This window comes from Gymnoscopelus microlampas (genome assembly GCF_963454915.1).
Source record: "Gymnoscopelus microlampas genome assembly, chromosome: 2".
In the NCBI taxonomy this organism is placed as follows: Eukaryota; Metazoa; Chordata; class Actinopteri; order Myctophiformes; family Myctophidae; genus Gymnoscopelus; species Gymnoscopelus microlampas.
In genome coordinates this window covers 42,954,434-43,098,612 of record NC_139939.1, presented here as the reverse complement: position 1 = coordinate 43,098,612, position 144,179 = coordinate 42,954,434, and the positions used below count along the sequence as shown (strand labels likewise).

General features: G+C 42.3%; 5 protein-coding genes across 6 annotated transcripts in view; 4 read left to right on the top strand and 1 right to left on the bottom strand.

The window, feature by feature from the left end:
* cacna1ib (calcium voltage-gated channel subunit alpha1 Ib) overlaps positions 1-12,537 on the top strand; it is a gene marked incomplete at its 5' end in the record, with an annotated part of 168,381 nt that extends 155,844 nt beyond the window's left edge. Inside the window, 4 exons of the mRNA XM_084071481.1 lie at positions 1,327-1,461; positions 8,017-8,191; positions 10,219-10,412; positions 11,835-12,537. Of these exons, the coding sequence (XP_083927607.1) occupies positions 1,327-1,461; positions 8,017-8,191; positions 10,219-10,412; positions 11,835-12,440 (1,110 nt within the window). The 3' untranslated portion in view covers positions 12,441-12,537. The remainder of the gene's footprint in view (positions 1-1,326; positions 1,462-8,016; positions 8,192-10,218; positions 10,413-11,834) is intronic.
* Positions 12,538-51,195: 38,658 nt separating this feature from the next.
* On the top strand, positions 51,196-75,360 carry LOC311057324 (arf-GAP with dual PH domain-containing protein 1). The gene is made up of 11 exons (XM_084074279.1): positions 51,196-51,689; positions 54,078-54,208; positions 55,464-55,555; positions 60,826-60,908; positions 60,990-61,102; positions 65,237-65,383; positions 65,649-65,732; positions 65,880-65,942; positions 68,824-68,895; positions 73,330-73,561; positions 74,066-75,360. The coding sequence occupies exons 1-11, from the start codon at positions 51,602-51,604 to the stop codon at positions 74,092-74,094; spliced, it is 1,134 nt and encodes a 377-aa protein (XP_083930405.1). The 5' UTR covers positions 51,196-51,601; the 3' UTR covers positions 74,095-75,360.
* Positions 75,361-76,843: 1,483 nt separating this feature from the next.
* uts2r4 (urotensin-2 receptor 4) lies at positions 76,844-77,947 on the top strand (the record flags this gene model as incomplete). The annotated part of the gene is made up of 1 exon (XM_084047431.1): positions 76,844-77,947. One exon carries the CDS (start codon positions 76,844-76,846, stop codon positions 77,945-77,947), a length of 1,104 nt encoding a protein of 367 aa, XP_083903557.1.
* Positions 77,948-80,507: 2,560 nt separating this feature from the next.
* Positions 80,508-85,078, bottom strand: LOC311034613 (galectin-2-like). Its single transcript, XM_084042502.1, has 4 exons — positions 85,015-85,078; positions 82,434-82,507; positions 81,980-82,139; positions 80,508-80,687 (listed from the first exon to the last, which is right to left on the bottom strand). The coding sequence occupies exons 1-4, from the start codon at positions 85,015-85,017 to the stop codon at positions 80,541-80,543; spliced, it is 384 nt and encodes a 127-aa protein (XP_083898628.1). The 5' UTR covers positions 85,018-85,078; the 3' UTR covers positions 80,508-80,540.
* Positions 85,079-86,848: 1,770 nt separating this feature from the next.
* On the top strand, positions 86,849-109,203 carry gtpbp1l (GTP binding protein 1, like). 2 transcript variants are annotated; one of them, XM_084076144.1, is made up of 14 exons: positions 86,849-86,899; positions 87,149-87,360; positions 88,546-88,657; positions 91,164-91,344; positions 94,550-94,733; positions 95,534-95,698; positions 97,448-97,571; positions 98,581-98,695; positions 99,339-99,483; positions 99,884-100,066; positions 100,597-100,732; positions 101,048-101,226; positions 102,542-102,691; positions 105,778-109,203. In XM_084076144.1, exons 2-14 carry the CDS (start codon positions 87,166-87,168, stop codon positions 105,889-105,891), a joined length of 1,983 nt encoding a protein of 660 aa, XP_083932270.1. In that variant the 5' UTR covers positions 86,849-86,899; positions 87,149-87,165; the 3' UTR covers positions 105,892-109,203. The 2 variants fall into 2 exon arrangements, with proteins under 2 accessions (XP_083932270.1, XP_083932271.1); XM_084076145.1 differs by having other exon boundaries at positions 86,864-86,986.
* The last annotated feature ends 34,976 nt before the right edge of the window (positions 109,204-144,179 follow it).

Below are 144,179 nucleotides of genomic sequence, written 5' to 3'. Positions count from 1 at the left end.
GAACATAAATATAACGCATCGATAGAGCAACAAATGTTTTATTCGGAACAAGGTCGATTCTTCACCGCAAATAAAGGCATCAAACTGTGTGAGCGAGGCATCAACTTTATGAATAGTTTAATTCACAAACAGATGCTGTTATATCATTAATTTGTCACGCCCCTGGTGTGTAAAGACCCGTACTTGCACTTGCTGTGGTTCTATTTCCATCTCTGCGCCATGTTCCTGTTCCCAGCAATACTAATGAGCTCTCTATTCACCCACTGATTTGACAACCTGTCAATTACTCACTGACTAAATACACAAAGGCATAAGCTACAGTATATGACCTTTGACCTCCCACCCAAACAGGGCTGAGACACGTTGAAGCCATGCGGTATACAGTAGATTAATTGCTACCTTAGTTAACCACTTTCAGCCTGGTTTGGTGTCCCTATGGTGTCCCTGTTTCATTATAGGTGATTTTTTTCAAACAATTGCTAAAATAGATCTACACGTTAACAACACGGTGCATTGCAATGCAATGCATTGTGAACTGGTACATCTGCTATTTTCACAATACATTTAAAAAATGGGACTTACTGTAAGTGCTTAAAGGGGCACTCAGCACTTCAGCCATTTTCAACCGTATCCATCTTTATACTTACTGTTGCACATCCTGGATAACCCTGCAGGCAGGTCTAATTTCACGAAACATCTCTGATGACACGTGCCCATGTGATATAACCCTGATGACACGCACGCTGTCACCCACCCACTCTCTCCACTCACATCAAAGCCGGTTCCCACGGAGACGCTCACGCTAGTTCTACCATAGCGGCACATGAGCCGGTTACGTCGAATCCCGGTTGGTGTACTGTAGGCTACATCAATGGTTCTCAAAGTGGGGTCTTGGGACCCCCAGCGATCCTTGAGGTGGTTCAAGAAGGTCCCCAGCAGAATTTGTAAATATGGCGTCAGAATCAGTTGAAAATAGCCGATCTACAAGCTCACAACGTGACATGTAGTAATAATAATAATAATAATTAAGGTTTACACTTACGTGAAATTTTGTCCTGCATTTTACACATCCTGGGAGCAGTCAGCAGCCGTTGGTTGTAGCACTCAGAGTTAAGTGCTTGCTCAGGGACACTTGAATTGAACCTGGGACCTTCGGCTTCTCAGACAGGCTCTCTAGTGAGCTTGTAGATTTGTAAAATCTTGTGATTTGAATTTAAAAAAATATTTTCAAATATTTTCAAAACAAGCAACGCAAACCTTGTATGGGGTCGCTGGCACAAAATATTTCCAGCAATATGATTGGTTGGCCATGTTTTTGTGGGACAGATCCAACTGGCGGAGGTGGAGCTAGCATCTCTGATGTCAGAGCAGCTGTCGGACAAGTCGTCATCCCTGGCACTGCCTGATGACCTCAGCCTGGATGAACACAGCACCTACCAGATACTGGTCCGAGACAGCCAGGTACAACCACACTGACAATAACACGCACGCACGCACGCGCACACACACACACACACACACACACACACACACACACACACACACACACACACACACACACACACACACACACACACACACACACACACCACATCTGTCCTCTCATCTGTCTCTCTCCATCTTGCTAATTCCTAATCTAGTTATTAATCATTATGCACATGCTTGATGGCTTGATTAAAACACCTGGGTCTCTCTGCCACTTCCTGCACTGTGGGCAAACTGTGCGTGTGCGTATGCTTAAACTGTCCTCAAATGTGGCCTATGTCAGGAATACAGTAAAACTGGGGACACAGTTGCTGTCCCCGTCTCCCGATTATATTATAGTGTACAGATGTTTCATAGGGTTGGAATTGGGGTTAGAGTAGCAGTTAGGATAAGCAAATATGCAATGAATGTAAGTTCCCAATGTAATGTCCCCTAAAGTTTGCAAAACCAATATCCTTGGGGGCACGGTGGTGCAGTCGGTAGCGCTGTCGCCTCACAGCTAGAAGGTTCTCTCTTCCATGTCATCAGTACCCATACCCTAGGTGGGGTTGGCGAAAGGGCCTTTCTGTGTGGAGTTTGCATGTTCTCCCCATGTCCCCTAGGGTATGTACCCTCACAAAAAACATGCAGTAATCCTGGTCTCTATACTGCCTCCCCCTGGTCAGCCGGGGCGCCTGATGGAGGGGAAAGGAACTGGTTGGAATAACATGTTCCTTCCACGCGCTACGTCCTACCGGGAAAACTCCCCCCTATCAGGTGATAAGAAGCGGCCTGCTCACTCCTCAATGCATTGAAGGAAGCATGAGCTCAGTTCGGGGCTCTCCCCAGGCTGGCAGATGGAGAGTAGCGCCCATGATTACAGCTTAGGCAATTGGCACTGGGTGATAAAATTGGGTTACAAAAACAGTGGGATAAAAATATAAAAAACTAGAAAAAGTGCTCCTCGGAGCACAGGTCTCCGCCAGGTCAGGTAGGCTATTGTGGCCTCCTGGTGGCGCTATAATAGGCCAATGTGAAAAGGGTGCCATTTGTTCTTAGGCCTTGCGTGACAATTGGACCCTGACTGCATTCATGATTTGAGGCATTTTGTTAAAAACATTTGTATTGCTAAATTAGACCTGCTGGTGGCGCTATAACAGGCCAATGTTAAAAGGATGGCATTTGTTCCTCAACATAGTGTGAATGTGCGTGCAAAGTTTGACCGCAATCGGACAGTGCGTTCATGATTTGCGTAATTTTGTTCAAAACAAGCCAATAATGCAAACTTTAGATATCAATCTTAGCCAATCAGGATAGAATATGAAAAATCAAACACATCCGTCTTGACCACATGACTATAGAGATCATCTGTACCGATTTGCGTGAAATTTGGATAAAATTGGAAGGAGTAGTATAAATGTGTTTTACATAAGTCGACCTCCTGGTGGCGCTATAAAAGGCAGATGTGAAAAATGCAGGGCAAAGGTTTTTGACTGGAGAGTAGCTCCAGTCTAGTGAGGAGATGTGTAGTAATGATCGGAATGTGGGAGTTAACCTCTGTAGCCTTATAAAGAGGGGCGGGGCGTCGGTGGAAAAGGGGCGGGGTTGGGTAAGAAATTCTCTGTTTGTAGGAAAAAGGGGGCGGGTAAACTAAAAAAGGGTCTGGAACGTTTCATCATTTGTTGGCCATCCACCGATTGGTTGTGATATTGCCCTGACAACCAACAACAACCAATCAAACCCATGACTGTCCCTTCGGGCTATAGCATCTAGCTCCATGCTAGTAGCCCCTCCCCCGCGACAATCTTGTGTGTGTGTGTGTGTGTGTGTGTGTGTGTGTGTGTGTGTGTGTGTCTGTGTGTGTGTGTGCGTGTGTCTGCAAGGCAACAGCGCGAGCATTGTTACTCCTCCTCCCTCTCTGTCCCTCTCGTGTCTGTCTCTCCCCCTCTCTTTCTCTCTCCCTCTGTCCCTTTCTTTCTCTCTCTCTCCCTCCCTCCCTCTTTCTCTCTCGCTCTCTCTCTCTCTCTCCCTCTCTGTCTGTGAAGCTCCGTGCTCACTTTTTGTCTGTGTGTGTGTGTGCTTGCTTGCGTGCGTGCGTGTGTGAGCCCTGCCGGCAGGCACGCTGCTAGTAGTAGTCACGTGACAACAACACACACACACTTTAAGCCTGCACTTTTTCTTCACGGCGCTCGTGACTCAAAATGAGGAGTTTTTGTTTGTGTGTGACACACTGGATTGGAACTATTTTTGCAATATTATTCTTCACAGTTTACCTCAAAGAAAGGTAGGCCATAATCTTTTTTTGTTGTTGTTCATGGGGTGAGGATCATGACGACGCTGCTGTCTTGACTTCTTGTGTGTGTGTGTGTGTGTGTGTGTGTGTGTGTGTGTGTGTGTGCGTGTGTGTGTGTGTGTGTGCGTATGCGCGTGCGTTATTGTGTTTGCCAGAGATGTCGTATATCGTTCCTCATCCGTTTATTCCGTGTTGTTCAATAAAAAGCATTTTAATCCGATCGACGGCCATTTCCTCATACAGTTACAATGTATCAGAGTGCAATACACCTCCCAACCGCTAGGGTCGCTTAGTTGAATGCATGGAGAGAATTCGGAGAAAGAGGCCACTGATCGAATTAGAATGCTTTTCATTGAACAATACGGAAAACACGGGTACTTCTGACGGCCCGTATATAATTGTAACATCCATGGCCATGTGGTAAGCACTTTATATTTGGAACCTGAACGTTTATGTAGATGAACGGGTTGTAATGGAGAAAGTGCAAAAAACAGGTTGACGCTCAGCCATGACGCTGATGACGGACGATGCGATCGTGTTTCCACAGTGTGTTTCTTTTTTTCTGTATAGTTATTGTTTTGACAAGGTGTCACCTGAACTACTAGTACTAGGCTAATGTTAACCTTGCTAGTTATAGTGTAATGTGCACACTACAGTAGGTCTATGTACATTATGTGAAGGCCTGTTATGTGCGCAATAGGCCTACCTTTTATTATTTGACAACTTCAGTTACTAGTTCCTTTGTAGATTTCGATTATTATTACAAAACTTACATTAACCACTTCACCTTCATATACATTTCGTCCATTAGAAAATAGCCGATCTACAAGCTCACAGATCTTGTAGATCTGCTATTTTCAAAATATGTCATACATTTGACAACTTGTGCAATGGGATATTCTGCATAATGAGTAGCCTACTTTCTAGTTTTGGTACTTTAAGTACATTTAGATACCAATGTTTTTGTACTTTAACTCAAGTACATTTTTAATTCCGGACATTTACTTCTAACATAGTATTTCTGCGTTTTCTACATTGCAGTATTGATACTTTTACTAAAGTAAAAAATGTGAATGCTTTTTCCACTGACTGTATGTCCATGTCCAACCACAAGGTTAGTGCCAGGGACCAGCATAACATTTGTGGTCTAAAAATGTTTGCAAAAACATTCCACGTTTTTCACATTTTGTCAAAAGTTTTTGTAAATAGAAGATCTACAAGCCCACAACGCGTCACATACTTTCATATTGGATAATATGTTATTCAATTTATTAATTCAGATCCAAACTATGGTAAGTACGTAGCTACAAAATACTACATTTCACCATAGCAGATCCAAACTATGCCATCAAAATGTATTGAAAGTATTAAACGTAAAAATGCTACAGTATATGTCACAATAGCAGATCCAAACTATGCTAAGTAGGTAGCTAAGCTACCGATCGTCCATACTGCCAGTAAGTACATGTTTACCATAAATAAATAAACTTCCTCTATTGTCTACATGACGAAAATGTGCTAATATATGTAGGGCTAAATCACCTGTTGTCGTGGGTTCCTTTTGTGGACCTGTAATGTTCATATAATCATCATAACAATAACTTGATATAACATGCTACTTGTGGCCACAATTTTGTAAGAACAAATAAAACATTATCAACCTGTAGATTCATGTTACTTGAATGCTGTGATTGGTAAGCTAGGAAGACATAATAGTCTACTATGTGGTCATTAGCCTAAATGACTATGTATCTAGGCCAGTGATTCTGGCTCTTTAATTTATAGGACCCCCGTTTGATATGTACCAGGGCACAGGCCCCAACATTTTCAGAGAGAGAGAGAGAGAGAGAGAGACACAACTTTGCGTGCAGCTCATTCACACCTCGCGGTGTGATAATTCGCTCATGCGTTAATGTGTCAATAACGCGCTAACTTTGACAGCACTACTTCTGTGTCTTTCCTCCAGGATCCTTCTCAGATCATGAACACAGAAGCCACGTCCTAGCTCTCCAGTCAAAATGACATCTATTGTATGTCATTCCTCCTTGTTTTTTTACCTCTAGGGAGTGTGCATACAAAGTTTTACACAGATTGGTGAAGTTATAGGTCGGCCTGTTATAGCGCCACTATGAGGCTGTTTGGAAAAATTTCAAGTGGCATTTCTTCCTCGGCCTACTGGGAATGTGCATGCAAATTGCATGCTCTGTTCATGATTTAAAGCATTTTGTTCAAAACGGAGCACTCCTGCAAACTTTGGAAGACATTTTTAGCCAATCAGGATGGAATATGAAAAATCTGAATGACCCGTTTTGTTTAATGACGTTAGAGATACTGTGTAGCGATTTGCGTGATTTTTGGACAAAATCTGTAGGAGTACTGTCAAAAAATATGTTTTGCACAAATCGGCCTCCTGGTGGCGCTATAAAAGGGCCATGAGAAATATTTGGGTCAAAGGTTCTGAATTGGCATCCAGGGAGTGTGTGTGCACAGTTTCGCTGCGATCAAGCCAACGGTGCCGGAGATTAGCTGGTCACAGACGGACGGACACACACACACACACGGACGGACGGACAGGGTGAAAAACATACTCTCTCGCCATGCCTTTCGCCCTGGCGGAGACAATAAATAAACTAGAAAAAGTGCTCCTCGGAGCACAGGTCTCCGCCAGGTCAGGTAGGCTATTGTAGCCTCCTGGTGGCGCTATAATAGGCCAACGTGAAAAGGGTGCCATTTCTTCTTAGGCCTTGCACGACAATCGGACACTGCATTCATGATTTGAGGCATTTTGTTAAAAACATTTGTTTTGCTAAATTAGACCTGCTGGTGGCGCTATAACAGGCCAATGTTAAAAGGGTGGCATTTGTTCCTCAACATAGTGTGAAGGTGCGTGCAAAGGTTGACCGCAATCGGACGATGCGTTCATGATTTGCGGAATTTTGTTCAAAACAAGCCAATAATGCAAACTTTAGATGTCAATCTTAGCCAATCAGTATGGAATATGAAAAATCAAACACATCCGTTGTGATCACATGACTATAGAGATCATGTGTACCGATTTGCGTGAAATTTGGATACAATTTACATAAGTCGGCCTCCTGGTGGCGCTATAAAAGGCAGATGTGAAAAATGCAGGGCAAAGGTTTTTCCTTGACCTCTAGGGAGTGTGCATACAAAGTTTTACACAGAATGGTGCAGTTATAGGTAAAAACACGAATCGGCCTGTTATAGCGCCACCATGAGGCTGATTTGAAAAAAATCAAATGGTAGTTCTTCCTCAGCCAAATGGGAATGTGCGTGCAAAATTTCACGGAATTGCATGCTGTGTTCATGATTTGAGGCATTTTGTTCAAAACGGAGCACTCCTGCAAACTTTGGAAGACATTTTTAGCCAATCAGGATGGAATATGAGAAATCTGAAAGACCTGTTTTGTCTAATAACTATAGAGATACTGTGTACCGATTTGCGTGATTTTTGGACAAAAGCTGTAGGAGTACTGTCAAAAAATATGTTTTGCACAAATCGGCCTCCTGGTGACGCTATAAAAGGCCCATGAGAAGAATTTGGGGCAAAGGTTCTGAATTGGCATCCAGGGAGTGTGTGTGCACAGTTTCGCTGCGATCAAGACAACGGTGGCAGAGATTAGCTGGTCACAGACGGACGGACGGACACACGGACACACACACGGACACAAGGACACACGGACGGACGGACGGGGTGGAAAACATACTCTCTCGCCATGCCTTTCGGCCTGGCGGAGACAAAAAACATACTCTCTCGCCATGCCTTTCGGCCTGGCGGAGACAAAAAGCAATATCTGTGTGCATGTGTTCACACTCTTTTTATATTCCATTCTCTCATCTTGATTTCCCTTCGCAGTGCTTCAGTGTTCCACCTGCCATGATTCATCTGGGCTTTTATTAAACTCAATTCGTTTGATCCACTTCATCACCCTGACATCAGTCAACACTTTGAAGGATGCTATTATTTTCTTTTTGTAAACCAAATCCAGTATTAATCAGAATTGTGCAAGGGGGAAAAAGCGAAGGGATCTGAAAAGAGTGCCTCCTGAATGGGATACATGAAAGGCCTCTCGTTTGATTAATTAAATGCTGCAGTGAATAGCATTCCACCTGGATACCATGTTAAGAATGTTATACTCATTGTTGATTCTCTCTGTATATTATTCTCCCTCTTTCTAACTACACCTCTCTGCCTCTCCTGCCTCCTTTCTCTCTCTTTTTCTCTCGCTGTCTCCCAGAGGGACAGTAGCGACTCACATAGTTCAGAGGAGCTACAAGGCAGAACGTCCCAGGGGGGTTACAGAGAGCTCCACCCCTCCACCTCAGGCAGCGAGGAGGGGATCCAGGGGCTGATGGAGGTCGGTGTCCGGCCCCAACTCCATCTGGTGCAGCAAAGCCCCGTCCACCTCAGAGGTACGGTGTAATTCACTGCAAAAGTCTGCAGAGTAAATGTGTTTGATCAAAATATGGCAGGAGCAACAACAACAACAACGATCTTTATTCATGAAATGAACTCTATAGTCAACAAACCACAGGGTAAATGTTGTGAGAGCAAGGAAAAACGATTTAGTGCCATAAAGTAACGAGAATACTAGGTAAACATAGCATCTGTCTAAACAACAAGCTACAGTATCAAAATTACGTTTGTAGCATTCTTCGCAAGCAGCATATGTCTATCTAAATAAAATAATGATGTGAACAACTGACCAAGATATATACATCTGCATCGTATAACTACTGTAGCATCTATCAAAATTAGGCAACAAGACGGGATACGAGGAATGAGGAGAATGTGTTAGGGGTTGAGTCTGACTGCGGTGGAACATTGAGAGTGAGTCTACGGTCCTGACTGAGGGGGAGATCATTTCATAGTTGGGGGGCCAGGAGAGAGCAGAGTCTAGGATGCTTGGCATCAATTGTCCTTTCCACCTTCGTACAATATTTCCGTATATATACCATGTTATCCAATCATACTAAGATAATCCCTCTCTGGATAACATTTCCATTAGTATTACTTATTATGCTTATCACTGTGAATCCCCTTCCTTACTCTGGTATTTAAGCGTCACTATTTCATTACGCCACGACTTTGACGTGACATTGATGCTATCGTTTAAATAGGAGGCACCTTTTTGAATGGCTCGGCTGCCACCACGGCAGATACACAATATGAGTCATAGCTCTAGAGGACAAGGCCCATATTCACGCCGCTGATTGACGTCCGGTACAATTAGAGCAGTGATAGACGGGGCGGACATGGAGACTGGCACGCACGCAGCGATGATGATGAACGACATGTTATGGCACAATGATCATTCACAGCTCCACCTTAAAGCATTAGCTTCACCGCCAGCACAGATGGAGCAATGTGTGGCAATGTCAGATCAAGAGGGCAGTTCGAGGGAGCATGTCATGTTGCAGAGGGTTGCAAAGAGACATGCAGGGGATATCCCTGACACGGATAGTCCCTAACACAAGTGGATTCTCACACCCATTATCATATTGCAGATCGATAATTGTATTTCGTAAACGTTTTTAAAACCTCAGATCATTTTTTTCATGATCATTACTGTAGTTCAGTCACACACTCTCGTCAAGATGAACATGTATTGCATTGTATTGCATCGTATTTGATAGTGTTGCTCAGCCCCTGTGATGCTTCAGATCACAAACCCCTCTGAAGCAGAGCCTAAAGATAAACTGTTACAACATTGACATATGAAACCCTCAGGGCAGAACCTAAATAAGAACATGATACAATACTGTATGCTATTGCTTCCTTCCTTACTTATGCCTGACACCCTTACTAGGGTATATAAGCTGTCGACAAGGGACCTCCAGAGTTCTCGGTCACTGGCGTTCTTTTCTATCTGGGACCAGGTGTATCCCAGTCTCTTGGTGTCTGCCTGGCGATCCCGCCGCCAGGTGTTTTTGGGCCAGCCTCTGTTTCTCTTCCCTTGAGGGTTCCAAGTCAGAGCCTGTCTGGTGGTATTTGACACTGGTTTGCGTAGTGTGTGCCCGATCCATCTCCATCCTTGTCCAATTTCGTCTGCTGCTGTATGCACCTACATTGAATGACATGCTGACTGAAAATCTAAATGCTACTACAGTAAGAGGATAGGGAGGTGGAGGTGGAGGATTTTTGATCACTGGCGAGTGGCGAGCTGTCATTAAGTGGTAGCAGTGAGAGATGTTGAGCATGTGATGCCTCATTTATTCTCCGTTGTGTGACGGTGTCGCACACCAAAAATGTCCGATCTAGAGGCTCTTTTAGATCAGCTATTTTCAGCACACGTCACTGTCATGCTACTATACATCAGGCTTAAGAGTGAATGTTGGTCTGCTCAAATAGAATAGTCTATCCCATTTGGGCAAAACTCTTCAGTAGCTGAGCTAAAGACTTTGAAATTCCCTTAATGTGCATACCGCCTCTGTTTCAGATGGTGTTGAGGGGTCCTCCTCGCCTCTCTTCCATCTTCCGGCAGACTTCTTCCACCCAGCCTCAGCGGTTCACCCAGGAAGCCCTGGAAAGGGAAGTGGTCCTTCGGGGAGAGGGCCGTCTAGGCTGGCCGCTCTGGCCTCTTGGGCTTCTCTCCGCTCACCTGCAGCTCACAGCAGGGCACTCAGCTCACAGGTACGAGGCTCGGCTGATTGGATAGTTGAATTAAATTGGGTGGGTTCGAGAAGCGGGTAGATGGGGTAGATGGATGGGTTGGAATATAATTAGATTGATGGAACGTGTGTGTGTGTGTGTGTGTGTGTGTGTGTGTGTGTGTGTGTGTGTGTGTGTGTGTGTGTGTGTGTGTGTGTGTGTGTGTGTGTGCGTGTGCGTGTGCGTGTGCGTGCGTGCGTGCGTGCGTGCGTGCGTGCGTGCGTGCGTGCGTGCGTGCGTTAGGGAAATCTAACTAATTATGACTGTAAATTTCCAAAGAGCTAATATAGGCTACACTAAATACAACAATACAGTAACAATTAATGCGAAGGCTGATTGTTTTTTTTAGCACTATAACTCACGGAAGCAAGGATATTGGCATGCAATCACCTCTTTACCCAAAACTGCCATCACAAAGGTGGCACAAGACAAGATACAGTACATGGTACAGTATACCAATCCTCACAGCTTTTTCCCCAAAGCCATCCATGCACCTCCTATATGCACAGAGAAATCCAACTGCCTTCTGCTTCTCTCCCTGAAGCGGTCACCACAGCCCCTTTTATCCAAATTCTTGATTGTGCGTAACTATGGAGACTGTGTGACATTGTTTTGTTTTTTATTCATTCTATTCATTTTTGGTTACCTGTTTGTTTGTTTGTTTTGTTTCGTCTGTGCCTGAGCTCCTCTGTGATCCTCTGCTGCTATAGAGAAATGCTCTGCAGCATTTGGTTAATTAATGCGGTCAACACTACAGCAGTGACTCTTGTCTGTTTTCTCAGGCAGGTCCCTCCTAATTTTCTCATTTGCTTTTGCTAGTGTTTCCCCCGCAGTGAGCTCAGTCAGTGTAGCATGGCAGTAATACTGGGTTCCACTCCATTTCAGGACACCCATGCTTACATAAAATGTTTACAGCATTTGGATCGAAAGGCATTTTAGAAGGTGATCATGCTGAGAGGCATCAGTATAAAACCATAAAATGTCCTATGATACAGTGTTTCTGCGCTGCACTCCTCTCTTGCAACAAGCTTCCTTCGTGCTGCTTTTTTTTGGCGTGTATAAAGTAGAATTATTTTCCAACTTTTTGGTGCAAGGTGCAGAGTCGCAATGTTGCATTTTGGGTGATTCAAATCGAGCGAAAGGCAAGGTTTTGTACTACTTTAATACTTACCCCCTGTGTTGATCACATTCATGCTTGTGTTGATCATCTAAAGCACATGCCCCAAGGTGCTCTGAGCTGTTTTGCCTGATGTGGTCATGTGACATGTCTCAATGATCGCCCCCTTAAAGGTTAAATTATCTGTCACCTTCTTCTCCTGCATGCCTTCCATCAGTGTTTCCTCTCTTTAATACCTCTTACTTACTCACCACTTCTCTGCCCTCACTACCTTCCCCTTGCCCCAGCACCCATCCCACAGTGACTCCTCCCTGGCCACGGCCAGCTCAGAGGGCAGCCTGCAGACCACGCTGGAGGAGGGCCTCAGCTTCAGTGTCTCGCCGTCGCGGGAGCTGGACCTCCCCTTACCTCTCCTCCACCCCATGCACCCCCAGGGACCGGCCGGCGGACCTCAGGAACATCCCTCACATTTAAAGGCTCGCATCAACCTCAACGCCACCAGGGGGCACCAGAGAAGCCAGAGCAGCTGCGGGGGCAGCACCAGCCCCGGCTGCCACAGACAGGACTCCATGGACCCGTCGGACGAGGACCTGGGGATGGGGGCAGTGGAGGAAGGCTGCAGCCAGGCCTACAACAGCGAACACTTGTCGGACACGCTGAGCAGCTTGTCGCTGACGTCGCTGCTCTCCCCGGGCTCTCTGGCGCCTGCTCTGGTGAAGAAGTGCAACAGCACGGGCTCACTGGACCAAGCCAACCTCTCGGAGCGTGGTACGGACGCTCACGGCTACCTGTCCATTCCCTGGGCAGAGGGCGGGCCAGGACAAGACGAGGTCGAGGACGGTGACATTACGACCAGCCGGGTCAAAGACACAGGCTCCAGGAAGAACAGATGAAACTCTTGTCCCTCTCTCTGGGTCAGAACTGGTTCATCACCCCCTCAGCATTTCTGAACCTTTCTTGGAACAGAGATTTACTTTCAATGCCTGTCCTGTGAACTTACCATCCCTCCTGTCCGTGAGTCGTCTGGTGTCCTCACCTGTCCCCGGTGGATTAGGCTATTTGGGAATCAATCACCACGTTGTGAGGATTGCACCGGCTTCTGAGTTTTGACGTGCTCTTTACCCCCCTTTCCCCCGTCGGGGGAGCTTGTGCTCTTTGAAAACGATCTTTACAATGACGGCAGGGGACTTAACCTTTCATCAGGACCAGGATGTGGGACGTGCCAGTCCTGGACTTAACAGTTGAGCCATGCTGCTAGACAGAGTATATAAACAGAGATGGATATGAATTAGTAATGATGAATGAACACTACCTAGTTGGAGTGGAGAAGAACAGGGCTAGCGTGATCCAGCACTCTGCAAAAACAAACACAACATGGACACATTGTAAACTCTGGGGCTTCTCTTGTGGAAGATGATGTACAGTGGTTGTTGTTGTTTTTTTTGTTGTTGTTCTTTTTTAACCCATTAACGGTAGCATCAACCAACCTTACGTTCACGCTTTAGCAGATTCAGTCAGTAAGTAGGTTTTCTAACTATGAATCCAACGCACCGTGTTGGACTTGGACTGTGTGAATGTAAACATGTCTGTCACAGTCTGAGAGAGAGAGAGAGAGAGAGGGAGAGGGAGAGGGAGAGAAAGAGAGAGAGAAAGAGCGCGAGCAGGAGAGGGAAGAAAGAATAGTGGATAGTCTGTAGATAGTTGAAGGGCACCTTTTGAATAGGAGAATCGATATATATGACAGCTGCTGCAAAGACTTGTGTGAAGTCTGGGGACATTGCTGCCATTTTTCAGAAGTGGATACTGTGTTATGTTGACAGACCCATGAAAGGGCTAAAACAGAGCAGCTTCACTTTTGAGTGTAGACATGGGCCGCATGGTATTTTTCATTAAATACTCTGGTTTATCGTTTCTTACTGAGCCAGATGGGTGGAGTTTGCCACTTAGGACTATGTGATGGCGACGAGGAACACAGGAAAGTATTCAAGTCAAGTTAGTATACTGGTATGATTGGCAACTAAACTGACTCTACTGATCCTAAAAATAAATCTCTGATATTCCCTGTATAGAGTAAAACAAATGTGACTAATTCATTGCGGCCTCGGTTGCTTGAGTGTAGTTGCATAGTGTAGAACATACTTAGGCATTTTGTTCACTCTAAGAGAAAATGTATTACGATGAGAAATAAGGGCCAAAGTACTGTAGCTTGGGACTTAAGCACTCAGTTCTAACGTTAGTCAATTTGACATGTTGTAATGAACCATACATCTGTATGTTTGAGTATCCAGTTAAGATAGACCTCAGGTGGACAAGATTACATGCACAAACCAACTGAAACTTGAAAGGTACACACAAACACTCGCACACGCAAGAGTGCACGTGCGAGCGTGCACACACACACACACACACACACACACACACACACACACACACACACACACACACACACACACACACACACACACACACACACACACACACACACACAGTAAAGCACACATACTGTATATGTGACTATAAGAACACATCACAGGATATATTGTACTGTACATAAATACTAGGGCTGTCAAACGATAAGAAAATTTACAAATGAATCGCATGAATTGCTATGATTGATCACAATTTTATCACGTTTTCAATTGCATTTTAAAATCAAGGATATTTTAAATGAAAACAAAAAAGAAAACCACCTTTAATGAATAATGAGTAAGACAGATTTATATCCGGTGGTGTAGGGGTGTCTGGAGAAGAGGATATACTCTAATTTTACCCAACATTTCAATGTGGCCGTGTCATAAACTGAACTGGTGACATTAACTCAAGAATAATATAATTTCCAATTATGTCGCTCATATTGATTGGCTGGCCAACTTAACATGATAGTTTACCAAAAATAAATTGTCAACTGGTTTGCTTCATAATGGTCCCACACTGAATGACCAACCAAGCAGAACAGACTTCAGCCATCATGTGATCATCATTAATTTACTGGCTGTTTTTAATGGAACATGCATACGGTACAATGTTTTCTGACCAAAAGTGAGGTTAAATTGCGCTAGGGAGAGATTGAAAGAGGAAGCACAATATTAATTGATTTAGGCCTTATGTGTAAAACACTTCTGTCTCATTCAGTACATCTCAATCAAAACCTTTCACAGAGGCTCTGTGAAAGCTTTAGCAAACTGACACCTTGACAAAATCCGAAAACAATTTAAAGAGGGGCTGCTCCATGTGGGAAATGGTGTGTCTTTGTGTGCATGCGTGTGTGTGTGTGTGTGTGTGTGTGTGTGTGTGTGTGTGTGTGTGTGTGTGTGTGTGTGTGTGTGTGTGTGTGTGTGTGTGTGTGTGTGTGTGTGTGTGTGTGTGTGTGTGTGTGTGTGTGCGTGTGCGTGTGTGTGTGTGTGACGCTGTCGGAGCAAGATTTTTCCCACTAGGAAAGAATAAGAGTCATAGCGTAATGTGCAGCTGGTGTCACACTACAAAAACACTTCCAGTCGTACACTTAAAACATTTCAAAATAATTGTATGTTAATGGATTATTTTTGACAGCCCTGATAAACGCATCTATACACATGCACACTACAAAAAGATGTCGTCGTTGAAATACCACAATGTGTTCTTGATCTCTCCATTTGCTTGTAAACAGAGAGATAAGAAAGACTAAACCTCAGGCTATATCTTTGAACTACTTTGTCCTGTTTCCCCTCCTATATTTCCCTTTGACCTCCATTGTATGGCTTCCAGAGGAAAGTTGGCATATTACAAAGACTGTTCCCCTATATGAGATATGCAATATGCTAAAGTAGACATACAGTTAGATGTATGAGAATGATATAGATAGGTAATATGGTAAGAAAAGTTTATATTCACAAGCTTGTGTATTAGATGTCAGGTTCAAAGGTCATTTGGAAGGATACTGATGTGAACACATGTATTCAAGGGTGGTGATGTGTTTATTATGTTTGAGCTCTTTTTTTTCTCTTCCTCCCCAAGCACCCCCCTTTTCTCTGAAATGCATGTGTTCTTTATTTTGTTTTGGTCTGTTTGTTTCTCAAATGTCATTCTAGTGCCACATAAAAGTGATTTAGCTTTTCAACAACCTTGAAGTCCTACTTGTGTCTTTTATTAAAGGAGGAAACAAGAAGATTGCATGTCTCAAATGTAATATCTTGACAACATACTGTATATGCAGGGGTGCACATAACTTTTTAGGTCTGGTACGCAGAAGAGCACCTGGACCTGTGACTTGGTGCGCATGGCGCCCGTCCCGTTTTGTCAACGGGGGGGGGGGGGGGGGGGGGGGGGGGGGTTCAGCCCGGACAGTTTTGTCAACGGGGGGGGGGGGGGGGGGGGGGTTCAGCACGGTGCCCACCGGACAGGTTTGTCAACGGGGGGGGGGGGGGGGGGGAGAGAAAGAAAGGACGCTCTGCTTCTACATTCCGCCGATTTTCGCCGTTTTTTTTTTTCTCACCCTGTTAGATAAAGCCCCCAAGGCTGGTGCCCTGTGCTGCAGATTGGGACGTTCACGGCATATTTTGCACCATTATGGTGCGTTCATCATCGGTGACGAGTGCCTCTAACAGCCGCTGCTGGCTGCGTGCACGCAGCGAGGCAATATCTCTACCCCTGTGCCTAATGGCTGTACATGGGGCCGACGGGTGCTTTAGAGTGATTGTGTGAGTGTGGCTTCAGGAAGTAAATTCCTAGCCTCGATCTCCAGGCTTTTATTTTTTAGTTTTGCTAAAAAATAAAAGCTTGGAAATTCCTGTCCCAGCTGTTGGTGCGCAAAAGCGCCTCGCGTCGCCTGATGTGGTGCGCATTTTTTATTTTGGGTGCGCATGCGCACCTGCGCACCAGTTATGTGCACCCCTGTGTATATGAGTGCATTCCTGCTTCAGTTCAAATGCAAGTTGGTGAAGGTGGCCCGCACAAAAAGGAGTTTTATTTTATTTTTGTAAAGTTCATGATGACCATTAGAACAGCCCCCCTCAGGCCGATCTCTTGCTGCTATCACTCACTGTTGTGGGTACTTAAAGGTGTTTTTTTTTTGTTAAAATAAGTATTAATTTGCTCTATATTCCGATAGCAATCATTGCTATATAGAGTTTTTAGCAGCTGCCAAGCTGCTCTAGAAACAGGCTCAGACGTAGTCATCCGCGACATGTATTTGTTCATTGGCTGTCCTGTGACATGTATTTGCTCATTGGCTGTCCTGTGACATGTATCGTCCCCCTCTCACAGCTGTTTGAATGGAATGTGGAAATACGACACCGGTGAAACAGTGCATGGCCAGTGTGTGTGTGTGTGTGTGTGTGTGTGTGTGTCGCTCCCCCTCCGTCCCCCTCTCACAGCTGTTTGAATGGAATGTGGAAATACGACACCGGTGAAACAGCGCATGGCCAGTGTGTGTGTGTGTGTGTGTGTGTGTGCAGGATTGATACTTTCACTTGAGTAGTTGGGGGGGGGGGGGCACACACACACACACACACACACACAATACAGCATGCAGCTGCAAATAATATGACTGTCAAGTCATATTTATTCTTGTTTCAGTAATGAATCTGTTTTATTGTAGGATCCATAGGATCAATAGGAAAATGTAGCCTACATGTTTGAATACTTAAGTATTTTTAAAAGCAATTACTCCACTACTTTAACTCAAGTACAGTAGTTGACTTTCACTTGTAGTTGAGTAATACGGTTCATGTGCATAATCTTCCAGGGAAACACCAAAGATCTCTCAGTTCTACACACAGTTTCAAGAAACACTGCACACCGACATTCTGATTGTTAGTTTAACTCTGAGAAGGTAAAAAATGGGCCTACAAGGGTGCTCTGTGTACCAACGGGGTGGGAGAGTCCCACAATATAATCTTCTGGACAAATATTTAAGCTGTAAATGGTGGGCTTTGGCACTGCAGTTGGTGCTCTCTATGTAATCACTTTGCCCGCACAGAAAAGTCTATTGTTTATTTTGAAAGCCTTTTGGGAAACTCCAAATCTCTGAAATTGTGCGTGCGCACGCACAATTTCCTGCAAACAGTGTCTGTAGATTGTGTGAGGAATACAAATTATTATCTATGTATATCCCATTGCAAATATACTTTACATAATAAGAAATGACACACACACACACACACACACACGCACACGCACACGCACACGCACACACACGCACATCTACACACACATCTACACAAACATACACTTACCGTAAATCTCTCTGGCAGGCTGCGTTAGGATGACAGCTTGATCTCTCAGGTTGACTTAAATCAGGTTACTTTGATTGGTAGACTACTTTGGAGAGAGTAGTTCATTTATTTAAGTCTAATTGACGTTGTCCCCATGATAGGAATTTGACTTGGTTTGAAAGCCATACTGACAGTGAATGCATTCCAAGCAGATTGCTCAATATTGCATCTTAATATTCAAGACAGCACTCCACACTAAAGCCTCTTGAGGCTTCACCGTGCCTCCTCAGAGTCAGATATAAATCAATCAATTGCTTTCATTGCAAAGTAATTGAGTCATTGCCGTGCACAACTTAATTCACCTAATTCTCCTATCAGAACATAATGAGGAATATATTCCCCTGTCAAATTCATAAGTGGTTGTTCTGACAAACTATCGAAATTAAAAGTGAGTAATCACCAATAGCATCTGGAACATTGTCACCCCGCTGTATTTTATTTTTTTGGGGTGAAATGCTGAAAAAAAGAAAATTGAATTACGTCATGGAGACTGAACGTGATCTCAGACACACACACACACACACACACACACACACACACACACACACACACACACACACACACACACACACACACACACACACACACACACACACACGATCAAGATGCCAAATGTGACCCCTTGATAGAATCTACAGCACAATAACGAGATAAGATTTCTCACAATATAATTAGAATTCCTATTAGGAAAGTGTAATTAGGGGGCGAAAACATAGACAGCCAATTTATCAGTGGAACGGCCACACGTGTGTTTTCTCTCTCACTCTCTCCATCATGTTGTATAAGTCTTAATTCATCCTCCGTCATACAACGGTGTCGCGCTGCAAAACAGCAGATCTAGCAGCTCACAACGTGTTGCATCCACGAGGCATTGTGAGCTTGTAAATCCGTTATTCTTCGGTGAGCCACACCATCATACAACAAAGTATAAATCTGGCTTAATGGAGGCCAGTGTGAGTTGGGGAAAGCAGTATGCTGTGACGAAAAACACGCAATTAACATCCCCTCTCCCTATCTCCGGTTCAGCTTAAACCCATAGAAGAACACATTCCCCACTGAGAGGTCGAGCATAATGGGACAAACATAAAAAATTGCCTGGAATGAATGTGGTCTCTTTTCCTCTGCTGGCCAACAATTACTGGGAAACAATGGGAAAGAAAATGGTGGGTCTGTATTAGTACATGCAGAGGTACAGTAGGCCTACCTACAATATACTGAGACACACGCACACATGCTCACAACTCAATTTCATTTCAAATTAAAAAGTTGAATGCAATTCACCTTTGATGCGATTTGATGAAGATTTTATAGACTAATTCATGCAATTTCAAGCATATCGTCGCTGTCGGGATTGAGACCAGCTATCTCAATTTTTCAACTTAAAAACATTAAGAAAAATATGTGTTATTGAACACCCTTTACGTCTGTGTGTGGGTCTTTACAAACCAATGAAAAGTATTAAATAGCGCTTCTGACTAAACCTCCTAACTCTGTTGGATCCTCAAACTGTTGGTCAAACCACCTATTGATAGTTGTTTTTTTCCATCATTGATTAGACGAAATCAGACGGAGAAAAATATGAATGGTCAAAAACCTCCTAATTCCACTTCAGCTGTATTTGGGTAAAGTGATGATAATATAAGGACACATTCAAGTATCTGACAATGTATAAAGTCACCATACCAACTTTGATGAGGCAGTATTGTGTTGTTCTAAAAATATGTTTTTGTTTTTTTAATTTCCTGAAAAGTTAATATTGTGACATATTTTGTCTGGTTTCTGCCCGACAACAGAGATATTATTAGTGTAGCCGCTGCCTATAACCTATTTTCAATCAAGGGTACTCGGTCGTATATTGAATGATGTGTAATTCAATTAACTTTTATTTTTTTGTGTGTGTGACAATTTTCACCTATACTGCATGCCCCAAGGTTGAATGTGGTGAATGTATACTAGTTTGAACTGGTGTGTGCACGCTCCCTTTTCTGGAAAGGACTGGTCATTGGTCCCCACCCAGCTTTCAGACCGAAATGTGCACCTCTACAGCTACAAGCATGCAACTCTTCTTCAGTCTTCAGTCTTCACTGTTCTTCTCTATGTTGTTTTCCTTCAGGATTTTGAGGGCTCTGTGCATGTGTGCATGTGTGCATGCCTGCGTGTTTTGACCAAATTGACAATGTGAGGTTGGAATCAGAGAACACTCTTGTTTCAATTTCTACCATGAGGCTGGAGAGCAGGCTAATGGGGGAAAAAAATAGCCATGGCCATTTCATCACTGCCACAGCCTGCACAGCAGGATCAGTACGGTCCCTTAAGGCTCTGTAATAACTAATAAGACGGTGTCGGGCTCACGGGCTGTCTGCATACTCATCAATTTCTCCCTCAGACTTTGTTAATTATAGACTTGCCATATAGTATCAAAAACTGCAACAGAATAATTGAGAAGTGTGTTTTTTAAATAGTTATACAAATGTTTATCTATCAACAATATATCTAATCGCACACATTTTTGTGCGATTAACTTTTTGGGGAAAAACATTGTGTCGTACAAAAATAGTGAAAATAACAGATCTACAAGCTCACAACGTGTACTGTAGCATGGCAAAGCATTGTGAGCTTGGATCTTGAAAAAAAACTTTTGGATTTATCACCTCATTGGAGTTAAAGGTAGGGTAAGTGATATTTTTGGGTTAAAACAAAAAGTATTTTGTTAAAAGGTTAAAGCACTATATTCTGATAGTAATCATTGCTATAGAGTGTTTGTTCAGTAACAGGAGTCTCCCCGTCTCTCCAGCTCTTTAATAAACAGAAAATACATTTTCTGGTATGTGTCAAAATCTCAGCCAATCAGGAGAAAGTACCCATTTTTAAGCTTCATTTTTTATAGTGTTCCAGTTCCAATTTAGCCAGCTCATTTCTTAGTGTCATCACTTCCAATTTCACTTGTTTAATCTATATCCTGATTGAGTTCTCTATCCTGATTGGATAAAATTGGAAATGAAACTGAAACGAAAATGCATTTTCTGTTGTATAAAGAGCTGGAGAGCCAAGGAGACTCCTTTTACTGAACAAACACTCTATAGCAATGAGTACGATCAGATTATAGAGCTATTTAACACTTATTTTAACCAAAGAAAATCACTTACCCTACCTTTAACAAGTGGTGTTCACCACCACCAATTCATGTTGCAGTGCTTCATTTCCTGATGAAATCATTGCCCAAATCTCATCTGTTTTATTTTTCATTGAGCTGACTTTGGAAAGCAGAATGCTGGGAACCAGTGGACAGTTTTAGTCTCCGGCTTAGAAGCACGGAGAGACCGGCTCTTTTCCCCCTGTGTCGTCGCCTTCTCTCTGATCTTAAACCTGCTGTTCATGTGGTCTGGGACGAGGTGCAGTCAAGCTACGGATCCCAATGGATCAAATCCGGTTGTGGGTGAGTGATCCCTGAATCTCTTAAGTGCAGTAGTGTGTCTCTGCCATACCTCAAGTAGTACTACAAACTATAAAACGAAGCAGCCTTACTTGGCGCCATAATAGTATTTGACTCTGGTGGACAGATTTGCAGACAAAGTGACATACATGTACAGTACGTACCATATTATTTATTAGTCAAAGCTTGTGTGATACTACTACTACTACTACTACTACTACTACTACTACTTATAATAATAATAATGATGATAATAATAATAATAATAATAATAATAATAATAATAATAATAATAATAATAATAATAATAACTCAACTTTAATGCTACAGTATGTTACATGCTATGGGGAAATCCATGCCAGTCCAACAGAGGAGTCAAGTGGGAGGGATGTAGGGAACAGTGCAAATAAACTATAAACTATTACTATTTTTCCAGTGTCTGATTTCTCCAAGCTATTTACCCTATTCAATCCGGGAAGGCATCTCTGTCATTTTAGATTTCTTTGGCTATTCAAAAATAGAAGATATCTGCTATTTTTGAATATATAATCTACTGCTCAGTAAAACTGGGGAATCCCCCTGTCGCTCAGGGAGACATTAGGCTTCTGTGCTTACATGCAGGCACAGATACTCTGCTACATTGTGATGCACTCTTAATTAATTAGTTAATGGATCATGTAAAAAACAAAAACGTTTTCTGCGTCAAGTTCATCAAATAAAAAAAAAAAAAACGTGTCAAATCTCTGGGTAGGTTTGCAGCTGGAGGGGTGCTACAACTTTTGCTTTTTAAAACAAAACAGATATGTATTCAGCAGACTTCTCTCCCTAGCCTCCCTCTCTCGCAATTCTCTCTTCCTTCAGACCTCCTAATGGTCTTCTATACATCACCCTGTCTGTCTCTTCCTCGTGTTGTTTTGCTGCACTCTGTCTAGGAGCTACAAGCTGCATCCGACACTGTCGAGCCAAGGAAAGGAGGCCTCCCTGCAGCAAGTGAGATGTTTAAAATTCTCTCCTCAGCCACAGAAGCAGCTAGGCGTGTATGTAACCAAAGGCGAATACTCTCTCTGGATGTGTGTGTGTGTGTGTGTGTGTGTGTGTGTGTGTGTGTGTGTGTGTGTGTGTGTGTGTGTGTGTGTGTGTGTGTGTGTGTGTGGACGGACGTGCAGCAGACAAAAACAGATGAGACAATGGGAATTCTTGTGATCATGCGTGCCTGTCTTCTGCCTGCCTTTGTGGGCTGTCACCTGTCATCACGTTCTCAACTCGCTTAGCGGTAAACATGTCAACCATCATACGCAGCCGCACGCTGCGTGTGTTGTACAGACAAGTCACATGCACATATGCAGATGCATACAGGCTAACATGTGCGACACACACAAACACACGCACACACGCACACACGCACACACAGCATCCTGACATGATTAACGCAACTTTCATCAGACTGGCATGCAGCTTACTTCCTCACTTTCATGTTTTTGCTTTGTTTTTTTCTCTCTCAGTGGGCCAAATTAAGTTTCAGGTGGCATGCATGCAAGTGAGAACTATCAGTTTGGAACAACGGCAAACTAATGCTAATGCTAACCTTTAATAGCCCATTCCAAACCCTTGCGTGAGTGACCTCACAATTCACAATCAACATCTACTGTAGATTGTTGCACATTATGCAATGAATCATTTCATAATGAGCAACAATGACAGCCCCAAAAATATTTTGTAGTTTTATCATACAACTAGCAGTGTATGCAGTAAATGACTCAGTGTTCATTAACCGTAAGAGTTAACTCTATAAGAGCCCGTATGGGACCAGATAAATTTGTATCTATTTTATGCAAGGGTTAATTGACGGGTCGCCCGTCATTATTGAGAAATAAATCCCGACAGGGTGATTAGGCACCGACGCATAGCGGATTGGACATAGGGGGAAAAGCAGCATCTGGAGCAGCATATAGAACGCCTAAATGCAAGGCGTGCGTGACACACAGAAAGATGCGCAAGACCATCAAACCACGCCATTCCCATTGAAAAGCATTGGCAGAATCCACCCTCATAGGTAGAATTAAACTTCGGTGTGACTGTGCCCTTATTCAGTAGTTCTCACACTTTCAAGATTGTTCACACATTTTCAAAAAATCACACCCAGTGTGAAGTGGGCGGTGTGGTCACAGTGGTCATCACAGTGATGGAAGTGATTCACTTAAAAAAAAATCACACCCAGTGTGAAGTGGGCGGTGTGTGGTCATCACAACATGACTCACTTAAAAAAAAGGACAAATGACTTTTTTTTCCATACTGCTATTCATAGGGCTGCACATGTGTCATGTGTTTCGCTAGCCAATCACAGTCCTGAATTTGCAAAGTCAGCCAATCACATTACAGCTAGTGGTGATGACAGTAGCTGTAATGTGATTGGCTGACTTTGCAAAAGTATAGATTTGCATTGACTGTGGAAGGGTTAGGGGTGTAGACTGCGTTGTAGACTATTGGCCAATCACGGTGCAGGGTTGGTCAGTGTCCAAAACTCACTTATAGGGGGGCGGTTACACCGCCCCAAAAACATAAAAGTGTTTTTTTTAAGTCCATACTGCTATTCATAGGGCTGCACATGTGTCATATGTTTCGCTAGCCAATCACAGTCCTGAATTTGCAAAGTCCGCCAATCACATTACAGCTAGTGGTGATGACACTAGCTGTAATGTGATTGGCTGACTTTGCAAAAGTATAGATTTGCATTGACTGTGGAAGGGTTAGGGTTGTAGACTGTGTTGTAGACTATTGGCCAATCACGGTGCAGGATTGGTCAGTGTCCAAACCTCACTTATAGGGGGCGGTTACACCGCCCCAAAAATAGCAGATCTATGCACTGTGAGCTTGTATACTTGCTATTTTTGAATAGCCAACTCAAAGAATCTACAGCTGCTTTTCAGCCTTTCAATGTTTTAATGGGTTAAAGCCTTGCTTTTATCAGTTTGATTCTTTGCATATTTACTTGTTACTTTGGCTTTGGAGGGCTGTATAGAGGCTCCACTTGTACACAGATAGACCCACAGAGAAGTTACTTTCTCATCATGCAACTCCATCTGTCTCTGTCTTTTAACTCTGTCTGTCACCCTAGTGAGGTGGTGGGTGGACACTGATGAGCAGGCCACCGGTACATGATGCCAGCAGCCCACTGCCAGTGCTCCTCTGCCCTGTTAATTAATGGGAAAACATCTGCTGAGTGCAGCAGAGATGAGCGAGGAGCATAAATCTAGAGAAGGAAGAGCTGGAGGCAGAGGGTAATTAACTGAGAGCTCTGTTTCCCATCACTCTCCTACACTGACAGTGGTGGGGAAAAGTACTCTGATTTCTTTACGTAAGTAAAAGTGGCAATACTTTTATTTACAAGTAGGCCTGTATTCAAGATGCTATTTGAGAAAAGTATTGGTATCAAAATATGCTTACAGTACCAAAGTAAAAGTACTCATTATGAATTTCACAAAAAAATAAAATAAAATAAACTTGACAAAAATAAGCTTGTAGATCAGCTATTTTTGAAAGTATAAAACAGGGCTTAATTGGTTAATAATTGCTTGGTAAAAAAATATCTAAATCTGCAAATTAATTAGCAACTAAAGTTAAGTGCAGTACTTGAGTAAATGTACTTTACTTAGTTACTTTCCATCATTGCTGAGGGACGGACAGACAGACAGACAGACAGAATGACAGAGGGCTCTCAAGTCAGCACTGCAGCAGCCAGTCCAAGGTGACCGACAGATTTAGAGAGTGCAAAGAAGATTGATAAATGTCGAGGGAGCATAATGTATTCAGTACTATACGTGTAGGACATATTTGTTCCCCAAAAAATATGTTTGGCCTTTCTAGGCTTTATTTTAGATAGAGACAGGAAACCAATTGGGTGAGAGGTAGGAGAGGAGACAGGCCAGACAGGACGGGGGTTTGGACTTGACCGCTGTTATCATTTCCTTTTAGATTTTTTTAAATGGTTCTGCATTTTTGGTTCTGTTCAACATTCACACCAATGACATGACTCAATTTGAGAATATACCTCTGAGAGTATAGCGATGGAACCCAATATACCTGTAGCTCAGAGTGTACCAAGGGAACTAAATGGACGACTGAGGACTAACGCGTGGGATTGGCACAGAGAGATGGGATATGTTGAGAGTAGCCAATGTACTATGAATGGGGTGATTCTTAGTAGATCGGGTGCACAGAGAGAGAGGGAGTCATGTTATCCCCAAGGCTTTGGCTTTATAGGATCTGGTGGTGTGGTATAAGGGGCTACTGATTGGAAAAGTCTTCGTTTCTCTACAAAGGTCACCCACTCTCTCTGTTGGTATACTCCTGAGTGGATTTCAAATGGCTGGTAGAGACCACACCACAACTATAGTCGTGGACGATATTGCTTGGAACACTTTCAGTGTGATTTGTTTAACTATAGAAGCATCTGGGATGCTGTCAATCACCCTGCGAAAGTTTAATTAATGTAGATGAGGATGACTATGGCATTGTCCTCCAAATGCCCTGCAGAGAGGACATAACTTGATTGCTTTATGTCACCTTGTGTCACAGCTTAAAGACCCAAATACCATTACATTTCCTGTTCGGTGCTTAATCATGGTCATATACACAAACACAAAACATTCTGTTTACCTAAAATAAGTAATTGGGACAGAACCCAAATGGGTGGCTATTGATTTTTGTGTGAAGGGGATTAGATAGGAGAGAGAGAGAGAGAGAGAGAGAGAGAGAGAGAGAGAGAGAGAGAGAGAGAGAGGAAGAGGAGTGAAAGGAGTAAAAGTGGGTAAAAAAAGATAGAAAATAAGAGACTGATAAAGCGAAACCAACAGGGAGAGAAACAGAGGAGGAAAAAGGACAGGCGAAAGAAGGCGATGGAGAAAGAGATCGAAGCCCAGTTGTGGTAGATTGCGTTGCCTAATCAAGTGTGTCAAGAGGTAATTTCAGCTCACACCAGTGAGCATGGTGTTGCTGGATTAGAGCTGACAGCCCCTGTCTCTGAGCCAATCAGATCACTGGACCACCAGCTCGCTGCCTGTACATGCACCCCCCCCCCATCCAATGCTGCCTTATTGACTCTTTCTACAGGCCATTTCTCCTCATGACTCACTCAATGTTGGACCCACCTTATTACCCCATTGTACATCCAATGTACTTATGGAAGCACCATTTGCTATAGTCTGATGGTGTGTGTGTGTGTGTGTGTGTGTGTGTGTGTGTGTGTGTGTGTGTGTGTGTGTGTGTGTGTGTGTGTGTGTGTGTGTGTGTGTGTGTGTGTGTGTGTGTGTGTGTGTGTGTGTGTGTGTGTGTGTTGTCTGTTACTGTAACAGAAGGTCAAAATGTTGTCTAAAAGCAGCAGGAGTCAGGACTACGTCACACAATATTGTTTTAATTCTTTAATAATAACAATTGATCCAAAAATAATATAGTAATAATCAAAACAAGAATAATAATCAAAAATAAACTGAAAATACTTTTCTTAAAATGAATTATTACATGTCCAAAAAGGAGTAGGAAGACACAAGTAATTAATTAAAATATTAAAATTAAAAATTGTGTTCTGAGTCTGCACAATGGAATAGATGCACCTTCTACCTCTCTGGCGTGATGAAAGAATACGGAACAGCATCGCCCCACCCATCCTTTTCAAGAAGGACAGCCTGCCGTTCTACGTCCGAGGGGGGCGTCCCCAATTTTCCTGAGAGCCAGGCCCGGATTAACGCACGGGCTAATGGGGCTGCAGCCTGGGGCACCAACGACTTAATGACTATTAAAAGTAATGGTTCTGTTCTGTTACCAAAATACTGTCCGGGGGCTGCTGAAATAGCGCCATATCGGTGCTGAATGTCTGTAGCGTGCTGATGAAGCGGAAAATATTCTGCAGCAGCTACCATTATCAAATGCATCAGCCATGATCTACTATATAAAGTTCAAGTTTGGGGCCGGGTCTGTCTGTCTTGTCTGTCTGTGGACGGCGTGTGAATTATGGCCAAATGCGGATATGCCTGATGTCAAAGCACTGGCAGATTAAACCCAAATATGGCAGCAAATCGCATTTTTTTGCTAACATTTTCTATTGTGTGTGACTTCAGGCCAGAGCTTGATCTGAGAGAGAGAGAGAGAGAGAGAGAGAGAGAGAGAGAAAGAGAAAAATATAGGGAGAGAGGGGGATACGGAGAGCAAGAGAGAGGGAGGGAAAGAGGGAGTGGGAGAGAGAGAGAGAGGGCCTTTTAATTTCACTCAAGAAATGACCAAAACCTGAACACACTGATCAACGCGGCGGTGATCGACACGTCGTCAAGCTGATGATGACGATAATAACGCTTTTCTGCTTGTAATAAATATACTTGCATTTAGGACTAACATTATATCTTGGTATGGTATCCTAACATTATATACCTGCTGCATGGTTGTTGCCACACCACTGAAGGCAGTGATGCTGATGCCAGCCAAACTGCTGCATTGCTGCAGTAGCCTACTGGCAAATTTTATGTAAAAAAAAAAAAAATCAGGTAGCTTTACTGCTTTCTCCTCCTGTACTTTTCCCTCTTGTATTTTCTTGCTGCAGCTTTTATGTTTGAAAGGCGTGGTGTCTGCTTGCTCAGCTTGCAGACAGAATTTACGCCTAAACTTAGAGACAGGCAAACTTCCAATTTGCATCAATCACAACTTGGGCCCGCTCTCTACCCAACACCCCTACTTTTTCTTGCAACACATCTGAGGCAACTCGATTTTGAGATGGCTGAATATACTTTCATCGCGGTAAGCCACAACACTCATTAAATGCGAGCCAATAGAATACAAAATCCTGTGAGACAACAAGCCCTTTTAGATAGTGTCATATTTGTGTAAAACGTTTTCCAATATATCGCCATATGCTGAGCACCTTATACTGAAGTATGTCTGTAACATTACCTCACTTGATACATAAGCTTTATCATTTTGATACTGCAAGAGAGTGGGCCAGACTGTCACCTACCACTATTAGTCACTCACTCACACAAGGTCTGACTCATAGAATAGCCTGTACTTTCATGGCCACCACATGTGCTTCCATAGGACTATGTGGTTCACCGGGGTTCGCTCTGGTCCCGAGGAAGTCAAGGCGAGCACACCCCATCATGATTACTGACCTCGACCAAGCAAATGACATTGCCCTAGTCTGGGATACAGGAAGAAAGGGAACTACAACTGGCAGTAGAAATGGAGTGCCAAGAAAACAAAAGTACTGACAGTTAACACAGAGGACAAAACCATTGCCAATGTCACAGCGCAACAGGAAAGGGCCTTGGATGGAGTCTGCACAAGAATGCTACAAATGGCACTAGGTGTCACATGGACGGACCACATCAGAAATGTGGTCCTCTATGGGAACCTACCACGGGTCACAGACAAAGTCAGAGAGAGGCTGGCAGGGCACTGTGTCAGGCACCCGGAACTAGTGGCAAGTAAACTGACACTATGGGAGCCAACCCAGGGCAAGGTCAGGAAAGGCAAGAGGCGCACCACCTACGTAGATGCACTGCGGCGCGACAGCTTAGCTAACAACACTGTAGAGCTCAAGATGATGTTAGATAGAAGAGTGTGGAGGGCAGCGATTTAGGAGTCGCGAGTTTGTTGGCTACACCGCACTCTTGCATTGCATCGCATCACACATTTGTTATTGAACTCTTGAAGTGAATTGAAAAATACATGTTGTCACGGGGTAACCCGTGACCTATAGACACTAAGGACGCCACAGTGTAAAACTGAACATTACTAGCACACACTGCTCAGCTGCTTCCATTAAGTAAGTGTCATCAAGCTGGCTTGGAGGTGTGTCTGTTCAGCAGCCAGTGTAGGCTAAGTTCTATCTTATCTGTATTGTCTAATTGTATGGTAATTGTTTTGTGATTTATTTGATGCCTTGAAATGCATTTTGAGTTTGTTCAGGAAGATAGAATTGTGTAAATAGTCTCTCGTGGGCCGTTATAGCCTTGAGTTGATTATGCCAATTACTAATCATTGGGGCTGGGTCTCACCTGGGTATATAAAGGAGGCTGGAACTATTGAGTGGAAAATGCTCAGTTTGCTTGAAGCTACTAAGTACTGTAGATAACACCAGGGAGCTGCCATGGCCTTGAGGAAAGAGGCATTGCCTGTTACAGTATCTTTAGTTATTTTTTCCCCTTTTTTTCCCTTAGTTTCGTTATCAAGTGTTTATTTCTTACTTTTTGTTTTTGAAGTATTATTTCAGCCTCAGCCTGTAAACGGTGCCATGTCATTGTTCCGACGGCTCATTGTTCCGACGTATACTAACCCTATACCTAACCCTAACCCTAACCTTAACCGCACGCGGAAGCCACGTAGTCGGAGTAATGGAATGTCGGACTTATGGGCAGTCTCCCTGTAAACATCCGGCCAACTGATGCACATGCCGACCCATCCGAATTTGAACCGGTGGTTTCTTTCTTTCGTTTCCAATGCATCCGTAGCCTGGAGGGTTGGCATGTGGAGAATGAGAATTCATAAGTTATGCATTTCAGTGAAAAAACGTCCACATGGAAGACATAAAGGACACACTTGATGAATCCTCGCTTCTTCTAGCTCCAAGCGGCTTGGGGAGCCTCAGCCTCCTCTCTACTTACTCCCGGCTCCTCCAAAAGCAAATTAATATTTGGAACGCAAATGATTTCTAGAGTCACGCTGGAAGAGCGAGTGCAGAGGAGGCGAGGACGCAGAAGCTTGGGTCTTGGAATTTGGCTAATGTGATCATGGCAAATGCTACTTGTCAATAGTATCATGAAGTATAGCACAGTGTACCAAGCCTCAGCCCAGGCCTTTGATGATTTTTAATCTTTTAGATGGCAGCAAATTCACCAACCTCGCACACAAGTGGCCTAGGGTTTGGTTTAATCAGCATGACGAGCACTGGAGCTCTAGAGGGCAAGTATGCTTGTTTAAATTCAAGTGGGTGAAAGCTGCATCAGTACGAATCTATGATGAGCGTGTCTATGTTCATTACGTCTGCAAGGCACACGTGGCTCCATTATGGTTTCTCAGCACCACACCATCACTTACATGGATGTTGACGGCATCCATGTTGTGTGAGGTCCTTCATGTGTGTCATCATTTACGCTTTCGGCTCCTTGAAATCGTCTCCTGTCAAGTGGCCCCATTTTCATGAATACCTAATGTTTCCTAAGCTTTCTTACAGATTTGGCCTTCTTCAATCGCATAAACATGCACCCACACGCTCGATATAATGCACCAGTGTGTATGAAGTGAAAACACACACACACACACACACACACACACACACACACACACACACACACACACACACACACACACACACACACACACACACACACACACACACACACACACACATACACACACACACACCCCAATCCCATTTCCTCCCCTCTTCCCACATTATGCAATTTGCAACATAAGGTATAAACCTCAGCTGTCACATTCTGAGCTGCTCATCATTTCAGAATGCATGCAGTGCCATATACCGTATATACCAGAGCCATATGGCAAATACTCTATACGAGCCACTCAACTACCGCCCCTGTGACGTTGATGATGGGCAATAATTTATCCATCCACTTCATATAACCTTTTAAAAATGTTGGTAATAAAGTTGCAAATCTATGCAAATGTTGCCACAGCAGGCTTTGATGAAGGTGGGTTCAATAATGCTGATCATTTAACCCTTTTATAAAAAGTGCCTCACTTTATCATGATAATGATAATGATGATAAAATAAATTGACAGGTTTCAAGAAGTCCTTCTCCGTGTCCAGTTTATTGCCAGGCCGTCCTGGGGAAAGTTCCAACCAACATCTGTACATATAGGGGTTTAAATACGTTTCACTCATGTGAGAATTTAACTTTACCATCCTCATTACGTTTTTCAAGCAAGCTTTGTATTCCTAGAGTCAACAACATGTGATTTTAATACAGAATCCTATATGTCTCATACATACTGACAGCCATCTCATCAGCCAGCTGCTACATGCCCATCTGGTGACATTGATATATCTTTCCTTTTTAACAAGGTATTGTACACAGAGAGATAGAGAGTGGCCTTGAGTTGAACTAAATACATGAATACTTAAACTAGAGTTTGCAATAAAACAAAGATATGGAGTAGTTTGCAGCCCTGCAATAAAGCATACTAACAGCTCTCGCTCCCTTGCATTTCAAGCACATTTGCTTGTCATGAGCTTGCTTATGCATTTATATATTAGTGCCTTTATCCAAAGCGCTTTAGATTCACCCATTAACACACACATTCACTCACCGACAGTGGACGAAACCATGCAAGGCACCAACCTTCTCATCAGGGGCAGCTGGGGTTCAGTGTCGTTCTCAAGTTCAAGTTCAAGTTCAATGTGCTCCCGGACATAGACTGTAAAAAGTATGGACAAAGCGAGCTCCATTGGTTTCTATGGAGCTTACAGTTTTGAAGCCACTTTTTCGGCGAATTAAATCTTTGAACTTCCCGTCCCGAAATGAAAATAGTTAACCCTAGAAATAGAAACCCTAGAAACATACCCTACTTTATCATTATTTTTTTAATTAATGGGATCATAATTTACTAAACGCATATCATGATGATTTAAAAAATACTTTAAACTAGCCATTGAAAACATAAAGTTTACTAAGGTAATAAAATCAAGTTTAAAGTCCGGCCAAAACCTCATTCACTCGTATTGAGATTACATTTTCCTGCAGCCTTCACTGCCCTGCCGAAGGTGAAATAGCGACATCTGCTGGGCCATTAATAGGAACTGCATGGCTTAAGAGAACCCAGAAATGGGCTTCAATTCCAGCGCCGATCCCTGAGCCCTTGCTCCCGCACCATGGAGGCTGAGACACAAAGACAGTGAAGCTTATATGAAGTGTACAGTCAGAGTGTCCGTGGGTGCTACTGTAGGAGAGGATAAAGTGTATGAAAAACCCATGTTAAGCCTCATTTATGCCTATACTCAAGTACTTTTACCCTAGTACTTTACTTAAGTACAGTTTTTTTTCATGTTACTTTATACTTCTACTTGATTACATTTCAGAGGTAAATATTGCACTTTTTACTCCACTACTTTTATTTCACAGCTTCAGTCACTAAGTTACTAGCTACTTTAGATCATTTATACAAATTATAAATCAACCAATACATTCTGATAGATTTGTATAAGCTACCTAGCAGTATAAAAAGTCATTACAATGACCTCCACCTTTACCAGCTGCAACAATAAAGTGATGAACACACATTAATGATCGATAATTAAAGTAAATACGTTTGTACTTTGACTTGAGCAGGGCTTTTACTTGTAATACATTATATTATTTTAAATCTGTCAAAGATGTGAGTATTTGTTCCACCTGGAGAAGAGGAACCACACTACTCTGGTAATCTGTGATCGGGTCACTCGGTCAGTTTACCATTTCTTCCTCTTGCTTCCTATCTCTCCTTCTCAATCTATCATCGAAATCCTTTTGGGTTTACCTTTTATTTTTTCCTCCATGCCTTATTTCACTTCTTCTCTTGTTTTATGCAATTGTCTCTTGGCATAAATATTACATTGCAGCAATGTTGCAGAAACACAAGAGTGGAATCACACATGCACATGCACACGCACGCACACACACACACACACACACACACACACACACACACACACACACACACACACACACACACACACACACACACACACACACACGACACGACACGTGCATGTCATGCTGGATTAAACACAGCCTGATTCTTGACTAATGCAGGCTTTAGTGGTGTTGACTTCCTGCTGAAAGGTTATCAATACTGAAAGCTAGTGTTAGTTGAAATAAAAGCTCTGATGGAGCTTGACTGTGTGGCTTTCAATTACCAAAAAAGAAAAAAAAACTACATGTCACTGGGATAATTATTTTGCTGATGGCAATTAATGTTGGGGGAGGGGGGGCACGTCCAACAGTGGCTGCTGCTGTCATCATAACGGGGCAGAGGGGAGACAGTGAAACGAGGTGGAGAGAGAGAAAGGGAGTGAGCAAAATGGGGAGAGGAAGGATGGAGGTGACAAGGAGAGAGTGAGATGAAAAGAGAGTTGAGAAGAGAGGTGGTGGTGGGGGGGGGCAATAAATAGCAACTCCCATGCCCTCTCATCTCCAAAGTGATTAGACAGACGCCTCTCATACTTCCACATGTGAACTATTGCCCTGTCTAACACATCACAGCACGCGCACACACACACACACACACACACACACACACACACACACACACACACACACACACACACACACACACACACACACACACACACACACACAGCTGATGAGGGCTGCCTGCAATACATGAGTAAGCGATAGATGAGAGGGAGGAAGGTACGCAGCTGACAGCGGAGAGAAAGAGAGATACAGAAGGAGGATGACAGCAGGGCTAAAAAGAGAGCATTCCACGTAATTAATGTGCACGACCGTGCGCCGGTGTGCTGGTGGCTTGATGAATGATGCAGAGACCCTGACTCAATTGGTGTCACTGGGAAAAGATGTCTGTTAGTGACTTTTGACTTTTGAATACTGACTCAGTATTAATCACTATTCTTGTACACTTGCAAATGGACTAGCCTGGTTCCAGACGATGCCCCTCTCAATAGAGATTGGATTTCTCTCCCTCCGAAGTTGTGAGGGACCAAAGACGATTAGGATGTACGCTGGCGAGCGTTGAGAGATGCCTGTTAAGGATAACTGTGGAGAGACTGTACTCTGTAGATTGTGCATACAGTAAATTCATCAAGATGTTCCAAACAGAGATTCTTTTTGCGCGTCCCAAAGCTTTGAGGCACCAGATAATTCACTTTGTTATCTCCCCTGTCAATAAAACCATGTGAGCATTCCAGAAACCCTGTTGTGATTTTGGATGCTGATCTTAACGCTCTAACTGCCGGAGTTTTTCAGAATAATGTCAAGCCACAGCCAACGAATCCGAGAAAATGTATAAAGTTAGATGCTTCCTGTCACAAGTTTGTTCATGCTGTTATTTACAATATTTCCAAACGTGATTACTGTAATGCTTTGGTGGACTGACAAAGCAGGTGTTAAATAAACTCTAGATAACTCATATCTTAACTTCCTCCCAGTCAAACAAATACGTTTAATTAGCCAGTAGAAGGGGGTTGACATCTGTTAGTCGTTCTACCAATTGATTTTTCCCCACACACATTTGTGTGTTGTCACTGCTATCGTATCCTACTGACTGATCTGCCAGTGAGGAGCCTCCACTAGGAGGACGTAAAGCCTTCAATCTACTCCTCCTGCCCAACACTCCCCGCTGGACAGATGCCGCCCAGCCCATAGTACGTGCAATGACCATTATCACCCTCCCCCCCAGCTTCCCTCCCCCGAACAAGGGCCAATTGTGTTCGTGTAGACGCTCGACAAAGCCTGATGCACCGCGTGGATTCAAACCCACAACCTCCGTGTTGGTGGGCTGGGACTTTACCACTGCGCCACACGAGCGCCCGGTAGATCTGTTTTGATGATATGCCATTTGCCATGGGGTCCATGGGCATTGGACAGATGAAGTCTTCCACCAACCTCTCAAAGCATTTGCTGATAAATTGGGGTGATGTCCAAAATGGTAGACATCTTGAAGCCCATGGGAACAACAGCCTGAGAGAGGGAGAGATTGAATATATCTGGACACACTCCTGCCTACTGGTAATGACATGCTCTGAGGACACGGCCCGGGATGCCATCAGGGCCTGCAGCTTTATAAGGATGTTCACCCGCTCAACATTATTCCCAGAGGATGCTAGAGCATCTCCCAGTCGATGTGATCAAAGCAGTCTTGTATAGAATCTGATTGTTCAGACCAGCAAATTGAATCTGCCTCACAGTGACATGGCTCCTGTTTCTGTTCTGCTTGGAGGTGTAGTAGCTGAATAGATCTGTAATCTGATTTGCAAAACGGTGGACTGAGGAGGGCCTAGTAGCCATCCCAGAAGGGAATTATAAGTGATCTAGTGTCGATTGTCCCCTCCAGTGGTGCTCACAGTTGCTCATAGTTTCTGTGCTGATAATATTTCAGGAGCATTTTCTTAAAGGAAATTGACCCAAGAAATTACTTTATTTTTATCGTTTACTGTGTTGTTTTGGAATTTATAACCAGATTCTGTTCACTGATCATCACCCTATACGGTCGGTATGCACTTCTCTTAATGCAGTGTCCGTGTTGGCTCATGGGTGGATGTACAGTATACCAGCAGTACAATTACTGCAGTAAACTCCCTGCCTGGGCAGCCTGAATGGGTGACACTCTCCTTACGCAATAGTTAGCTTTATTATTTGGGTTACTTTGGTTGTATGTTGCATCTCTCAACATTCCCACACCTTACTACTCCCAGCGTTATTTTTGTTTGACTTTGAGACCTGTTTCACCATGCAATGTAAGTCAATGGGGAGCATCTTACAATAAATGCATGGAAGCTCTGTACGTCTGTAATCCACGTATCTCGAGAACCGTCCTACCGACCGACTTCAAACTCGGCACGCGCATCACCGCCTACCCGAGGGAGTGCCGCGCCCGGCGTCGAGTTGGTCAGATAGGCGTTTGTCCAGAACTGCCAGAAAAGGCTCGAACCATGGCCTAAATGAGCCAATTGATTGCCATGGCAACCCCAGCTTGATTTGACATATTCCCCACACCTGTCGAATTCCCCGCACCTGCCATTTGATTAGTCAGTCCACTTTCCACAGTCAGTTTGAACTGCAGACATTCTCCACACAATCTCCACACATGTTTACCACGCACAAGAATTCCAGAATCCAGAGGTCTCCATATATGGGCATAAAAGGATCAAGGACAGACACATAATTTAGAGATCTGAGAAGGGACAAAGACAGACGAGTATGCTCTGACAATGGGTTTCCTATTTGCATCATTCCAAACTTGCATTGTTCCAAAGTAGGCTGGTGACCAATGGGCACCGTGCTAGTATTTTCAACTATTGAAGATATCTCACCGATATTTGGAATTACATCATGGCAAGGTAACTACACAACACAAACCTCTAGCAACGTTTAATTGTGCTTTAACAAGGGGAATGCATTTAGGTAATTTTGCTGACAAGGGAGAAGGCATCCCCCATCATCCCCCCTCAACTCACCTACTGGTTATATGGGATCAATTGCAATTGGCATCATTGGGTATCCCAGCTAAGTAGGTGGCTGTGAACACCAATAAATTGCTTGGCCTATATCTATTCTTTTATATCTATGGTTCTAATTGAAAAAGACTATTTGACCTCAAAGGAGTGCAGGAGTTTTTTTTAATCAGCTACATAACTAGTTACTTGGCCCATATTCTAGAATGTCTGACATTAACTGGCTTGTAAATGTGCCTTGTTAATCTTATAGAATATATTACATTGCCTCAGACAGGGTACTTCAGTTAATGTCTTGCTGTGGCTGATATGGGCCAAGGTATAATAGAAAGGGACCCATAATACAACAGAATATGTTTTTTGTATTTATATTCAAGGTATAGATTCACACTCTATTATTTAAAATGGTAAATGGTAAATGGTGCATTTATATAGCGCTTCTATCCGAAGCGCTTTACATTGATTGTGCCATTAACCCATTCACACACACATTCATACACCGATGGCGGAGGAAACCATGCAAGGCACCAACCTGCTCACCGGGAGCAATTAGGGGTTCAGCGTCTTGCTCAAGGACACTTCGACACTAACTCTAGGGGAGCGCCCCAGCCCGGGATCGAACTGGGAACCTTGCGGTTTTCCAGTTCACTCTACCCGGCCACTCTACCCCTGAGCCCTGCAGTTCCCCTCAGTATCTTGAACAACAGTATTGTATTAAGTATATACACTCCAAAGATTTTTTTTACAGCATTGCACTGTAGGGGCAATGCCGTTTCGTGTGTCTGTCTGTCTGTCTGTCTATCTGTGTGTCCACGGCTAATCTCGCAAACCACTTGATCGATCAGCACCAAATTGGCACTCAGTATCAAGGGTTGGATTTGGGGTAAATCCCTGTATTCCGGCAGAGGTGGGGTGGGAAATTTGGTCTATGTTTTTTTATTGGTCCAAAATATTGTCTATACCAGCTGACCAGCTGTCAGCATTGAGAATATTTTTTATAGGTGGTATATGTGACCATACCTTTCCATTACAAAAATAGATTACTGGAAATGTCTCGGACCCAGAAATGTTGTTTTCTATTAAATTAGCGTAATTAACCATTCATTTGAGGTATACGTTGGGTATTATTTTTTTCTAAAGGTGGTTTCAGGTCATTCAATGCCTTAATAACTGCTGACCTTCGTTGTTGACCTCTGAGCATTTTTCAGAAACAGGTGACTTTATTAGAATACATGGATGTTTGGAGGTACAGCACAGCTGTCATTCCTATGGCCATCTTGTTGACATTTTGATATGAATAACTATTATATTATGTTCAGTTACTCTCCAGATTATCATCTATCAGGAAGCAGAAGTGATAAGCATATGCCAAATGAGCTCCCAGCTCAGGAACTGGTGCTGTGGGAGTCTACACATGGGCATTGATCACAAAGGTGTCCCACATAAATATAATGTGGACATTCTGAAGAATGATGCAGTTAAAATAGTGGTGAGCCAGCAGATGCATAGCCTCGGAAACCCAGCCTTTTTTTTTGTTTCAAAAGAAAAAAAGTCTGGGCGAACGGTGCAGGAACGATGGTCTTAGGACCTTGTTAACTCCTAACCAACCAGAGTGCAGAGGGGCGTCGCTCTAAAGGCGGGGACATAGATTGGTGAAGCAATCGGAGGACGCGCACTGCTCCGGGCGCCTGGGTTTGGATCCGCCCTTCGAGACCATGGATTGCTCTTGTTCTCTCAGTCTAGCAGATGCATGAAGAACCAAGATGACTCCAGGCACCATCACATATTCCAGAACATGCACATGTATTCCACATTCCTGAGAACTGGAGAATTGTATTTGTTTAAAGAGATCACTGTAAATCTAAAAGGGGAGAATGTGAATACCAATGTCTGTTTTCTTGAGATTGGATAAAAGTTTACCGTATGGAGGCCACAAAACCCCCAAAAGAAAATTGAGTAGATACAGCCCTGGCATCCCTGCTGGATTTATTTAGCTCCAGGGGGTTTTGTTCTGTGATTCTGGGCTTTTTCAACCTCAAGGATAAGAGATAAAATACATTACCTTTATTTTTGTTTATCTCCAACAAAGAACATTGTGTTCTTATCTATTTAAAGAAATGAAACAAAGAAAAGATTTTTGTGTTCTTATACATTTGTGACTGAATACAATGCTTTGGGCCGCAAGGGGCAATGGTACATTTTTTTATTTTTATAACTTGGAATGGAACTTAAGGTTTCCCGTGAATTAAGTAATGTATTCCAGGAATGTACAAAATTTAAACTCCCTGCAGGAAGATATTCAGCAATAGTCGGTACCCATGAGTAGGATAATGCATCATGAAGTTACATTGGCCAAAATGGGACGTATAGTGCCAGAAGCACCACAATACCCGACAAACTGAGGTCTGTGCTTTACAGAACACTTCCAGTTGTGCTCTGTTTTGTATTCATTTATTTAAGTTATTTATGAAGGTGATTTATTTAATGTTCACAGCATCTTCTACATTCTCGATGCATCACCACAAGGCCTAAACCAGGGGTTATGCCTTGTGGAGAGACAGAGAGATACACATTCAGACATCATGTTGGTTAAGCTACCAGAGCAGAGCCCAATTCCATATTCACGCCACAGTTACAAAACTTAAACGCACACGCACACACGCACACGCACACGCACACGCACACACACACGCACACAAACACAAACACCTGCGGTGTTGGGAAAACAAATATTATTATTATTAAATGTTTTCACACATTTGTGTGAGAAAATGCCACACACTCCCCCACACACACACACACACACACACACACACACACACACCTTTTTTTCCTCCAAGTGCACCCTGCTAAGCCCGACTCGTTAACTTAACATTATAATTACATATAACGAGCCATTGACTTGTCAGTGCTCTGGGATGCCGCCGCCCCCAGTGCACTTCATGTCCTCACAGGCACTTAGACCAATGGTTTTTGATTGATTGATTGATTGATTGATTGAATACTTCATTAGTCAGAAATGTGAACAGCACGTGGTACAGTCACAGTCAGACATTAAGACTAAAAGGATAGCACAAACATGTTTCCATTGTGGTCCTATATTCAATTCATCAACATAGCATAAAATAATTACACTATAATACATGTCATCAACAAATGCAAATCACTATACATATGTACAAAGGAGAAAAAGGAAAACCGGGCAGAGAATGACGACTCCTTTATGTGAATTGGAATTTAGCTCCCCTTGTGGTCTCCTGATAGATGATTTTTCAGGCCAGTTTTGAAAGAAACCAGTGATTCGCATCTTTTAATGGATGATGTCAGGACATTCTATATTTTGGTGGCAGAGTAGTAGCATGAGCATTTTCCCATGTTTGTTCCATTTGGGTAGAAGGCTACCAGATCGTTGTCGCTCCCTCTAGTGTTGTGGCTGTGGGTGTCACTCACTTTGGAGGAGTAGTTAGTCAGGTATGAGGGTATTGTAGTATCTTAATTACCAATCCCATTTTTATTTGCTTAACCCTGTCTTCTACCCTGATCCATCCCAGACTATATAAAGTGTGTTCGAATTAGGGGGGGTCATGGTCGTTGTTCTGAAAGTGAGGTCCGGAATAATTTATACATTGGCTATTCAAAAATAGCAGATATACAAGCTTTTTTATGTTTACATAAATCTTCTCTTCTGGGGGTCCCTGGCACAAAACCTTTTCAGATGGGGGTCCGCTGCCGAATACACAATTTGGAGGTCTTTTACTTGAAAATGTTCGAGAACCACTGACTCCATGCTTTCAGCTGACTCGATGATAGATGGCAATGTCACTGAGGGAAGGTCAGGTCTCTCTAGAATGAAGAGGAGACACTCTTTGTATAACAGATCTGGCTCGAGATACAGTATCCCTCTTAGTTTTCCACCTTCATCTTTGTGGCATCTGACACGTATTAGCCTTAGACTTAAAGCTACAGTCACTGAGGTATTGCCTAAACATCCTACCCAGGTCAGGATACGAACCTGGGTCCCCTGCATGAGTGCCAAATTGTCTACTATTGCGCTATAACGGAGAGTCCGTTTGGGAAGGCGAGATTTTTATCTGGAGTTTCATGCAATACCTCATTTCAACCAGTAGTGGTCCTACTTGAATACAGCAGCTGAAGTTCTCAATAGAAGAGCAGGGAGACTATACCTCTGACAACGCCAGTTCTGTTAGTTATAGTGTATTAACATCCTCTACCACAGTCAGTGGTTTCAATCTGTTTTCTTTGGAGCCCACATCTGACAAAAGCTCAGTTTGAGGGAGGCCGACGTGCCAAAGCGCGTCCGTTTCCCATTTTTCTGCTGCTGCTGTGCAAACCTCTAATGAAAAGAATATAAGAAAGTACTGAAGAGAGTGCAGATAATTATTTCACTGTATATTGTCAAGACTGATGATGTGTCCAAGTTTGTGCATCAGTAGATGTTTTATTTACTGAAAACTCTGGGAGTGGGAGTACCAGTGACAACCAGGAACAGACTGGGTGACGACCACCAAGAGTGTGGTGACATCTGGAGAGGACGGCCTAAGAGACGGCCCACCCGGGGTGGAGAGGGTTGGCAGCCCAAACCACTTCTTCTGTGAGTAAGAACCTAAAGCTACAGACTGCGGTAAAACCTGCAAGGAGGGTTTAAAAATCCATCAAGGCATTTTCTCTATAAAAAAAAGAAGAAAAAAAAAAACGTTTTGTACAATTTGGACAATATAATGACATGTCCAAAATAGGGATGTCAGGTTGAAAGTAAATGAAAGCAAGTTATGATTTTGTGCAACATGTTTAAAATGTTGGATTCCTTCCAAACAGACAAGGCCTCAAGATCTCTGTGATCTTTGGCGCCCGCTCCCAAAGGTTGTGGTTCCCCAGGGAACCACTGCTCTTCCAATACATATTGGTTCAAATACAATTTTATTCACTAAGAATGTTTTGAATTGGAGGTTTAACCATGTGATATATGCTGAGATATCATAAATACATTCTATTTATTTTGTCCATTATGTAAATTTTCATTTCCATATAATAGCATGACCGACACAATTCTTATAAGCAATGCGTTCAGCCTATACGTGTCAGACCTGCAAATAGTCCCTACGTGATGTTATCTCAAGCATTGCGATCGCCGCAACCAGGTGCATAACGAGATGCATGTTTACCCATCCTTTGGCATAATGAAACCCATGCATTATTCCATCACGGGGGAGCATAGCGAACACATGTAATCCACCCAACGCACTGCGGAAACATGCCACGATCAATGATGAATTTGCCGCCTTGTTTATACATCGCCGGAGACGTGTAGGGAAAATAAGAAGGACAGGCATATAGCATGAAGAGCCAATGTAAATAAGAAACAGGGGAGGTGAAGGTGATGTCGGGTCCTTGTTTCTTCAGTGTAAATGATAGTGTTTGGGAGCTGGCGGAGGCCCCTATCTGCTGTTTGCCGTATAGTTGCTTGCTACTAAGGAAGTGATGAATAGGGATTTATGTGTAGGCTGCACTCCCAATCGTTTATCATGTAAGGATTCTTACCACCACACTCTCCCTCATTCCTGTCAGTCTTTCTTTGTCAACCTGTCTCATTCTCTCCCTCTGTTGTTCTGACCTTGTCTTCTTTTGTCCCCTCCTCTTCTGGCTCTATTCCGGATCCCTTAGCTCTGTCATCGCTCCTCACAAGTCCTCTAATCTCTGCTGGATGACCCAGAACAGTTTTTCCCCTTCATTCCCTCAGCCACGCAGGTTGAAGAGCGCATCTCTGCGTGCCTTGCTGACATCTCCCAGTGGACATCTTCCCACCACTTAAGCTTAGATCTTCCCCATCTACAACCCCTATGCAGTGACACACTATACAGTCACTGCAGAGTTACGCCATTAAGACCGGGAACGCATCTGTGTCATTTTAGATTTTAGCTATAACCATTATTTTATACTTTTGGCTATTCAAAAATAGCAGATATACAAGCTCATATAGCGCGGCACCAAGTGCTGTGCTATGTATGAGCTTGTAGATCTGCTATTTTTGAAAGCTCATGCAAATTTGCACCAATCTTTGAATATATATATTTTTAAGCGTTTGTAACTCAAGTCTTTGCTTCTGGGGGTCCCTGGAAATAAATATTTTGAGATGGGGTCCGCGGCCAAATACATATAATTTTGGGGGTCCTTGACATAAAAAAGTTTGAGAACCACTGATATTATAGCAATATGCACAGAAACGACAGAATATCATCTTAGTGTAAGTGTCCCATACCCTCCTCCGTCTCTGTGGACCTCATTTATACATTTGCCCTGGCTACGGCCCTGCACACACCTCATATTAACCAGTGTCTTTCTCCTCAAGGCAATAGAATGAGGTCAGTTTGGTGGAGTGTGGATTAATGATACTTACCTCCCTGGATCCCTGTCTCTCCTTCAACCAATGTATCTCTCCCCTCACTAAGAGTCTATTCTTCCAGCCGATTAGCCAGCATATTTTCCATCTGTCCATACTGGCCACTACATTCCTCAGCTTGGCCTAACATCAGCCCAGGCCTTGCGTCCTATACTGTATGCCTCAGTCTAACCTCAACATCAGTTGTCTGTCATGCTGGCAATCTGTAAGATTTATACTTTAGCTGCGATGGAGACAAACTGCAAATCTGGACAGGCATCAAATGAACAAACTGCATCATATTACTGTATAGGCTTCTGTCCCCCCATGTTAAAGTGGAAAGTGCATTATATACTGTAGCTTACAAAGACATATCCCAGTCCATCCAGAGTCTGTTTCTGATCCCAGTTCTGCAGACAAGATTGTTAAATTAACATTTGTCAATTACAATAATAGCAATGCAACGTTAAGACAAGAAAGGGAATCGGTTTTCACAGTAAACCAAGGGCTGAATCTTATTATTTAAAAAATGATCATCAAGGTGTCTTTAAGCACGGTACTCGGCCCCCACCGGTGCCTTGTGTTGTTTTTTTGGCGCTAGGGAGCATCATGCATTCTCACTCCCAACTTGTCACATTACGACACTAGTCAGGAAACTTTTGTGCATGCAAGGACGCCCTTTCGTGTACCATGCTGACGAGGATGGATTGATCGGATGATCATAACTGATAACCTCAGTTAGGATGGCTCAGAGTCGGCAGAGGCAGGCTTCGTAACACACGGTGCAGGCACTCGCTCGGCTGACGTCTCGCTCTGGCACACCTCACAGGGCTCAAGCCCCCTTCTGCCACCTGCCTTCTTTTCAATGTTTCTTAACTTGGACTACCCAGCATGTAGAAAGATTATGCTAAAGGCGTAGCCAGTGCGTCCATGCGTGACGGGCTGTGAGGTGAGAATGTGTTGGCCATACGGGTGTGAAAGTACTTAGTATGAATGTGAAGTGGCCTGTTTAAAAGAGCATACCATATGTGCATATGTGCCTTGGCTGGATGAATAATACAAAAAAAGGAGAAGGCAGAGCCCAGGAGGAGGTGGAGTGGAGAATTAATAATCTTTCTGTATGCAAAGGGCACGGTTCAAAAGTCAATAGTCTGCTACGACGAGGCAAAACCCTATTAACTCAGACGGAGGTTGCCTCACGCTAATATGATCTCCCTCTGCCCCAGCTGTCTCTTTTCTTTCATCATCTTTCTTCTTTCTTTCTCTCCTTATCGTTCCTCTTTCCCCATCATCACCTCTCCCATGTCTCGTCCTCAACGTTGTCGCCCCCTCACTCGTTTAGTCCTCATTCTTCTATGTCTTTCTGTCTCTCTCTGTCTCTGTCTCTGTTTGTCTGTCTGTCTCTCTCTCTCTCTCTCTCTCTCTCTCTCTCTCTCTCTCTCTCTCTCTCTCTCTCTCTCTTTCTATCCGTATTTCTCTACTGTATAAAAGCCCTCGTTCGATAGCTGCCATAACAGATTACTCATTTGAGGTCTAGCGTGGAATCTGGCATATCACAGCATTCCGTGACTCATACACAATACAGTGAGAAAGGAGACAGGCGTGAGCCTGTAATCAATAGCACTAACTGGAGCATACTATTGTGTAATTTGATGGCGATCAGAAAGTATGGGTGCATTATTAGCATGCAGACCTCCAGTTTATGAGTCACCTACGCGGACTAGATGAGTCTTGGGCAGCAACGGTCAATGACTCAGATTGCTGCTGGCCCTTGGCTTCCGTACAGTCGGGGTGGTGTCGCCCACATTGCACATATTATAGACGAGCCGTCACTGGTACATAGATTACTTAGTTTTACTACTTAACTTTGTTTTATTTCACACTATACTGTAGCTTTTTTTTCTCATACCAATAAAGGCCCTTTGAATTGAAGAGAGAGAGAAGAGGGGGGTGACATTGCATTACAAGGAGAAATGTTTTTATTGTTTTCCTATATGTAGCACTACCCCTTTAAGAGGAGTGCATAAAAAGGGTGACCAGGTTTGTGGCCTTTCTCTTGGCCCAAAGCCTGCATTTGAGTGTTTGGGGAAAGACTTGGAGGCTTGAGGTTATTCAGCCTAATACTGGGTAAGGAGGAAACTTGTGAACCAATGTTATTGCTTTTGTAATTCACTCGGGTAATATGGTGACATGTTTTATGAAGTATATCCCCTTTACAGAGTACGGAAAGTGTGGCAGTTTATGAGGGGGAGCTGCCGGAATTAGTAAAGGGAAGGGTGATGGGTTTTTACTATCTTTGTTAGGCCTGCTTAGGCTAATGTATTTTCTGTGTTTCCAGAGACTCCAAATCCGTCCAATAGAATCATGTGGGCAGTTTTCGGTGGATGGTCTATATGTTAACAGTGTATGTTGTGTTATTTTGTTGCATTTTTGTTATATTTTGTACTGGGATGAGTCAGTGTTGAAGGGTAACCATGATGTTTTTTGTTTTATGTGTGGTTTTATTGTAGGAAGGAGGACTAGCCTTTCACTGTTTTTCCCACCCATGCCATATATATTAGTGACTGGGTTGTGTCAATGACTGTATGTTGGGCCATGTGCGGTAACGGTCTTCCACGCCGACATCTCGCCACTCCGACTAGTGGCTTCCGCGTGCGGTTAGGGTTAGGGTGAGGTTTAGGTATAGGGTTCGTTAACGTCGGAAAGGCGACATGTCGGAAAGCCGCCATGTAACCCCATGTGCAATGGTAGGACTAAGGCAATAGCTGTACTATACTGGGCTGTTATTAGTTACTTTCACATGGTTTGGATTTTGTGTTTGCTGTGTTTATGTATTTTCTTCATTTGATTTTGGTTTTGTGTATTGGTATTCTTTTCCTTTCTGTGTTTGCTGTGTAGGTTTATGTTAGAGGCCCCCTATCACCTAGTAGCCCCAGCTTTTAGTAATAAAATGTTGTATTTTACGTACATCCGTTTTACTGCTTTTGTGGTTTTAATGGAAAATTGTGTAATAAACTTGACACGCCGGTTCCGGTCATTCTGAGCCTGTGTCTAATTGGGGATCTTTACCTCGTTCAGTTATATTGTCCAGTAAATACCTACAGTATTGTCTATCGGTTTATAGGATCCCTAACTCCTATATGTGAGCTTGTGAGGGTGGTGTTGTCACTTTATAAAGCTCTCCCACATATTGACATATTGAGTTTTCTTGGGAAAGGCACATTAAAGAAAATTGCTAGCTGGTGAGGAGAAACAATTTTCCAGAACAACCCAGTTAACCACATACCATACCCCCCATTTAGTCTCTGTCATATGCAGGAAGCTTCAAATTGCCATCAGCTATTTGCATATAAATCATGCCAAGGATAGAGCAGGGGGTTAGAGCAGCCAATAGCTGATGAGCTATAATTCTGTCATGACTTCTTATCTATTTTGTATTTGCATGTAATCTAGCTCCCTTTCTAAAATGAATTCCCTAGACGTGCGCCATGCACATACACACAGTGTCTGGGAGAGAAATTTGGTCGCACTCTGTCAAGACGCAGCTTTCTTTCTCTTTCTTCTTCTGTCACACGCGGAGATAAGCGTAGCCTACAGTAGAACTTTAACACCATCAAGATAGGTCACCATCAAGCCACAGTTTGACAACATTGATGTTCAAGGGCCAAAACTGGTACAGAGGATAAGAAGATTTGAGAACTATTGGAGAAAGAAAGATACCACCACTCCTTGGTGAACTGGTGTTGACAAATGAGCTCATTAATGAGGGCACTGGGCAACATTAGCCTCAGCTGTCACCGGTGAAACAAACTCGCATCAAACCACGCTTACCCGACCGTTAAATACGTAATCTGTCTCACTTAGCCAACTAAATTGTGCTGCCGCGCAGTAGCGTTTCTAGCATTGTTTAAGATGAAACGTTTAGCCCCTGTAATGGGGTTTGGGCGTGGACATTGTTCCCGGAACAAAATGTTTGGAATTTCATGCATGAAATGCATAAATCTTAATCTTAAACACTCTGGGAGTAACGAAAGGAGGTAAATCCTGCCTCCGTGAAGGAAAACTACTGTCAGTTGTTTGTCAGATATTTTCTGATAAGTGGGATTAACTGCAATTCTTTATTTATTTGACATCAGAAGGGTGGGTGTTACAAATTGAATGGTAAAGATGATTCTGGTGAGCATAATCCACAACCAATAAATCAAATCGCACATTGTGTGTGTGTGTATGTGAATTTCATAAGATGTCGTGTTGTTTTCTAACTTTAGCTATAACTATTATACCACTAGAGCCATACTGGTCCTCTTGCCTCCTGCAAGATCTTTCCATTTCCACCTACAACACCCTTTTCTGCCATGCTGAAATGTCTGCCATGCTGAAATTCCTGCCATGCTGCCATATGCTGCGTTCACACTGGCAGATACAAAAGATGCAAAGCTACACAGCATATCTGTCGCTTTGTAGCTTTGTATCTGAAGTTGAAGCCAGCTCAACCTAGCTTTGTAGCAGCCACAAACGTAGGATGTATCTTCATGTCGCTGGCTTCCATTGAAAATGAATGGTAGACTGATCTTTGTATCTGCCCGTGTGAACGCAGCAGAGTTAAATAATGAATGAGAACACTATAGGGTTGGGTCTCAGCATTTCTTACATCTGAAAATATAGTGAAATGTTGTAACCCCTTCACTAAATCTAGAGGTTTAGGGGTCCATTCCAGCAATACATTTTATACAGGCTTACGCAGTCACCTACACATATATTTACAGCTGACTGGCAACACTGATCAGTACCTCGCTCGCTAACGTAGACCTATGACTAAACAAATAAGTACATAGGTGACCAAGGAAGAATTCAAATAATTTAATCATGCAATACTATACTTAGGCTATTATGTTAGCTTGTGTAAAATAATAAGAACGCTAGACTGTTTAAAACATATATATTTGAGTAACTGATGCTCCCAGTCCTCACCACATGCCTGTCAATGACCATATAGGCTAAGGTTTGCCAGTGTGAATGACAGGCACGGAGCTGCTGTGCTGTGTGAGTGATGGATCATGCAGTGTACAAACAAGGGCGACAAGCTGGAAACCCCCATATAGGGCCCATGTTAAACCCAGAAATGTTGTTTCTTATGAACTTTTATGATTAAAATGTCAGCTGTAGACTTAGCAGATGAGATTAAGCTTGGTTGCTAAATGTTGCATGTTGGGCAATTTGAGTAAATTAGCTAATTAATCATCAAAAACTGGAAATGGCTTTGATTTAGCTTCCAATGGCTTTGATTTAGCTTCCAGTTAACTTGGAAAGGAGATTTAAGAGTCTTAACAAAATGAACGGCTGTACTATTTGTGATATACAGAAATCCATCTATTATCATGGTGAAGTCATGCAACCATGCAAAGTGTGTGAATGTGTGTGTGAATGCAAAGTACATTGTAAAGCGCTTTGAAGGTTCAGAAAGACTAGAAAGGCACTATATAAATGCAGTCCATTTACCATCATCCACCCCGGCATGATGCATACTCTGATTCCTTGGCTGCATTGGAACATTGATGAACATTTCTGGGATAAAAGCATTGCTTGGAGTGGCATTTGGTGGCATCGCCATCATTCTCAATGGCAAATCCTGAACCAATGCACTGAGTGCATGTGTTTGTCCAAGAACCTGTCAGGATGTGACATTGTACTGTCTCCTACCCCAGTGGAAAGAGAAATGCGCTTAAAGTACTCCTAGAAAGTACCAGGCCTAGTCTCAATACAATGCTTGTGGAACTTAATGCCACTCACAGTGACCTGAAAGATACCGGTACACGTTACAGAGTTCTTCCTTGCAATGTATGGGCAGAATAATATGATGCTGTACAGTATACTGCATGCTCATCTCCAGGTCTTGTTGTGGAAGGCTGCAGATCAGAGCGAGCGACCTGTAGAGGCAAGAGACATCAATTCATTTGGGTGGGAGGTTGCTAAAGGAGGGGCTGTCATGCTGTTTACTGTTAATGTGCTTGACGTTACCAGTTGCAGAGCATGAAGGCCTGAAACCAAAGAAACTGCAGCTATACTACCATTCTGCAAGTCTCAGTTGCACTGACTATTGTACATGTAACGGAGTTGTCCAGTTGTCCATAAGCAATACACCCTGCTCGTCTGAGCAATATAACCACCTGAGTTCCCCTGCGGGATCAAATAGGTCTAATGCATGATTTTTTTTCTCCACTTTTAAACCATTTTGGATTCAAAAAATAATTACCATTAAATATGATGTTAATAATGATTATGTTAAAGGCATGACAATGCCACAAATGTTTTCTTGTATTATATATGTAATGTAGCCTACATTACCATTAAAAACACTTAATCTTGGAAGTCTGTGACTATTTTGAATGTCTCTTTTATTTTACCTGTATATTATGATAATTACGCAAATTGCCCAACATAAATTTCATTATTTCAGGGCAGGTCATTTATTATATGATCACAAGCATTAATGTAGCCTATAGCCTATGTAATTACATAAATATGTATTTATTTTATTTTTCCGGATCCCTTTGATGTTTCACGTGCATGGATTCAGCACCATGGAGAGCTACAATAATACCCATCAATCGGAGGGTAGAGGGCACTCTGAATACATTTAACCAATGGTGTAAAGTAACTAAGTACATGTACTCAAGTACTGTTCATAAGTACAATTTTGAGGTATTTTTTACTTTATTGGAGTATTTCTAATTTTCGATACTTTTACTTCTACTCCACTACATCTCAGAGTCAAATATTTTACTTTTTACTCCACTACAATTATTTGAAAACTGAAGTTACTAGTTACTTTGTAGATTTTGATAACTGGTATTATTACAAAACATTAAACACTTCAACCCTATATATATACTTTGGCTGTTTGAAAATAGCTGATCTACAAGCTCACAATGGCTCACTTTGCAACACGTGAGTTTGTAGATCTGCTATTTTCAAAACTTGTGAAATGGGACATTCTTTATAATGAGTACTTTCTACTTTTGGTACATTTTGATACAAATACTTTTGTACTTTTACTCAAATACATTTTGAATTCCGGACTTTTGCTTGTAACAGAGTATTTCTACATTGCAGTATTGATACTTTTACATAAATAAAACATGTCAGTAGGCTACCTCTTCGAACCATTGCATTTAACCACTACTTTTGTTTCAAATGTGGGGGCTTTAGAATGGAACTCACACGTCTGATGAACCTTTCTATAAGCGAATGTCATAATGAACTACTGTCCCCTACCGACTAAATGTGGTAGTAGCCCAGAATCAGAATCTCATCACGGTTTTACAGGTGTCTTTCGGGTGAAATTCTCTTTTTCGTGCGCACTGCATCGTTTTATAGTAAACCCTATTTCGTGAGAGTATAGAGGAATATATGGGTAGAGTAAGAGCAATTAAGGGACCGAGATGTAAGTTAAATCAGTGGTTCGCAAACGTTTTCATGTCAAGGACGCGCAAATTGACACTTTTAACCCGCGGATCCCCATTTGAAAAGATATGCCAGGAACCCCCTTAATAAGAGAAGATTTTCACGGCTCTTAGCAGCTGATTTTCAACCATTTTAATTTCAAGGAACCCCAGTTTGACATGCATTAGCTAGCTACGGACCCCCACCATTTAATGTAATTTCTCTCAATATTGAACTACAAATGGGAGTTATGGAACCAAATGGACGCGTTAGGGTCCACTCCATTTGGTTCCATTTGTACACTCTCAGAGTTACAGACCCATAAGGGTCCATTTGGTTCCTAACTATCCATCATTTAGCTGGGTACCCCACTTTGAGAATCAATGGATTAAATAGAACAAACAAATAAACAAATATACATGATTGATTGATTGAATACTGTATTAACAGTTTGCAATAAAGGTACAATGGTAGCCTACTAGATGTATACAAAAGGTGCTAAGGATAACACAAATAAGCCCAAATCGGGCTTATTTCCATTGTGGTCCTGTAGAGATTACAGTATACCATACCATACGTGAAACATGATATTTAGAACGTTATTATAGCATCAGATACAGGTGTGCACATGTTTTTACTAACATGTTATTACTAACCACTGACTAACTGTGCAGTACAATAGGCCTATTGGTATTATTCTCCAACTAGATTTTGATTCTCTCACACTGAAAGTAGGCCTAATTGTTATGATAGTCTAATCTGGGTTCAATCGGGAAGTATAACACAAATGATCGCATTTCCAAATGTCTGCGCAGAGCAGACATAACTTCTAAAGCTGGCATCATAGCATGATGAGAGCCAGCCGAGCAGAGCAGCCTAACCCACAATTATGCGGAAAAGCAAGTTTGAACAACTGCTGCCTGTTACTTCCGAGTGTAGTGTAGTGTTTCAGTCCCACATACACCCACCCACAGTCCGGTGCAGCAAGGTGATCGCTCTCTGAGCCTGGAAAACGTTATTATATTTGGATGTTTGGATCATACAGGATCACGGCACGGAAAACGACCCGAGGATGGACATATTTATCTGAACACCCTTTGACCAGGCAGGCTTTTCTATTTGTGCTTTAGTTTCGAGACAATAGTGTACTCCTGGTCCTGTCCGTCTGTCTGCGTGTACCTGTGGTGACTTGCCCACAAGCCGTCAGTGGGGGAGTCTTTAGTGCCAGAGCAGACACACCTTTACAGGCCTGTTGTGCTGCTGCAGCCCTACGGTACAGTACGGTACAGTAGCCTACGGTACGGTTACCCTCCTGTTCGGAAAAAGTAAACCCCAAGGGAAAACACAGTGAAATAATGTCTGGAAGCGACAGGTCAACTCGCGTGCTAAGAGAGATCCTCCACCATCCCGGTAATGACGCTTGTGCAGACTGTGGAGCACCTGGTAAGTTAGAAGTTACGGCTCTCAATCAAAGCGTCGCTTACAGTTACAGTAGGCTATGCTTCGTTGCAGTGGTGGAAGAAGTACTGAAATGTTTTACCTAAGTAAAATTATCAATACCACAATGTAGAAATACTCTGTTACAAGTAAATGGCTGGTGTTAAAGATGTACTTGAGTAAGAGACGAGTACAAAAGTATTGGTATCAAAATATACTTAAAGTACCAAAAGTAAAAGTAGTCATTGTGCAGAATGTCCCATTTCACAAGTTCAAAATGCATAAAAAAAATATTTAGAAAATAGCAGATCTACAAGCTCACAATGCATCACATCAAGATGCATTGTGAGCTTGTAGATCTGCTATTTTGAAATGGCCGAAATGTATATAGGGCTGAAGTGGTTACTGTCTGTTTTGTAATAATAATAAAAATCTACAAACGTAAAGTTTTCAAATAATTGTAGTGGAGTAAAAGTACATTATTTTCCTACTGTACTGAAAATACTCCAAGTAAAAATACCAAAACAGTGTACTTAAGTACAGTACTTGAGTAAATGTACTTGTAGCTTACTATAGTTACTTTTCACCATTGCCTGGCACACACTGATCTGGTGCCATCAACAAATACTTCACTTTTATTTGCCATTTTGGAATGGATCATTTACTGTATTTTTGGCGAGTGGCACGGCCATACGACAAGATATGAAATTAGGCCTACTATGCAGAGTATAAGTTAGTTGCAATTGTAAACCATTAAACCCCCCTAGGGAGCAAGCCTTCAACGAGTCTTGACATGCACTGTCTGAATGCACCCCCACCCCAAAATAACCTTTGTAGCAGAACTGTCGAAATCCCTGTTCAAATCAGGTCCAATTGTGTCTTTTGTTACATTGTGTGTAGCTGACAAATGAAGCAAAGTTTTAAAATGTATAGTCTAATAATTACCAATTGTCCATTAAAAAATATAGGATATCTGTTCCATTTTGTGCAGACACAGGATGATGTTATCATTGTTGTCCAACATTGTATGGCAGTCAGGATCTGTGTGTGTGTGTGTGTGTGTGTGTGTGTGTGTGTGTGTGTGTGTGTGTGTGTGTGTGTGTGTGTGTGTGTGTGTGTGTGTGTGTGTGTGTGTGTGTGTGTGTGTGTGTGTGTGTGTGTGTGTGTGTAGATGCAAAGGTGAATCACCAGGCTGCAATGCATCAGAAATGTCAATAATCAAGTGAATCTGAAGCACAAGGATTAACAATTCAACACTAGTATAGGCCTAAAGACAGTTGCCTACTATATGCAATATCATGCATCGATCCAAAAGTAAAGAACACTATGTTTCTCTTACATTAATTCATCTCTGACATTCTCTGATATTTATTATAGATAGCACTAGGCACACACACACACACACACACACACACACACACACACACACACACACACAAACAGGCAGAATGTGCGCAGGCTGCAGTGCACTTCAGAGATAAAGCAGGCGTGGTCAAGCCAAAGAAAATAGTTCCCAAGTCAAGAGTTGGAGGAATGTGTGTTAGAGGCAGTCAACTTCACAGATTTGGACTCATTCTGTCGGTGCTTGTTTTGTGCAGCCTTCTACCTAGTACCTACTGAACATGCAAATGTCTGTCTTTCCTACTATTTACAGGAGAGTATTTTATGGTCATTATTTCCAATCGTTTATTTGTTTGTTTGTTGATGGAAAATGAATTAAATAAACATTTACTGTTGCTTGCATCAGCATAGCGTTTGACGGTTTAACTGCAGGTCAAGTAGGTGTTATTGGTGTGCTGCCGTTTTCCTTACCTGTTCACCCTCCCCCATTCCATCTCTACATCCTCTGCATTCATCCACTCCTTTATCGCTCCGTCCCTTCCTCTCACACTTTCTTTACATCTTTCCTCCCTCCTTCCTTCTACACCTCATACGCCTCCCTCCTTGCTCTGCTCCCTCCATTATTGTCCCATATTGAAGGGAGTATAGTTCGCCCCCCAAAAATGTTTTTTTCTATTGATTAGTCACCCCATAGAGACTTTGAATTCATGGATATTTTTTTGTTTTAGTAGCATTCCTAAGCCAATAATTTGATGACCAGCGGACCGGTAGGCAGCGGTTCCGGTAGGACACACAAATGTATTGGCTTAGGAATGTGACAAAAACTAAAAAAATATCCATGAATTCAAGTCTCCATGGGGTGACTAATCGATAGGAAAAAAAAGTCATTTTGGGGGTGAACTATCCCTTTAATTTCTCTCTCCTCCCCGACTGTCTTCCCCGACCTTCCTGGTTCACCCTCCTCCACCAACCTGTCTCCGATCCCCGGCCCATCCTCCACACCTCCTGTCTCCGCTCACTCACTCAATCCATCTTCCATCACTGTCCTCTCAGATCCAGAGTGGGGCTCCTGCTCCCTGGGGGTGTTCATCTGTCTGGCCTGCTCCGGGATCCACCGTAATATCCCTGACATTGGCAAGGTCAAGTCCCTGAGCCTGTCCCGCTGGGAAGACCACGAGGTGGAGGTGAGAGACCCTGGAGGAACGTGCCTTAATCTCAGCACACAGACATCCCGGCATAAAAAACATGAAACCCTTTAAGACCGGAAAAGCATAATTTGTGTCATTTTAAGATTTCTTTGGCTATTCAAAAAAAGCAGATCTACAAGCCGCGCTATGAGCTTGTAGATCTGCTATTTTTGAAAAATCATGTAATCTTTTAAAAATCTTGGAATATATATATTTTTAGAGTGAACATTTGTAAAATATTTAGAAGCAAAGATTTGAGTTACAAATGTCCACAAAAAAGTATATATATGCAAAAATATTCATGATTTAAAAAAAATTAGCAGATCTACAAGCTCATGGCGCTGCACTCGGCATGAGCTGATTAGTTCGGATTAGTTCATGATATTAATATAAATGTATTATGCAAATAACAATATAGTTGTTATAAATAATGAATAAGAAAGCTTACATTATTATCATGTTTTGTTGTCCTATAGTTTTGTCTAATACATCCCATATTTGACCTCTATGTCTGTTTGATTGATTCTTATCTGTATGCTAGGACTGACAGCTGTACTGTCCCTGAGGGACTCAATACCTTTCATTTTACCTTTACAGTTTCTTATCTTTTCTCTAACACAGAAGTGATAGCTGGATCCTCACTTTTACCTTCCTCTAGTCTAGTTTATCTGCCTACTAGTATGTTAAATTTGCCCTTCTCTGTCATACGATAACGCAGTGGTTCTCAAAGAGGGGTCCAGGGGGACCCTGAGGGGGTTCCAAATGGACCTTTAAAACATTGGTTCTCAAAGTGGGGTCCGGGGACCAACAGGGGTCCTTGGGGGGGTTCCAGCTTGATCTGCTATGAAAAAATCCTGGCCAAACATGTATCATTTTGAGGGTCCTTCACATGAAAAAGTTTGAGAACCACTGCTTTAAAAGGTCTGTAATCCTGTGAGTGTATACATTATATTTTCTAAACTCTCAGAGTTATGGGGTTCCTTGAAATTTAAAAGTCTTAATAAGATTATCTATGGTAGGGGTTGTATCATCACATCAGGTTCGCCTTATTACTGAATGCTGGTATTTGTAGAATTTAAGCTTGTCCTATTGTTGCGCTTACTGTACATTATGTAGCTTTGGAAGAGCCCATAATTTGCTATTATGAATGATATCCTGCCTAATGTCACTGTGAGTCTACCTGACATTTATCTTACATTGACCTTTTCTCTCTGTTCATCTCTCTCTTTCTCTCTGTGTTTATGCATGTCAGTTCATGGCAGAGAATGGAAACAACTTGATGAAGAATAAATACGAAGCAGCGGTCCCTGTCTACTACTACAAACCTACCCACAGAGACTGCCAGTAAGTGACCATGGCAACACGAGCACACGCACGTCCGCATGCACGCACACACCTTATATATACAATGGGTGGGTACACACTAACTCACACACACGGAAAATGTACATTAATCAAAGAAGATGATTGTGTATTGTGTACGATTGTGTGTGAGTGCATGTGGGTGGGTGTGCGCGTATCGGTCGAGCTCTATTCTTATCCATCTTCGTGTCTGTCTGTCTGACTGTCTGTGTCTGTCCCATTAGTACCTCATCTCTCTCTCTGTACCCCTGTTTTTTGTCTCCACAAGACCGAAGGTGTGGCCAAGACTATGATTTCGCCCCTGTCCGTCCGTCCATGTGTTTGTGTGTCCCCGTGTCCCCGTCCGTCTGTGTATAGCTAATCTCCGGCACCGTTGGCCTTAACGACGTGAAACTGCGTACACACACACTCCCTGGAGGCCAGAGCAGTACCTATTTTTCCTCTCGTATTTTTCATAATATTCCATCCTGATTGGCTAAGATTGGCTTCCAAAGTTTGCAGGAGCGGTCCGTTTTGAACAAAGTGCCTCAAATCATGAACGCAGCGTCCGATTGCCGTGAAACTTTTGCACGCACATTCCCACTAGGCCCGAGGAAGAAATGCCAATCCTAAATGTTTCAAATCTGCCTCATGGTGGCACTATAACAGGCTGATTCACATTTTTACCTGTAACTGGGCCGATCGGCGTGAAACTTTGCACGCACACTCTCTAGAACAGTGATTCTCAAACTTTTTCATGTCAAGGACCCCTAAATGAATGTGTAATTGGCCGTGAACCCACATCTGAAAAGATTGTGTGCAAGGGACCCCATATAAGATTTGTGGTTTTAAAAATGTCAGAAATATTCAAACATTTTCAAAGAATGTCAAGATTGTTTTAAAATGGCTGATGTGTATATAGGGCCCGGGGGTTCCCCGGACCCCACTTTGAGAACCCTTGCAGGTCCATTTACGGGTCCATTTGGTTCCATTTGTTCACTCTCAGAGTTACAGCAACACAGCAAGGGTCCATTTGGTTCCTAACTATCCATCATTTATCTGGGGACCCCTGGAACCCCCTCAAGGACACCTGGGGGTCCCCGGACCCCACTTTGTGAACCACCACCCTAGAAACATTGACTTCTGCTACCTGGCCTGGCGGAGACCTTGTGCTCCGAGGAGCACATTTTTCTAGTACTCCTTTCATGTCCCCCTGTCCCTCATCCTTCTTTCATGTGATCATTCAGGCGAGGCAAGAGTTTGGTATGAGGAAACAAGGAGACAATTTGTTTTTGTTTTCTTGTCTTGTTAATCATTTATTCTTGATCCAAGCGTTTTCAAACTGGTTTTCAAGGCTTAGGTTTATAGTAGCCCTGAAACATGACTGTCATGCCATGACAACCACTTGTTCCTGGTTTGCAAATTGTTTACATTTACAACTGCCACATCTACATAAACGTTCAGATTTCACATATAAAGTGCTTACCCCCAAGCCACGGATGTAACATACGGAAGATACGGGTACTCAGACCGGTGCACTTCAACTTGTTACATCCGTGGCTTGGGGGTAAGCACTTTAAATTTGAAATCTGAACGTCTATGTAGATGTAGCAGTTGTAAATGTAAAAAAATCGCTAACCAGGAACAAGTCCATGATGCTTGTGACAGACGAGCGTCATGTAGTAATACTGTTCATTTCATGTTTCATGTTCAAGTCAGCAGAGAAGCTGTGTGTGTGTGTGTGTGTGTGTGTGTGTGTGTGTGTGTGTGTGTGTGTGTGTGTGTGTGTGTGTGTGTGTGTGTGTGTGTGTGTGTGTGTGTGTGTGTGTGTGTGTGTGTGTGTGTGTGTGTGTCAAAATATGCATTGTAGGTTCATTGCTCAAGTCTAGTTCAAGGCCTACAATTGCAGTAGGGCTCCCTCTGCTGACACACCGTTGCCCATGTATCAAGTCTCTTTACATAGTTATTCATTTAGTAGAAGTTTTTTATTTTCTCTATACAAGGTTTCTTTATGAAGAATATGAGAGTATACCCATTTAAAAAAAAATATATATATATATATATATATATATATATATATATATATATATAAATAATTAAGGGAACACTTTGATCCCTTCATTCTTTTGAGCAGTTTTTGTTAGCAGTATGTACACAGTTCATGAAAACTCAAAATAATTGTTTGCCTAAATTTTGATTGCTCAAACATTTTAAATACGAATATGCCAATATGTATGGATTATATCCTGTGTGTGTGTGTGTGTGTGTGAGTTTGTGTGGTGTGTGTGTGTGTGCGTGCGTGCTGGATGTATCTCTGACAGCTCCACACTGCTGATAATCACCTCCATATATCTTCCTGATGACATAATCAATCATCTCTCACACATGCACACAATACCGCAAGCGTGCATGCATGTGTGTATGTGTATGCGTACACGCACGCACGCACGCACGCACGCACGCACGCACGCACGCACGCACGCACACGCTTTGTCAGTTACTTTTATGACCATTAGCTGCCAGCAGAATGAGTTAATATAGCAGAACCACTTTAACCCTATATCACCTGTTTGAAAATAGCAGATCTACAAGCTCATAACAGGTCATATTTGCGAGTCGGGACACATTATGACTTTGTAGATCTGCTATAAAATAAAACATTTTAACAACACAAATCTTATAAATATTTTCAGATGTGGTGAAATAGAAATTAATTTGGCAGTCGTTGACATGCTCGAAGGGAAAGAAGAGAGAGAGAAATAATCAAGAGAGAGGAATATAGGAAGATAAAAGGTAAAAAAAAGAGAAGGGAATAGTGGGAATGACATACAGGGGGGAGAGTATACGATGAGCACATTAAGAAACAGCGAGGGTGTGGAGATTGGTGGAGATGACCCTCTGACCTCTGTCCTCTTACTGAGAGGAACAGACAGTGCTTGTTAGAGCCTCTCACAGCCAGTCTGTCTTCTGTAAGAGCCCAATTAGGAAACTCTTAGTAAGAGTCTCTCTCTCACGCACACACGCACACGCACACACACAAAGGACCGTGGAACTCCCTATCGCTGTGTGTGTTCCCTATGGGTATATGTTAAGCAGGTCCACTAAAGTGAAGATTCAAACCCATTGTACAATATAAGTGACGCCGCCATTTGCCATACAGTGCTAACAATGTCTAACATACAGTGCCAGCTTAACGGAAGGGCTTTAGGTGCTGAAGCACCGGGCACCAACCTTGGGGGAGGCACCAAACGGCATGGAGAAAGTGAAAGAAGACAGAACTATCACCGAAAAGCGGCGAAATTTAGGAGCAGCTGCTGCTGAAAGAGCATTAAAATGGTGAAACGCGCCGGTGAAGCTTAATTTTCTTCTGCACTGCACCCCGCCCACTGACAAAACGGTCCCGGGGGGCACCGAAACGGGTCGTAGCACAAGGCACCACGAACCAACATATTATATAATACAAGCCAAGGTGTAATACAAGTATGGAAATACAAGTTATAATACAAGTAAGGTACTAAGTAGTAATAACCAATACAAAAACTGTATCAGTATACGTTGGTGTAGTCACTGTAGTGGATGACCATACTACTAGAATTTAGATTGCACTTTACCTGGGTTATTTGGAATGGAATTAATAAATATGTAACGAAAGATATACAGAATATAAATTTACATTCATGCTGCAGAAGGGTGAATAAGTTAGCAACCAGTGTCATATAGTGCATGTGGTGAACTATGAAAATTCAGAGCTACTGTAAATACAATCCCAAACAATGTCTGCATTAATTCACAGGATAAAGATGGTTGACTTGGCTGTTAGTGTTGGGTCATTCTTCAGAGCTCTGATAGCTTAAAGGAAAAAACTATTTCTGTGTCTCTCTGCAATGTGTTGTGACAGTGCTGGCATTTGCCTGACTGCAGCAGCATAAAGTCCGTTGCTGGGGTGATATGGGGGTCCTTCATATCTTTCTAGCTCTACTCAAGAACCTCCTACAACATGAGTCCTTGCTTGGTTGCATTGCGGCGCATTGTCAGCTTGTAGATCGGCTATTTTCAAATGGACGAAATATATATAGGGCTGAAAGTAGTTAATGTATGTCAAAATCTTCAAAGTGACTAGTAACAAGTAAGACGCGCGAACGCTGGAAGCGAACGCAGCTTGACTGTACTATTTCAGCCACACTGTAGTGGCGCACTCTGGCGGCTGCACACAGGTAGTGCAGCTGCTATATTTCAGCCAGCGCGAGCCAATGAGAGCGTGAGTCACATGGGGGCGCGGCTGCACACATACTGCACACACACAGACAGACAGAGACACAAGCCGAGCCGAGTTTCATAGTAGGCTCCACTTGGGCGGAGGCGCGGCTTCCTTCCGCGTTCGCAACTAAAGTTTTCAAATAATTGTAGTGGAGTAAAAGTAAAAAATATTTGCCTCTGAGATGTAGTGGAGAAGAAGTGAAAGTATTGGAAATTGGAAATACTCAAGTAAAGTACAAATACCTCAAAATGGTACTTAAGTACAGTACTTAAGTAAATGTACTCAGTTACTTTCCACCACTGGTGAGGTTACCCTGGTGCAGGGCTTGCTGGTCCCGAGAGTTGGCTGTACAGGTCAATTGGCTATTGCAAACAACCACACACACACACAGCATCCTATATAACTAAATTGCACATTGCTCCAAATTGAAGTATCGCTCTCTAAATATAATGGATTGGATCAGTACTTCTTGTCAGCTGATTTAACATCGACTACTTGGCCTCTGGGGGTTGACAGCTAAAAGAAAAAGCAGAGTCAGTGATTTCCACAGACTTACCTATACCGCACACAAGACAATTGGCTCAGCATCCACAATATTCAGTACTGTAAAACACAGTTTTCCATTGATTTCACAGGCTGTTGCATTTGACAGATTTCATGTCGGCGTACAGTAATACTGACTTCCCTTTGACTGTGTGAAAATAACTCATGGGGCAAAACAGAAGCCGTGCGCGAGGAAAAAACAGTAGTGCTTGGAATGCTTCCAGAGGTGTGAGGCAAAAGAAAATTCTTAAATAACTGTGGCTGACATTTGGTAGGGTTCAATAGTTCATATTTTATATATACTGAGTCGGACAAAATAACAGCGAGATCATACATACTGGTATAGATTTCTTTGTCTCAGGCTACAAGCTTTTCTGAGCTATGAGCAATCTATATTGACTTTTCTCTCTTTGTGTGTGTGTGTGTGTGTGTGTGTGTGTGTGTGTGTGTGTGTGTGTGCGCACGCAAACAGGGTGTTGAAAGAGCAGTGGATAAGGGCAAAGTACGAGAGGAAAGAGTTTACAGACCCTGGCAATAAACTAGTATACGAGGAAGGTGGGTACCACACACACACACACACACACACACACACACACACACCACGCAATTTTATGTTCACTTTTTTATTTCCTACAGGAATGAATGATGGCATGCTGATGAAAAGGGGGCGGGACAATGGCCAGTTCCTCAGCAGAAGATTTGTCCTCTCAGAGAGGGAGGGGACTCTGAAGTATTTCACCAAATATGACGTAGGTCCCCGTTTTCATGTGGTCACACACACACACACACACACACACACACACACACACACACACACACACACACACACACACACACACACACACACACACACACACACACACACACACCCTGACACAGCAGCAGTAGTTGAGTTTGAAGAGATTCTCTAACTATCTGCTTATACCTCTCTTAACGATGTGACATGTTGTGAGCTTGTACATTGTTGGCTATTATTATTAATTAGGAATGAATCAGTCCAAGCTTCAGTAGTTTATATACAGTACTTTACCTCCAGCATGTGGCTAACGCCTCCTTATCACACACACACACACACACACACACACACACACACACACACACACACACACACACACACACACACACACAGCCCGTACCTTAATTACAAAATGTGGACAACACCCTGCACTCTGAGGCATTTAACACACACACACACACACACACACACACACACACGCAAACTTGAAAACTTATAATCACAGTGCACAAGTAACTATACGTCCACATTTAACTTTAATTCTCTTCCTCTCCTTTCATACACACCCATCCATGCACATGCAGACAGGAACACAGATAGACACCAGATGCACACACACACACACACACACACACACACACACACACACACACACACACACACACACACACACACACACACACACACACACACACACACACACACCGGCACATGCATAAACGCTTGCAAACAGGCACATTGCATCGGAGCGTGTTCAGACAAGTTCACCTACCAGTCACCTCCTCACTGTATGGTTGGTTGAGTTATCCAACTCACAGCAGCCACACCAATTAGAGATGAGGACAACTTTCTCTGTCACAGTAAAAATGTTTGGGTGAAGTGTGTGAATATTTCAAATGACTCACCTAAGCGTTCACCCCAGGTGGTGTGTGTGTGTGTGTGTGTGTGTGTGTGTGTGTGTGTGTGTGTGTGTGTGTGTGTGTTGTGTGTGTGTGTGTGTGTGTGTGTGTGTGTGTGTGTGTGTGTGTGTGTGTGTGTGTGTGTGTGTGTGGACATATTGCAAGAGACCTTTTCAAGTTCAGGACTTGCGTTTAAGGTTAGAATTCAAATTGGGTTGAGGTTAGGGACGTGTTAAGGTTAAAAGGATAGTTCACCCCAAAAATATACTTTTTTTCTATGGATTACTTGTTTTACTTCTATCGGAGACTTAAATGGATTATTTATTTATTTTTTCTCGCTGTCCTAAGCCAATAATTTGATGACCGGTGGACTGGTAGGCAGTGGTTACCGGTAGGAGACACAAAGGAGACCGCTGCCGGAACCACTGCCGATCATATTAGTGGCTTAGGAATGCGACAAAAAAATTAGATATCCATGAATTCAAGGTTCCATGGGGTGACTAATCGATAGAAAAAAGGTAATTTTGGGGGGGAACTATCCCTTTAAGATTAGACATGTAGCCGTGATGGTTATGTTTAGGGTTAAGGTTAGGCTAGCTAGGGAATGTAGTCATCAAAATCAGTCTAAAGTCCTCACAAGTATAGCAGTATGTCTTTAGGTGTGTGTATTTGAGCATGCATGTGTGTGCGTGACTTGAATACATCTTGTTTTCTGTACATGTTTCATGCATGTGTCATGCACGTGTTTCTATTTTGATGCATGTAACAGGCATGTGTGGATTGTACACCTTTTTGTTTGTTAATGTTTTTTGCATATCTATTTATTAGTGTGTTTTTTACTGTAGGTGACTTTGGTTTGAGCTACTGTATATCTACTTATGCAATCAAGCAGCACAAAACAAAACCCTGTCTGTTGTTTGCTATTATGTGTGAGTTACTCTTAAGGCGATAAATTGGGTTGCGTTTGCAATAGAATCCCATGCAGAGTCATAAGGTATCCAGGTGTAACTCCAGGGGACGCCTCAGCTCAAGAGCTCTGCACCAATTTATGTCCCTCTCAAGATGTTTATTCATGCCCAAATCTACTGGGATTCAGTTTCCTTCAATTTAAATTAAAGTCTGTAGCTTAAATCAGTGGTTCTCAAACTGTTTAATTTCAAGGACCCCCGTCACTCTCAGAGTTACTGTACAGATCCTTAAGGGTCCATTTAGAACCCCCTCAAGGAACCCTGAGGGTCCCTGGACCCCACTTTGAGAACCATTGTTTTAGATGAATACATAACATGCACAAAGAATACAGCTGGGAATATTGTATGCCTTTAATTCATACATGGTAAATGCTTAATTTATACTTTGTCGTACAAAGGTGCTGCGTACCGAAAATGGCTGATCTACAAGATCACAACATGCTGTATTGCGTCGCATCGCAACATATTATGAGCTTGTAAAGTGGCTGTTTTCCGCGAACGACACCATCCATCTAAATGTCTCAATGTAAGAGTAGGGAGACCACTGCAGATGTATTAGTTATATTGCATTAGCATACACTACAGATTGATTAAAATAACATTTTATTCATTAAAAATAAGTTCTGGATAACAGCTTTAAATTTAAGCTTGCTTACTCACATCTAAGAGTCTAAGGCAAATTAAAGTTGATCAATAAATCTATCCTTTGATTATGTTTAGGCTTTCGCTGCAATTCTGTCAAATAATTAATTAATATTTCATACGTACTGTATATTAATTTAATTCATTGACTTTAGATTATCTGGACATGAACTCTACTCAAAAACATTTTTTAAGTATGACCGAACAAGAAATGCACCCAGAATCTTCTTATTTTTTTGTCTTTTTTGGGGGGAAATTCCAAATGTTGAAATTTGCGTGTTCAGTTTTCTATCGCTCATTTACATGTCACATCGCCGTTTGTGTCAATTAACCTCGTTGGTGAGGACGCTCTGATTCTAGTTTGTAAGCTAGACAGACTGAATGGGAAGGTCTCCTTCCCATTCACCCCCTCCCTACAGGATAGGGAGGGGGAGGTGGAGCTAATTACAACCCAAATAGCACATTATTGATTTGGTTAACGTTCATTGAGGTGACATCCTAAAGGGTTTCTCTAATTGTATTGATTAAATCCTGAGGTCAGTAATGCTGTAGGCACTTAAAATACATCTATATTATGCGGATTGTTTGCAGTGGAGTAAAGTAACTAAGTACTCAAGTACTGTACTTAAGTACAATTTTGGGGTAACTATTTTTTACTTTACTGGAGTATTTTCAGTACTTTTACTTCTACTCCACTATCTCGGAGGCAAACATTATACTTTTACTCCACTACAATTATTTGAAAACTTTAGTTACTAGTTACTTTGTAGATTTTGATTACCAATACAAAACATATATACATTTTGGCTATTTTACTACTACTACTACTATTTTACTTGGCTACTTTTGGCACTTTAAGTACATTTTGCTGCCGATACTTTTGTACGTTTACTCTTGCACTTGAATTCCGGACTTTTACTTGTAACAGAGTATATCTATTTTGCAGCATTGATACTTTTACTTAAAGGACGACTTCACCGATTTTCAACCTATCTTCGTATAATTGGTCCTCACTAATACTCATGATAAAATGGTAAAAAAAAATTCTACTTGGTCTGTGTCTCATAGGAGGGCTGTGGACAGTCCAGAAACCCGTCTACCAGTGACATCATCGTTAGGCATGATTTTTTTTTCCAACAAGATTTCACATTCTTTATTTAGATTTTTATTAACACGACAGCAATGGCTTCTTTTATTGCATTGCAACTTTCCAGGAATAGAAAGCCTGCAGTTTCTATTAGCTTGGATTCCCCATTGATGATGTCACTGGTAGACGGGACTCTGAACTGTCCACAGCCCTCCTCTGAGACACAGGCCGAGTAGATTTTTTTTACCATTTTATCATGAGTATTATTGAGGACCAATTATATGAAGATAGGTTGAAAATCGGTGAAGTCGTCCTTTAAGTAAAAATGTGAGTACTTTTTTCCACCACTGAGTAATGCTGTAGGCCAAGTTAAAATACATCTATATTATGTGAATAGTTTGGCATTTCTGGGGCACACTGTATTTCAAAAGCATAACTTGTGTTGGTCGGGGGGCTGGAGGGAGGGTTCGCCGAGGGCGGCATAAAAGCTAGAACTGGCCCCGCGTGCACACACATACTATCTTCTCCCATCTTCTCTCCCCCCCCCCCAGGCTAAGGAGCCTAAGGCAGTGATCAAAGTGGACTCCGTCAATGCTACCTTCCAGCCAGAGAAGATTGGAAACCCTAATGGCCTGCAGATAACCTACCTCAAAGACTACAGCACCAGAAACATGTTCCTCTACCATGAAAGCGGCAAGGTGTGTGTGTGTGTGTGTGTGTGTGTGTGTGTGTGTGTGTGTGTGTGTGTGTGTGTGTGTGTGTGTGTGTGTGTGTGTGTGTGTGTGTGTGTGTGTGTGTGTGTGTGTGTGTGTGTGTGTGTGTGTGTGTGTGTGTGTGTGTGTGTGTGTGTGGACAGAGAGAGGGATGGGGTCATGGGGGGACGGCGTGCTGTCGATACTTAATACCCAACATGATCTCTCTGTCTACCTGCCTCTCTGCCCTGTCGCTCTCCCTCTCTATTAGGAGATAGTAGACTGGTTTAATTCGATCCGGGCTGTCCAGCTTCACTATCTAAAGGTGGCCTTCCCCGGAGCTACAGACGCAGAGGTAGTCGCACGCACGCGCACACACACGCACACAGACACACGCACACAGACACGCACAGACAATGTATTTTGTATTTAACTATAAATGTGACTAAAATATTTGTTTAAGATTCTGTGTAAGCTTTCTTGTTTGCTTCTTGTGTTTTAGCTCATGCCCAAGTTGACAAGGAACTTTCTGAAGGAAGGTTACATGGAAAAGACAGGTCCCAGGGTAAAGTCAACACACGCACGCACGTGGCGCTCACTCTCACACACGCACGTGCGCGCAAGTACATAAATACATATTTTGGTGGGACTACATTGCAATATTATAGTTTGGATATTGCCCAAGCCTAACTCAATCTCTGCTGCCATTTCTATTTCATATATGTGAATCAGAGCTGGGTCCGATGATCTGATATTGGACATATCATTAGCACAAAATAAATGAAGACAACATTTTTGGCAGTTCCATCCAAGGTCTTTCAAACGTACATATGACAGTCAAAGATTACAGAGGGAACACAACAGAGGTACAGTACATAAATGTCATTTGGAGTTTATCTGCAGAGCAGCGTGAATACGGTGGTTGTAGACATTGCTCATACCACCTGCCTGGGCAGGTGCCATAAATACGTAAATATGTTAGTCATCCAGGCTTCATTGGATTACAGTTACACTAATGCACTTCCAAGCCAAAACAAACAGCGAGATTGTTTTGTTTTTGTTTTTTTTGCAAAATGCTCTTTCAACTCAACTGAAACTTTAACCCCAGTCAGATATGAGGTTGGTTTCAATGGGAAGGATTACTTCAGCGACAAGTAGAATACATTTCCCTCAGCTAACCTCCCATCCCACCCCTCGGGCTTACGAGCTCTCGGGCGTCTGCCTCTAATGAATTAGGAGTCAAGCTAAGACGCTAGCAAACTAAAGCCGTCAACATGGCCGCCGTCCACCACTTCCTGTCAGCAGCGCTCATTTGATTGGCAGCTAGGAGGCCCTGGATGTCTGTCTGTCTCAGGTGGAATCAAAGGCTCCCAGCGCAGGATAGGCTTAATCCTTAGGTGTCTGGTTTACTCACGCACACACACACGCACGCACGCACGCACGCAGACTCAGACACACACACGCAGACATTGTAGCACACAAACACAGGCATGCTGTGGTAGGCGTGTAAGCATACACAGAAACAAGGCATGCATTCATGCTGGTACAAAAATGTGTCTACAAATGTACATCCAGGTATGTGTCAGCACATGCACGCACGCACGCACGCACGCACGCACGCACGCACGCACGCACGCACGCAGGCAGGCAGGCAGGCTCGCAGGCACATACTCGGACACAGCCTGAGAAAGATTCTCACAGTCACAATAAATTACACGCACACACACACACACACACACACACACACACACACACACACACACACACACACACACACACACACACACACACACACACACACACACAGGCTCTGATTGTACTCTCTGTCTGTCAGGGTGAGAGATGAAAGGAATCACAAACCCACATTATTGGATTGATTTGCTAAATGGATGCCATAATTCATTTCTCTCTCATATTTGAGACATATTTGCAGAGGGTGTCGTCGTGCCCATAATGAAAAAGGTACGGAGGGCAGCCGTCTAACAGCCTTGTGCCACAACAAGAAGATCAAACATTTTTATGAGAACAATTTGCCAGCCGTCGGCACATATCCTCGTCATTTAAACCTTAGCTATTTAAAACATATATATAATAATAGACAATAATAGACAATGATAAGACACCGAAAAAATACCTGAGGCTTGTGTACAATTTACAATTTAGGCATTTAGCAAATGCTGTTTTGCAGAGTGACTTGTGAAGTGCAAGATCAGATTAAGGGGAACAAAGCCTAATCAACTAACAATGTAAGTAGTTAGGTTAATTATAGTGCTAAGATGACAAGAATGTGATACTAAATGGGTGAGATTCTCTGTTGTACACACTCTCACGATTTACAGTTTCAGGAAATGGGTAAAGATTAGAGAAATTAAGAAACAAGAAAAACTGGTTATACAGTTTCTGGTGATGTACAGTATAACGTTCAATTAAAGAACAAAAGAGTTAGGTGCGTTGTGTCGTGTGATGGGAAATAAGTCCAGTGGAGTAGAAATGTTGTCTTTCACCACTCCTACAGTACATTCCCTTCCAAACAACATACCTTTAGATTGTTATTGAGCAAAATCTAACCACGAATTCTATATTTTGTTACATTATCTCTTGTGTAGTTTTTACCGTAGAAAGTGGAAAGCCATGGAATGATGCTGGGCACCTTATTCTCTCTAGCAGTGGTGGAAAAAGTACTCAAATGTTTTACTTAAGTAAAAGTATCAATACAGCAATATAGAAGTACTCTGTTTCAAGTAAAAGTCCGGAATTCAAAATTTACTTGAGTACAAAAGTATTGGTATCAAAATGTACTTAAAGTACCAAAAGTGTCAACATTAGCTTTTACTTTCTGTTTTAAAAGCACTTATGTTTTTAATTATGGTACTTTTGATTTATTTCACTTTAAAGCTTCTGGGGCTCTAATGATGTTAATCAGAATCGGAATCAGCTTTATTGTCACATCCCAGGTTTACAGGTTTAGAGAAGTGGGTAATTATTATTTTCTTTTTCTTTTTTTGTACATGCAGGCTCCACCAGTTTCAGTAGGATAGGAAGAATAGAGATAGGAGGATGACGGTCGTTTTTAACCACTTGGATGTGGTTGTTTGTAAGGAGCATCACGGCCTCAAGGGGTTGCTAGCGAACTTTTACACTCTTAGTCTTGTTATGTATATATATTATGTAACCAAATGTGGAACTGTAAGGATAGATAACACTGTAATATACACTGGGAAAAGAGGTTCCCCTATCAACTGCTGCCTAAAAACGGGCTGATAAAATTTCTGACAGACTTTGAAATGGTTCTTCATCTGAAGGCTAAACTCTCTCTCTCTCTCTCTCTCTCTCTCTCTCTCTCTCTCTCTCTCTCTCTCTCTCTCTCTCTCTCTCTCTCTCTCTCTCTCTCTCTCTCTCTCTCTCTCTCTCTCTCTCTCTCTCTCTCTCCCCCCTCTCTATTGCAGCACACGGAAGGCTTCAAGAAACGATGGTTCACTTTTGACCGTAGACGGCTTATGTACTTCAAAGATCCTCTGGTATGACAGATTAACACACACACACACACACACACACACACACACACACACACACACACACACACACACACACACACACACACACACACACACACACACACACACACACACACACACACACACACACACACACACACACACAGAGTCATTAATATTCATTCTTTGTTTACAATTGTACTCTACCTGATACCTCATAGTGACATCTAAAGTCCTTGGATGCTGGAGAAGAAAACCAGCGGTAACAAACTTACAACCATTGCTTTGAAAACCAATCCTGATACCATTCATATGAAGGAATGCCCTAAAGTCTTCGCATGTGTCTGTTTTGTCAAGGTGTCAGTAATCTGTATCAGCTAGCTGGTCAATACAGTATTAGACCAAAGATGGTTCAATACCCGAGACAGATCTAGCATCCCTGTTTGTGTCTTTGTTAGGTTTTAGGTTTGAAGATCTGATCCATGACATTTTCTCGTATGGAACCCCCCCCCCCCCTTCCCCATGAAATACACAGACACACAGGCAATCAATCTACATATAAGTACACACACACACACACACACACACACACACTCTCACAGATCCATACAAAGACACACTCACTAGTTGGTACATTCTCACAGAGATTTATACAGGCATGCATGCACATGCACCACCACACAACGCCTTGTAAGATACGTTTACAAGCTTAGACACCAGCCCAACAGCATATGTGCGTGGACTGCTTGCAGACGCACGCACGCGCGCGCGAGCACACACACACACACACACACACACACACACACACACACACACACACACACACACACACACACACACACACACACACACAGAGAGCAACATTGCAAGCAGTGAAATTCTTGTTCTCCAAACTCTCCTCAACAGTGTGAAAAAGTGGGTGCATGGGGAGGTTGATTCACAGTTACAGTATTCTCTGTCTTATGGATAGAAACCCTGCTGGATCAGTAAGTGATCCTCCGGTTCTGTTTGCCAGACATAAAAAAATGCTCTGGGGTGTCTTCTTAGCAGCATATAAAACAAAAACAACTCTTTATTAAAAATAATTGTAGTTATAAACAATAAACAATTCCGTTTTTTACGGGCTCATTAAGGAACAAAGTAACAGGTCTCTTTTGCCTTAAGCATGTTGGTAAATCCTGCGTTTTGAAATAAAAAAACGTTTGTCAGATCTGGGGCAATAAATGTAGCAATTTTCATGGTGATTTACTTTGAATCATGTGTGAATGGCTGCCTTAATCCTGTGGGGAAAGTGTGTAGCGTGGGTGTTGCTCTGTGTGTTTTTCACAAAATAGTAACTGGTGCATTTTTATAGCGCCTTTCTCCAAAGCGCTTTACAATGTGCATTCAGTGGTGGAAAAAGTACTCAAATATTTTACTTAAGTAAAAGTATCAATACTGCAATGTAGAAATACTCTGTTACAAGTAAAAGTCAGAAATTCAAAATGTACTTTGAGTAAAAGTACAAAAGTAGTGGTATCAAAATGCACTTATAGTACCAAAAGTAGAAAGTACTCATTATGCTTGCAGAATGTCCCATTTCACAAGTTTTCAAATATAAAATGTATATAAAATGAAAATGTATATACATTTATATTTGAAAATAGCAGATCTACAAGCTCACAATGCGTTGCATCGCGACACATTGCGACGCATTCGGCTATTTTCAAATGGCCAAAATGTATATAGGGCTGAACTGGTTGATGTATTTATTGTAATAATACATTAAAAATAAAAAAAGTAACTAGTAACTAAAGTTCTCAAATAATTGTAGTGGAGTGTAATTTTCCTGTGGATGTAGTGGAGTAGAAGTAAAAGCACCGAAAATCGGAAATACTCCAGTAAAGTAAAAATACCAAAACATTTACTTAAGTACAGTACATACACCACTGTGTGTATTACATTCACCCATTTACTCACACATTCACACACCGATGGCGGATGAAAAACCATGCAAGACATCAACCTACTCATCGGGCTCTGTTAGGGTTCCGTGTCTTCTTTGCTCAAGGACACTTTGATACTAACCCAGGGGGGAGGTGGAGATTCTACCAGAAACCTCCCAATTCCCAAGCAGCCGCTCTACCTCCTGATCCACTGCCGCCCCCTGCTGGGGTGATGTTTGAAGTATTCACACTTATGTAACACACTCTCATGTAGCAGATCAGATACAGATCAGATCAGATGCAACATAACTTGTTGTTTTATCCAGCGCTCTCTTGGCATCTCCCTAACAATTCACAGGGAACACCAGACCTGCTGATCTTCTGTTTTTGTTCTCTCCATACTGTGTATAGCGTAGCTTACCTCTCAGCATGTCTCACTTGAGTAGTGTGTTTATCTTTGGGGGTGGGATGGGCAGGCAGCACGTTGTAACTTGCCTGTTGGTTATGTCGGTTTTTTTTGGGCTGCATTGTTGAGCGCAGGGAGTGGGCTGTCTTTCTGCTGGTGTGGTTGAGAACAGAGAAGTTGATAAAAGAGTGTATTATCCTTCAGTTCGAAGTGCATGTCGAACCGAAAGCCTTGCATTGAACGGTTCAGTACGAATACTCTATGTGTACCGTTACACACCTACTGTAATGGGTTCTATATACCGTAATTAGTGTCGTGCAACATCATAAGTCAGAACCTTGCAGTCTGTGGTGGTCTTGCATAAAATGACATGGTTTTTGGTATTATGAGTGATGACCTTAACTTCAACTTCCACTAACGACTGTTTTAATTAGATTAATAATAATGTAATGTTTGGATAACAGAATAACATTTATTTCGAGAAAGTGTAAAAGCTGAGACAGACACAGAGAAGAGGACAGTCACAGCGACAATGCAGGCAGTTTAAATCTTGTTCTCCAAACTTTTCCTCGACAGTGTGAAAACGTGTGTGGGTGAAGGTTGGAGTCAACAGTTGTGACCTAGGACGCTTTATGGCCTGAGGGTAGAAACTGTCTTTGAGCCTCCTGGATCAGGACCTGATCCTGCGGTGTCGTTTGCCAAACCGTAACAGAGTGAATAATCCATTGCTAGGGTGACTGGGGGGATTTTTACATATTTTATTTATGGTTCTGTGCCATTGGTGTCACACCCAAGTGAGGTTTGTCCCAGATTTTTGGGTATTATGAGTCATGGCATATACCAGATCTTAAAGCTCTATTGTGTGATTTAGTTTAGTGATTAAAATGTTATTTTGTCTGTTCTGTATGGTAGAGTGTTAATGCAATATAACTTATACAACTTGGGTGGTTGTATTTGGTCTCCCTGATCTTCTATTGAGACATTTAGATCCTGTTTCAAGGTTGGACACGACCTTTGACACAATCCTGTTTTTGGTTTGACAAAGAATCACCTTTCTATAGAGAAAGTTGAACGCTGAGAGCGAGACAGAGAAGAGGACAAACAGTAGAATAAGCTCTGGCAGAATTCAGCCCTGTATGAGTACTGTAGTTCCTGATTCAGGGATCTTAATTTCAGCCCAAACTCATTCAGAAAATGAAACATCATGTTTAAAAAACAACAACAAACAAACATGCTACAAAACGCTCATGGGTTCATGTATCTTGACAAATTGTAGGGTCCTTTATCTATATAGAACTGTGTATAAATGTATAAATAACTCCCCTAAAACAACCCAAGATAAAATGTATAAATATCGTAATGTCTTGAAAAACAGCCGTACAAATACGCTTGCTTATCATTTTTATCACTCCGCCTGTGGCAGTGAGTGATATCTACTTTAAATCAGTTATTTGTGGCAAACAATGCCGTTGTGTGACAAAGAATAACACCAAAAGTAGCAGATCCACAAGTTCACAATACATCAAAGTGATGCGTTGTGAGCATAGACTGTAAAAAAGAAATGGACAAATTTACGCCCATAGACTCTACAGACCGTAAATGAAGCTTATTTTTCAACGATTTTAAATCTGCCATCTTTCTATATCCGGTCCGAATATGCAAATAAGAAACCGGAAATTAATGAATGCGATTGGTTGGGACTAGAGTGGGGGTGGGGAATGAATGCTATTGGTTGTGTCAATCACATCTACACCATACCCTACTTTATCATCAATTTTAAAATAAATGGGACCATAATTTACCAAAACGCATATCATGGTGATTGAAAGAAGACTTTAAACTATAGACTAGAAGCATATAGTATTTATGACAATGTTTATTAAGGTAATAAAATCATGTGTAAAGTTCAGCAAAAACCCATCCGCTTGAATGGAGCCTAATTCTTTCTGACACCAGCAGGGAGACTACAGGCCATTCATATGAACTGTCACTTCCTATACAGCCTCATTTTACAACTCAGATGCTGGCCCCTTGGTTATGAGCTTGTTGATCTTCTATTTTCATGATGGAGTATAAATTATGTTTTAATCCTCTCTCACGTCATCTTCACCTCTGCCCTTTGTGAAGGACGCCTTTGCCAAGGGTGAAGTATTTCTGGGGCACAGAGACCATGGATACAGTGCTGATCCTGGCTTGCCTGCTAGTACCAACTGCAATGGCTCCTGGCAACATGGCATCACCATAGTAACACCCGATCGCTCCTTCTTGTTTACCTGTGAGACGGAGAGCGAACAGCAGGATTGGCTGAGACACTTCAACGATGTCATGAGTGCTCAGATGTCGCCTCAGGACTACACCAGTAAGATATATTCATATTTTGTTTTTAGGCAACTCAAACAACTCAAAACAAGCTACCATGACATGACATGTCATAAAACAATAGATATATTTTCTATACTCAGGAACAATGCAAGTTGGGAATGCATGCCCCACCCGGTTATGCAATACCCGTTGTCAGAGTACCTGTTGTACCCGTCTGTCTGTCTGTCTGTCTGTCTGTCTGTCTGTCTGTCTGTCTGACTGTCTGTGTCCCTTTAATGCCCATATATGGAGACCAAATGTGAAAGTTTTAGATTTTTTTGGTAAATGTTGTCCTACAATGGCATGCCCAAAATGAGAAAAATAGTTAAAAGTGGTTAAGAGTCGCTGTGTCTTCACCTCCTAGATTTCCCCATTGGTCCTGTGTTCTTAAAGCAGTGTTCCATATAGCATTGGCTGCCCTGCCTATATCACTTGTATGAAAGCTTAAATATCTTGAGTTTAAAAAAATTCACTAAGTGTGTGTTTTGTTTGTGTTTTCCAGTGGAAGCTCTCTTCAAACACAGACATTAATGGACCAGATATAACCTCTTCCTTCTTAACCCAGCCCCTCTCTGACAATAGGCCCAATTCCATTTTTACCACAAGCCCCTCTCCTCAGTATTTGTGGATGTGACAGAATATGGGTTTCTAGTTTGGATTGGATCCTATTATATTGCTGAATCTCAAAAGAGGAGACAACAATACTCCGTAAGGGTGCGGTCACACCGAACTTTAAGTTTGCCTATGCGGTGGATTCCGCTAATGCTTTTCTGTGATAACGGAGTAGTTTGTTGCCATTAATGGATTTCCGCAAAAAAAAGACAACACTCCGTTCTCATTGAAAAGCATTGGCAGAATCCACAGCATATGGCAGAATTAAAGTTCTGTGTTACAGCACCCTTACACGTGAACTGAAATATTATATGAGAACTAATTGCAAGATGCTTTTCAGTGGAATAAAAAAAAAGGCCCAGGGAAGTCTATACTTTTAAATACAAAATACTGTATAATGTAGTATCTACTGAAGACTTTACCAAAATCTTGATGATTAAATAGCCAGTAATTGACAGTCTTATCCAAAATGTAACAGACTCGGTCAAAATGATTTTCTCATCAATCAAGTGCTGTCCTGTTCTAGTTGGTGAAACATAATCAATTACTAATGCCATATATTATTCATTTAATTATTTTAATGTTGTTTTTTGTCATACGAATTAACTAGAAACATATTTGGAATCATGACAATAATCACAAAACAAAAGATTTTCCAAGAGTTCCAAGGATTTCAAGAGGTCGCCCGAAGGTATTTTTGTTTTCTTTCTTTTTTTACACCAGTTTTGATACAAACCTAATCCTTAGCTTCTGAAACACTACATGTATTATATGAAATGCTCCATCAGCCTGCATTACATTAAATGACATCTCAGTCAGTATGTGTGTGGTTTCTTTAAAGGGCAGATGGATTGGTTGTTTTTTTGTTGTTGTTTTTCCCCTAATATTGTGATATTCATAATGGAGTTTATACTGTGGAGATTTTGAAATACTACTATGTAAATGTTGTAATGTTACTGAATGAAAATGATAGTCTAACAGCACCTCCTTGTGGCATCTTTTAGATACAGCAATAACTGTCCACATTTGTTTTACCATTTACAGATACAGATACTAAGACAATTAAACATTTTGTACCAGAAGATATCTCTTTGCATAATTCCTAAGATATTTTATATTAGCGGTTGACTGACATGACTCCATGATTCCAGCATTTGTAATAAAACTGTCTGTGGGCATACCTGATATGTCTCGCTTTTCATTTTGTTTGACTGCAATGCAGTGTTAGCTTGTAGATCAGTTATTTTTGTGAGTCCATGTGTGTCTGGTTGTGTGTCTATGCTTCCTGCTGTTACACATGTATGTACTGTATGCATGTTGTACTGTATGAGTGTCTGTATGTTTGTAAATGTGTGTGCCTGCACACACACTTCCTATAGTGTGTGTGGTAGTTGGGATGGTTTACTGTACATGTAGGCCTATATTATGTGCATATCTATTTGTGCACTGTATGTGTGCAGACACTTTGTGTCCCTGACTGAGCACACTTCAGCTACAGTATGCCAGCAGTCGGTGGGTGCCTAAAACTACACAGCAAAATCCTCAGCGTTTAACTTGAGAGTGTAAAATCTGACAATTTAGGTCCATTTTCACACTCGCTGAAACAACATGGAGGATTTTACTGTGTACCTCCTAGTGCACAGAGGCAGGGGGCCGAAGTGATTACCTCGTAAATCTATAGACCCCTGCTAGGTTTTCACTCTGGTGAGAAAGAGGAAGGACTGAGTAGGGTTGGAATGAGATAGAGAGAGAGTGAGAGTGAGAGAGAGATAGAGAGACTTGTACAGTGTAGGGATTCCAACATACAACAGTTGTGTCTGTTATCTATCAAAACAGAGACACAAGGGTGCTAAAGAACCCATTAACCCAGGTCCATCTGCCATCAGCACCCACCTGTTGAGGCACAGAAGAGCTGCGAAGGAACACCTACAATAGAGACCTCAAACTGTATTTTTATTGCTATTTCGACTGGATGCGGGTGGTACAGCAGATCCAGATGAATCAGGACACTCCAGGAAATGCTGGACATCTAATCAAGACATTACAGGAGACAGCAGTGATTTCACCTTGAGCCATAATCCATTTTCAGTCCAGAGAATGAAGCTTGGCAGACAGATCTCTGCTTTGTGACAAACGGGGATCTCACCTCTGAAGCTTTTTTAGCATTTTAATTCCATACAGGATTACGGTTTACTTTCCCCGACACATGCCCTCCAAGAACTGAGAGATGACAGCAATGCCTGACCTGTCAGCCATGTCAGTACTCACCTTACAGCTTCTCTGTGGATTATCATGGGTCAGTGCCTCGCTGCGATCACACACCTCCTGCATTTACCTGTAGAATTTTAAAGAGCGTAACAAAAGTCTTAAAGGATCGTATAGCACATAAGGCTTTCTATGATTTGTTTTTCTATCACTTTCAGCTGACAGCTCATGTTGATTAATCCCGTCAGAGCTGAAAATCTCTATTTATCCTTTGTCATACAGTATGGAAGGTGTACGGACTCGAAACCCCTTTCCGATCCCATATGGGATCCAGCCCTTATGAGAATATGAGTGTACACCTATAATTTAGTTAATTTTTTAAAGAGGAAAAAAGAGAAAGCACGTGGTCTATCTCTTATTTCTGTGGGATACTGTGCGTTTCCAGTGAGCGGCTGACTTTATCATGAACTGCACGCCTAACGTCACCAGCATCCCACAACTCGGCCCGGTCCTCCTCAGCCCCGGGGCTGGGGGTGGCATTAGTGGTGGCAGTGGGTCCGGGGAGAGTGGCGGAGGAGGAGGAGGAGGAGGAGGGGGAAACGGCGTGTGGGTGACATCCGTCCTCGGCACCACCTTGCTCACCATGTGTGCTTTAGGGGTGGCGGGTAACATCTACACGCTGGCCATCACGCGCTCGGCCGCGCTACACCGCACGGGCTCCATGTACGTGTACATCCTCAACCTGGCCCTGGCCGACCTGCTCTACCTCTCCACCATCCCGTTCGTGGTCTGCACCTACTTTGCCCACGACTGGCTGTTCGGCGAGGCGGGCTGCCGCATCCTCCTGAGCCTCGACCTCCTCACCATGCACGCCAGCGTCTTCGTGCTGGTCGCCATGAGCCTGGAGCGCTACCGCGCCGTGGCCAAGCCCTTCGCCGCCCGCAGGTCCTCGTCCCGCCGGCGCAGGCTGGCGGCGGGGGTCATCTGGGGGGCGGCGTTGGTGCTGACGCTCCCCATGATGGTGATGATCCGGCTGAAGGAGGGCAAGCCCAACGCCGCCGGCCTGGTGAAGAGGATCTGTTTCCCGACATGGACCCCCGAGGCCTACAAGGCTTACATCACCGTCCTGTTTCTCACCAGCGTTTTGGTCCCCGGCCTGGTGATCGTCGGGCTGTACGCGGGGCTCGCCAAGCACTACTGGGCGGCCCAGGCCAGCTTTGTGGGCAGCAGCCGCTCCGCGCGGAGGAAAGGCCTCAAGCAGAGAGTGGTGTCCATGATCTTTAGCATCGTCGTGGCCTATTGGGCCTGTTTTCTTCCTTTCTGGGGGTGGCAAATGGCCGAGTTGTTCTCTCCGGAGTCCCTCAGGGCGCTGTCTCCACTTACGCATAGTTACGTGAATTTCTTTGTCACGTGTCTGACCTACGGGAACAGTTGTATAAATCCGTTGCTCTACACTCTGCTGACCAGGAACTACAAAGACTATCTCGCCCAGAAGAGTCATCCATCTACGGCGTCAAGCAGAGCTGACCCAGGGTCAGCTGTAACTACACCGATGCAAGACCTGTAGAGCAAGTGGTTCTCAAACGTTTTCATGTCAAGGACCCCCAAATTGACACTTATTAGCCTGCGGACCCCCATTTGAAAAGATATGCCAGGGACCCCCATAAGAAAAGATTTTTATGGCTCTAGCAGTGATTCTCAACCATTTTAATTTCAAGGACCCCCAGTTTGACAATCATTAAGCTATGGACCCCCATTTAATGGCATTTCTATCTCTGGGACCCCAATTTATACTGTAAAATCAATGTTAATTTAACTCTGAGAGTGTACAAATGGAACCAAATGGACCAGTCAGGATCCATTTGGTTCCATTTGTACACTCTCAGAGTTACAGTCCCATAAGGCTCAAAATTGGTTCCTAACTATCCATCATTTAGCTGGGGACCCCCTGGAACTACCTCAAGGAACCCTGGGGGTCCCGGGACCCCACTTTGAGAACCAATGCTGTAGAGCAATGGTTTTCGGACCCCTGGGTGGGTGGTTCCTGGACCCAACGTTGAAAAACACTGCTGTAGACAATTCTCATTGGACATCGAGTTTATACACTGTATAAGTGAAATGTTGACAATGTTGAGGGTGATATAAGTATTTATGGACATAGTTGTTAGACAAATGAAACCACCTGCAGTCCTGCACACAAGTTATTTCTGCCAGTCTGTCTTTGTGGTTTTAACATACAAGGGTACCATAAGGGTGGGGGCCCCTGAATGGTTCAAGGGGCCCGGAGCTGGACAGGGGCCCTGGACACCAGGGCACCATAAGCATACTTGCAAATATGCAAAGGTGAACTTCACCGATGACATGAACACTGATCCTTTTTTCTTGTGGTTAAAGGTTTGTTTTAGTGGGAGTTTTGTCCCCTCAGCCATTGCGGCATTAAACAAACTGCCCCGTCGATAGGATGTTTTTTTTCCTGTATATAGTGGGGACCTCATGTAATGACTTGGTGTTGTGTTGTGTGATATGTTGTTTTGTGCTATATGGTTACATGTTTTTTTTCTCGTTTTTGAACAGACTGTGAAGACAAATATCCCTTTGGGTACAATAAAGATGACTATTATTAAAATGTTGGGTTGACCATTTGAAAAAAGTTGCACTGTGTATCAGTGTCACTTGTTAGCAGTAAAAACCGGATTACTGCTATGTCTAAATGTGCTCATTATAATTTTACATTCATGATGCATCATTAAAAGGAACATCTCATTGTTTCTGATTTATGCACAGTTGGATAATAGGGTGTCTTACCTTTGACAGGCACTGGCTGTACTGTCAGAAGACGTGTCTATTACAGTATGTAAGTTAATAGGCTGAATTACAATGAAAGAATTCTAAGTGTCTAACCACTGTATGGTTTGACTGTTTAACAAAATCAAAATTTAACTGTCACTCCCAAAATATATTACACTACTTGTTCACAGTGTGAGTGTATTGATCACATAAAAGTCACCATCTTAAGTAACCCTGACGATGTCTGCATTATTTCCACGGACTTTATCCAATCCTGGCAAACCCTCAATTTGAGTGATCAACCTGTCAACCCTGGATATTTGACCATTGGGTATTTGAACAGTGGACAGAAAATATTTGAGTGTGGAATTGGTCCTCTGCCATGCCAATAGGTGGATACCGCAATCCATTGTCAAAAATAACCATCCTATTCTTCCGAACCTCATTTAACCTCCCAGTGTATCCTAACAAGTGCGCCACAAAGACAGAGAAAGAGCACAAACCGATACTCTCATGCATTTCATCTCCTGCCGGGGAATGTGTTCCCATCGTGCTACATTCCTCAGCCCTGGGCCACGGCTCTCTTTGAGTCCATCTGCAAATTGTGCCTGCAGGAATGTTCTTCATCTCACCACAGCCATAAATCATTCCAAATCATTAAGATGAATACGTTTCCCCCTCGTCCCAGTCTAGCCCGAATCTATAGTCTAATTGAGTGCATTATAGTTTGATGACTGGTCACAGACAAAGGAGCAATTATTTTTCTCCATTAACAACTGCTCTGCAACCAGTTTAACAGGGTGCTCTTGGGTTTAAACTAACTTGTAAGAGTAGACAATCATTGTAGTGAAAGAATTAACACAAGCACGCCAGTCTAATAAACAGCCACATATCATATCTGAATGATGTCATGATATTGGTCTGTAGCTGGAACGTGAATAGGAGAGTGTGTGTCTGTGTGTACAGGCTTTTGTGTGTACAGGCTTTCGTGTAAGAGCGACAGGGGGTGACGCAACAAATGAAAATATTGCAAAGAACATCACAATTAAAACTGGACATAGTAGAAAAATAGAGCAATAAACAAAATTATACTTGTTTCAATGTTTTTTAATTAATATTTCAAAGAGGCTTACAGACAAGATGTTAGTGAAATACATTGAGGTTAGCCTTGGTTTGGTGTCCTCTTGAGGCCATTTCCTGTCACTACATGTATTGGATGTCTAGATCTTTATGAATTCTGTTATTATTAACTAGTTTCAGAAAGAACAACAATGGATGAATAGCCAGGTTGACCAGGCTCAGAGTGCTGTTAAAGATGAAATATTTTACACAGATTTCACAGTCAGGTACGGGAGTCAGGGAGAGGTGAACTTCTACTTCATCTTGATGCCAATGATCTTAGCGCCGCCGGTGACCGCGAAATGCTTGTACTTGACGTCGCCAAGGCGATTGGGGAAGTGCATCATGCTCTCATCAGGAAGTTTGATGTAAAACGTATCCGAGGTGAAGTTGATGTAGAACTGTGGGATTAGGGACAGAGAGGAAGAAAACAAAACTATTTAATAATGGTGTGCCCTCCCTCTCCCTGTCCAATCTTTGACCATATAAGTTACCACAGTATATGTACAATTGGTGAACAAAGCTGCACACAACGCAATGTTCAGTGGTGAAGCCAGACAGGACAAATCTGGGATGGAATCGTCCCCAAACTGGCTGCTTGTGGGCATTTCGACTAGTGTGGTAGTGACGGCCTATATCTCTAAATGGAAATATCCATCTTTATGAAGACTTCACCTATAAAACTACTTAATAAAAAAATATTGGCACATCTAAAGAATCTTTTCCCCCCCTCCCATGTACCATATACATTTTTTATGCTTTTGACAAATTTCACTTTACTATGCAATCCCTGGTTGGTTGTGCAGACTGTTTATGCTGCATTACACCATTCAGTTATTTTTTTACTCGTATCAGTGTGTGCTGTGATTGGTTGAGGGGACAGATATAGTCTACGGTCGATACAGACACCGTTTGGTCTTTGGCGCCATAAAATACAATCTGCTTTTACTCATTAGGTTCAAAGTTTAGTTGGGAGGGTCCGACATAAAATACTAAATAGGCATTGAGCCAATAAGTGTCAATTAAGGGCATAACTTGCAGCACTTTCACTTTGACACCAAGCAGAGCTAGACTGTCATTTTGGGAGAAGCAATCTCTGTCAGCTACCGATGACATTTTATGAGCCAATAAAACCCCTCATATAGTTATGATAGATGGCATCATCAGTGTAACATGTGGACAGTGCAAGGGCAGAGTCCTAAACATGCCATAGCAAAGCACAGGTATAATATATTGCTAATGTCTGCTGTCTCATGGTTTATGAAGCTTAATTTATGTAACATAAATCCTTGTATTAATTATGGGAACAACAGTACAGATACTATCACATTTGTTTTGTCATTTTTACAATCAAGGTTTTATTTGGTATAGTATACTGCACTTTGACATATTTAATTGAAACTGTCACAGTGACAATACTTGATAAATGTGAATTTTCAATTCCTAATCCACTTTACTTAAGCCAATTTAGTATGTTTACATAGTATTTCAAGGCAATCGGCGTGCATGCTTCTTACATGCAAGTAAAGTCAACCAATTAGATTTTAGAGTGTATATGCTTTTAGTGTCAAGCAAAAGTTAAAATACAACATCTTATCACCCTTTCATCACTTTACTTAACACCTAGATGGTTGATCCAAAAGATATTTCACTAAGGCAGTCACAAAACTGCAAATACCACACACACACACACCTTTTGCTCCTCCCCACGTGAGAAAGGGACGTTGTCATCACGCTGCTCGTCCATCCAGGACCCACCGGAACACGAGTTGCAGACGATGACGCTGGGATCAAAACGGGGGTTGAAGTGCAGCGCAATGTTGTCCTCATCATGACCGATGTTTATGGCAAAACTAGTGGTAGAAGGCATGAAGACAACAGAAAGGGGTTTACGCTTGTACACAAAACACACATTTAGTTTAAATCACTGGTTCCCAAACACTGGGTCGGGACCCATTTGTGGCATTGTGAGCTTGTAGATCTGCTAATTTCACTAGTTTAGGTGACTGGGGAGACCGCAACATTTTTTGGGTCTCGAGCTAAAAGGTTTGGGAACCACTGGTTTAAGTCATCTTGGATTCAATAGTGACAGAGAGCTGAGTTATTAGAAGAGTTTAAATTACTTTTATGTCATGGGGAATACTTACGAGTCACAGTCATCCTTGGGCTTCACTCTGATCTTAAATTCCATCCCCTCCTTGAATGTCATGTTGGTGACTTTCTGTAAATAAAAAAAGAGAAACCATAATCGGATGGACAATCAAACCAACCAATAAACTTTTCATGGAATTAGATCAACGCCTGTGATTCCATTAAAACCGGGAAAGCATCCGTGCCATTTTAGACTTTTGGCATAACACTTAGTTTGACACTCTTGGACTTTGGTATCCTAGGTCTACTAAAAGGTCTGAGTAGGCCAGGGTATTAAACTAGGACTCCAATATACAAAAGCCACTTCTGTGAAAGTTGCAGGTGCAAACCTATTCCGTTTACAGATAAGTGACAATAGAGATACTAAAGAAGCTGAATAGGTGGGCTAGTCTGGCTTAAGATAGCACCAGCATGTACTGTATATTAAAACCTGCAGTATGGGAGGGGGTTTTAGGCATGTGTTGAAACAATGGTGACATGGATATGGGACGTTAAATAGGTTGATTATTATCTAGTGCCGTGTAGATGATCAACCAGGGTGGGACAGTGTAATGGGGGCTATAAAAACCATGAAACGGGAAGGAGAGATGTTTGGTCACAGAGGCGCAGTCATCACGAGTAGATAGTAAAAGCATAAAATTGTGCGTCAATCTGGAATATTCTGCCATGACAGACTGTAAGACAATACATCATGTGTCATGTCACGCCTTTATATAGATAGTGTTCCTTCCTTTGTAAGGAGGAACCACATTAACCCTAGCTTCCCTATTCTGGTCAAGTCATAATAGGCAAACATTCGACAGAAATATGAGATCTACAAGCTCACAACAAGTTACAACACGGCACGTTGTGAGCATGAAGATAGGCAATGTTTGGCAAAATGATTTGGTGTAGAGGGAAAAGGGGAGGGGCCAGTTAAGGGTTTGTAGTTAACCCCTTAAACCCTATACTTTTAGTCCCCCCAGGGGTCTATAGTAGGCCCCTTCCCCCGAGAATAGGAACTGATCAACCTGTGGGCCATGGGTATATCAATTAAATAGAGAAGTGATTATGTGAGCACACGCACACACACACACACACACACACACACACACACATGTTAGTATTGGAACTATAGTATTACAACGATTTTTAAAGATATTATTACTCTGTTCTCCGCGGAACCAGATTATAATCTACTAACGCTAAAATATATAATCATCGTTATCTATTGTAAATAGACAATTAAACTACATATAAATGCAGTAATATTCATCATTATTATGTTATCACATTAAGATAAGACCTTTATTGAGCCTGCGGGGGAAATTCAGGCGCCAAAGACCGTAGAGCAGTTAAGAACAGAGGTTACAGGGCAAGGAGGGAAGAAAGAAAAAAGTCATAGTAAAATGACTCTGCTTTTAGTGTGCATGTCTGTTAAAAATGTAAAACAAATTACAAACACATTGACTACTAGAACTATTGATTGGCTATATCGCCCTCCCATCAGGTGATCGGTGTCCCTGGCATCACCTGACAGTTGCAGTGCCTGCCAGACTTTAACAATATCCTACATCTCTACTGGTACCACACCCTGAACTACACACCAGTCTGCTCCTATCTCACATCAATACTGGTTTATCATTGACCATATACTGGTGTAGAGCCTTGCACTGGAGGACAATGTTCCAGTCATTTTGTATTTTGAGACTCATTAGGGGGGAGGGAAAAAAAGGGGATATATATTACATCCATGCAATATTCATATATTATGTATCCAGATTATAATTTAGAATAGGAATAAAATCAATACAAGCAACTAGGAGGGTGTACGGTACTGTGGTAAAAAAAATCCCACAATAACGGGCTGTCCACACACTATCATCATAGTTGTGGCGTGAACTCTTGCCTTCCACTTAGAATGATTTAGAACACAATTTAGAACACTCTGAGAGTGTACAAATGTAACCAAATGGACCCATATGGGTCCACTTGGTTAAAGTTGTACACTCAAAATTAAAAACATCACTTCAAATCGTCACCATTGGTACAATTACCATTTAAGCTGTCCAAGTAAATAGATTTACTTTAATTATTTACAAGAGAGGAAGTTCCCCTTATACTAGAAGACAAACATTGGAAACCTGCCAGTGAATACTGGTAGCTTCAATAATAACAGATAATAGCAATATTCTTTGTTCTTATGACAACACTGAAACAATGATTTCTGTAAATAATTCATTAAACATTGACACACATTTTACACAAAGTGGAAGGGGTGTAGGCCTTGTTTGACTGAACCCATTAACCTTAAACCTGAGTCAAATGGAATTAGACTGATGAGCTTGTGATGAGCTTGGGTGTGACTACACACCTAGTGCATCGATAAATCAGCCATACCCAAACACACAGTCAGAGACAAGAGTCTATCGTGCTATCTCTTGTATCTTCTTATAGCCACTATGATACAGTCACTCTAGCCAAGCATTGTGTTGCTATAGAGGACTTTGATCTAACAACCTCTGCTTTCATCCGTCTTAACATTGAGCCTGTCACAGTAAGCTAGTTGTTTGATTCTATGGCACAGTGTCCACTTACCATCTTTGCTGTCTTCGGTGGCAGACCCCTCAGTGGAATCTATGTAGCCAGGTGAATGGTTTATATTGACTGACAGCAGGGGAGAGCAGTGAACAATCAATATGGGACAGGTTGTAAAGATCCTAGCCAATCAGAATAATTACAGCATTGAGTCTCATTGGCTAGGGCCTATAGGCCAATGAGAGGGCCTAGGCCCTAGGCTGTGTTTTACACCATGCAAGCCAATATTGAGCAGAAAGTAACCAATAATAACAGGGTTGAAAACCCATGGCCAATCAGATTTCAGAATATGCCAGCATGAGTGTCTCATTATTTTAGTTAGCCATGGATTTCAAACTACAGAGCAGAACAAGAGTGCAAGGGTGAACTAGAAATAAATCAGCCTGGGAAATGAAATTACTTCAATTATTTTAAATATGAATATTTGTTATTGTTATATAGAAAAAAGTTGTGAAAGCCAATCAACCAGCTGATCAGCCAGTCCATCAAATAAATACTAAAAAAGCAAAAAAGGGCACTCACCAACACAAATTATTCCCACTCTTCTCATTCCGCTGCCATCACTACTATGTATATAAGTTGGACCAAACTACCAATATAGAGTTTAATTATAATAATACAATGTAGATCTGCTATTTTCAAAAGATTTGTATACATTCTATTAATTAGAAAACGTGTGAAATGGGACATTCTGCATAATGAGTACTTTCTACGTTTGGTACTTTAAGTATATTTTGATTCCAATACTTTTGTACTTTTACTCAAGTAAATTTTGAATTCCGGACAGAGTATTTTCACATTGTAGTATTGATACTTTTACTTAAGTAAAAAATGTGAGTACTTTTTCCACCACTGCACTCCTTTAAACCTGGCCAGTGTAAATCTGATTTGAAGTAGGCCTAATGAAATGTACCTACATAAATATAATGGTGACAGTAACAATAAGAACAGTAATATCCTACTTTTGTCCAAAATGTTAAAGAATAATATATATTTGAAAAATGGTCTTAACTAATGTAAAGTATACATGGTGAACATGCAAGGTACATCATTATCAGACTTAATTTTATCCTTCAACTTCTTGTTTATGCCCCAAAATATAGGATATACAGGTTTTGTAGCAATTTGTAGAGATATTAGACCAGGGGTCTTCAAAAGGGGGTCTAGGGGGTCCTCAGAGTTACTACAGGGGGTCTTTACAAAACAGGGGTTTTGGGGGCCAAAATCTTTGTGTGATATGATTTGATATGATTTTATATTAACCACTTGAACCCTAGCATCCCTTTTCTGAGGAGAACTTTAGCCAAAAATAGCAGATCTACAAGCTCACAAGTCACACGCGAGGCGTTGTGAGCTTGTAGATCTGCTATTTTTTGGCAAAGAGGTATAGGTGTAGAGGGAAAAAAGAGCAGACCAAGTAAACAAAAAATAAGTTTAATCTGAAACACAATTTTATACAATATAGAGTAGGGGGTCCCTGCTTCATCTCTCTCTCAGCTAGGGAGTCCTTGGCCTGAAAACGTTGAAGACCCCTGTATTAGACCATAATTGTCGAATGTTTGCATGTTCTACTCATGTATACTTTACTTTACTTACATTTTGGAAGAAATTGGCAATTTAATACAGAGGTTACCATTGCGGATGTTTGTTATTCATTGTGTGGTAAATTACAACCGGTGGTTGTAATTCATATTATATAATAAAAAAAGAAAAAGCATGCCACCTGCTGCCAAAAACAAGGTCACGGATCTCCACGATAGGGCGGAGTGTAAAGTCCCGTAGCCAATCCCCTGTGTGTATTTCATAAATGGGCGTGTCACACATCTAACGTACACAAATCGAAGCTAACAGCAGCTACACAGTTAGCTCACCAGTTATACTTCTGGTATGCTAAAGTATTTCATATAGATTTTCCATAACAAATTAAGCTCACATGAAAGCTCAGATACAATATAAGTAGAACATATAGTTGGTACGTTAACGTTCCATTCTGGGTTAGTATGTAAGCTCGGTGTTTGTTTACTTAGCATCAGCTATAGCTGCCTCTTAATGGTCGTAATTAGCCGATAAAGCTCAAGCTAAGGTATTTTTGTTTTTGTTTATTTTCTTGCATTTATACTTGTGTTTTCTTAAGGTTTTTTGGGGGAATAAATGGCGTCGTTATCGGCGACAGAACCGGGATTAGTCCCTGCTGGTGCAGCGGACACGGAGTCCATAATAGTCCCAGCTTGCATGTTCGCTCCAGACCATGGCTGTGGAATGAACGACCCGGCCGGAGGAGAGGGCTTCGAGGACGGGGAAGGGACCAACGGCGAGGCCGAGGATCACCTAGACTTCAGCAGTAAGGTAGGCCTTAGGGGGTCTCGCTCAGGGTTGCCATGTCCGATTATTGTAAGCTAATTTAGGCTTGTTTCTTCTGTAAAGTTGCTTGTTCGTTGCGTTTTTTTGGGCTTGTTTCTAAAGTGTAGGTGTTTATTTGGGGTTGTTTCTAAAGTGCAGTTTACTTAATGTTGTTTAAAAAAACAGTGTTCAACCTCTCACTCCGCTATCATCTCAGAGCTGAGGTTCTTAATGGAGCTATGGTTCTTAAACATTTTCATGGCATGGACCCCCAAATTAAGATGTATTTGTCCACTGACCCCCATCTGGAAAATGTTTTGTGCCCATACAAGATTTGTGTTGTCGTTGAAAATAGCGCGACGCGTTGTCAGCTTGTGGGTCGACTATTTTCAAATAGCCTTAGTCGCTTCTTTTGGACTTGTTTTCATAGACCTGGTTGCCTATTTCTCTCACAGAATCTGGCAACACTGGTTTCGCTGCTACGATAAAGTTTATAGTTTCCCTTGAGGGTATACATTACATACTTCTACGGATTTTTGATGTGCAAACGAATGCAATGTGTAGTTGTGTTTGTTCGGCAATGATCTCTGCTGCAAGGATTGTTGGACACGTTGCATGTTTTGTTTTGTTTTGTGATGATGTCTGTCTGCATCAAACATCAAAGTCGTGACACGTATGTTGGTCTCTGCAACGGTGACCAGCTGGCAGTTATGTTCACAATGCCACCTGTCCTTGAGCAATGAAATGCAAAGTTTTCATGTAAAAAGTGCTTTTTGTTCACCAGAATCACAGAAAATCCAACATTTACCAATACCACCTACCTGTACCTACCTAATCTGCTGTGTATAGAATGTACTGTGAAGTTTTTTTTACACAAAGTTAGGTGGCAGCTACTGTACAAAAACTTCTCTTGGTGTATACAATATACAAAGATTATATGCACATGTACATATGTTTTCATACTCTTTCTTTTTCAAATCTTTTTACGGTTTTGTATCATTATTATTATTGTTGTTATTATCTATGCTGCTGCATTGTGTGACGAAGCCCCCCCCCCAAAAAAAAGTTTTACTCTTATGTACCTGTCCTGAACACAAGATGTACAAATAAAGCAGAACCTTGAACATTTATCCCCTTGTGGTTAGTATTTAGGTTTTTAACTCTTTCTCTCTTGGCCTCCTCATCCTTTAGCTGGTTCTGGTCAGCCCAACAGGAGAACAGTATGACTCGTTACTACGGCAACTAAGGGAGCGGATGGATGAAGGCTGCGGGGAGACAATCTATGTGGTGGGAGTGGGCTCAGGTGAGCAGATTGAGAAATGGTCCACCTCTCACATACTAGTGTGTGTGTGTGTATACACACACACGCACGCACGCGCGCGCAACTGTAAAGAGCCTCTAGTAAACTACCCACTCACCTACCACACTAATAATTATGCCTCTACTCACCTACACTATAGTATTGGTACTAACTACTAGCCACGTGCACCATACTGACACCTCAACTACGCTTGGGCTTTAACCCTTATTACCCAGTATGTAGTTGTCAAAATATACAATATCCAAAGGGACAGAAGTCCCAACATGAGCGTGCTCTACTGTCGATAGTTTCCGAGAACAAACGCTGATGAAGGCCTGAGTAGCTGAAACGTGTCCATTTGTCAGAGACTGCTGCTGCGGTAATTAAGAAAATTAAAAGAAAATTCACCTTGTGAGTGCGGAGTGTTGCTATAAAATATACAATCGGGGTAATCTGGGTATTTTGTTAGTTTTTTTGTTCGGCGTCAAGCTGTTCAGTGTCAGATTGAACACGATCACTATTTGGCTGTGCGTTATTCAAGGAGTTACTTGCTGCTACTGTAGGAAATGTATCATTAACCAGTCAGTGTGGCAAAAGGGTATATAAGCCTATTTTACCAGCCAAGTTAGATTATACAATGCAAGTGAACCGTCAAATGGTGTTTACTACAGCACCACAGCGATGGCTTGCAGAAAAGGTTATCAGCCACAGCTAGGCATATAAATCTGCCTTCAGAAAAAATAGCTACTGTTTGCTTACAAATAATGGCAGTGCAAATGTTGCTTTATGTCATGGATCCCATAGGGAAAAGTCATGCAATTTGATTCTCAAAATGTGCAGTAGAAAACTCAATTCTTTGCCTGTCAGTGTAGGCCAAATTTGTGCTTCCTGACAGCTGAGCTGACCCCATTTGTCTGCTGTTTAGTGTCTATTCTGACTCCCACAAAGCTCACACACATACACACACACAAACACACAAGGGGCTTTGTTGGTCAACAGGTGCCAATTTTCTGCCCACCGCAGCAACATGTCTGACCCATCTGGCCTGTTAAGGTCAAAGGGCATGTGTGAAAAGGGTCTTGTCTTACCCAGCTCTGCATTTGGACTGTCACTAGCCAGCAAATCCCTGTTGATAGCTTGGACAGGCTAGACGTGTCAACTGTCAAGTGCTCATATTGACATAGTAGTAGGTCAGTTACATTTATTTACATTTAGATGGGTGGGACGAGTCAGATCTGTTGGGAACAAATAGTGCTTCCAGCGCATAGACAGGACTAAATGCACTGGTTTGGAATTAGCCAAGAGATTTCTTTGAGCTATTCAAAAATAGCAGATCTACAAGCTCATAGCGCGGCACCGAGTGCCGCGCTACGAGCTTGTAGATCTGCTATTTTTGAAAAATCTTGAAAAAATATTTTCCTGTTTTTTTTTTTTCCCAAAAAACTGTTGAGATTTAGATTTTTTTTAAAGAATCGCCTCAGGTCTTAATGGGTTAAGTGAAACATTTGAGTACTTTTTCCACCACTGGCTATTTCCGCTGCATGACACCATCATGCAACAATTTATAAAACAGGGTGAACAACCTCTGTGACACAATGTGTTACGGTATCGACTATAAGTGAGCAGTGTCACTGCTCACTATGATTACATCTGAAGACATTTAGTGGAGATAGACTTAAATGCTGAGTAAAGGGGTAACAGGTTGTTATCCCGTCATTTTGGAGAGGCGCTGTGGTTTACATTGTATAGTTACTGACTCTTTACCCACATCCACTCCCCTTTTCTCCCTCAATCCTCATGCCATGTCGCTCTTTTCCTCTCCTTCCTCCTGCATGCTGTCTTTGTCTCATCCCTTCCCTCATTCCTACCATCCCCTCCATTCACCCTCTCTCCTCCATTTTGTTCACATTATGTTTCATATTGTTACTGTCTTACCTCCTTTTTCCATCTCTCATCATGCTCCTATTACTCATCTTTTTGCTCCTCTTTTACTCCACATTTTCCTAACCGACCTTTATTCCCCCCCCCATCCATACTTCCCTTCCTCTCCTTGTTCTAACACACTGGTTCTCAACTTTGGGTCTGAGGACCACTAGGAGTCCACATTTTACAGTGTTTTTTTACAATTATTTGAGATAATCGCAATTCTTTTTTTCATTATAGTTTCCAAGTAAAGAAAAAATCAAATATTAGAAAAGCAGAAATAGCAGATCAGCCACTTCTTCTACTTTTACATGTATAAAATTGTTACATTTGTCAATAACTTCTTTGTATATTTAAGTTATTTGTCATATATGCCCTGTGCAAATTGTGATTATTAAGCCTAGGAACCAAACAAAAATGACAAAAACACAATTAAATCTTTAACCGCAATTATTTGTGTGACAATATATCGTCAAATTTGTAATCGTGACAGCCCAAACCCCAGTTTGATAGTTTGATATGAAATGAATTTCAGAGAGAATCACTGTTCTAACATCCCCCCCCCCCCCCCCCCCCCCCCCCCCAGACGGTGGTGACTATGGTCTGGATGACAAGGACATGGAGGCGTCGGTGGCGACGGTGCACTCGCTCTGCGAGCAGATCGGTGCCGACCTGATCCTCCTGAGGGAGAGAAACGACAGCGGGGGAAGGGTACGCGACTACCTGATCCGCCGGCGAGTGGGGGAAGAGGATTTCCTTGAAGTCAGGTACATTTAAAAAAAGAGAAAAAAAACCTTGTGACCTGAATGGTGGAGGTTTCATAATGTCTCGGGTCACGTGGCCACTGAATCCTTCCAGATGCTATTCCAATGCAGTGGTGTAAAAAGTACTCAATGTTTTTTTGCTTGAGTAAAAGTATCAATACCGCAATGTGGAAATACTCTGTTGCTAAGTAAAAGGCCTGTGTTCAAAATGTTACTTGAGTAAAAAGTACAAAAGTATTGGCATCAAAATATACTTCAAGTACCAAAAGTAAAACTATTAAAATGGTTGAAAACAGCCGATCTACAAGCTCACAACGCGTTGTGTGCTTGTAGATCGGCTGTTTTCAAATAGCCTAGGTATAAAATGGGGCTAAAGTGGTTAATGTATGTTTTATAATATTTTATATCTGCAAAGTAACTAAAGTTGTCAAATAATTGTAGTGGAGTAAAAGTACAATATTTTCCTCAGTGATGTTGTTGAGTAGAAGTAAAAGTATTGAAAATTGGCAATACTCCACTAAAGTAAAAAATACCTCATAATTGTACTTAAGTACAGTGCTTGAGTAAATGTACTTAGTTACTTTACACCACTGCTCCCGTGTGGCTGCTCTAGTGACCACAGAGTTGTTGTTGGTACTGAGCAGTTGCGGTGTTTGCTTGTGCATAGTTTTATGAATGGGAAGATGGGTGGAGTTGTGTGAGTGTATGTGTGCTCAGCAACCCGTCCCTTGTTTAAGTAAAGGTTAATAAATTCAAGAGAGAGGGGATTAGTGTCTTCTTTAGAGTGTAACCACCCATCCACCCAGTTACAACTATAAACATTCTACTGTCATACAATCAGGAAGCTCCAGAATGTGGATATTAACCAAAATAGTTTGACTTGTGTCTTTGTTTTTGTTACATTCTTAACTCAAAATGTCTCGCAAAGTTTTTGTTACACTTGTGTTGTGATTTGTAACATTACAATCTTAAACAAACCTTTTTATCCCCTGAATCCCATATAATCAGTCATTTTATCAAACGGTCAGATGGGGGGCAATAGCTGAACTACAAACGACAACTTTGTAAACAAAACGTGGCAGTTTCACAGTTTACACTAAAGACAAGACTAGATTAGATTGAACTTTATTGAGTGCGCAGGGGGGGAGGGCATTCAGTTGTGACAGCCATGACACAAAAGTGTACATAATATATAGGTGGATACGAAAGTTCCATGCAATCTTGTGTATGTATCAGTGTATGTAGTCTCGCTAGCCAGACCCCACAGAAAATGAAAAACAGCGACCTCTGCTGTTTGTGATCATTGTCTGTGGGGTCTGGCCGGAGGCAAATGGAAGCCTAGTGCGCAGGGAAACACCGGTTTCATGTCTGCCTATAGCGCATCACTTCCGGTTGGTGCGACCATGTTTTCATTCCCACTAACAATATTTCTACACGGAACACTAACACCACTTCTCCCAGAGAACATGGATGGTTTTGGTTATAAGCCCACTTGTTTCTATGATGAAAGAGTAATTTAAAATGTGAATATCTTTCCGTGGTTTTGTCCGCTCCGAGGACGCTATTGTTAAATTAGTTTCGGCTAGTTTCGAGGGGGGGAGGGTGGATCATGGTGGATGGACACGTGAATCCCGCCCACTACATTTGATTGGGTAAAGCGCGGCCCACTTCCTGATCTGAAGGCACGCCCACTTGTATCCAATGAGCACTGGTTAGGACGAACCGCTCCGACAGATTCCACCGCAGGTCGGAATCTGTTCTTGAGAGATTACAGTGTATGTAACTTTGCGTTAATGAGTTGGTTTACTCCCACAGCACTGGAAATGATGTAAAATCATATAAGATTTAAACACCCGACAGTGACATCAAGTGATGCTGGCAGCGGCGAAGTCCGTTAACGCCCAACAACTTAACAGCAAACATCAATATAGACTTTCAAAAAAAAAGTGAGGCAAAATATGACCAGGTTCTTCGTCAAGATGACCACCACAAATGGGCAGCCGATCTTTTGTGGAAGATGAGGGCTTCACAAAGCTGATGTTGAACTAGGATACTCAATGCCAAGCCAATTTTTTTTGTTCCTGCAATAATTGACAAGCTGTATTGGGATTTGAATACAGCAAATCAATATAGTTCCACTCATGAAGGTTTTTCTTTTCTTTATTTTTTGCATTTATGCTTCCGCATATATCATATGTAAAGCAATAAATATGTAAAAACAAAACAAACAAAAAAAAACATGCTAAAGTATTCAGCAATAAGATTACATGGCTGAATGAAATCACAGTTGGGGCCTTCAGAGGTCAAGGCAGCATGTTTGCGTGTTCTCTGTAACTGGTATAGAATTGCATCAAGAGGTGCTACATCAGCATTTTCATGGTACTGTATCTTGTAAGTTTCCTCAGCAGAATTCTCCAGTTACCCTATTTACAGAGAAGACAAATGGAACTTAATCTTTTGCAATGAAGTGGAGCTGGGTTTTTAAAGATTTATTTTTGGCATTTTCTTGTTTAGATAGGTCAGCGTATAGCAGGGGTGTCACACTACACTACCGGCCCGCCGGGTGATTTGAGGTAAAGGAAAGTTTAATGTTTATATTTTGTTTGATGTTACGCAATATTGCAACAGCAACAACAGAATTAATACAAAAATAACTGGCCCGCACAAAGTCATACTTTAACCAATCTGACCACACAACCTAAAGTTAGTTTGACACTCTCTGTTGTAGAGAAACGGGAAACCACGCGCAGGGAGAGGACAAACATGGGTCAGATTCGAACCCGGGTTGTCGTGCTCACAAGGAGCATAATGCTCCGTGCTGAAAATGTGCACAAGATTTTTCAAAAATAGCAGATCTACCTCGCTACGAGCTTGTAGATCTGCTATTTTTGAATAGCCAAAGTATGAAATAATGGTTATAGCTCAAATCTAAAATGACACAGATGCGTTCCCGGATCGAATGGGTTAACTCAATATTTGAGGGGAAAGAAAGTAACAGAGGGTGTAGGTTTACAGAACACAGGAGGGAACACGCTAGCAACAGATCATATGAAGATATTTTTCTCATCAAACACTCAGATCAGACAGTAAAAAGTAACTTTCTTAATCGCCTATCAGTATCGGGTATTGGGTCTCGCAGTCTCATTGTGCGTCCTGTCTCTTATCCTGTCTGCTTTTCTTCTCTTTTTCTTCCCTTTACTTCCACCAGGGTAGCGGTGGTGGGGAACGTGGACGCCGGTAAGAGCACGCTCCTGGGAGTGTTGACCCATGGCGAGCTGGACAATGGCAGGGGCTTTGCCCGCCAGAAGCTCTTCCGACACAAACACGAGATGGAGAGCGGCAGGACCAGCAGTGTAGGCAATGACATCCTGGGCTTTGACCAAGAGGGACAGGTAAGGGAGACCGCTGGTTTTAGGCTGATATTCGATAAATATCACTATTTGTTGCCATATGCAACATTTTACACATGTTCGAACTATAGAGATGTTAAATTGTGGACATCGACAAAGACCAAGCCCAGAGAGACTATCTGCTCCATAATGCTTTGTACTTAGCCCTGACGGTTATCTTACTCATTTTAACCAGGAATAGGTGTAGATTTGCCTTTTTCTCCTCTGGAGACAATGGCTGATGGATTTTAGTTTACCTGCTGTTTGAGCAGTCACGACATGACACACGACATCAAGAAACTTGCTGTATTCAAAAATATTGAATTGTAAAAACAGTAGCTTTTACTGACAGACCTGGGTACAAACACTGGGTACCCACTTAAATCTCTGTCCATATCAATGAGCTGTCTATTGTTTGAAAAGATAGAACACAGAATTTTCATTTCCCTGTCAGTAGTTGGCAGGTTATTTTTCCAGACCTTCATCCCAGTTTGCCCCTGCTACGTTTGATTATGTGAATCATCATTCTCTCTGACTCTCTGTCTGTCTCTTTCTTTTTAAATCATCCTCTTATCTTATCTCTCTGATTTTCCGATTTTCCATCTTTAGAAAATCATTCTACTTTGTCTAGTCTTATTCTGTCTGATTGTCTGATTCTTCTTTGGTGGGTTTGTTTTTGCCATACAATCACGATCCTCTTGCAGTCGGTGAGCAGAGCGGGATTCCTTTTCTTGCTAAAGGCCGTTAATGGTCACATTACTGTATGTTCTGTAACCACAAGGCCTGTCTGCTGCCCCCTTCAGGTGGTGAACAAGCCCGACAGTCACGGGGGCAGCCTGGACTGGACAAAGATCTGTGAGAAGTCCTCCAAGGTCATAACCTTCATCGACCTGGCCGGCCACGAGAAATACCTCAAGACGACCGTCTTTGGCATGACGGGGCACCTGCCTGACTTCTGCATGCTTATGGTGAGAGCAGATGAATGGAAAGTGGGGAGGGGGTCAGTGTTGTGTCAGTCCACATGGAATCCATGTCTGCAGGGTCTCACTGCGCTCCTTATTTGAAAAGATAGGCAGACAAGCAAGAACTCCAGGCGCTTTATGTGTGGTAACCATGGAAAGGACTTATGTCCAGTGTTCACTAGCCTGCTGTATCCTTGCTGGTTCAACTTTTTTCTTTGGAATATATTGAAAGCCCTCCTGTTTTATGTCCCGATAACTGTTTAATTAAAAAAAGAAGGTTATTTAGCTTATTTCAGGCAACATGAACGGCAAGGATCGGTCTCTCGTTCCCTCTACATCATGTAGAAAAAGGTTCAAGACAATTCAACTCATATGACAGGCGTGTCCGTGAGACGAGTGACAGTTTCACAGGATTGTGCCCGCTTGTCCCTCTGCCTTTTAATATTGCCTGCAGATATCTCATTGAAAATGTATTAGTGATTTTTTTATTAAGGGGCAATAGACAACATTCACATGGATTAAAGTTCTCAGTCACCATGACTGATTTCAGTCATTTGGATTCCATAGAAGCCAGCATGTTTTCTATGGAAGCACGTTGCGCAGTGAAAATAGCCGATCTATAAGCTCTCAATGCGTCTGCGACGCATTGAGAGCTTGTAGAATAGGCTATATTCGATTATTATTTTGAAAGATTAGAGCATTTGAAGTGGTCAAGCTAGCAATATGTTCAAAAGCATATTCCATAAAACCCTAATATCTCAGATATTTCATAAAAGCAAAGGCTAAAGCCTCAGTCTGTGATTTTTTTTCAAGGCAGATACAATATTACTTAAAACCTGCATTGTTTAGGAAACAGCGCTACTGTGGGGGGCTCCTTTCACACTGTTTCACAAATGTTATAATAGGACTTGGCCATACACATTTTTTTCAGTCGTGAGATTTTATGTTGCTTTAATCCATGCATTCAGCCACTGAATGTTGCACTTGTCGGCACCTGTTGCATAAGGTTTGCCATTTCCCCTCGGTCTATAAGGTAGAAATAATTTATATTGCAACACGATGGCTGCCTCCAAGAATGTCTTTGGGGACTGAGTACATAGGGAGTGCTACATAGTTAAAACATGTAATCAATCATAGAAGGTTAAAAACAGGGCTTAAACATGTCAAGCACAAAGGGCTATTGTTCACATTAGTTACATAACAAGTTAACACAAAGGGCGTTCCTAAATACAGTTTTTAAGCCTGTTTTAAAATAGTTCAGGGTCTGCGGTGCTCTTAAGGGAATAGTTCCCCCAAAAATGACTTATTTTCTATCAATTAAACACCCCATGAAGCCTTGAATTCATGGAGATTTCTTTTTTTTTAACACATTCCTAAGCCAATAATTTGATGACCGGGGGTAATTTTTGGTAGGAGACACCTCCTACCGGATACATTAGCATCTTTCCGCCGGTAATCAAATTATTGGCTTAGGAATGCGACAAAAACAAAAACCTCACCATGAATTCAATGCTTCATGGGGTGTGTAATTGATAGAAAATAAGTCATTTTTTGGGTGTACTACTTCTTCAAATCGATAGGAAGGCTGTTCCACTTTGTTTGTATATACCTGTTAAAATGTAAAGGGTATATAAATAAAGATTTTCAGCACAGCGCGTTTGAAATGAAAGAGTCTGTGTCAGAGTTAAATTAACTACCTCATACCTCACCCTCCTTTTCTGTTTGTCTCCACCATCCCACCAACCCTTCTCTCAGGTTGGCAGCAATGCTGGCATCGTTGGCATGACCAAAGAGCACCTTGGCCTGGCACTTGCCCTCAACGTTCCTGTGTTTGTAGTGGTCACTAAAATAGACATGTGTCCGGCCAACATCCTACAAGGTAAAGACGCACTTCGACGTCCTCCTGACATATTTGGTTATTGGTGCTGTTTAAGTGGTGTTCAGCGTAACCAGTTCACCCATTGCATACACCTTGCACTAAAATGCTATCTGGATATAAGGGAAAACGCATGTTAATGCATGACACACACACACACACACACACACACACACACACACACACACACACACACACACACACACACACACACACACACACACACACACACACACACACACACACACACACACACACACACACACACACACAGCATGTGTGATGATGGCAGATTAACACTCTGTAATGAATGACACATTGGATGAATTCAGTACATACTTTCTTAGATTGTAAAGCATGTCCTCCCCATATCTTGGGTTGGGGTGTAATGCTCTTACTTTCCACAAGCTACAGTAGTAGTAATTGTCCATTCAACCTACTATTGAAGGCCATTAATCGTTTTGCCCCTATAAGCCTAACAATTCAGTGTAATGAACTTATATGAACTTAAGATCATTGGAAACATTTATATTAATACCACTTCTAAATGAATAATACTTTACACAATATCTCTTTTGAAAGCGCAATTATACAGTAAAGCACTTTCTTGTAGTACAGTGGGAACTAATCAAGCTTATTGTTCTCATATAATGGTGTACCTCAAGTTGTAGATAAATGGAGAGGCCACTGAATTAATCCAATATTTGGAACGTTTGCAACATCTTGCAATACCTTTTTAATGAGCTCCCCACTAAACCAAAATCAGCACTATACAAAAATCGACTCAATAGTAATGTGGCTAATTTCTTAAACCCAGCCCTGCAGATGAAGGCAGCTCTATTTAACTGTTTGTTTAGTGGCAGACATTCATTTTGCTCGTGTGTGTGTGTGTGTGTGTGTGTGTGTGTGTGTGTGTGTGTGTGTGTGTGTGTGTGTGTGTGTGTGTGTGTGTGTGTGTGTGTGTGTGTGTGTGTGTGTGTGTGTGTGTGTGTGTGTGTGTGTGTGTGCGCAGAGACACTGAAGTTATTACAGAGGTTATTAAAGTCGCCAGGCTGCAGAAAAATTCCGGTGCTCGTCCAGAACCACGATGATGTCATCGTCACAGCCTCCAACTTCAGCTCTGAGAGGTGAGAGGAAGCAAGAACACAGAGAAAGCATCTCGGAAACATCGACTGAAGATGGAGAAATTCAAGAGATGGGGAATTTAAAATGGGGAAAGAAATGGATAGGATAGAGAGACTTCATTGATTTAACCCATTTTGAGCGGGAACCCCTATTTGTACTGTAACTACCTTTCAGAACGGGAACTTCCTTTAGGGTTGTTGTTGCTATGTACAGTATAATAGCAACACACATTTGTTGTAATTTTTTTATAAATATTTGAAGTTTTCAGAAAATGTAGGTCAGAATTCAGAAGGCGTTTTTAGAATCGGCCTCGGGTCTAAATGGGTTAAAACGAGATGGGTCTCGATGAATTGAATACATAGGACCGCAATGGAGTCCTCAGGGCTTTTTGTGTTATCCTTTTTTAGCATTAGTGTATAACTGTACCTCTGTACGTTTTGCAAACTGTTAATAAAGTATTCAATCGATACAAATTTAAGGAAACATATCAATGAGAGGCGAGGTGAAAAAACAGAGAGAGAGGAACAAAATGAAGCCAAAGCGAAACGGAAGGAGAGAAAATGGAGAGAAAGTAACTGAAACAGTCATTTGTAATACATATTCCCCTCTGCTCCTCCTCTGTCCTTCTTCCTGCCCTCTCTGCAGGATGTGTCCAATCTTTCAGATCTCCAATGTCACGGGGGAGAACATGGACCTGTTGAAGATGTTCCTCAATCTGCTCTCCTCCAGGACCTCTTACAGCGATGATGAGCCTGCCGAGTTCCAGATAGATGACACATACTCTGTACCTGTACGTCTCTGTCTCTCTCACACACACACACACGCGCGCGCACACATGCACACCTCTATGTACTGGGCACGTAAGCTGAAACACATGCACGTGGACATATACCTACGTTGTGGTCTTTTCTCTCTAGCAGCACATTGCAGCACATGACGTGTACTACTACTTAAAGTTTTTTCCAGTCTCAGTTTCCTTCTTAGCAGTTTCCTTCTCTTTCAGTGTCATGGAATGACACTGAAGGCGGACTGACTTGTAATTTGCCGTTTACAGAGATTTATTTTTGTTGTTTTCGTGATCTTGTTGCAGTAACATAAAGCCAGGTTGGCATTTTGTGCATTTCACTCTGCACCGAAAATCTGCATTACACCATAAATGTTGAGCATGTTGTCGTATGTTCTGTCTGCAGGGCGTGGGCACAGTAGTGTCGGGGACGACGTTACGCGGGTTAATTCGGCTCAATGATACACTGCTGTTAGGCCCGGACCCACTGGGCACCTTCATCCCCATTGCTGTGAAATCCATCCACCGCAAGAGGATGCCCGTTAGAGAGGTCCGTGGAGGTCAGACCGCCTCCTTCGCCCTCAAAAAGGTTTGTACATTCATACTGGTATGCAGGTGCTTGTGATTCATTTTCTGTGACATAATTTGATCATTACTTTGAACAAATTTTGTAATCAAGAATGAAATAATTAATTAAATTAAAATATACATGTGTGTGAGGTGGTGGTAGCACTCCCTTGTACATTTTCAAGGGTTTTATTTTTTTTGGGTGATAAAAACCCTTCACTGTTCTGTGTGGCAGCAGCACTGGGAAGTTTCCTCAGACTGTTGTAAATAATGTTATCAGTCGACTTGCCAGGTAAAATGTTTGTTAAACCCAGTGATGCAAGTCTCAGAGGAACCATAGAAAGCTATCAGATGTGCTTCAACACAGATACTCTGCTGTTATAACATTAAGCGCAGCCTTATAAAATACTTCTTCACAAAGCCTAGGGATAAGCCCAGAGGAAGTTGGTGGTTTGTAAATGTCTGTGTTTATTTCTTCTCTTCCTTCTTATGCCCTCGTTTGTTCTCTACGTAACTTTCTCGCTGATCTTCCTTTGATGGTCCCTCTCTCAGATCAAACGTTCATCCATAAGGAAAGGCATGGTGATGATCTCCCCCAAGCTAACGCCACAGGCTACCTGGGAGTTTGAGGCTGAGATCCTGGTCCTTCACCACCCCACCACAATATCGCCAAGATACCAGGCCATGGGTTGGTGGCAACACACACACACTCACACTCCCTCACTTATAGATCCTCTACTAAACGTCTCAGCCCCTATGAGCCTCTCAAAGCAGCATTGAAAGGTGTGCAGAATAATGTACGTTTTCTGTGTAAACATGAAAGAGAATCCTACCAAGAACATTACTTACTGTATGTGTGTTTTCATATTCCATCAAACATAGCATATACCCTGTAGAAAATCATCCAGTAGGGAAGGTTCCAATGCACAGGTTTAAGAACCACAGATGTTCAAAATAGAAACGGTTTCTAAATTTCAATTTTCTGCCTGTGCGTTTGCCTCAGTCCACTGTGGCAGCATCCGACAGACGGCGACCATCCTGACCATGAACAGAGAGTGTCTACGGACAGGAGACAAGGCCACTGTCCATTTCCGCTTCATCAAGACCCCCGAGTACCTCCACTGTGACCAGAGGCTGGTGTTCAGGGAGGGACGTACAAAAGCTGTGGGCACTATCACCAAGGTACTGGATGTTATGGGACATTTTTACAATTTTAAGGGATGTGGCTGCACACGTAGAGAAAATTAATCCCAATGGCTTGACTTTGTGCTCAGTTGTTTCAAATGGTTTCTTTCTCCATCATGTGGCCCTACTATGGAGGCCAAATATAGGTTATGATCATTAAGGTTCAAATATTTTGATAGCATTTTTGCTGTTAGACAAAGACAGAGGAGGGAGCGCACACCTGTGTTGATGAGGTGCTGGCCACAGCAGGTAACGGTATTGACAGAGGATGAGGCCGCACAGCTCTTAGCCACGATGCAAAAGAAGTTTATTTAAAAAGAAACCAACGTTTCGACAGTGCAATCTTTCTCAGGGTTTAACAGAGAGTGAATGAACACATCACTTATAAAGGGACCGGGACAAAGGTGAAGTGTCCTCAATCTACCCATCAGCATGGATGGGGTGGATAATTACCCATTACTGACAAGTGACCAACTAACTCAGCAAGGATGGGTAGATTGAGGACACTCCCATGTAATGCGTTCACCTTTGTCCCGTATATGTTAAACCCTGAGGAAAACTTCACTGTCGAAACGTTGGTTTCTTTTTAAATTAAACTTTGCATCGTGGCTAAGAGCTGTGTCAATGCATTTTTGCTGTTAAAACGTCCGCTTATCTCTAGTCTATCCTGCTATAATATGTGATGCGTATGCTGCACACCAGGCTACTACATGACTATAAGCCAAGGGTTCATGATGGAATATAGTTAAAAGTGTTATTAGGGTATAAAACAAATGGGTTAGTATCTGCAAATTGACCTCAGACTGGTGCTCAGAGAAGGACGCATCAAGGCTATGGACACCATCAACAAGGCAATAAGATTCATGGGGACTTATTAGGGTCTTAAAGGATTGTGCTTTATGTCTAGGGCAAGATGTGTCTATAAAAGGTAGACTGACTGTAGTGCCTGCAGAGTGACTTTGAGGGACACAGAGCTGTGGGTAGTATCACTAAAGTCACCAAGGCTGTGGAAAATGAAAACAAGTTAAGAGCATTGGATTGGAACTGTGTTCTGCGTCTAATTGTGTTTGAGTCACCTTTTTCCAAGAGTTTCCAAGTTGAGCCGTTTTATTTATTTTTTTGCTTTTAGGAAAGTAATATATATTATGTCTACTTTTTTCCAGTTCAGATTATTTGACCGTCGTTTAGCTCAGTTTTCACATATAAAGCTTCATATTGCCAGAAAGTTTTGTGATGTGACATGACCCAACCTTTGGGTCATGATGAAATGTATTTGGCAGCTTTGCTGATACTGGCTGTACTCTTGTTTCAGTTGCTCCAATCGGTAAGCACTCAGGCAGCCAAGAATCAGCAAGCCAAGATGCTGGCCAATAAGAAGGCTTTTAAGGAAGGAGGCACTGCAGCCAATGAGGAATCTGGCTCCAGCATGCGGCCGTCAAGCCCCAATTCAGCTCAACTACCGGTGAGCTCAAGCTTTAATGCCGATATATTAATGTCTAAGTGGATGATATGCAAAACCATACATACAAACATAAGAAATACCATGAGAATGAGGGTGGATTGAACCAATAGGCATCTACTCTTAAACTAGAGTTGTATAGACTTATAGTGATGACTTCTAGTCTTATGTAGGCTAACCTGGATGTTACTTCCTATGATGGAGTTTTTGCATTGGGTTTTGAATAAATTAGGCACAATGCAAGTTTGTAATGCATGCCCTACACACAATAATACCTGTTGTACTTGTCAGAGTACCCGTTGTTAGAGTACCCAGTGTGGTACCCACTACCATATGACCGATTGACCAAATATGGAGTCACGGGGATCACTGTACATGGGCATGAATGGGAGATGGATAACCCACAGAGTTCCATTGTACACACTACCACTTGTATTGGTGTAACGGCACAGACGTGCCGCAAAGCTCGGCCAATCTGTGAAGCCGAAGGGGCTGGGTTGGCCAGGCCAATCAGAGAAGCCAATGCCTACACCTCCCTCCAGACACAGATTCCGTGCATCCTCCAGAAACCCCGCGAACATGCGTGGTTTTTCAGTTCTCAACAACCGTCGGTCTGATCGAATTTGGGTTATCTGCGACACACGCCAACTTTGAAGTCAAACAGTCCGACAGTGTCCTCGTTATGCCCGCGACATGCATACGCGCAGACCGACACACGGGTAGGGATGGGTCGATATGAAAATGACATGTCACGATTATTGTGGCAAAAATAATTGCGATTAACGATATTATCGGAATAATCAAAATATGCTTAAAACTTAAGATGCCACTTTTGTTAACCGCTTGAACCCCCAGCATCCCTATTCCGGGGGGAACGTTCGCCAAAAATTGCCGATCTACAAGCTCACAACGTGTTGCAACGCAACACGTTGTGAGCTTGTAGATCGGCTATTTTTGGAAATTGTACTGAATTGGCAGCTCGACCAAAGCTAATTCATCCTAGTGTGTGATGGAGGACAATTTCATGATAACTATCTCTGCGATACTATTATTGTGAGCGTTTTTTATCACGATAAACGATAATGACTATTATCCTCCCATCTCTACACACAGGCCTACAGAAGCAAGTTGTGTGAATTTATAGATGGATTAAGAAAATAGTAAAAATGCACTCTGTAGGGAACACAGGCTTAGGATATTCACATGATATGTTCAACAAGATAATCTCCCCAAGTCAACACACTTTGCGTTTTCTTTTTTAACTAAACGGTTTGAGATATTATCGGATGCAATTTGTATTGTTTATGTTTTGTCGTAGAACAAAACATAACCTTTGCATGCGAACCAGTATAAGCATGTAGGAGTTTTTCTCAGCAGCATAGATAGATGCAGATAGCCATCATCCGCAGTTACACTGCATACTACTGATAAATGTTATTATGGGAAAACGTCTGTTTTTTGCACTGCTACACACCCTCTTCTCTTCCTTTTCTGTCTCTTGCTGTGCACCAACTAATTTATATTTCATTTCCTTGCTCTCTCCTCCCTCTGTCTCCTCCTTTTTGATTTGTCACCCACCTGTGTTTTTGTCTCATTCCCGTCCTCCTCTTCCCTCTGCCCTTAAACCGATTATCTCTCCTATAACATATATTATTCCCCCTGTCTGCCAATGTTTGTCTACCGCTCCCGTATATCATCCGTCTTTCCCTCACCCATCTCTTATGTTAACATCTAAACCTCCCCGCATCATAACATGGCTTTCTGCTTGGCATTTCTACTCTTTCTCGGCTGTGCTGCGTTAGACAACAGCAGAGGAGGAGACACTATGTAACGATGGCGACAAAGAGAACAAGGTAAAACTGGTCTTCCATAGTTGAAGCTATATGTCTTCCATCGTTAAAGCTATAATCCGTAAGTTCTGTGTCTCTCCCGACGCAGAGAGGTAATTGCAACGACGTCAGAACTGCAATAAAGATGGCGGTGCATCTAGTGTTAAATTTCGGTGCGCTTTCTGCTTGACATTGTCAACCAGTCGCTGTCCTACGCGATACCAGGGTCAACATTTCTCAGTGGATTAGGGAGATCACTTCCACTACCACTGCAGATGTGCTAATTATTTTATCTCAACTTACTCTACATAGATTGGTTAAAACAGCTTTTTATTCATTAAAATTAGTCCCGGATTATAACTTTAAGGGAGGCAATATCAGACCTGTAAACTGGCATGCAGTTTTTGTTTGTTTCTTGTTTTACAGTAACTGATATTGAAACATGAATTGATGAGTTGCTTAGCTTAACTGTTGTGAAGTGAAATGAGCATTTCTGATGTAACTCTGTCAATAATATAAGCAAACCATTTAAGTAACCGCTCGTAGGATTTTTAGTTTTTACAGCTGGGTTGTCAGTTTGGTGGTAGGTACAGTTCTGACTTTTTACTTGTGGTTTATTTGTTGCATGTTGCAAACAAAGTAAAACATGCTTTACATGTACCAATAAGAGTTGTCGCACACGTGTAGCTACTGATGCCAATACTTTTATTGTGGATACAGAGACTTTAAAACACAGTTGAACATGGAATTCAAATCACCTGTTACTTACACTTTTTTCTTCAATTGTTTTATCAAAGTAATTGCCAGGACTTTGTAAGACTTTTTATATCTTCTCACACACTTGTTCCCCACATGAGTGATTTCACGAAATGTGGATTTAGATGTAGTTGATTTTAGACTTCCTAACAGAGAAACGTTCTGAAGCTGAGAAATTCGCTGTCTTGTTCTCTTTAAGCAGTGGTTCTCAAAGTGGGGTTTGGGAACCCCCAGGGGTCATTGGGGGGAATTCCAGGGGGTCCCCAGCAAAATGTGTTAATATAGCATCACAATCAATTCTAACCGCTTTCTTCTATTTATACGTTGGCTGTCAAAAAATAGTAGATCTACAAGCTCATAGCGCGTCACTTTAAAGCGCATTATTGCTCCTGTATGATTTTTCGGGGACCCAGCAGACTTTTTGTCCTCCCCCCACCACCACCCCTAAGCTGATCCTCTGGTGTTTCCCTATTGACACTGTGGTGTTTCCCTTCATGTGCACAGCCCAAGTCTGGAGGTGGAGGACGCAGGAGAGGGGGCCAGCGGCACAGAGGGAAAGCCCTGAACGCTGCTCCCACCGCCACAGCTGTGGCTGCAGGAGGAGCCGGCCCTGCCTAAAACACCACCTCCTCCAAGGAAAAAACCCTATTTCACCACCCCCTCCCTCCTCCCCTCCCCTCCGCCTTCAGCTCTGATTTCTGTGACAGGGAAGGAAAGACAACAGCCGTCCTCCGCTGGTTGCCTTCAAAGCTCGTTGAGAAAACCTTCTAGTTTTTTTTCCTCTCGACAAATTGATATAAAATGAAGACTTTCATTTAACATTAAAAGATAAGTCATATTGGAGGCTAAACTAATTACTTTTTTTGTGTGTTCAAATATGAAAACAAGTATTCCCGCTCACACACAGATTTTCTCTGCATTGAAATGAATTAAACACACATTCAGTTGCAAAGACGTTCCTAGGCTAGCCCATTAAGACCTGGAAAGCCTATTTACATTGTTATACCCTTGAAAGCGCGAAAGCATCTGTGTCATTTCATATCTTGCTATTTATATAGCGACATGATTTTTTAAAATTGAAAATACATGTTTTTCTGAAAACTTAGGTTAGGATTTAGAAGGCGTTCAAAATCATCCTCACGTCGAATTGGGCTAGATATCCTTAACCACTTAACTTTATGGTTGAGGTTTTTTGATTCCCTGTACCACACAAGAGGGAAAGCGATTTGCTATGCCTGTTGCCCTCACTTAAAATTATTGATTCATTCAGAATAATAATAAGAAAAGAACATGGATTTTCTCAGGAGGTATGAATGCAGCCAGTGGGGTGTGCTAGTTGTCCGTTTCCTTGCTGTACTCTCCATACCCTTGTAATTGTTTCCCTTCCTCCTCTCTTCCATATCTTGTTGTTCACTTTCATTTCAGTCAATTTTAGAAGTGGATTTTCCTCAAAAGTACAAACAACTCTTTTGCCTTTAAAGTTTCATACACTCTAAAGCAGTGATTGGGAGAGTAATTTTAGACTTGACAGTCATGTAAATGGTGAATGGAATATAGATATGAAGTGAAAGTGTAAATACCGTATATTCCAACAATGGGGGTATGAACATCTCTGACAACCAAAACCTAAATGGCAAAAAGGCAGCTCTGTTTAGAACATCCACGTTTTTAGCTTTGGTACAGCTTATAGCCAGTGTGAGAAAGTAACTGTAATTGCTAAGTTTTTGCTTTAGGGCGGGTAACAAACCATCTTTTGAAGTACCTGTCTGAAAAAGCCAGCTTGCTAGTGAAAATGGATGATGATTAAATGAATTGAGATGTGACAGCCACAGTTAGTTTCCTGCCCCTGGACTCATGGCTGCTACTACTGTGCTGCTTGTGGAAATAATTCTCATTACTCAACTTCACGTACGCCCCTGCATCCACCCCTCCCAGTGTAGTCCTGCTTGACATTTTTTATTTTATGTTTTATTTAATCATAACCTGTTTACTCAACTGACTTTGTGTAGCAAAAAAGTGAAACGCTGTCATTCATTTGTCCCCATCTGTCCCCACCAAGGAAATGTCTTAGTTTGTAAATTGTACAAATATAAGACCTGTGTAAGTTGTAGTTTAGCTTTGATGTCAACCAATACAGAACAACCCGATGGGAACTCACTTAAACTGGATTCAGTTAACAGGGACGAAGTAAATTCAGTCGAGTAAGAGAGTCAGTCCTGAGTCTGACTCTCCACTATGATCCAACACTGCCACCATCAACATTTGGGAGCCACTCTTTGGGCCCTATTTTGCGCCCAAGTCGCACTACCCACTATTTAAGGATTTAGCATCGCTCAAGGGGGCGTTTCCCATGTCCAAGTTGCTATTTTGCGACACCAACTTTATCCCTAAAACACCTGCGCTACCCGTTTCATTATGCATAGGTGTGGGTTGGGCTTTACATTAATAAAACCAATCGGTTTGCACAGTAAAATTGTAATGACAATCACTTTCACAATCACTTACTTCAGAAGTACAGCAGTCTTCAATAACTCTGCAGCCGCACAAGGTACCATACACAATTGACACAAGGAATTGACACTCCCTTCTGCTGATTATATGAAAATTTGAATCAGAGATTTGTTGAGAATTAGGAGTGAGGGAGACCTCTTGATGTTGTGCGCCCGGCCCGACTCCAGATATTTCCATTGCAGTTGAGCTCTACCAAACAGACTTTGGTAGCATAGCTAGCTTGGGTGCGCTTTCCCAAACGTGTGGGCAAGATATCAATTTTAGGGATAGCGCGTCACACCCATGGCCACACCTACAGGCACCATAAAGGAGTTGGCATAATGTGTAGCGGGTAGCGTGGCCGTAAGATACCGTTTGGGGACAGTGCCAGCTGCCTTGTGCGTAATTAGCGGGTAATGCCAAGGGATAGCACTGGGCACAAGATGGGGGGCCTTTGAGTTGAGTGCCTTATGTGCAATGATGAGGCTAATCCATGCTGGTGGAAAAGTGTCATGCGACATGTGCGAAGTGTTGACGCATGCTAAAGCATAAATGAAAAAAAGCAAAGCAGGCCAGTTAAGTTGGAATTCACTCCCATCTAACCCTTCAGCACCACAAAGGTGACTTGGGAAATCAATCCCAACCATTCGCCATATGCTGGCCTAATCTTAAACAGGGTGGTAAATGTTTCTACACTGTCAGCCACTAAAGTAGTTTCTGGAGGCTCCATTCATTTTCAAATAAATCATATTTGGTTTGTAAAATGGTGGCTGGTTTGCACTCCCAGCAGCTACTGTGACCGATGGATAGAAAAGTGAGTTTCTGTCTCTGCACTCAGATCATCACAGTTTGGTGTCTGTCTAGACAAGCACACCTCTAATAAGCTAACAGACGGGTGAAAAGACTTCAGACTCATCTGGGATACTATGATACCCAGGCACAAAAGAGATGTTAAGGCGTTGAAATGAATTTCTAATGATAATTGTATGGTTTTATTGGGTTGTTTCAAGCTCCCCCTCCCTCTGGGTAATATTTTGAGGGTGAAATAGTGTTAAGGATTGTTATCATGCCTTCAACGGATAGTTAAACTGTAGCACTGATCTCTGATCATACTCGCCTGTTCATACAACAATACCATGAACGGGACTGATCAATCTTAAAACTGTTTGAGGTCGGTGTCTTTGGGGCAGCTGCATACTCGTATCAGATTTTATGATGGATATGAACACAGTGAACTGCCAGAATTTGTATTTTCTTTTTTCATTTTGTTTTCTAAACTTGCTAATAGTGCATGATTTTATTTTTGAAGAGAGACATTTTGTTTGTATGTATATACAAAAAGCAATTGTTCAAAGAGTTACAGGAAAATACCATTTAACTTAAGTGGTGCCAGTCTGTGTTGTAAATCATTTTAAATAAATTTGTTTCAGAATATCAAGATACTGAATCCAGTGTTATTTAAATTCATCTGATGCTCTTAATCCAGGGTGATTTACAGTGACTCAATGTAAATCACTCAATGAGGAAACCACAAATGATGTACTCTAAAAGGCTAAAATGATACTTAGTGGAATAGCAAGTATTTTCAGTTTAAGTTTAAAATACATAAATAAATGTACCTTAATTCAGACAAGTCAGACACATGTCCTTGTGCCTCAGAATGTTTCTGTGGGCCTATCATGGACAGGTAGGTGCTGATGTGAAGACATGAGATCCAAATAGCAGTTGGAAGGCAAGATGATGAGGTGGTGGTGGTAGACTTGTTTAGTTGAACCTCGGCATCATCAGAAATTCTAGATGAAGAATTCTTGATGAAGTAAATATGGAGAAGTGGGAGCAAGAGCAATGTGTCTAGAAAATCTGTATTGGGTTCAATACACATTATTAGACTGCGTCTTTCCCATTCAGCTGACATCTCAAAGAAGCTCAGGGTGCATATAAAACAAAAAATAATATCAGCAGCCACTGAACCACTAGATATCTGCTGCACTGGCTCAAAGCCACTGATCATTTCTAGCCACTGATGATATCTATCTGCCAGCAACGTGAACTGAACTCTTGTAAATGATTGATCCCCAACATGTATGGTTGAATAGAGAGATGGATTTAGATTGTGTTAATCCCTTGGATCAAAAAAGCTAATCATTAGTAATGTCTCTTTGTAACGTACTTACTAATTTATGCTTTTCTTCAACTTTAAGAAAAGTTTTCATTGTGGCCTTGTAAGGATGCAGAGAGATTTCAATCAAAATTGTTCAATCGCAGAGAAAAGTTCCAGCCACCATAATTGTCTTCACACATCACCCCAGGCATTAATACGGCTGAAACAAGTCATTGCTTCAGTCTCAGGTCAATCATAACCCCCATCTGTGAACTCCTCACCTAATTTTCAGGGCTGGTGTACACACCCAGATGGAATAAAAATGGAAATAGAAATAGTCTTTGAAGCAGAACCCAGGATCGATGAATGGTTTTTATGAACATCAGTGGGGCATTTCAAGGTTGCATACTGCCAGTTTATTAAAGTATCAAATCAACCTTCACACCATCTCTCACATTCATTGTTTTGCGTATGCTCCATTGCTGCTGTTTTGTCTCTCTCCCCCACTTTAATTAAATCAAACAAATAGCAATTTCAAACCATGTCCACTTGTGAATTTATTGGCTTATCCACCTTCTGATGCGATTGGCACATAATTAAATCTGCAGTGGATGGAGTGAATAAGCCAGATGCCACAAGTCAAAAATATTTCAGCCCTCATGTTCCCTCAAGTGTGACAAAAAGAGATTTTATTATATCTGTTTTAAGGGCAGTGATAGCCCTCAGATTGATTCAGTGTGTATCAACTCAATCCAACTCTTGTCTAACCCGGATTGCACTGTCAGCAATTTCCATGTCCTCACTTAACTTGCAGCACTCCCCCATATGCCCACATCCAACTTAAAGGGATAGTTCACCCAAATAATTACTTTTTTTCTATCGATTAGTCACCCCATGGAGACTTGAATTCATGGATATTAGTTTTTGTCGCATTCCTAAGCCAATAATTTGGCAGCGGCTCCGGTAGGAGACTCTTTGTGTCTCCTACCGGAACCACTGCCGTCATCAAATTATTGGCTTAGGAATGCGGCAAAAGCAAAGTCATTTTGGGGGTGAACTATCCCTTTTTAAGTCTGATCGTATGACTGTGTCACTTGCCGAAAATAGCAGATCTCCAAGCTCACAACAAACAATAATACTGGGGGAGCCCGCTGGCCTGTAGCAGTCCAGGCTCTGATGCAGCCTGACAGCGTGCCGCGGGTTCGAATTCCGATTTCGATGACCTTTGCTGCATGTCACTCCCAGTCTCTCTCTCCCCGTTTCCCGTATCTCCACTGTGTACTATCTAATAAAGGCAGAAAAGCCCAAAGAATATCTTTAAAAAAATAAAGGCCAAGGATCATGGAACAAATTGTTTCAACTTTACCGTATCCTTGTCTCAAGGTGGGCTGTAGAACCTGACATGCCTGTCTGTCAGACAGACAGCGCCAGAGTTGATGGATACGTTTATATTCCACAAAGATTGGTCAATGCACTCCCCTAGCCCATTAAGACCTGGAACTGTGTAATTTTTTTATTTGAGCTTAAAAGCATTATTTTACACTTTGCTATTCAAAAATAGCAGATATACAAGCTCATAGCACGGCACCGAGTGCCGCGCTACGAGCTTGTAGATCTGCTATTTTTGAAAAATCGTGAAAATGTCTGCAAATCTTTGAATATATATATTTTTAAAGCAAACATTTTTAACTCAAATCTTTGCTTCTGGGGGTCCCTGGAACAAAATATTTTGATGGGGTTCCGTGGCCAAATACATATACTTTTGGGGGTTCTTGACATGAAAAAGATTGAGCACCACTGATATAGAAACATGCGTTTTTCAGAATACTGTTGAGATTTAGGAGACATGTAGAATCGGCTTCAGGTCTCAATGGGCTAGAGTGAACTGACCAATTTCCTTCTCTGACACAGTAAAGCTGAAAGTGAGACAGCGTAGGGGGAATGAAAGGAGAGAGGTGTTTCGGGCTGGATTTAATCGTAAGCCAACAGATGCACATGGTTCTCAGTGGTGGAAAAAGTACTCAAATGTTTTTCTTAAAGTAAAAGTATCAATACTGCAATGTAGAAGTACTCTGTTACAAGTAAAGGTCCGGAATTCAAAATTTACTTGAGTAAAAGTACAAAAGTATTGGTATCAAAATGTACTTATAGTACCAAAATGTTTGGAAATAGCAGATCTACAGGCTTGTGCTTGTAGATCGGCTATTTTCAAATAGCCTAGGTATAATATAGGGCTAAATTGGTTTATGTATGTTTTATATAACGTAATAATTTATATCTGCAAAGTAACTAGTAACTAAAGTTTTCAAATAATTGTAGTGGAGTAAAAATACAAGAGTAGATGTAAAAGTATAGACAATTTAAAGTGTACTTATTTACTTTACCCCACTGGTGGTTCTTAACCTCTACAACATTACATCCAGACATGTTTAATATTCAAACCCACGGCAGTGTGTTATTATGCATGTAGTCGACCTGCAGGCTATTTTGGTTCTTGCATTCCTGAACCCTGAGTACATGCTTTGCATAATTATGTGAGCATGTACAGTAGCTGCATGTCATCATGTGCATGTCACTGTGTTCTTGCCAAAGTGTGTGTGTGTGTGTGCAGTGGTGGAAAGGTACTCAAATGTTTTACTTAAAGGACAACTTTGGTTTTTTACAACCAAGGTTTATATTTTAGCTTGTAATTAAAGTAAATAAAATTTGAGTGTTACATTTTTTTGATTTACTGCTTTCTATAGTTTTAGCAATTTTCGCGATATTTTTTACAGTGTGTGTCTAGTGGGCGGGGGCATTCTGTCCGGTGGTTAAATATGTCTTTTTTTACACCACAACCCAGCGTTTTCTTTATTAGTATTTACAGAAGCTTGTTTCTAGCCCCCAATAACTCACATCTGGCCATCAAAGACCACAGGACCTTTTTTTACTGCGTAAAAAAGGCATATTTAGCCACCGGACAGAATGCCCCCGCCCACTGTAAAAAATATTGTGAAAATTGCTAAAACTATAGAAAGCAGTAAATGAAAAAAAAATAACACTCATCTTTTATTTACTTTAATTACAAGCTAAAATATAAACCTTGGTTGTAAAAAACCAAAGTTGTCCTTTAAGTAAAAGTATCAATACTGCAATGTAAAAGTACTCTGTTACAAGTAAAAGTCCAGAATTAAAAATGTACTTGAGTAAAAGTACAAAAGTATTGTTATCAAAATGTACTTAAAGTACCTAAAGTAAAAGTACAAAAATGTTTGAAAATAGCAGATCTACAAGCTCACAACGCGTCGCATAGCGACGCGTTGTGAGCTTGTAGATCGGCTATTTTCAAATAGCCTAGGTATAAGATGAGGCTAAAGTGGTTAATGTATGTTTTATAATGTAATCATTTATATCTGCAAAGTAACTAGTAACTCAAGTTTTCAAATAATTGTTGTGGAGTAAAAGTACAATATTTGCCTCTGAGATGTAGTGGAGTAGAAGTAAAAGTATAGACAATTGGAAATACTCCAGTTAAGTAAAAGTACCTCAAAATTGTACTGAAGTACAGTACTTGAGTAAATGTACTTAGTTACTTTGCACCACTGTGTGTGTGCCTGTGCACTTAAAACTATAAGGGCATACACCTGCCTGCTCATGCACACCCACACCCCCCTGGCCCTTTGGTCATTGCTCATTACTAAGCATAATATTCACGTTTTGGCTTTGGCATCGCTTGTTTTTATCTCTGCATGCACACTAGCGGTTTCCGGAGGCCTTTGGCCTGGTGGCAGCAAAGATAAAGTTCACGCCATTATTCAGAAAAAAACACCAATTAGGTGGCAGACACCAGGGCCGGTGGCTAAGAGGAGATGAAGAAAAAACACTCTCTGCTGTGTTAGCCAGAACAAAATCGAAGAGATTTTTCAACTCCTACGCTGGAACAGAATTGTGTTGTTGAAACTTGCAGCAATAGGCTACAACTCAATACTAGAAATGTAGCATGGTCATGAATTATCTACCGTCCAAGTAGAATGTAGCAGGTTAATGGAATGTGTCCGTGTGAAAGTGCTCACATGGAAATAGACATTTTGGTAAATTGTGTCTTTATAACAGGGGTCTTTAACCTTTTCAGGCCAAGGACCCCTTGGCTGAGAGGGAGATAAAGCAGGGACCCCCCTTATATATTGTATTAAAAAAATGTTTTCCATAGATTTCATAGGCAGCTTTCATAGACTTGTTTCACAGCACTATCATGTTGGATTCATGTTGATGTGTATTATTCCATACATTTAACCATGCACTTAAACGATACTTAGTAAACCTGACCTTTCACTCTGTACTTAGCCTGCTCTTTTTCCCCCCTATACCAAACCACTTTGCCAAAAATTGCAGATCTACAAGCGCACAACGCCTCGCAGCGCGAGGCGTTGTGTGCTTGTAGATCTGCAATTTTTGGCTAAAGTTCTCCTCAGGATAGGGATGCTTGGTTGAAGTGGTTAATGAAAATCACACAAAGATTTGGCTGACCCCCTGTAGTAACTCTGAGGACTCCCTAGGGGTCCCGGACCCCCTGTTGAAGACCTCTGCTTTATAATATTGCACCTCTATCCAAAGCTCTGTACATTAGTCCATACGCCGACGGGACTGTGTGTTTGGCACCAACCTGCTCATTAGATGTTCAGTAGGGTTAGCACTTAGCAGTTAAGGGTTCAGTGTCTCGCTCGAGGGCATTTTGACACCGTGCCAGGAGGAGCCGGAGATCGAGCTGATCCAAGCTAGTAGCCTGAGAGGGCAGCGAGAGGTGGCGGAGAATGTCTCACTGTGAAAGAAATGTATCAACCTTCAAGCCATGTCTTGGCTTTCCTTCGTGTCACATCATGTATATTATTGGCCTGTAGCCAGAACTGTTAGTACACATGTACTTCTGGGTGTTCTAAACTTGCTTTGTGCTTGCTGCTTAGCGATTTTTATCTCATTTTTACCCATTCGGTAAAAAGTGGGGGCATGCCTGTTTTACTGCATGCATAACAGGAAATCGGGTTTCACCACCGGCTTCGAATGCTATCAATGCATTGAATGGGAGATTATCACGTTTTATCAGACCATTGAATGGGCGAGTAGGCGACGAGTAGGCGATACACGGACCTACCCGCGATTTGTCAGACCATTCATTGGGCGTAATCAGGAGCTACTGACCTACTTTGGAGGCGGAGCAGTCCCCACAACAATATTTACGATTCTGTGCCTATCGGTACATAACTCCAACGGCGCTGAGTAGGCTCAGGCGAACGTCGCTCCAGTTCGCCTGAGACTGCGCGCCTCCGTCATGGTCCAAAACCAAAACAACCAAAACCGAAACTGAACTATTTAAGTCATCTCCGTTGGTAGGTCAGTATGTCTTGATAACACCCAATGAATGGTCTGATAAATCGCGGGTAGGTAAGTAGGTCGCCTACTTCGCCCATTCAATGGTCTAATAAAAGGTGATAATGTCCCATCCAATGCATTGATAGCATCCAAATCAGGTGGTTTCACTCCCCCTTATGCAAATGATCAGTCCGCTCCATCCGGGTGCCCCTGTGTTTACATTTAATCCAATACGTTTTGGGGGATTTTAGTGCTGATAGATTCTCAATGCATATTGCAGGACCTGTCTTGAGAGATTAGTGAGCATTAGTGAGCCCGTACACTCCCAGTAGGCCAGACCAGGGAGATCTGCATGCGATCTGAAAGTCTAAAACCATGGTTTAACACAAGCTGTGATATCTTGTAATCAAAATCACATTCCCTTCTCAAATGTACAATCATAGACTACGGTAGAGAAATCTTCAAACATGAAGCACCCGTATGAACATCCCCATGTTCAGTGATGAAGTGCTATATAGTATCCTACTATCCTACTATAATTCTAGTAACCTCTGTAGTAGTGGTGAGTACGTGAGTGAAGATACCCGGTTCTCCTCACTGGCTGGACCAATTGGTCTGATTTTGCACACAGCCATTGACCATTACCATCTGAACGCAACTGTGAAGCCCGTTTTTCAATTTCATCAAATCTCAGCTTCTTATTAGCGTTTTTGTGTCAAACACTGTCGCCATGGTTACGGGGCTGCCCAGCTATGGGACGAACTGCCTCCCGGGTTGCCAGATCATGTGCGCATATCCCCCCACGGATGCGCTGCGCCGACCGGGTATGGTCTAGTATATATAAATCTCCTTTAGGGTAATTCACCCCATATGTATTTACTTTGTCTCTGTCATAGTTGCATTCATCCACCTGACCTATCCATATACTTTTATATTCCACCAACCTACTGTCTTGCCTCCACTTCTGACTTAATCCATCGATCCATCATCTGGGTCGCACCAGCGAAATGAGATTGACACTTAATCATAATTTTTGGCATTTCTTCTTTGTTTAAATAGGACAATAAACAAAGAGACAGGAAAGGTGGGAGAGAGAGCGGATGACATGTTGTAAAGCGCCTCAGTCTAGGCCTTTTTTTGTGTCTTTTAGACTAAGTGTTTGACTGTATTCGTGCTGTTTTGCATTTTTGTCTGATAAAATATTCAATCAATCAACCTCGTCGAAACCGGAGAAGGACTAATAGGCTTATTCATGTGGTATGCGCTCTTACTCAGTGAGCTCTTCATCTGGGAAATCTGGTCTCTAATGACTTTTATTGTCAGACCAAGTAGCAACCACATGTGATCACCAACGTCAAATGAACTATGTAACGTTTCCATTGACACGTTAGTGTAGGTCCCATTGTGGCTTAACAGAGTTAAAGACATGCCACTTGTGCGTATCAGACACAGGAGGAGGTATTCGTTTGAAATCCTGTTTTGCTTCCGCTGGTTGCATGTCATCTGAATTAACAGCCGCTTTGAGAGCCTCAAGACAATACATTCTGTACATGCCCTGGAACCGATGTAGTCTGTAGTACATATGTGAATTCTCTATGGTAAAAGAAAACAACAGTTCTGTATTCACTGGAGTCACTAGACAGTGTTTGAGTGATTTATTGAGCTCTCATAACATATTAATGTAACGTGTGTGTGTGTCGCCTGCCGAAACCAAATTCATATTTAGCCTGCAGTGCAGTATGTGACGAATATGCAAATACGTTTGCTGGTTCGTAGTCTGTCAGAGTGGATGTGGTTGTTTGTCACTACTAGAAGACTACAGTGGCAACTAGAAAAAGTGCTCCTCGGAGCACAGGTCTCCGCCAGGTCAGGTAGGTTATTGTGGCCTCCTGGTGGTGCTATAATAGGCCAATGTGAAAAGGGTGCCATTTCTTATTAGGCCTTGCACGGGAATCGGACACTGCATTCATGGCTTGAGGCATTTTGTGCAAAAAAATTGTTTTGCTAAATTAGACCTGCTGGTGGCGCTATAACAGGCCAATGTTAAAAGGGTGGCATTTGTTCCTCCACATAGTGTGAAGGTGCGTGCAAAGTTTGACCGCAATCGGACGGTGCGTTCATGATTTGCAGAATTGTGTTCAAAACAAGCCACTACTGCAAACTATAGATGTCAATCTTAGCCAATGAGAATGGAATATGAAAAATCGAACACATCCGTCTTGATCACATGACTATGACGATCATGTGTAACGATTTGCGTGAAATTTGGATAAAATCGGAAGGAGTAATGTAAAAAAATGTGTTTTACGTAAGTCAGCCTCCTGGGGGCGTTATAAAAGGCAGATGTGAAAAATGCAGGGCAAAGGTTTTTCCTTGACCTCTAGGCGCATACAAAGTTTTACACAGATCGGTGCAGTTATAGGCACAAACATGAATCGGCCCATTATAGCGCCACCATGAGGCTGATTTGAAAATGTGTGATGTGGAAATATGTGTGCAAAATTTCACGGAAATTGCATGCTGTGTTCATGATTTGAGGCATTTTGTTCAAAACGGAGTACTCCTGCAAACTTTGGAAGCCATTTTTAGCCAATCAGGATGGAATATGAAAAATCTGAAAGACCAATTTTGTTTAATGACTGTAGAGATACTGTGTACCGATTCGCGTGACGTTTGGATCAAATCTGTAGGAGTACAGTAAATAAATGTGTTTTGCAAAAAGCAGCCTCCTGGTGGCGCTATAACAGGCCCATGTGAACATTTTGGGGCAGAGGTTCTGAATTGGCATCCAGGGAGTGTGTGTGCACAGTTTTGCTGCGATCAAGCCAACGGTGCCAGAGATTAGCTGCTCACAGACGGACGGACGGACACACACACGGACACACGGACGGACGGACAGGTTGCAAAACATACTCTCTCGCCATGCCTTTCGGCCTGGCGGAGACAATGACAACCAAGTGGGTTCAACAGAACACACTTTTTTGCTTTTGGTTGAGGCCCGGACGGTCAAAGTTCACCAAAGTTGCACTCCGCGAGGTCGCTTCGCCACCGGAAGCTAATGTTTTCTTACATGCACACACATTCACACATGCACACATTAAATATACACCTCTCATTCACTTCCATTATCCCTTTTTGCTCACAAAAAGTGAAATAGAACGTTCAATTTCTGTGGCGAAGCGACATATTACCGTCTTCTTTGTGTGGAGCTCAACTATGGTGACATTTTAATGGGCCTCAAACAATAGCAAAGGATAGCAAACTGGTCATTTGTCTGCAGTTGCACATGTGTGACCGTGCCCTAGCCGATTTGCTCACATACTGTAGACTGAAGAATGAAAGTGAACGGGAGGCAACTATTTAATTTGTTTGGCCATGGCCATGTTGCTTGACAAACATATCATAATTCTTTGCTGAAAACACTTAAAGTCAGTTTATCCATCATGCATCATTCAGCGTAACTTGCATGATATACACAGTTACTATCAGGGTCGTCACAGCGGATCATTTGTTTCCATCTGGTTCTGTTTTTTGTTTTCTGTATCTTCCTCTGTGACTCCTGCATGTCCTCTCTCATTGCATCCCAGAGAGAAAGATTAAGGGCATTGAATGTATCTCTTACAGTTAATAGAGCAACTCTATACAGTATAATATAACACTACATCATTGTCAAGATAAATAAAGCAGTAGTGATGCTCCTCTGGGTCATTCTTTGGTTTTCTCGTCTTCTTTGCCAATAAGCTAATTAAATTGCTCTATTGAAAGAGATTTACATTTTCATGTTGTTATGAGGAGGGGCTTGCACAGAAGTACAAGTCAATGCTAATTTCTAGTATTAACCACAGCCCCAGGCTTTGTCTGTTTAACTGATCTCAATGTTTTCTTTTTATATACATGTACTAGGATGGGCTATAGAACACTTTATCCTTTGTCTTTATTATCATTCCTAAAGGTCCTTACATACCGGCGAATATAGCGAATATACGCAAAATTCGGACTCGTTCCGAATAATTAAAAGACGCTTTTTCGCTTCGCTTTTTCGCTTTTTCGCTCCATGTACGGAGCCATTGACTTTATAAGGTTTTAAAAAAAAACGCATTATTCGCACGAAAAAATCGCCCCCGGTGTGTAACAACCTTGATCAGTACATTCGCTCCTACCAGGTGATGCTGAGAGGGTCTGTGTCAGAACCACACAGGCTCACTACTGGGGTTCCCCAAGGCTCGGTTCTGGGTCCTCTTCTTTTCTCTCTCTACACTACATCTCTTGGTGCTGTCATCCACTCCCATGGCTTTTCCTACCACTGCTATGCCGATGACACCCAGCTGATCCTCTCATTCCCCCCCTCTGACACACAAGTGGAGGCACGCATTGCTGCTTGTCTGGCTGACATCTCGGAGTGGATGTCGACGAACCACCTGAAGCTCAACCTGGACAAGACCGAGCTGATGTTCATCCCGGGGAAGGGCTGTCCTCACCGAGACATGGCCATCACCATTGAGAATGCTGTGGTGACGTCAACTCGGACTGCGAAGAATCTGGGTGTGACCCTGGACGATCAACTGTCGTTCTCGGCTAACATCGCATCAGTGACACGGTCCTGCAGATTCCTCCTCTACAACATCAGGAGGATTCGCCCCTTCCTCACGGAGAAAACAGCCCAGGTGCTCATCCAGGCTCTTGTCATCTCCCGCCTGGACTACTGCAACTCCCTCCTTGCTGGTGCTCCGGCATCAGCCATCAGACCTCTGGAGCTTGTTCAGAAAGCTGCGGCTCGTCTGGTGTTCAACCGCCCCAAGTTCTCCCACACAACTATCCTTCTCCGTTCTCTGCACTGGCTCCCCGTAGCAGCTCGCATTCAGTTTAAAACCCTGGTGCTAGCCTATAGAGCAGTGAAAGGAACAGCTCCTTCTTACCTCCGGGTTTTGGTCAATGCCCACACCCCTGCCCGACCACTCCGGTCTGCCACCTCGGGGCGACTGACTCCCTCGCCACTCAACGGTCCTTCTGGTCGATCGACACGGTCACGACTTTTTTCTGTTCTGGCCCCACAGTGGTGGAATGAACTTCCCACTGATGTCAGGACAGCAGAGTCACTGCCCATCTTTCGCCGCAGGCTGAAAACCCACCTCTTCAGGAAACACTATCCTTCCTCTTTGCCTGGCCTACTTGTTGTTAACTAGTTGTACGAACTCTTGTTTTATTTTTGTATTGTTTTATTGGATCTTGTTTAGTCGATACACTTATTTGTTTTAGCTCGTGCTCATTTGATTTTGCCATTTTTGTCTCATCTGTTTAAGAAAGTAGGTAGCTGATATATTGCACTTTTACCTTAGCGCTAGGTATACTCTTGGTTGCTTGTTTTTGCAGGAAATGTACTTAAAACTTCTGGTGATTAGTAGTTTTCGTTCCCTACCTATGTTGAATACACTTATTGTAAGTCGCTTTGGATAAAAGCGTCTGCTAAATGACTGTAATGTAATGTAATGTAATGTACATTGGAGGAAGAACAGCTATGCACGGGCAGCTATAAAGTTGATTTGGATTCTACCACCATTCATATTGAACCATTTCAGTGGCACACAATTTACCAATTTACCTTTTGACTCTCACAAACATCATAAAAGTTCATAAAAGTCGAGATAGACTGATTTGTGCATCTCGTTTGGTGGGATTTGAACCATTCCCATCAGGTTGATGGTTAAGATCTTCAATGTTGTTGTAAGGTTTTTTTTAATTATTATTTTAAGAACACCAAATCGGCATGTGTCACGCTGCCATTAACCTGTTTGGCTGTATCAGATAGACTATCCATCCAGTGACTTGTAATTTACCTCTCTGCAAACGAAATGTCCTGTTTGGAGCAATAAAGGCTGGAAGATTGAACAAATGAAAGCAAACACGAAAGAAGCCAAACTAGAGGTGTGCGTAGTTGAGCCTTGTCGGTTATTGAGGTCTGTAGTCTGTATGATTAAAAATGTCTCAAACATGTGACCATTGATACATTTGTTCAATAGTTTAGGTATTAGACTTTGGTAGGTATATGGGTTTTTAGTTGGGTTTAAACTAGGTATGGTACTATTCTTAGGTATAAGAGTTAGTTTTTAGGCAGTTCTCTCTGTTTTGTCATGTTGTAGCTGTGGTGTATTTGTATGTGGGATTACGGATGGAAATGAGTTTATAGATAAGTCTGGCATGTTTACATGATATCATGCTTATTGATGGAAATGTTCATTAATGTGCACTGTCCCGTAAATACATAAAGTAAAGTAAAATCTGCTTCTGCCCAGTTCTTTGGGCGTTTTCAGCACCCTCTAGTGGACTTATTTGGGGACAGCATGATACACAACCTCATTAGTTTTGCATCACTTTGTGGCTCAACTAATAAACACATGGAAAAGCAAAAACTATATATATAAATGTTTATTGTAGCATCTCTTTTCACGCCTTCCTTCAAAATGAAAAAATGAATCTCCATTTAAAGCAGCAAATCAATTTAAAATTGATGCCTCTGACAGACATAGGCAAATGAGCGATTTGAAGAGATTGGCCATTTCTATAATGATTCCAAACGCTGGACATGGGGTCAGACACAGCGCAAAATTGTGTAATTTTCCACAATCACAATTAGAGATACTATACATCACCTCATCAATATAAATCTTGTTCATTGGAAATGTAGACTTTATTAAGAGAAACGCTCCCACTTTTATTCACCGCCAAAGTCAATGAAAATCCATGACTGCTCGTAGTTGCTTTAACATTGGTCACCCATCCATCATGAATCCTAAAACTTTACTGGGGTAGGGGACAAAGTTAATGGTCTGAGGCTGTGTAGTTCTTGTTAGGTTGCCATGATGTTGACCCTACCTCATGAAAAGTAAAGGCCACATCATTTCCTCTCCCTCTGCGATGGCTTCCTGTGCGGTCATCCCTAGTGACAGGGCCCATTATATTATTATATGACCTGCAATGACGGCCATGTCCCTGCTTCCTGCCTGTAGAGGATTTTGGTGCCCAGAATGTCAGCATTCATCCAATATTCATGTCTACCTGCAGTCCTCTGCACCTTCAAATTGGACAGAACAGCTCTCTTTCTCTCTCTCTCTCTCTCTCTCTCTCTCTCTCTCTCTCTCTCTCTCTCTCTGTCTTTCACTGCCTCTCTGCCTTCCTCCCTCCATCTGACATTTGAGTACATGACATCTCTTGCCAGCTTCCTTGCTTTCATGTTGTAAATTGTTCACCCTTTCAACTTTTCTTCAATTTTTTTGCATTTGAAGACCATTTTAATCATGAATTAAATAAGAATCAGTACTCGCGCTACTAGAAATACAATATTTTTAAAAGTTTCTCTATACATATTAACCAGTGATCATTTTGTGAAGCACAAAATGTTTTTGAAACACGAATTGAATCTTTTCATATAGCGTTTCCCTCTGAATCAGATTTTGGAATGAAACCCTTCATTACACATTACAATCATCAGCACCTGACCCTTACAAGTCCATTTGGTTACATTTGTACACTCTCCGAATTAAATGAACACTCAGTATTGCACTTGTATACCGTATGTAATGTGTACTTCCTCTTTCATCCCTGCATAGTTTCCTAGTGAGTAGCCACTGCATCAGGAAATCAATATCAATCCAAACAACTAAGGAGAAAGCAGTGGAAAGCACATGTAACTAATGGATTTAACACATGTTCAAAATGTATGGCTCCTTGACATTTTACAATAAATATTTAAAAGGAATAGGTCAAGAATGTATAATACATGCACAAATGTCAACACATGCATGCACCCACAAGCATGTACGAAACATAGGCTTGAGAAACGCTGTGAATGTTACAGTATTGTGATAGCATTTTGTTTTCTGACCCCTGGGCCAAGCACTGAAGCTTACACACACACACACACACACACACACACACACACACACACACACACACACACACACACACACACACACACACACACACACACACACACACACACACACACACACACACACTCTCACAAGCAGTCACTTAGACGTATCGATCGAGAGTGTGTATGCCGTGAGACATCGTAGTGTAAAGGCAGCTGTGGGCTTCCTTTAACAGGAATAGCCAGTATACAAATCCCACACAGGGGACCTGGCATTTACGCTCTCCTGCAGTCATTGTTGACATGGTCCATTGTCATGCACGCTGGTGCTTGTGTGCATGTGCGTGAATCTTAACAATAGGAACTTCTTCAGTCCTGAATTCCATTCACCCTGGCACATTGTGTCCCACATCTGCAGCCCTGTTCTTTACTCACAGGGTTGCAATTTAAAGAACCTGTTGAGGAATAGAGCTGGAAGGAAATGGGGGAAGAGAAATCACAAAGGTTAGTCAGGCTAACAGACACAGTGACAGACAAAACACAGGCAGGCAGGCAGCCAGGGCGCCATGCTGGCAGAGGCCAGCATGAAAAGAAAATTGAAGCAAAGCGAGAGAGAAAGGCACAACAATGAGCAGGAGAGAAAAGAGAATTGTTCACAGGACTGTCTGCACGGCCATAGCAGATGTGAAGTGATTCACCTGAAACAAGCTGCAGACGTGATGAGAAGTCAGAAGATGGAACAAAAAACCTTTAAGATATTTCTTCCAGTCTAGGTATGCTATCCCTGAGGATACAGATGAGATAATATGTCATGTTGGCAAGGCTCCCAGGAATTAGACACTTGATGATGGGCTAGTATGTAAAGATCTTTTGCTCTTCTTTGTGAAACTTAAAATTGAAAGTAGCGTGAAAGTATGAAAAATAGACCTTTCTGTCCTTGCTTTTAACGTTCACCTGTGAAGAAAAAAGAAATGAGACGGAGAGAGATCCATTCTCTGGAACAATAGAAGATGTCTAAAAGATGAACCATCATTGCCGTTTTCTTACTTTGACTGGAAGATTATTACATAGTATTTTATCTTGATTTGGTTTCAGGAACTCTCACAGATTTGGTTAGCGTTGTGAGTACCTACTTTGTACTAATACAGTACACTTTCTTTTTTTTGTATGACAATAAAGGGAAGTTGTTGAGGCCTTTAAATCCCAGGGAGATATTTCCTTTAATGGTAAGCCGGTCTGTTGCATCAGTCGATACAACTAAATTTGCTGATTTAGGTGGAAGGGCTGATAAAAGGGATGAGGGCTGGTGAAATGAGCCTCTCAGCACAAAAGCTGGTGGAAAGTCACATTCACTCAGTCAAGGACACAAAGGAGGCAGGCACAGAAGACACAGGGTTTCTGGGCTTTTTTATTCACTAAGCTTTTAGCCAGCTTTATGAAACCACGGTTACCCACAAGGTTACGTTTTGCCAGGGGTGTAAAGTAACTAAGTACATTTTCAAGTACTGTACTTAAAGGACGACATCACCCATTTTCAACCTATGTTCATAAAATTGGTCCTCAATCAGTTTGTGTCTCATAGGAGGGCTTTGGACACTTCAGAAACCCGCCTACCAGTGACATCATCGTTAGGCAGATTTTCTTTTCAGATAATCCGATTTCAAATATATTTATTTAGATTTGTATTAACGCAAGAACAATGGCTTCCATTACAGAATGCTAAATTTCCAGGAATAGAAAACCTGCAGTTTTTATTAGCTTGGATTCCTCATCGATGATGTCACTGGTAGGCGGGTTTCTAAACTGTCCACAGCCCTCCTTTGAGACAGAGTGAATAGACAAAACATTTACCATATTATAATGAGCATTAGTGAGGACCAATTATATGAAGATGCTCAAAGGCAAATATTGTGCTTTTACTCCATTATAATTATTTGAAAGGTTTAGTTGTTAGTTACTTTGTAAATTTAGATCATTATTACAAAACATACATTAACCACTTCAGCCCTATATTTCGGCCATTTATATATATTGAAATTCTTTATTAGGAGTAACCCCTTGCGATTCAGGATCTCGTTTTCTAGGGGGTCCTAGAGACAGCAAAAATAGCAGATCTACAGTGATCACAATGCGTCACATTTTTTATAAATGTTATACATTTGAAAACTTGTGAAATAGGACCTTTTGCATAATGAGTAGCCTACTTTCTACTTTTGGTACTTTAAGTACATTTTGATACCAATACTTTTGGACTTTTACACAAGTACATTTTTAATTCTGGACTTTTACTTGTAACAGAGTATTTCTAGATTTCAGTATTGATACTTCTTTTTATATATTTTTTATCCCACGATTTTGTAACCCTTTTTTCACCCAGTGCCTAAGCTTATAATCCTCGGCGCTACTCTCCCTCTGCCAGCCTGGGGAGAGTCCTGAACTGAGCTCATGCTTCCTTCAAGGCATGAGGAGTGAGCAGGCCGCTTCTTATCACCTGACAGGGTGGAGTTTCCCCGGTAGGACGTAGCGCGTGGAAGGATCACGTTATTCCAACCAGTTCCTTTCCCCTCCATCAGGTGGCCCGGCTGACCAGGGGGAGGCAGTATAGAGACCAGGATTACTGCATGTTTTTTGTGAGGGTACCTTCCCTAGGGGACACGGGGAGAACATGCAAACTCCGCACAGAAAGGCCCTGATTCAGAACTAGTATTGATACTTTTAATTAAGTAAAACATTTGAGCACTTTTCCCACCACTGCGCTTTGCTCACATCCTTTCTCTACTGCAGGGGTCTTCAGCGTTTTCAGGCCAAGGACCCCCTAGCGGAGAGAGAGATGAAGCAGGGACCCCCTACTCTATATTGTATAAAATTGTGTTTCAGATTAAAGTTTTTTTTTTTTTTACTTAGTCTGCTCTTTTTTCCCTCTACACCTATAGCCTCTTTGCCAAAAATAGCCGATCTACAAGCTCTCAACGCCTCACAGGCCGAGGCGTTGAGAGCTTGTAGATCTGCTATTTTTGGCTGAAGTTCTCCTGTAGTAACTCTGAGGACCCCCGAGGGGTCCTGGACCCCCTGTTGAAGACCCCTGCTCTACTGCAGTAATTCTCAACCTGTGGGCAGGTTGAGAATTGTCTGTGTCTGTGCTAAACTGCTCTGATGTGAGCTTTGATAGAAATGGACCTGACCCAGTTCCCATGCCAAAGCTCATTTGGATCTAAAACCAGAGGCATAATTTCATAAAAGACTAGAGGGTGGCAAAAAAGCGACCACTTAAACCCTAACCCTATGGTACCAGGGGGTCCCCAGCAAAATTAGTTAGTAATATAACCACTTTTACTTTTATATAACCAATTACCATATTTTATACTTTGGCTATTCAAAAATAGCAGATCTACAAGCTCATAGCGCAGCACCAAGTGCCACGCTATGAGCTTGTAGATCTGCTATTTTTGAAAAATCCGTGGTATTTTTTAGATGGGGGGTCCGCAGCCGAATACATAGCATTTTGGGGGTCCTTACTCCTTGACATGAAAAAGTTTGAGAACCACTGCATTTCACAACAGATGTCGTTACGGCCAGCAGGCGTCACTGTTGTGTAGGCTTTTCTTTCCGCATGCTCATTAGGAGCAGGAGTTGTGAGTTTGAGAGCTCTAGTCTGGCACACACCCACTGAACCTTATTGTGTGTTGTAAGCTGATACTCTGAAGACAGATGATGTTGTTGTATCTCTCTCTCTCTCTCTCTCTCTCTCTCTCTCTCTCTCTCTCTCTCTCTCTCTCTCTCTCTCTCTCTCCCCATCTCTCCTTCTCTCCCTCTCTCTCTCTTTCTCTCTCTCTCTCTCTCTTCCTCACTAACTCACAAACTGTGTGTGTGTGTGTGTATGTGTGTGTGTGTGTGTGTGTGTGTGTGTGTGTGTGTGTGTGTGTGTGTGTGTGTGTGTGTGTGTGTGTGCGCGTGTGCGTGTGCGGCTGTGCGTGCGTGCCTGTGTGATAGAAAAAGAAAGAGAGAGAAACACAGAAAAAGCAAGGCAGCATAGATGTATTAGCTGAATCAGGAGAATTTTTTGGCCAAAAGCTGGAAGCCGCCCTCCACTTAATGAAGCTCCATAAATACTACAACTCCACCACCACCAACACAGCAGTTAATGAAGCTCTACAAATACTGCAACCCCACCACCTCCTCCACCACCACCACCACCACCTCCCTACACCCCACATCCACATCCCATTCATTCTCTCACACGTCCTTTATCTGGAAGTCACTCTCGCCCTTAACTGCAGTGAAAAATCTGAGAGCAACTCGATGCACGCACGCACGCACGCACGCACGCACGCACGCACGCACGCACGCACGCACACACACACACACACACACACACACACACACACACACACATACATGCATGTACGCTCACACACAGACGTACACATGCACACAGGCACCAAATTGTCAGAGACAAAGCTACTGTACTATCCGTCAGTGATGGAAAGTAACAAAGTACATTTACTTAAGTACTCTACTTAAGTACAATGTTGAGGTATTTGTACTTTACTTGAGTATTTCCAATTTCCGATACTTTGACTTCTACTCCACTACATCTCGGATCCAAATATTGTACTTTTAATCAACCACATTTATTTGAAACCTTTAGTTACTAGTTACTTTGTAGATTGTGTTTATTTTTTACAAAATATACATTATTATTATTATTATTATTATGAGTATTTCCACATTGCAGTATTGATACTTTTACTTAAGTAAAATATTTGAGTACTGCTTTTCCATCACTGCTGTCCGTCTGTCTGTTTGTTTATCGTCGATCAATGTCAGTCACAGTCCTTTCATCTGTTTCTCTGTCAGTTACAGTGTAGAACAGCTGTCAATGTTGTAGCTCGTGTTGGTGCGTCGTAACATTGCCATGTATTTAATTGACTCGGTATCTGTTTCATGATCAAAATGAGTCCAGTGTCTCTGACAGAGTGGTGCAGCTCTCCTCAGACTTCACAGATCCATACAACACTCTGCTTTCAGATTGCTATTTGTCTGAAGTGCGCTGGAGAGATCAAAGATCGTTTTACCACATCTTCAAACAGCCTGCCCACAGTCGCCGTAACAAGAGTCCTCCAGTCACTAGAGAAGATGGTGGGACTCTGTTTAGATTTCTAATGCAGTGGTTCTCAAACTTTTTCGTGCCAAGGACCCCCAAATAGACACTTATTAGACCGCGGACCCCCATTTGAAAAGATAAACCAGGGACCCCCATAATAGAAGATGTTTACGGCTCTCTAGCAGTGATTTCAGCCATTTTAATTACAAGGACCCCCAGTTTGACATGCATTAAGGCTACGGACCCCCATTTAATGGCATGTATGTCTCTGGGACCCCAATTCATATTGTAAAATCAATGTTAATTTAACTCTGAGAGTGTACAAATGGAACCAAATGGACCCGTTAGTGTCCATTTGGTTCCATTTGTACACTCTCAGAGTTACAGACCTATAAGGGTCCATTTGGTCCCTGTCCATCATTTAGCTGGGGACCCCCTGGAACCCCCTCAAGTACCCCTGGGGGTCCTCGGACCCCACTTTGAGAACCAATGTTCTAATGTATTTCCGTCTCTGTCGGGTGGAAACCTCATATGTCCAAAACTGTTACTTTTCAGGATTCAAATGAAAAAATAGCAAAAGTAGCAGATTGACAAGCGAAAGAAAGCTTCGCGCCGCGTTTCGAGCTTGCAGATCTACTACTTTTGATGCTTTTGTGTGACACTGTAGTGTGATCAAGTAGGGCATTAATTTACGAAAAAACACAAGTTGAAATATGGAGATAATGGGTTTCCCGACAGCAATGAAATAGGCAAGGCTGCCTATGACTGACACGACACTTTAAATATCCTTATTACATGATGCTTGATTGAATGCTTGATTCTGATTGGTCAATCGCTGATTTCAGCAGTGTGTTATTTATGGATAATGACCGATGAGCTCAATAACAGACCTCTGTCTAATCAAAGACTCAGAGCACCTGCTCATATCAGCCTGCGCTGCTTGATTTTATGCTGTATCCAACATGACAGCCATGTAAACAAACACACCATGTAATTTACGAGACAACTAAACATTGCTCTCAAGAATGTTATTGAAAACATTTGAAGCGAGAAATAGACAATGCAGTAATCAAAAATGTATTCTATATCCTCCGCTATGCGTCGGTGCCTGATCGCCCTGTCGGAATTTATTTATCAATAATGACCGGCTACCTGTCAATTATCCCTTGCTTCATGGCCTGACAGACATCCATGTTCACATGCACTAGGACAGCGGCCGGCCTACTTGGGACCATCCAGGCGTGTCGTGAACGATGCAAGTTGGGAATACATGGTCATCATCATACATTTTATGATGACCTCTCTCCTACTTGTTACTGTAGGCCTACCTTCTGTTGAGATGAGATGAGAGATGAGATATACTTTATTAATCCCTGAATGGAAATTGTGGCATTACAGCAGCACAGTGTAACAAATAAATAAATAATCTACTAAACAGAAACACATCGGACATAGATGGACATAATCACACTGCAGGGCCGACACAGGACCATATGTATTGAGGGAGAGAGTTCTTATGCATTATACAGTCTGATGGCAGTTAGCATTAAAGAGAGTCTGTACTGCTCCGTATGCATGTTTGGGGGGAGAGCGAGCCTCTGGCTGAAGGTTCTCACCATATCCTGCAGCTCGCCATCATATCCTGCAGCTCGCCATAGAGTGGTAGGAGGGGTTAACCAGGATGGGGTTAAATTTGTCCCTAATCCAGCCCTTCCATTCGGAGGCCAACCACAGAGCTGGCCTTCTTTATGGTTTTATTGAGCTTGTTTAGCTCCCCGGCCTTGATGCCGCCTCCCCAGCATACCACTGCATAGAACAGAATGCTGGCTAGATTGGTAAAACATTGCCAATAGCTTACTACACACATTAAAGGCCTTGAGCCCCCTCAGGAGGTACAGTCTGCTCTGTCCTTTTTTTGTAGACAGCCTCTGTGTTGTTTTTCCAGCCAAGATCCTTGTTCAGTTGGACGCCCAGGAAGTGTCCACAATCTCTACCTCTTGCCCCTTGATGGTAATGGGTACTGGGTTCTCACCCACTTTCCTTTGAATTTGATGAAGATGCATTCCTTCTCCTCCTCCATCCCAACATTACTGCCATTCTTCTCATCATCACAATCTTCCAAATCATGGATTTCGCCCACCTTCTGTTCCATTGCGTACAGTACATACGCTGTCACTTATGGGTTCGCCAATCAGGGAAGCCCCGATGCATACGATCTCCCGAACACAATTTTCGGTCAATTTCTCAATCAGTCTGCCCAGGCCCCAGATGTGCTGCTATGACTCAGACAAACATTTCATTGACATGGAGGCGGGGGAGGATGATCTAGTCAGTGTAATGGTGCATTCATACAGCGCTTTTATCCAAATCGCTTTACATAGATTGTGCATTACATTCACCCATTCACACACACATTCATACACCGATGGCAGAGGAAACCATGCAAGGTGAGGGGTTCAGCGTCTTGCTCAAGGACACTTCGACACTAACTCGGGGGGAGGCCGGGATCGAACTGGGAATCTCGCGGTTCCCATCGGGCCGCTCTACTGGCCACTCTACCGCTGAGCCACTGCCGCCCCTGTGTACTATATTTAGTAGCTTACAGTAGGCCTCTTCAACTCAACTTCCTATATTCCATTCACACACTAAGCTCCTCTGTGGCCAGCAGTGGTGGAGTATGATGTGAGGACTCCATCTTGCCTTTGAGATGTAGTGCAGTAGAAGTAAAAGTAGAGACAATTTGAAATATTCAAATACCTCAAAATTGCACTTGAGTCAATGTACTTAGTTACTTTACACCACTGGGTGGCCAGGTGTTTGCTGTTTGACACAGCTATAACCTCTTCTGTTTTGCCCAGTAGTGAGCGTAGTGAGGAGAGGAACCTGCCCTCAGTCTCAACCTCCATATCATGGCTGGATTACTGTGTTGCTCCAGGCCTGGTGGTCTCCTTATGTCCTGTGGGCACTGTGGCACAGTGTGGGAGACACAGTGTGGGAGACACAGTGTGGGAGACACAGTGTGGGAGACTCAGTGTGGGAGACACTGTGTGGGAGACACACGACGCAGCCAGCTGGCTGAGATCTGTCACGTTATGGCAATGAGCCAGGGGTGCTTTGTGAATTCCTGTGAGGATCTGTTGGCCTGCTTTGGAGGAAACAACTACATTATCTCTGTACACTACCTGCCTGCCAGGGTGTTGACAGAGGTTTGTATCTATTAGAGTTCCATTACTGCTGTTACAGCCAATTGTGCATATTGGTATTGCATGCCTTTTCATTTGCTACCATTGTATGAGGCGATTTTTATTCTCCAGGATTAAAGTCTTCTCCCTTCTCTTCTCTTCTCTTCTCTTCTCTTCTCTTCTCTTCTCTTCTCTTCTCTTCTCTTCTCTTCTCTTCTCTTCTCTTCTCTTCTCTTCTCTTCTCTTCTCTTGTGAGTTGTTGAGATATACATTACATTGTTAATTTGCATTGTTAACAGCGGCAGCTACTAATTACACAATGATAACTATGTGTTTGCAAGCTATCCAGGGAATCTGCTATTAAAGGGGTGCAGTTAGAGAAATGGCAACATTTCAATTAATCTCAAAGTTCAATGTGTTTTGTGCAAAAAAAAAGACAATAGCAGCCACAAAACAGTTGTTAACATTTAAACTACAATAGATTAATTATATTTAACTTTTTATTTTTGAATCAGTGCCGATCTGGTATCTCTTTCAGATGTTAGTGTATTGTGTCTATCGTGATTAGACATTTTCCACAACAGTATAGTGGAGTAATGCTATAACAAGTCTACATAATTTATAAAAAACAGCGATCTTTGAAATCTTGGAATTATAGCCACATCTTTTATTTCGTTTCATTACTAGAAGAATGCAGCTGAAGGTTTATACTGTACGTGAGCCGAGTTCTGCTGGAAATAATGAGTGCATGAAATCCTAAAGCAGAAATATTTTATGAACACATGAAATGTTAATGCCATAATGTTCTATAGCCGCACCAAGAGCCTGTTGCAGTTCTACTCTATCACTACTGTTATAGGTTTCCCTCTCCCTCTAGATGTGTGAGTCATGTACCCAGTGGTGGAAAAAGTACTAAAACTACAAAAGTATTGGTATCAAAATGCACTTAAAGTTTAAACAAGTAACTAAAGTTTTCAAATAATTGCAGTGGAGTAAAAGTACAATATTTGCATCTGAGACATAGTGGAGTAGAAGTAAAAGTATTGAAAATTGGAAATACTCATGTAAAGTAAAAATGCCTGTAACTAAGTATATAAAGTACAGTACTTGATGTACTGTACTTTATATACTTAGTTACTTTCCACCCCTGCATGTAACGTATATGACTGACTCCATTCCCTTCGTGAGCTCTGAACAACTCTCACTGTTTGGCGTGCATTCATTACGCTCGTGAGTCGTGATCAATGGGACTCTAAGGCTTTGCCCTGCCCTGTGGTGTGGCTCATAGTGATGACCTCATGAACGCATTATTGATAAGGATATGAATCACATCTATGCAGAGGCCTTGGTTTTCTTTCCGCAGGTCAGAAAGAAACATGAAGGAATCAAAGCAAAAATGTGCACACACCCACCCACGCACATACACACACGCACCCACGCACACACACAACACAACACAAGTTCACAACACAACACACACAGCTGAGTATGTGTCACATTATGCCTTCTAAAACAGTGTGGTTCTCAAAGTGAGGTCCAGGGGGTACCACCCAGCTAAATTATTGATTGTTGGCAACCAAGTTGAACCGCTGCCTTGTTCACTCTCAGAGTTATATGGAGGTCTGTGGCCCTAAAGGTGACTCTCCACCAAACAGACTACTTCAGACTGCAGCATACTGGTAGTCTGTTGGCAGGGCCGGTGGAGGGCTGATCGCCGCTCTAGGCGAGATTCCTTTGATGCGCCCCCGCGCGCGAGAGATTTTTTTTGCGGTTCTGGGCGGATTATGATACTTTTTTTTGTGTCTTTGGTTACTTTATTTCAGGGTTAGGGTTAGGTTATGGTTGTGTTATTTAATTCTGATTTTACCGATTTATTATCATTATTATTATTTTTTCCCGACTTTTTTTGCCGCCTCTCCAAACTGCCGCTCTAGGCGGCCGCCTAGGTCGCCTTAATGGGTGCGCCGGCCCTGTCTGTTGGCAAAAGTTGGCATTTAGCACATTGTTGTCAGTGTTGCCAGGTCGCTTATTATAAGCGACTCTGGGCTTGTTTTCCTGTAAAGTTGCTTGTAAATATTCATAGTTGCTGGTTGCTTTTGTTTGGCTTTGTTTCTGAAGTGTAGTTGCTTATTTGGGCTTGCTCTCAAGATTCTTTTTGAAAATAGCTGATATAATAGGGCTCAAGTGGTGAAACTGGTCGCTTCTTTTGGGCTTGTTTTCATAGACCTGGTCGCTTGTTTCACTCACAGAATGTGACAACACCAAAGCCAGCTCGGACCAAACCTTTACCCTCCCGCCTCTTCACTACCCCACGGATCTACCAGTCGGCCCAAAGACTGAACATGCTCGGTTTCTCATCGTCGGGTCGATAGAGGTCAGAACCCGGCGGAACGATGCTATCCGACAACAAGTTGTCGGCAGCAGGCGCTTTCCAACGCCTCCCGCCGCAGAGTCGGGAGCTGTCGAACTGTGTAATTTTTAAATTTGAGCTAAAAAGCATTATTTTACACTTTGGGCTATTCAAAAATAGCAGATATACAAGCTCATAGCGTGGCACCGAGTGCCGCGCTACGAGCTTGTAGATCTGCTATTTTTGAAAAATCGTGAAAATGTGTGCAAATCTTTGAATATATATATTTTTAAAGCGAACATTTTTAACTCAAATCTTTGCTTCTGGGGGATTCCTGGAACGAAATATTTTGATGGGGGTCCGCGGCCAAATACATATAATTTTGGGGGTCCTTGACATGAAAAAGTTTGAGCACCACTGATATAGAAACATACGTTTTTCAGAATACTGTTGGGATTTAGGAGACATGTAGCATCGGCTTCAGGTCTCAATGGGTTAATAAAACTGGGTGCATGCGAAATTCTAAAGTTTGAGAACCACTGTTATAAAACACCACCCATAGGAGGATTACAGTCAATAGAACACTTTACTTTGCTGTACCCTTACACAACTACACATGCATTACATCACCTGCTTTTGATATCCGCATCCTCTGTATTGACTCTTGTCAGATGCATTGCAGTATACTATTCTTACAGAACCGTGAATAAATGGCGACATTCAGCCCCCTTGGGTGGATTTCTTCCATTTCCGCCTATAATGTGACACTAATATATGTCTATCCTGAGGCATTGGTAGAGATCATTAAGTTGAGTATCATTTCACAGTTGTGGAAAAGGGCTCGGTTGACAGTGAAAGCTCCAGTGTGACAATAGATTGTGTCAAACACGTGTGTGTATGTGTCTGTAAGGAAATACACGTCTTTGATTGATTAGCTGACATTAAGTAAGTACATACAGTAGGAATTCATCAACATTACATTACATTACATTACAGTCATTTAGCAGACGCTTTTATCCAAAGCGACTTACAATAAGTGTATTCAACATAGGTAGGGAACGAAAACTACTAATCACCAGAAGTTTTAAGTACATTTCCTGCTAAAACAAGCAACCAAGAGTATACCTAGCGCTAAGGTAAAAGTGCAATATATCAGCTACCTACTTTCTTAAACAGATGAGACAAAAATGGCAAAATCAAATGAGCACGAGCTAAAACAAATAAGTGTATTGACTAAACAAGATCCAATAAAACAATACCAAAATAAAACAAGAGTTCGTACAACTAGTTAACAACAAGTAGGCCAGGCAAAGAGGAAGGATAGTGTTTCCTGAAGAGGTGGGTTTTCAGCCTGCGGCGAAAGATGGGCAGTGACTCTGCTGTCCTGACATCAGTGGGAAGTTCATTCCACCACTGTGGGGCCAGAACAGAAAAAAGTCGTGACCGTGTCGATCGACCAGAAGGACCGTTGAGTGGCGAGGGAGTCAGTCGCCCCGAGGTGGCAGACCGGAGTGGTCGGGCAGGGGTGTGGGCATTGACCAAAACCCGGAGGTAAGAAGGAGCTGTTCCTTTCACTGCTCTATAGGCTAGCACCAGGGTTTTAAACTGAATGCGAGCTGCTACGGGGAGCCAGTGCAGAGAACGGAGAAGGATAGTTGTGTGGGAGAACTTGGGGCGGTTGAACACCAGACGAGCCGCAGCTTTCTGAACAAGCTCCAGAGGTCTGATGGCTGATGCCGGAGCACCAGCAAGGAGGGAGTTGCAGTAGTCCAGGCGGGAGATGACAAGAGCCTGGATGAGCACCTGGGCTGTTTTCTCCGTGAGGAAGGGGCGAATCCTCCTGATGTTGTAGAGGAGGAATCTGCAGGACCGTGTCACTGATGCGATGTTAGCCGAGAACGACAGTTGATCGTCCAGGGTCACACCCAGATTCTTCGCAGTCCGAGTTGACGTCACCACAGCATTCTCAATGGTGATGGCCATGTCTCGGTGAGGACAGCCCTTTCCCGGGATGAACATCAGCTCGGTCTTGTCCAGGTTGAGCTTCAGGTGGTTCGTCGACATCCACTCCGAGATGTCAGCCAGAAAAGCAGCAATGCGTGCCTCCACTTGTGTGTCAGAGGGGGGGAATGAGAGGATCAGCTGGGTGTCATCGGCATAGCAGTGGTAGGAAAAGCCATGGGAGTGGATGACAGCACCAAGAGATGTAGTGTAGAGGGAGAAAAGAAGAGGACCCAGAACCGAGCCTTGGGGAACCCCAGTAGTGAGCCTGTGTGGTTCTGACACAGACCCTCTCAGCATCACCTGGTAGGAGCGACCCGTCAGGTAGGATGCAAACAGGGAGAGTGCAGAGCCTGAGACACCCATCCCCTCGAGGGTGGAGAGGAGGATCTGGTGGTTCACTGTGTCGAACGCTGCAGACAGGTCCAGGAGTATCAGGACGGAGGAGAGAGAGTTCGCTCTAGCGGCATGGAGCGACTCCGTCACTGCCAGGAGGGCAGTCTCTGTCGAGTGACCCACTTTGAACCCCGACTGGTTGGAGTCCAGGAGGTTGTTCTGGTGGAGGTAGGAAGACAGTTGTTTAAAGACAGCACGTTCGAGAGTTTTAGATAGGAAGGATAGAAGGGAAACCGGTCTGTAGTTCTTGATCTCAGAGGGGTCAAGTGTCGGTTTCTTCAGGAGGGGGGTGACTCTGGCAGTCTTGAAAGCAGAGGGAAAGTAGCCAGACGTCAGAGAGGTGTTAATAAGGTGGGTTAAGAAGGGAAGGAGTTCAGGTGCAGAGGACTGCAGCAGAGGGGATGGGACCGGGTCCAGGGAGCATGAGGTGGGGCGACTAGAGGTAACAAGGAGAAGGACCTCTTTAGAGGAGAGGGGAGAGAAGTGGGATAGAGAGGGTGGGGGAGAGGGAGGAGGAGTAGATGAAGATAGGGAGGGAGGGGTGGAAGGCAGACAGGTGTGGGTAGTGCGCAGGGCATCAGCCGGGGGAGGAGTGAAGGAGGATCGGATATCGTTCACCTTCTTGTCAAAGAAGTTGGCGAAGTCGTCAGGGAGGAGGGAGGAGGAGGGAGGAGGGGGAGGTGGTTGCAGGAGAGAGGAGAAAGTTTCAAATATTTTTTTAGGGTTGGAAGCAGAAGCCTGAATTTTAGTGCAGAAGAAAGCAGCTTTAGCAGCTGATAGAGAGGAGGAAAAGGTAGAAAGGAGAGTTTGGAAGGTAAGAAGGTCCTCCGGGAGGTTGCCATTTCTCCATTTGCGCTCAGCCGCTCTCAGGCTCCGTCTCTCAGTACGCACTGAGTCCGACAACCAGGGGACAGGTGGAGTTTGGCGTGCAGGCCTGGTGGTGAGGGGACAGAGATGGTCTAGAGAAGAGGATAGGGTAGAGAAAAGAAGATCAGTGGCGGTGTCAGGGGATAGAAGAGCAAAGGATTCAGGGGCAGGGAGAGCAGAGAGAACAGAGGAGGAGAGATCAGTGGAGGATAGTGTGCGAAGGTTGCGACGTGAGGAAATCATGTGGGTAGGGAGGGGCTGTGAGGGGGGAGAGGAGAGAGAGAGAGAGAGTAGGACATGAAGTAGTGATCAGATAATTTCTTACCTTTTCTAACCTTTTCACTGGAAAGAGGAGTGACGGACAGGTTAGCTGTAGAGCAGCATCTGGTGAAGATCAGGTCCAGTTGGTTGCCAGCCTCGTGGGTAGGGGGAGATGGGGAGAGAACTAGGTCGAAGGCGGCGAGAAACGAAAGGAGTGGGTCTCGCTGCTTCTCAGTCGGGAGGTTGAAGTCACCCAGAAGGATGAATCCAGAGCCATCGACAGGGAAGTGAGAGACTAGAGTGTCCAGCTCTTCCAGGAAGCCACCAGCAGGGCCCGGTGGGCGATAAACAACTGCAATGGTGAGCTTGACTGGATGAGAGACAGTGACCACATGAAATTCGAAGGAGGTAGGAGAGAATTGTGACAGTGAGACAGGAGAGTATTTCCATTTTCTGGAAATTAGTAGACCAGCACCACCACCTATCCGCACGGCTCTGGGAGTGTGAGAGAAAGAGTACACATCTGACAGAGCCGCGGGCGTAGCAGTGTTTTCTGGTGGGATCCAGGTCTCAGTCAGAGCAAGGAAGTTGAGGGAGAGCAAGGATGCGTAGGCTGAGATGAAAGCAGCTTTGCCTTCCACCACAGCCGAGTGGCAATTCCAAAGCCCTCCCGTTACCACTTGCTCGACGTGAGTTGACAGAGTAGGATATATTAGATTAGTGGTATCGCGACATCTGGGTGTAACCCAGTGTTTGTGCGACCACCAGGAAGAGGAGAGGACAGGAATAGGAAGAAAACACATTGTAGACCACTAAACCTATACACACTATACACTGCTATATCTATCACACTACTATCTATGTCACTAGTCAATGATACTGCCTACCGTTCTTTGACTAAGTCGTGCTTTGACAAAGTCGCCTCTCTTGCCTTTGTTCGAAGTCGCCTCTCTTGCCTTTGTTCGCCTAGCCTTCGTTTGCCAGCCGCTTTGAAAGCTACCGCTTTCAGAGCAGTTGGTTTAAAACAACTTCAACTGATTGCTAATCGTCTGCCAGGAGTGCTGGTCAAACCAGACACTTCACAGGGCAATCCAAGTGGCCTATTGAAACTACTTCTACTCCAGGGTGCCAATAGCCAACTGCTTTTAGCACAAAAAACACAAAAACTACTAGAAACTACAGACTACCACACAAGCTAATAATACAGTACTAATAGAAAAGCACTTAGTGTACAACTACTAGCAGCTTGCTAAATAACAAAAAATGATACTATACTCAACTACCCAGGGGTCAGGAGCTCAATTCTCTTCAGATGTTGTTTACACACTGAACAAGAACACTCTCAACCTGGCTATTTAACCCTTGAGTTGTGCTGGTCAAACCAGACACTTCACAGGGCAATCCAAGTGGCCTATTGAAACTACTTCTACTCCAGGGTGCCAATAGCCAACTGCTTTTAGCACAAAAAACACAAAAACTACTAGAAACTACAGACTACCACACAAGCTAATAATACAGTACTAATAGAAAAGCACTTAGTGTACAACTACTAGCAGCTTGCTAAATAACAAAAAATGATACTATACTCAACTACCCAGGGGTCAGGAGCTCAATTCTCTTCAGATGTTGTTTACACACTGAACAAGAACACTCTCAACCTGGCTATTTAACCCTTGAGTTGTGCTGGTCAAACCAGACACTTCACAGGGCAATCCAAGTGGCCTATTGAAACTACTTCTACTCCAGGGTGCCAATAGCCAACTGCTTTTAGCACAAAAAACACAAAAACTACTAGAAACTACAGACTACCACACAAGCTAATAATACAGTACTAATAGAAAAGCACTTAGTGTACAACTACTAGCAGCTTGCTAAATAACAAAAAATGATACTATACTCAACTACCCAGGGGTCAGGAGCTCAATTCTCTTCAGATGTTGTTTACACACTGAACAAGAACACTCTCAACCTGGCTATTTAACCCTTGAGTTGTGCTGGTCAAACCAGACACTTCACAGGGCAATCCAAGTGGCCTATTGAAACTACTTCTACTCCAGGGTGCCAATAGCCAACTGCTTTTAGCACAAAAAACACAAAAACTACTAGAAACTACAGACTACCACACAAGCTAATAATACAGTACTAATAGAAAAGCACTTAGTGTACAACTACTAGCAGCTTGCTAAATAACAAAAAATGATACTATACTCAACTACCCAGGGGTCAGGAGCTCAATTCTCTTCAGATGTTGTTTACACACTGAACAAGAACACTCTCAACCTGGCTATTTAACCCTTGAGTTGTGCTGGTCAAACCAGACACTTCACAGGGCAATCCAAGTGGCCTATTGAAACTACTTCTACTCCAGGGTGCCAATAGCCAACTGCTTTTAGCACAAAAAACACAAAAACTACTAGAAACTACAGACTACCACACAAGCTAATAATACAGTACTAATAGAAAAGCACTTAGTGTACAACTACTAGCAGCTTGCTAAATAACAAAAAATGATACTATACTCAACTACCCAGGGGTCAGGAGCTCAATTCTCTTCAGATGTTGTTTACACACTGAACAAGAACACTCTCAACCTGGCTATTTAACCCTTGAGTTGTGCTGGTCAAACCAGACACTTCACAGGGCAATCCAAGTGGCCTATTGAAACTACTTCTACTCCAGGGTGCCAATAGCCAACTGCTTTTAGCACAAAAAACACAAAAACTACTAGAAACTACAGACTACCACACAAGCTAATAATACAGTACTAATAGAAAAGCACTTAGTGTACAACTACTAGCAGCTTGCTAAATAACAAAAAATGATACTATACTCAACTACCCAGGGGTCAGGAGCTCAATTCTCTTCAGATGTTGTTTACACACTGAACAAGAACACTCTCAACCTGGCTATTTAACCCTTGAGTTGTGCTGGTCAAACCAGACACTTCACAGGGCAATCCAAGTGGCCTATTGAAACTACTTCTACTCCAGGGTGCCAATAGCCAACTGCTTTTAGCACAAAAAACACAAAAACTACTAGAAACTACAGACTACCACACAAGCTAATAATACAGTACTAATAGAAAAGCACTTAGTGTACAACTACTAGCAGCTTGCTAAATAACAAAAAATGATACTATACTCAACTACCCAGGGGTCAGGAGCTCAATTCTCTTCAGATGTTGTTTACACACTGAACAAGAACACTCTCAACCTGGCTATTTAACCCTTGAGTTGTGCTGGTCAAACCAGACACTTCACAGGGCAATCCAAGTGGCCTATTGAAACTACTTCTACTCCAGGGTGCCAATAGCCAACTGCTTTTAGCACAAAAAACACAAAAACTACTAGAAACTACAGACTACCACACAAGCTAATAATACAGTACTAATAGAAAAGCACTTAGTGTACAACTACTAGCAGCTTGCTAAATAACAAAAAATGATACTATACTCAACTACCCAGGGGTCAGGAGCTCAATTCTCTTCAGATGTTGTTTACACACTGAACAAGAACACTCTCAACCTGGCTATTTAACCCTTGAGTTGTGCTGGTCAAACCAGACACTTCACAGGGCAATCCAAGTGGCCTATTGAAACTACTTCTACTCCAGGGTGCCAATAGCCAACTGCTTTTAGCACAAAAAACACAAAAACTACTAGAAACTACAGACTACCACACAAGCTAATAATACAGTACTAATAGAAAAGCACTTAGTGTACAACTACTAGCAGCTTGCTAAATAACAAAAAATGATACTATACTCAACTACCCAGGGGTCAGGAGCTCAATTCTCTTCAGATGTTGTTTACACACTGAACAAGAACAAGAACAACAATTTACCAAACCTTATACCAAACCTTATACTTATACTTATACTTATACTATAACTTATACTTATACTGAACAAGAACAAGAACAACAATTTACCAAACCTTATACTTACTTCACCGGAGTCCCCCTGGGCTCTATACCCGGTCCACTCCTTTTTCCCTTCTATTAAATACAATTTTCAATCAAATGTTATTAAAGTGCCAAATGACAATTCTCAAGACACTTTACATAATAGAGCAGAGACCCGGCATTGTCCCGCCATGACCAAGGAATTTTGTAACAGTGGCAACGAAAAACTAAGACCAAACTTAAGTTTCTATATCAGTGGTGCTCAAACTTTTTCATGTAAAGGACCCCCAAAATGATATGTATTTGGCCACGGACCCCCTTCTGAAATTGTTTTATTCCAAGGACCCCCAGAAGCAAAGATTTGAGTTAGAAATGTTCGCTTTATAAATACATTACATATATATTCAAAGATTTGCACACATATTCAAAAAGAGCAGATTTACAAGCTCATAGCGCAGCACTTAGTGACGTGCTATGAGCTTGTGTATCTGCTATTTTTGAATAGCCAAAGTATAAAATAATGGTTGTAAGTGGTTCAAATCTAAAATGACACAGATGATTTCCTGGTTTTAATGGGTTAACTGGAAGAAACGTCAGGCAGACCCGCCCGGTGGGCGGCCATCTGCCTCGACGGTGTCGGTGATGAGGTAGAGGCGGGGGGGTGAGAGAGAGAGAGAGAGAGAGAGAGAGAAAGAGAGACAGAGAGAGAGACAGGGGGGTGATACAAGCATACACAAGTAGTAGCAATAAGAATAAATATAATGGTGTGAGGTAGTATATGATAGTATTTGTGCATGATAGGCATGATGATTAGTAATCAACGATCAGTAATCATTGATTACGCACATCTAGTTGCGTTTGTGTGCGTGCATACTTAGGGATGTTTTGTGTCCTTTGATATTATTGTCACACATGCATAAAAGAGAGAAAAAGAAGACGTAGAATAACGTTTCCAACATATATTGCAGCATCACAGATCAATATTAATCTATCCCCTCCAAACCTCTCATGCAGTATGTATTAAGTTCCTCATTAAAAGCACCATTCTGTCACCTTATATCAGATCTGCATTGAGTTTCTGAGGGCTGCCAAACTCCTCAAAACAAAGTTTCTCTGCCTTTCAAAGCAAGATGTTTTGATTTATTTTCCCCCTAAGTGTACTATACAATAGTGGCATGGCACGTACTATGCAAATACAGCCATTCAGTTATGGGTAAAAGGAGGAGGGGGGGGAGTAATATAATGTATCAGAAACAAGCAGAAACCTTATGATTTTTATGTTTTTGTTGTAAATGAATGCCCTACTTCATCATACAAGAGTGCCACACAAAAGTAGTGAAAATAGCCGATCTACAAGCTCACAATGCGACGCGTTTTGAGCTTGTAGATCGGCTATTTTCACAGTTTTTTTTCTTTTAAAATAATATTAAAAAGGATTGGTCTTGGACGTAAAATGTGGGTTTTCACCCAGACAGCGACGATGTACACCACAGGGAGCTCTATTCCGTACCTGCTGGACATTTAGGACAGTAGATGCTTGAGCTAGAAAGGATTTCAAAAGACAGGCATCAGCCCAGCAACAGACTGCGTTGGACTGGCAAGCGCCTGAGGGGGTGGCTGTGTGTCTCAAGGCCCCGGGGCTCAAGGCTTAAGGGGAGTTTTTCCCCGGCGGCTTTCTGAGCCCTGAACAACCACGTAGGCAACTAGAAAAAGTGCTCCTCGGAGCACAGGTCTCCGCCAGGTCAGGTAGGTTAGTGTGGTGGGCCAGCAATGTTCGGAATTCGCCAGTCAGGGTGGAATATGAAAAATTGGATCCGTCTTGATCACTGGACTATAGAGATAATGTGTACCGATTTGCGGGATGTTTGGAATACATTTGTAGGAGTAATAAAATAAAATAAAAGGTTTGCAAAAATCTGCCTCCTATAGTGGCGCTATAATATGGCAATGTTAAAAGGGTGGCATTTGTTCCTCAACGTGCGAATGTGCGTGCAAAGTTTCACCGCAATCGTTAATGATTTGTGGCATTTTGTTCAAAACGCAAAGCAAATTTTAGATGTCAATCTTAGCCAATCAGGATGGAATATGAAAAATCTAACTTATCCATCTTGATCACATGACTATAGAGATCATGTGTACCGATTTGCGTGAAATTTGGATAAAATCTGAATGTGCACAATTTTGGAAATTGCACGCTGTGTTCATGATTTGAGGCATTTTGTTGAAATTAGAGCACTCCTGCAAACTTTTGAAGCCATTCTTAGCCAATCAGGATGGAATATGAAAATGATTGAATGAATGTTTAATGACTATATGATGATGTTTGGACAAAATCTGTATACTGTCAAAAAATGTGTTTCGCAAAAAGCAAACCATGTGAAAATTTGGGGCAGAGGTTCTGAATTGGCATCCAGGGAGTGTGTGTGCACAGTTGCGCTTCGATCAAGCCAACAGTGCCAGAGATTAGCTGTTCACAGACGGACACACACACACACACACACAAAAAACATAGTCTCGTCCATGCCTTTTGGCCTGGCGGAGACAATAAACAAAAGAAGGAAAAGAAAGAGAAACTTAAACTATTTGCATTCGAAACTGTAATTAATCCTCTATAGATTGCTCAAATCGATACGGCACACTGTGTGTGTGTGTGTGTGTGTGTGTGTGTGTGTGTGTGTGTGTGTGTGTGTGTGTGTGTGTGTGTGTGTGTGTGTGTGTGTGTGTGTCTACAGTCTACACACACACACACACACACACACACACACATACATACCGTGTATACATTATATGGGCTACGCATATAATTTTCCATACACTTTCACAAATTAAACAATAAAGTGTCCAAGAATAACAAGAATAGCTGATTGTGAGCTATCTCACCATGGGGGGGGGGGGCTATATATGACTACTATACCGCAAATATACGCACCTGCTCAGTGATTCCAATGGGCAACAAATTAGTCCAGTAAGGGTACTGAACGTTGCAATGGAAAATAAACAACCTCATTCTTCAAGGATGAGGTGTGACAAATTAAAGGA

Bases quoted from the DNA above. Each gene is read 5' to 3' on its own strand.
- LOC311057324 (XM_084074279.1), top strand. From the start codon at position 51,602: ATGTCTGGAAGCGACAGGTCAACTCGCGTGCTAAGAGAGATCCTCCAC. The intron at 65,384-65,648 runs GTGTGTGTGTGT...CCTCTCTATTAG, and splicing joins TCTACCATGAAAGCGGCAAG to GAGATAGTAGACTGGTTTAA. The intron at 65,943-68,823 runs GTAAAGTCAACA...TCTCTATTGCAG, and splicing joins TGGAAAAGACAGGTCCCAGG to CACACGGAAGGCTTCAAGAA.
- LOC311034613 (XM_084042502.1), bottom strand. The intron at 82,140-82,433 runs GTAAGTATTCCC...TTCTACCACTAG, and splicing joins CCCAAGGATGACTGTGACTC to TTTTGCCATAAACATCGGTC. The intron at 80,688-81,979 runs GTGTGTGTGTGT...CTAATCCCACAG, and splicing joins CACGTGGGGAGGAGCAAAAG to TTCTACATCAACTTCACCTC.
- gtpbp1l (XM_084076144.1), top strand. From the start codon at position 87,166: ATGGCGTCGTTATCGGCGACAGAACCGGGATTAGTCCCTGCTGGTGCA. The intron at 100,067-100,596 runs GTTTGTACATTC...TCCCTCTCTCAG, and splicing joins CCTCCTTCGCCCTCAAAAAG to ATCAAACGTTCATCCATAAG. The intron at 101,227-102,541 runs GTACTGGATGTT...CTCTTGTTTCAG, and splicing joins CTGTGGGCACTATCACCAAG to TTGCTCCAATCGGTAAGCAC.